Below are 129,338 nucleotides of genomic sequence, written 5' to 3'. Positions count from 1 at the left end.
ATTAATTCAAATCTTTTTTTACTTGGTCTGTAACACCATGGGCCAAATAGGTGACTGTAAATTGTATTGTGTTGTATGATGCAAGAAACCACTTTATAAAATGAATTATTAATATTATTATTCAGAGAATTAGACAATGTAGACTACCCTTCTGCCTATTGGCTTATTTGCATATTCCAGCCTGTCTGAAAATACAACACTGTCCCTTTAATTAAGATCTAAGCTTTTTACCTGACTTTTCAAAGACAGCTTGAATTGTAACCTACTTGTTTTGTGTTCTTGTAGGAAGCAGCAACTTCCCATTGCTGACCTATACTTATCTATAACTGGGTGAATAACTCGCTAACTAGCAAAGAATATCAACAAATGTGCACACGCACGGCTCTGCACTCTTGAACTAATCTGAAAAGCACATTCACTTGTGGGTTATTGAAAGACAGCTCGTGGGTTACCCCCGCAAATAGAATTCTTCTGTTGTGCTCTGCCTACAAGAAAATCAGACTCAATCTTGCGAAGTTGGGTTTGGTTCTATATTGTGCAAACAAATGGGGCAAACGCTTTGAATTTCAATCTCTTGCGTCTCTGCGCGGCATGGCATTTCTTCTGAGCGTCAGTCCTGGAGGAAATGTGCGGCCGCTCACACGCTCAGCTTAGAGGGGACATTGGGTATAACGGACGGTGGCTACCGATTTAGTCTTGGACGGTATCCAGATGTTCATGCTGTCCTTCGCTCATCATATAATGTTGATTCGTTCACAGAAAAAACATTGATCTATATTGTGCAAACAAATGGGGCAAACGCTTTGAATTTCAATCTCTTGCGTCTCTGCGCGGCATGGCATTTCTTCTGAGCGTCAGTCCTGGAGGAAATGTGCGGCCGCTCACACGCTCAGCTTAGAGGGGACATTGGGTATAACGGACGGTGGCTACCGATTTAGTCTTGGACGGTATCCAGATGTTCATGCTGTCCTTCGCTCATCCTGGGATTTACAGTATTACCGGCAGAGCACACAAAGCCCATTGGGCCTCTATTACCAGAATTTTAACAAAATTGGCATAAACTAATAGCGAAATCACATAAATCGCTAAATGCTAACATGCGAAAAATGAACAAATCCAGCTCATAAAGGTATACAAGCTTGTAACAACCTCGGTGAGTGTGGACATTTTATGAGCGAAATTGTGCAAATGAACAGAGATGTATGCTTTTCTGAAGGAAGAGCAGCATGTGTACCCTGAGTAGAGCGGAGGAGGAAGAAAATGCTAATAGGAAGCACACAGGAAAAATGGCAATTACTGAACTTATCCAGAGCTCTTTGACTTCTGGCAGAAATCCATTATAAGATGGCTAACATTTAGTAGTGATTTGCATACACGTGTAACTTCATCACCTCGTGTGCCTCTCAACAGACTCGGCAATAAAAAAATAAAAAACTCTTTGGACTCACCAGCTCCCACTTTCTCCCATTGTGCTATTTACAAATGTGACTGGCTCAACTGTTCTTGAGAAGTATGTATGGTAAGCTTCATTATGTAAAATAATTTGCTGGGTAAAATTTAAGAATGCAATCTGCTTTACTCCTAAGGTATTGCACAAGTTGACTGCAGGTATTAACTTAAGTATTCAAAAAATATATAAATGCAACATGCAACAATTTCAACTGAGTTAAAGTTCATATAAGGAAATCAGTCAATTGAAATACATTTATTAGGCCCAAATCTATGGATTTCACATGACTGGGCAGGGGCGCAGCCATGGGTGGGTCTGGGATGACATAAGCCAATCGGAAGGAGTTTTTCCCAGACAGACATCCTCCTCAGTTTCATCAGCTGTCCGGGTGGCTGGTCTCAGACGATCCCACAGGCGAAGAAACCGGATGTGGAGGTCCTGGGCTGGCGAGGTTGTGAGGTTGGTTGGACTTACTGCCAAATTCTCTGAAACAACGTATGGTAGAGAAATGAACATTCAATTCTCTGGCAACAGCTCTGGTGGACATTCTTGCAGTCAGCATGCCAATTGGATGGTCCCTCAACCTGAGACAACTGTGGCATTGTTGTGTGACAACTGCACAACTGCAGTTATTTTTTTGTGTCCCCCGCACAAGGTGCACCTGTGTAATAATCATGCTGTTTAATCCGTTTCTTGATATGCCACACCTGTCATGTGGATTAATTATCTTGGTAAAGGAGAAATTGTCACTAACAGGGATGTAAACATTTCAGGGATTTTTTTTTTTTTCCTGCTCGTGAAACACGGGACCAACATTATACATGTTGTGTTTATTTTTGTTCAGTATAACAACACTTTTGGGGGTTGTTTTACGAGTGGTCTGAGGCAGTCGGTAAATAACAAGGATTTTCAAGTGAAACTTTAGTAACGCAGGTTTTGGGAAGCTACTCAGCATTCTAACTATGACCTAAGCCATAAGATGCTTTTAGGAAATCGGCCGTGATCTGAATCACATCTAAAACCTATGGCAAGATCTGAAAACAGCAGTTGGTGGAGGACACTGTAAAACATTGAAGAATTAGAGCAGTTTGCTGCTAAAAGTGGGCCAAACTGCCAGCAGAAAGGTGCAGCAAACTCAATGATGGCTACAATGAGTTATCTTGGCCAAAGGCTGTGCAACCAAGTAAAAGCTCCATGGTGCCAATCATTTTGTCCATGCCATTTTGTTTTAATTTTAAAAATTCTAATTTAACTTAAGTTGACAAAAATACAATTATTCTGCAATGTTAAATCCGATTAAAAGATGTGGTGACCCATTTATTTTTTTTAACGTATTTTAGAAAAGAAAGGTGGATCTATTTAAGAAAAGTGCCAGGGTGCCAATATATTTGGCCTCAACTATATCTACACTACACAATAGGATTTTACTCCATGGTGATGTGTCCATAAGTTAGGCTAAATACATTTAGCTAGAGCAATAATTAATGAATCATGATTAAGTGCTATGTCCTAAACGCATTGCTATTGATTTTCTTCCCCCAGATTGTAGTGCCTCCCTTGCCTGGGAAGGCACTGAAGAGACAGCTACCTTTCCGTGGGGATGAAGGCATTTTTGAAGATGCTTTCATTGAAGAGCGGCGTGTGGGTCTTGAGCAGTTCATCAACAGGTGGCCCTCAATTTATTAAACATTACAGGTGTAATGATGTGAAATAACCTGCATCAACTTGAAGTTTCTTTTGTGGCAGATTTGAAATTGGCTTCTGCTGGTGTGGGTCATTTAAAATGAATTCATTTCTAGACACCATTTTTGAACTGCACATGAATGACTTTTAATGAATTCATGTCTTATATATTTTTTTCTAGAATTGCAGGTCACCCTCTGGCTCAAAACGAGCGCTGTCTTCACATGTTTTTGCAGGACGAGAGCATCGACCGCAACTACGTTCCCGGAAAGGTACGTCTGTAGGGTTTGGAGTTGGGGTTGACAATGTGGTGTGGAAATGACTGCTTTCTATTCTTGTCCCTCTGCTCTGCTCTTTCGTTGTTGTTTATACACAGAGCTCTTTGCCATTCAAAGTGGTGCAGTACTTTTATTTGATATTTTGTATATAATATTGTGTAGGAATATATACAGTGCCTTCGGAAAGTATTCAGACTTTGACTTTTTCCACATTTTGTAACAGCCTTATTCTAAAATTCCTCTTTGCCTTGATCCTGATTAGTCTCTCGGTCCCTCCCGCTGAAAAACATCTCCACTGCATGATGATACCACAACCATGCTTCATCATAGGTATTGTGCCAGGTTTCCTCCAGATGTGACGCTTGGCATTCAGGCCAGAGTTCAATCTTGGTTTCATCAGACCAGAGAATCTTGTTTCTCATGGTCTGAGAGTCTAGGTTTCTTTTGGCAAACTCCAAGCAAGCTGTCATTTGCCTTTTACTGAGGAGCGGCATCTGTCTGGCCACTCTACCATAAATGCCTGTTTGGTACAGGGTGCTGCAGAGATGGTTGTCCTTCTGGAAGTTTCTCCCATCTCCACAGAGGAGCTCTGTTGAGTGACCATCGGGTTCTTGGTTACCTCCCTGACCAAAGCCATTCTACCCTGATTGCTCAGTTTGGCCGGGTGGCCAGCTCTAGGTGGTTCCAAACTTGGTGATTCCAAACTTCTTCCATTTAAGAATGAGTGAGTCCACTGTGTTCTTGGGGACCTTCAATGCTGCAGAAATGTTTTGGTACCCTCCCCCAGATCTGTGCCTCGACACAATCCTGTCTCTGAGCTCTACGGACAATTCCTTCGACCTCAAGGCTTGGTTTTTGCTCTGACCATGTACTGTCAACTGTGGGACCTTATGTAGACCGGTGTGTGCCTTTCCAAATCATGTTCAATCAATTGAATTTACCACAGGTTGACTCCAGTCAAGTTGTAGAAACATCTCAAGGATGATCAATGGAAACCAGATGCACCTGAGATCAATTTCAAGTCTCATAGCAAAGGGTTTGAATACTTATGTAAATAAAAATGTTAACCTGTTTATGCTTTGTCATTATGGGGTATTGTGTGTAGCTTGCTGAGGAGTTTTTATTTAATCCGTTCGAATAAGGCTGTAACGTAACAAAATGTGGGAAAGTTAAGGGGTCTGAATACTTTCCTGAAGGCACTGTATGCTAAGTTATGTAGTGAGTTTACTGATTTAAATGTATTCTCTCTCTCTTATGCAGGTATGAATGAAGTAAGTTTGACTTTTTTTTACACTCTAAAATCTCTTAGAAGGTTTAGATCATAGCATGGACACAATCATTAGTTTAAAAAAAGGTGGACCCCCTTATCCCAGGGGGCTAAAGGTCCCGAAGCGTCTGCGCATGTGCGGGCTTCTCTTGCGAATGGTGCTTGTTCAATGAAGTTAGATCAAAGCGGAATCTATATCTGCAACATCACGTTATGATAGTATTGTACATAACAGAATCGAATATGATAGCATAGTTTAATGTTACAGTAAGACACAAATGACTGCATTTCTTATGAGATTGTAAGGTGATTGTGTGAATGGTCACTTTTTTTCCCCCGTCTTTTTATGTGGCCACAGCTCAACAGTGCGCGCCACTAGGCAAAATGTAGACTGCAGTTTATTAACGTCATCGCCTCAATTTGCTCACCGCACATACCAGTAATTGAAACAACACTGTACATAACCAAGAAGATCTTATATTATGGATATAATGCATATTCCCATGAAATTGATTGAGATCCAATGGTTGGCATGCAGATGCTTCATGGACATTTCACCAGTCAAAACTTTTTAAGAATTATAATTCAAGATTGACAGTGAGAAATGTGAAGGGATGGTAACCACAAAATGTATTCGTAAAGAAACACAGAACACGATACGGATCTTTTCAGGGGGGCAGAACAGGACAGTTGCCTACGCATCCGCAGTCTCGGGCCCCATCAACAAACAAAACAAAAACGAGTCGGACCTGACCCTTTGAGGATAAGCAATTTCACAATTTTTGCAACATCTCTTTCAGTAATGGAAAGACCATCTGATCATTGACGCAATTGTTTGGACTCCAGATCCAGTAATCCAGAGGCAAGACGCAGACCAGGACTCGTCTGTTTTATCACCTCGGCCTGATTAAGCATACCGCACCCTATCCCCGTCGTGGCCGCAACCACCTTTGACAGCTGCCTGCGTCACTCTCTAATGCCTTGTACTGTATACAAAAAGTATATTCTCCTAGTTGCCCCAACAACAATGGTGCATGTCCCTCTGCAGCACTGTATTGGGGCTGTTTACTCCAAGAACACTAAATGGGGGGTGTGACAGGGAAGTTGGTGCATTGTTGGAGATATATACAAATACATGAGAAATAGTGTTATCCCATCTAAGTATTCAATCATCATGTCTCTGTCCCTTCATACCCATAGTAACCAACATTGTTCTTCCAATTGTATGTTTCCCATCTCTGATGGATGTCAGTAAATTATACCTTCCCAAGTTAAGCAAAACAACTATTTTAAATGGGAGATGTTCTTCCTGCAGCATGACATTCCATGTTTCTTTGCACTTCAACATGCTCTTAGTGTGATTTTTGTATTATGATTTTTTTTCTTTCTGTAACTTTGCCTTGAGCTCTGCATAAGTTGTCTTCAGTCTGCTTATGGAATGTCAGGTAACTGTCAGGTAATCAAACCACTGTGAAAACAAGGGGCTGATCAATAATCCACACATTTTTATTGATAAAGCTTTCGGCATGAAGTTTACACGTGAAGTATTCTTTAAATTGCTTTCTGTCATGTCTTTTACCTTTTCATCATTATGTACATTTAATCATGCAGCTTTCAGTTTTCATATAAACTGCCTTGTTTGTACTATCAATAAAATCTCTGCCTGCTGTGCCATGTCCAAAACGGTCTTTTCAAATGAATTTCAGGGGATGGTATATGGTTCTCATTTGCATCTTGTATGTTTTATTTTTTCTAGTGCATTTCCTTATGTCGCCAGTTCTTATGGAAGTAGAATGACATCTCTGTTCCAAGAGATTATCTTATGGAAACACAGTTCTTGGCGAAAGAAAGTCCATGTTTTCTAATGAACCTAGTATTTTCCAGCAATCACAGTCCTTGTAAAAACATAAGCTCTTTTAATAACAATTTAATAGGTCCGCATGTTTTTACGATTACACTACGTGGACAACCAAAGTGCTGTAGTTTGTGTGGATGTATGGGGTTACTTTGTTAAAGTTGAACCTCTTCAATTTAATTTAGTAGCGTACTCCAGGAATCGACAGGATTAACAGGGAGGAGGGGAATGTAGTCCGGTGGATTAAATGTACCACAAAAATAGCTTTTGATGTGTGCCTTGACCTGTAAAGTGCATGGTTCAAAAATAACAAGACACAATTTTCCCAAATAACCGTCTGTTAAGTTTTAATTGAAAGTAGCATTAAGACTAGTAGCATTTTCCACTCCTTTGTAGCCACCCGCATATGCAGTGGTCACTCAGTTACTTTAGCAGGGTATAAAATGTGGGTGGAGGAAATGATCTGCAAAGGGCTGTTCATGAACAACTATTAATAGGAATCAGGGATTGACATTAAAGTCTAAAATGCACTTGCCCATCGGGCAAGTCAAGAGTATTTTTTTGGGGGGGGCTGCCTGAAGATTATGATCACTGGCCCAAAAATGTAAATTGTCTAATATGCAGAAGTACCATATATTGTCTGCCTTTCACGTACACAGGGGAGGAATCAAAAAGTTTAGTACTGAAATTCTTCCTATTTTAGCTATCAGTCCCAAAAATATATCTCAGGCTCAATTTGCCTGTCTTTCACTTAAACAATGGGTAAGAACCATTGTGTCTTGTCATTTTTAGGCTATTGGAATTCTTTGCAGTTTGGTTGTTTCCATTATTCTTTTTAAATCACCTGCCCAATGGGGAAACCTCGGAGCAGGTTCAACTTGCTTGACTTCAGTTCACTTGCCCCAGGCAATAGGACAACCCTTAATGTCAAGCCCTGGCCCTGGGAATGCTAGGGTTACAAACACAACACACTTTTTCATTTGAACATGCATTCATGTCCCCATGTCAAATGTCTTGGACTATAGTGCTATACAAAAATGATAATGTATGTGTGGTCATCTGGTTGTGAAGTAAAGTTTAGCTTTTGCAGAACCCATGACGAAAACTAGAGTGCACATTTGATGCCAATCGAGACTGACTCAGAATATCTACTGAAGGCAAAAACCCACAAGGCTGTCTTTGATCTCCAGGCCTTGTCCTGTTCAATGAAAGCAGACAGAATGGATGAGCTGTATGGGACAGCAGTGAGATTAGCAGTGTTATGTTAATGGCGCAGATGCAGATACAATCCCAGAATGTAAGGCTGTAGCCTGGTTTTCAGCGGTGACGCTTGTTTTATTTAGGGAGACATGCAGTTTTGTTAGCTTGATAAAGTGGAAGTTAATTGAAAGAGCAACTCCATGCTGGCCTGAAGGGAGGCAGATGTCACTGAGCAAGGACAATAGGTTGGGTATTACCCAAAGTTAAAGGGCAATTCCGCCACTTTTCAACCTCATATTCATTATCTCAAGCATAATACCCGTGTCTACATAATATGAAAAAGGCAAGATAGAAGGTCCTAATTACTGCTTCTCTGTAACCACGTTTCCATCCAGTTTTTATGCCAGTAAAATCATAGCGAAAACTGAAAATATATCTGTGATTGAAACAGGACGTTTCGTTATTTAAAAAAAATGCAGACAGATAATTTGTTAGTTCGACATGATGGGATCTTTTTGGGTCGGTAAAATTAATTATGCGAGAAATGGCAGTGGAAGCACCTTTTATGTGCAAATATTTCTATAATAACCATATCGAAGTAAACTTGGAGTCACGTGACTCAGGAAACGATGCAGTTTATCAGGCTGCAGATAAAATAACTTGAACTTCACAGGGTGTTGAAAGTGCACGTTAATCTTGATGCTCCTTTCCAATAAATATCTATCGATGCTTGACTGACGTTTGATAAATAAAAATATTCTCGTTTTTAGGCTACCCATAATAATCTCATCATGTAGATTAGTCTACCTGCACTGTTTGGCTAGAGCGCAAATGCCAAGACCATAGTAGGTACGTTTGCTATTTAACGCAACAGTTTTCGTGACAAAACTATCCGTGGAGTTAAAAATGTGATTGAAACACATTGATCTTTAGATTATTATTTGGAACATGAGCAAAAAAATACATTTTGTGTGAACTACATCATAATGCAGTGAAGTCCGTTTGGTGGAAACACCACCAAATATTTTCTTTAGGAATGTAGTTAATTAAAAATAGTAAAAAATAGAAATTGGAAAGTACAGATACCCCAAAAAACGACATGTGGTACTTTCAAATATTTGTACTAAGGTACTTTACACCACTGGTAGACGCTGATATTGTGATGGGGAGATAATGAAAATGAATTGGAAAAGTATTAGAGTTGCCCTTTCAACTCAAAATATTACAGTAGAAAGAATAATTGTGTTTTCTTTCCTATCATGGTCTGATTGGTGGGAGTAATATACCTCTCCTGTTGTAGAGTTTGCATGCCAGTGCAAACTCCACAAGGGAAGGGCATACGGAAGGGCATATGTCATACCATCAGTATAGCCTCATTAAACATGGTCATTGCACCTCTAACACTCCAGACAAGGGCATTGAGTGCAGAGATGAAGAAGAACAATCCCCCCCCCCTTCTATTAATCCGGTTGACAAAACTACAACGGATATAGTGAAAAGCCCTTGGAGCTAGCTCAGTTGCTTGAAAGGGGAATGACATGCACTCACACGCACAACGGGCTTGAAAGGGCATAATGACTGCACACCTCTCCTGGATTTGTAGTAGAATTTCTCTGAATTTTGCTTTTAAAAACAATGTAAAGATCAAAGTGTGGGTCTATCTCAATCATTTTCAAAAAAACTTCCTCTCCCTGTTGCATTTCCTTCCATTGCACCGACGCGAAAGAAGTCGAGAAATTAAAGCGTAATTGCGTTTCGCCTCGTATGTTTTAAGATCAGTGCAATTGGTGGCGGGGAGGCGAATCGAGGAAGCCACTGTAGTGCATTGGAGATGCACCCTGGAATACATGAATGGTTTGCGCCACCCGACATAGGCGAGGGTTGTTTATACTACGAATATCCACGTCACTGTGTCCGCCCTGTTAACCAAAAAAAACCGACACACAAGAACTAAGGAACGCGGGTTGTTTCATCAGCGAACGTGAAGTCAACTGTATTTGGTCGTGTTGTCGAGCCTTCGAACCTTCTAAAGTAAACCCAAAGGTAAAGTAACAAACATCACACTTTTTTAATTGTACTGAAAAGTATGTGCTTACATTTCGATGTGTGGGTCCATGTGTAGAGACTCCGTAGTCTTTTACTCGCGCTCATTCTGACGTAATCATACCCTCGTGTGTTGTCAGAAACACTTAACTTTAGCCAACTATTATAACGATATTCCCTTTTAAAACCGTACATTACTGGTTACGTATTTTAGGGGTTAGAATAATCATTAGGCTGTTTATTTTGAAATAAATAGTTAGATGGGTACCTAACGTTTTCCAACAAACGTTAGTTACCAATACCATTGCTCGCGAGGCGGTTGTTTTTAGCGGGGAACGATAATTTAGCCAGTTAGCATATTGGCTATTAACGGTAGCTAGCTAGGTAACGTTATAATCGAATATGTGCTGTGTAAACTAGTTCGTTGCAGCAACGTGGATTTGTCTTGTCGGGTGTAAAAACTGCCGCGTGCCATCATTCATTGTTTTACTTGCTAGCTATCAACAAAGTCCTCGGTCGACTAGTTCAATTTACTTTGCTAGCTAACGTTAGTTAGATAATGTTATCTAGCTATAATTATCGTCAGGTAGAAATGTACACATCAGCGAACTGTAGGCATGCATGTGTGCAACCTTTAAACTTTATATTAACAGTGGGAATGCAACTGGTTTGTTAACTAATCACAAACGACTTTCATAATATACCAGTCTAGCTAGACAATAGACGGGTCCTTGGCTTGACTACTGCAGCTAACCGCATTGTTTTTTAACATGTTGCATCAGCTATTGCATCAGCTTGAGTTCGCTAGCTAGCAGGATTTTATAGTTGCTGCTGTTAACTTGCCACAACTAGCAAAAATGTGTTACACGTCACATTCACCCTCAGGACTCCTGGTCTGTGTGTTGAAAGTTGTTCGCCCTCAGTCTCATGTCAGACGGTTGTTCATGGATCGCCAGCCCAATATGTACTCTTAAAGAACATAAACTTTACCGCCTTACTTAGTAATTGTTTCATGTGCAGGTTGGTCGTCATGCAGAGGATTTTTATTTTATTTTATTGTAAGGGGGTTTGAAGGCATTTATTTATTTGGTCACTAGTATTCTAAGCTGATGGATGGAAATACAAATTTGCTGGGACATTTTCTGAAATGTTCAGGGGCAAATTTGCCCCAAGCTCTGTGTAGACTGGTCATGGCAGAGGCATTGGACATTGAGGAAGAAGGAAGGGATCCTGTTGGCTCTGTTCCAGTGGCTTGAAGTTCACTCATAGCAGTAGTCCTTTTTTGACTAGAAAACGGATTGCACCATAGCGTCAAACAGCTAGACAACCATTGACTGTCTGTGATGCATGAAGTGTGCCGCCCATCACATCGCTCCAAGGGTGACCTCGCCCACTGAGATGAGTGCTGAAAGGGCACTCTGCACCAGCCTATTAAAGTATCCACTCCCCCAATGAACATCTGAAAAAGCATATAAAAGGGGCAAGAAACACCATGTGTAGGTGTTAAAATAATTACCTTGTCTGCTTAATGTTTAATATATGGTAATTGTACCCACAAATTGCATGGTGAGCCAGTTTGTCAAATGATTCCACCTGGTCATGAAGTCAGCAGTCATTAGTTGAACATAAAATGCAGGGCTGGAGTAAAGCTGTCATTTTGAGGCATTTTCAAATCTGCTTATGTTATAAAGTGCACCCATTAATTGATATGCTTGTTACAGTGAACATTTTTGAAGATTATAGCAGTGGTGCCTGGACTTTGCAAACTGTTTTGCAAGCCTGTCGAGGACAAGTGACAGGCAGAACCACCCGTATCACTCACGTTCTCTGTCCCACACTCCAGGACTGAGAGGTGCAAGAACGCTCTTTTTAGGAACCAGGAAATTGTGGCGTGATTTCGGGGTAGTGCATCTTTAAAATATTTTGACTCAAAACAATGAGGAGACGGTGAAATAACTTATTTATTGAATAACATCTCATGAGTCTATTGCACTTTACTAAAGCACTGCGAATTACTTTACAAGAATATACATGTTTTTTCTATTGCATGCCACCAACTGAGTAACTTAGTGGCACCCGTCTAAATAATGTCAAGGTTCTGGGTCGGATTGGATATGATTGTTATCTCTGGTATGTATTACTTTAACTGACTTGTCCGGAAGGGCCTGTACAGATCTGAACACGATCATTTTTGCTGCTGCTCTTGCTTTTCATGAGTGGGGTGTGGAACGTGTAGTTTGTTGGCCAATCATAAGTCATCAAAGTGGCAATAGTCTACAGTCATAGAGCCTCCATGTGTGGCCAAAGTAAGGAGATATCTAATCAATGGAAGATGGAATGAAAAATTAAAGGAGAAGGATATGCTGAGAGCGAACAGGCTGCTACTTAATCTTTTGAATGGAGTTTATTTGTAATTGTAGGATGACGGCGCACAATTTTAAAATATATATATTTTTTTAACTTGGGGGGGGAGAATACTTTCTTGCCAATACTGGCTTTAAACATGTGCTTGTCTGAGGTGTCGGACTAGACAACAGTTGCTATCAGATTTGACCGCTGTGGTTGGTCGCTCAAAATTATGGGATGGGGCTTAGCATAGGGTACATTTTGGGGAGGTACTACCTAAATCGCTCAAATCTCAATTTAAGACACTGACTTTATGACAAAAAAAAATTGAAGCAGAGAAGTAGGTTTTTGAGGTCAGCTGCCTTTTAATAAATCTTATCTTAATTGTGTGTAATTATTTGTCTAAATTTGGTCCATATCCATGTATTTCAGTGTCTATTGCTAGGTTTCCATCCAATTTGGCAACATATTTTCATTCAAATGGTCTCAAACAAGTGTTGTGTTCCCACCAAATGGACTTATTGCAGATACAAATCAGTGGGTGATTACAGTGCACACAATGTACCTTTTCACTTAAGTTTTTATGTACCGAATAAACATCTAAAGTTCAATGTGTTTCCATTGCATTTTCAACTCTTGATAGTTTTGTCACAAAACTGTTGCGCCAAATAGCAAATGTGCCTGCTCTGGTCTTGGCACATGTGCTCTAGCCACCAGCTTGCATTGTGGGTAGGCAAGTCTACATGATGACATCATCAGTCTGGATAAGTGAGAATGTTTTTATTTGTCAAGCATCAATTGTCAAGTCGCCAGATTCAGACCCTCAATATTTATTGGAAAGGAGCATCAAGATCACCATGGACTTTCACCACTCTGTGAACTTCCTCATAAGTTATTTAATCTCTAGCCTAATAAACTGCATGGTTTTCTAAGTCGCTCTGGGAGGACTACACACCGTATCATTGCGTGACTCTACGACCATTTCTTTCATGATTTAATTGTACAGACCCGCCATGTCGAATGAACAAATTATTATTTATTTATTTATTTTACCTTTATTTAACCAGGTAGGCAAGTTGAGAACAAGTTCTCATTTACAATTGCAACCTGGCCAAGATAAAGCAAAGCAGTTCGACAGATAAAACGACACAGAGTTACACATGGAGTAAAAACAAACATACAGTCAATATACCAAAACAACATCCTATTTCAGTCATAGCTGTTGTGATTTATTATTTTATAAGGTTTGAGATAACTGGATGGAAACTACCACGAGGGAATAAAAACAAACGTGATCCTACCTACCAGTGAGCAGGAACACTAACCAATAAGGGAATCCACTCTTTCCACTTTATAGAGTATCGTAAGTTAGCTAACGATGAGGGCCTAGGTCTTAACTTTTTATTTCATATGCTATCATAAAGCCTAGGAAGCTTAGGACACCCTGATAACAAACTAGGCTAATCATAATACCGTATCGTGATGGCAGAGTTGAGGCTAGACAGTGAGTCAAAAAAATAAAAGTGCTTTGTGTGGAGTGAGCAACAGTCTGTAATGAGATTCAGAGCTAAGATAATCCTCTTAGTCTGTTGCAGCATGTGCTTTGGAAAAGCTCAGTGAGGCACATAATATACCGTATCTGTGGAAGCTTCCGCTGGGTGGTTACTTGTGTGCTGGAAGTCCTAGTTAAAAGCCTTATAACATACACCTACATCTAATCTTTATGGTATTAGGTAGCAATACCATGGCTCTCTTGTCCCCCTGCGGCAGAGGTGAGCAATATTTGAAACATCGAATCGCAATCAAATTACAGTATCGGATCTCGATACATTTCGTATCGGCACCAAAATATTCTGATAATATCGTATTGTGATGTCCCTAGCAATTCCCAGCCCAAGTATTAGGCAATTAGACTAGGCCTAGTTTTTAATGCTTTTTAAGTGGTTGAAATACTCCTACCCATTGTATACTATAGCCTACCTATTACAGGAAAAGAGTCCCACTAAACCCTTTGGCCTGGAGGCTCCAATGAGCATGCCTGATTTTGAGCATCCAGAGGAGCTGCGTGTTGGTGTCTTCACAACCTGGTCTGAAGCTGCCCCTGTTTCACAGAGGCCAGCCACCCCTCGTGAAGACCACAAGGAAAAGATTAGCCTAGTTGGTCTAGGTGACGCAGGGTGGCCTACCTCCAGAGCTTACTGTGTGGGCAGAACAGACTAAACCTCTCAGGCGCCGCACATTAATCGCAGGCAGGGGGACTCTCAGAAGTGAACCTTTCTCAGGGCCGGAGATGATGTCTGCCCTGCCCGCCGGCCTCCTAAAACAGCTAATGCAACTCTTCAGGAGAGCAGACCCTGTATGCGGTTTCAGTCTTGCCTAACTATTCTGTTGTTCAATCATAATCCCTGGAGAGCACAGCCATGGTGTTTTTTTTTTTTAAACACTGGTTTAAGTTACAAGGTGGATATGCCAAGCCCATGCAGACTTCAGTAAGGAAGCCATTGTGCATGTCCAAGTGCAGGATGGAATATAGTTGGTTGCACCATTGTGATCCAATCACGGACGCTAGCCCAGGCTGAATGCTCGATCAAACCAGCGGCGACTATTTTCCCCGTAGACAGTTTGTGACAGTGACAACAGCCTGATACATGAGTTATTTTTTTACCTTTTTAATTTCCTGTTACCTTCAGATACCAGGGGATATGTTTATTTTATACTGACATTCCTCCTTTTTTTGTTCTTTGTTTGCAAATTGTTTTCTCAATAACCTTCCGGTGATTGTGCACAGTGTCCTATGGATAATAACGTAGAATGGGCCAAAAACGTTTATTATTATAGGTGTTAGAGGCTAAGCTACACCTCCAAGTCACCAACCTCTTGTGGAGTGTTTGGTGTGCTGCTGAAGAGGCAGTGTCTCAGATATCTCGAATAAGCAGTAGCCATGATGACCTTACGGTTGGTCGAGACAGGGACCAGACGTTCTGTGCAACGTGCTTAATGTCAACATGGAGCTGTGTGGACAGCTGCCGCCAGTTAGACAAGGTCATGTGACCAGAGCCTCCAATGCTTATGAGGTGGTTGTGTGTGAGTGTCCCTTCAGTCTGGCACCTGCACAGATAGCGATGCTGTCTGTCCTTGACCTGAAGGGGGCCGGGGTTTGTTGTAACTGGTGCTATCAGTATTGGTCAGCGATGCCCCTAGTAAATGCCAAAACGCTACATTGCTGACGTGAATGCTATGATTTTGTTGTCGTTAACACGAGATTGCTGAGCAAAAGTTTTGCTTGAAATGCTGCGCTGTTGTCACTTCTTTTTTTTTGTGGGACATGCTAGATGTAATAGAATGTGGGATACCAATTTGAAGACTTGTTATAACACTTGAATTGTGGCGTGTTTCTGCTAGTGTAGGGCCAATCTACTGCCTAGCTCTTGGAGGAAGGCAAATGAACCTTGTGAACTTAGATAAACCAGATTTTTCATATTATCTATCTAGGCTAAATGCCAAGTGGTTGTATCACTTCATTTGGTTTTGAATTGTAACTGTATTTTGACATGATATGGGCCTCTATGTAACATAGTCAATTGCGTTCTACCATGTAATAGACTACACAACGATTGTTTCTGATGATTAAAGGTGGTCGGCATGTGGGCAATTCCATGGTAATGGAATTTCGCCGAGACTCAGATTGTTCACTTTGAAGCGTATGCCAAACCACCATTTTGATTTCAAAGTTGAACAAATCATCGCGCTCTATGGACAAGGACTACTTTTTTATATATATTTTTTTATAAATGTACACGCATTTTACACAAGCACATTTTATAAGAAGAACTGCAGGTATAAAATTTGCTAGCAGAATACAACAGAGGGAGATTTTACTGTAATTCTGTTACCAAAGTTTGCAAAAGTTGTTCAACTTTTGGTTTGACATACATTTTTAAAGTTAAGAATCTGAGTCATTGGGAATTGCCCATGTCTTTTAAAATTGTAGTCCTCCAGTAAGGTTATTAGTGAATAGCGAGGCACAGAGAGATTGGTGTTCACTATCGTGTCAGCTTATCGAAGCTCTCTACCGGTCAGGTCATGTTTAGAAACATTTTTTACAAAGCACTATTGAAGGTGGAGAAATGTAATTCTGGGAAGACTCATAATAGCAGCATGCTGTTCCTTAGAAGAATGTGGTTTGCTTGTCTGGAAACCTGCAGGAAGGGAATTAAAACATTACTGGAATTACCCGAGTAGGAGGAACCAATACGAGTGTGGCACCATACAGAAATGTAACATATCAACTTGACTAAATACGCACATGAGAGCTAATCAGTCAGTTCGGTATCCCAGAGACGGTTGGTTTGCAAACAAGGGATCCGCATGAAACAAAGTAAAGCAACAACAGCTAGCTTAAACTGTAGCCTAATCTGCTTCCCTTCTGTTTGATCATAGGATCTCTCCTGCTCCGTCTTAACTCTTCGCCGCTCTGCTCAGTCAACCCCTTCAGCTTTGCAGCTCCCTCCGCAGACGCGACCATGGTAGACAAGATGGCCTCCTTTGGCCGGATCTTGTTGCGACGCAGGGTACTGGACTGCTCCGATGAGGGAAGCCGATTCGCCCGTTGCCTCTCCACACTGGACCTGGTGGCCCTGGGGGTGGGCTCTACGCTAGGGGCAGGGGTGTACGTCCTAGCTGGTGAGGTAGCCAGGGAGAAGGCTGGTCCTGCCATCGTGCTCTGCTTCCTCATCGCTGCGCTCTCCTCCATGCTGGCCGGACTCTGTTACGCAGAGTTTGGCGCCCGCGTACCCAAGACTGGTTCGGCGTACCTGTACAGCTACGTGACGGTTGGCGAGATCTGGGCTTTTATCACGGGGTGGAACCTCATCCTCTCCTATGTCCTCGGTGAGTTTGTAGATTGGAAATTGCTTCCGTTTTCAAATGCTTTTGCGTTGAGCCACAATGTTAACTGTAGTTAGTTTCTAGTCTGCCTTATCATCTTGAGTTTGGTCGACGGTTTCCATGACGTTAACTTCTTCTTCTCAATGGTTCTTTTTAGGTACAGCCAGTGTGGCCCGAGCCTGGAGCTCTAATTTCGATAGCCTGGTGGAGCAGAGGATATCAGACTTCTTCAGGTCGTCCATGGCCATGAGCGCCCCGGGGGGGGTGCTGGCTGAATACCCAGACCTGTTTGCGCTCATCCTCGTGCTCTTATTAACCGGTGAGGACTTCAGTCAACTAAAATGTATAGTGCTGGGGGAGGCAACACATAAGTTATAGCCTCATTGTAAAAGCTTGCATGTATTGTAACGTACATGTACCTAATGCAACTTGATATGTGTCTCCTAATGCCATACTGTTGCTTCTTCCAGGGCTGCTGGCGTTTGGCGTGAGTGAGTCGGCTCTGGTGAATAAGATCTTCACAGGGGTCAACCTGGTGGTGCTGGGCTTCGTCATCATCTCAGGCTTTGTGAAGGGAGACACAGTTAACTGGAACCTTACTTTGGAGGACTTTAACAACGCCAGTAATACCAACGTGTCCAGCTTATCCAAAGAGTGAGTCCTCAAATACAGATTAATACCGGCTGAGATTTAGCCAGAGATTCCATTATAGGGCACTACCATTGACTAAATCATGCTTTCATTGTGTCTAGCTGTGTTTTAATCTCTGCATTTGGCTTCAGAAATAAAACTGTATAGTTGACGCATCTCCCTGCCGCCTCTATGTCCCTCAGGGTTGTGGATAAGACGTTTGGCACTGGTGGTTTTGCTCCTTTTGGCCTCCGTGGCATTCTGTCTGGTGCTGCCACGTGTTTCTATGCCTTTGTGGGGTTTGACTGCATCGCCACTACAAGTGAGTTATTTACTGTGCTCCAAAGCTAAACATTAGATAGGACCACGTCGTTTGTTCTCAGTAGATTGAGCGCTCACTTACATACCACTTAATCAAAATGTAGCTTTTTTTTTATGATGGCCAATTTTCGCTAAATAGTTGGAATGTATAGTTCTATTTGGTTGTTACTCTCTCATAGTTCCAGACAAATAAATGTTGTGCCTTGCCCCCCCCCCCCCCAGGCGAAGAGGCTAAGAACCCAACTCGTTCCATCCCTGTGGGCATCGTGGCCTCTCTGCTCATCTGTTTCTTCGCCTACTTCGGGGTGTCTGCGGCCCTCACACTCATGATGCCCTACTACCTGCTGGACACCAAGAGCCCCCTGCCAAAGGCCTTCATCCACGTAGGCTGGCCTGCTGCTCACTACATCGTGGCTGTGGGCTCCCTCTGTGCTCTCTCCACCAGGTCAGTTAGGCCGATAGACCGCACTATGGCTACTGTTCTGTAGCTCCCTTGTCTTCTACACTCCTCAGTACTTGGTGTTCTTGTCAAGCTATCAAATGCACTCCCTTTGTTATGTGTGTGTATATAATGTTGGTTTTGTTGTCCTCCCAGCCTGCTTGGGTCCATGTTCCCCATGCCGAGGGTTATCTACGCCATGGCAGAGGATGGGCTCCTGTTCCGTGGCCTGTCCCGCATGAACACGCGTACCAAGACGCCCCTGATGGCCACCATCGTCTCTGGCTGTGTGGCATGTGAGTTCAGCCCTCCAGCCTCTGTTCATTCATCTGGTTCTGCTCTACTACCTCTGGGTTCCACTGTAGTCAACTCCTGCTGTTCTGTTTTTGTTTATGTATGAAACTATGTGCAGCAGGAGGGAAGCCTGTGGAAATAGACCCTTTGATCAGTGGAATGCTGTTTAAAAGTGTTTTGTTTCTCTTTTTTTCTTCATTGTTTTTGAATGCCGGAATAACTAGAGTAAATAACCAACTGAGGGGATGTGGATTGTGTTTTCTAGAGTATGTATGATGGTAATGCTCATTGTCCCCTCTCCCTGTAGCTCTGATGGCCTTCCTATTTGACCTGGCTGCCCTGGTTGACCTCATGTCCATAGGGACACTGCTGGCCTACTCACTAGTGGCCATCTGTGTGCTCATCCTCAGGTGGGTGACGACTTGTACCGCTTTTTCTTTTAAATATACTATAATGCCTAACACCGCATTTTTGTGGTATTGAAATTATGATTTGTCTCCAATTATGTGATTTGCTAATGGTGTTTGACATTCTCAGTGCGATTACCTCTCATGGTCCAGGAAACTGACCTGCTCTTCCCTCCTGTCTGTGTGTGTGTCCAGGTACCAGCCGGGCACCCTGAGCTCGTCCAGTCAGAGTGAGAAGCTGGTGGAGCTGGTGGGAGGGGAGAAGGTGGCCGTGTCCGGGCGAGACAGCGGTGACGAGGACGGCCTGGATCTGGAGGACCGACCCCTCCGGGAGAAGTTCACCCCCCGCCGCCTCCTCTTCCCCAGCGGGAATCTACCCACTAAGATCTCTGGGAACATCGTCTATGCCACCACAGCCATTATCTGTGAGTGACGCCTCTTCTCTTTTTCTCTCACTTATGACGTTGTAATGCAGTTGACCACGGGTTGTTTTCAAAGCGGCTCTTTTTAGAGAAAGCACATTTTGATTCTCTCTTCGTCCTCTCTAGCGGTGCTCATCACTGTGCTGTGTGTGGTTTTGGCGGGGAAGCTGGATGAGTTGATCGAGGTTCAACCTGTGTGGGTCACGGTGTGTGTAGTACTGGCCTTGCTCTGTGCCCTTTGTGTCGTCATCATCTGGAGGCAACCCGAGAGCAAGGAAGCTCTCACCTTCAAGGTTAGTTTCTGGATACTTCAGTGTTTTTTCACGGCTTATAACCAATTCATATACAACTTGTACGCAGTAAAACGACTCACTTGTTTCACCCCCCCCAGGTGCCCTTGTTGCCTTGGCTGCCTCTCTTCAGTGTCTTTGTCAACATCTACCTCATGATGCAGCTGGACCTGGCTACGTGGTGCCGCTTTGCTGTTTGGATGGGCATTGGTAAGTTAGATTACATTATACAGAGTAGGAAATGTTTCTAAATTCACAATCGAATCACATGTTAATCACGGAATCCGCTGTAGTGGAAACCGTCTGCCCCATGGTCAATGTAATTGCAGTACATATTCTGCTGTTCTATCGCATGTGCAATGATGCCGGAGGGGGGGGGGAACTGTTTGTTTGCAGTAACTTTGTAATATCGCAAACCGACGTGGCAGATTCATCATTTTAAACATTCCCTCTTTAATTCAGTCAACTTAATTCCTCTCTCTTTCTCCTTCCCTCAGGATTTGCAATCTACTTCTGCTACGGGATCTGGCACAGCAGCGAGGCAGTCAACAGCACCCCCCGGAAATACGAGCCTGCCCTCCAGACCAAGAAGAAGCCCATCTACCTGGGGAGAGACGAGAGTGAGGCAGAGGGGATGAGCCCCTGAACGGCTAGGGGCTGGAGGAAACCCCACACGTTATACCACTGAAGGGAAGGCAGACAATTCAACTGACACTGCAATGTGTGTCTCTAGATTGGTTACCTTTCATTTTTGGGAGATCTGTCTTACACTTTATTGGACAGTTGATGAGTAATACTTTCAACACTTAAAGTTGCTATTAACATTACTAGTGATTTTTTTAAATTTATTTATTAACCGTTAGTCTCTTGCTAGTTGGTGGCCGTGCCTCCAATCGTTTGCCCCCCCCCGGGGCCTCCAGCAGCAATATGCTGTACAGGATCTGTTGGTTAGGGCCATATGTATTACTGGGTACCAGTGTGTCTGTGGGGTTTACAGTCTTGGTCAGGGCCTCCGTAGACTTGTTAACCGTGCCGAGGCCCGATGTGGGCGTTTTGTTTTTGGGATGACTGTCGTAGACGAGCTGTCCTCCACCTGCCAAAGAGCAATCGATTTAACAGTAGTACCTTGTGCACCTAGTTGCAGAAATTAGAATTTTTGTTGTTGGTGTCAGCTTCTTCAGTAAGCTGCATGAGATGGAAATATCACCAGGGAGACCTCAAACTACATATCCTATAATGTTAAAGGCGTTTATGAACAATCTGTTGCCGGTGATTCTGTAAAGTAATGATGTATGTTATCATTTTCATGGTGATGTAAGTCCCTGTGTTACTTGCCTCTGAGGTCCATCCAAAGAATTGACTGAGGTAAAAATCAACCTTTTGGAGGGTGATAACGCATCCCAGCACCTCTGCACTGTCTGCTGAATAATCTTTAATTTCGGTATCATCATTGGGGCTGTTCTGTACCCTTGTAAACCCCTTTTATATGCATTTCTATTTATCTCTGGAGTTTTGATTTACAAATTCGAGCTACCCTTTTTATATGTAAATACTTGAGTTTGAGATCTCTGCCTCGATTGCTTGAGCTGTCTACAGACGTAGATTTAACTGTCAAACAAAGAAATTACCCGCGTGATCTAGACGATGCGCTGTATTGAGTCTTTTTTTAAAGACAGTGATTTTAGTCCTGGTCAGCTATTACCACTAATATTACTTTAGTTGTAGCTTCTTGTGAACCTATTTTCACAATTTTTTTTTAGTTTCCATTGAAACTTGTTCTTGGCAGCTTGGCTGTCGGGTTTGCATCATTTTAGTCATCTATTTTCCTGCTCTGCCCTTCAACTGACTTTAATCGAGTAATGTGCTTTTTATAGATGTTTTGTGTTCTTTACATGTACTCTTGATTACCCCCTTGCTTTTAATGTGTTACTGTGTATAGCAAAACTTGCTTCACCAAATAATTGACAGGTCTACTCGTGAATCTATTTGTTAATAGTCACTAATTGTGGTGCTGCTTGACCAAATTACATTTTGCTTTGGAGACACTGGTTCAAGAACATGAGTATGACCAGCAAAAACTGGTCTCTAAATTTGAACTTTATTTGCTCATCTCCAAAGACCCTGGAGATGGCGAGGATAATTGATAGATATGGTATTGTAGTACAGTAATAACTGTAGATGTACAGTGTGTATAGCTGTATTTTTATTAGTAGAATGCTGTATATTATACAAATGAATATGTTTTATAGTTGTGCTTCTTGGCATTACTTTTAACATTGTTTCTTGAGGGTTTGTTAGACATCTCCAAAAGAAACCGTTTCCTAAAAATGCCTACCACCTCAAAGATCCCACTGGCTGGTAAACCAAGACACAGGTTTTATCTTCGGTTTTATATACTGTAAATACACTGCATGACCAAAAGTATGTGGACACCTGCTCGTCAATCATCTCAGTCCAAAATCATGGGCATTAATATGAGTTGCCCCCCCCTCCTTTGCTGAATAACAGCCTCTACTCTTCTGGTAAGGGTTTCCCCTAGATGTTAGAACATAGCTGTGGGGATTTGCTTCTATTCAGCCATGAGCATTAGTGAGATCAGGCACTGATGTTTGGCAATTAGGCCTTGCTCGCAGTTGGCATTCCAATTCATCCCAAAGGTGTTCGATGGGGTTTAGGGCAGGCCTCTTTGCAGGCCAGTCAAGTTCTTCCACACCGATCTCGACAAACCATTTCTGTATGGAACTCGCTTTGTGCACGGGTGCATTGTCATGCTGAAACAGGAAAGGGCCTTCCCCAAACTGTTGCCACAGTTGGAAGCACAGAACCGTCGAGTGTCATTGTATTCTGTAGCATTAATATTTCCCTTCACTGGAACTAAGGGGCCTAGCCCAAACCAGAAAAAATGCCCCCGGCCATTATTCCTCCTCCACCAAACTTTACAGCTGGCGCTATGCATTCAGGCAGGTAGCCTTCTCCTGGCATCCAGATTTGTTTGTCGGACTGCCAGATGGTGACTGGTGGTTCATCACTCCAGAGAACGCTTTTCTACTGCTCTAGGGTCCAATGGTGGCAAGCTTTACACCGCTCCAGCCGACGCTTGGCATTGCGCGTGGTGATCTTAGGCTTGTGTGCGGCTGCTCGGCAATGGAAATCTATTTCATGATGCTCCTGACAGTTATTGTGCTGACGTTGCTTTCAGAGGCAGTTTGTAACCCTGTAGTGAGTGCAATCGAGAACAGACTATTTTTACGGGCTTCAGCACTCACCGGTCCCGTTCTGTAAGCTTTTGTTGCCTACCACTTCACGGCTGAGGCGTTCCTGTAGATGTTTCCACTTCACAATAACAACACTTACAGTTGACCGAGGCAGCTCTGTTGGCAGAAATTTGACAAACTGACTTGTTGGACAGGTGGCATCCTATGAAGGTGCCACATTGAAAGTCACTGAGCTCTTCAGTAAGGCCATTCTACTGCCAATCTTTTGTCTATAGAGATTGCATGGCTGTGTGTTATACGCCTGTCAGCAACGGGAGTGGCTATAATAGACAAAGCCACTCTTTTTGAAGGGGTGTCCACATACTGTTGTGTACTTGCCTGTATAAATGAGCTGTATTTTCATTGTTCTTTTCTAAATAAAATGGTTAATGATCAATTCTATGCCTTTTTTGATTCTCAAGAATAAATGGAATTGTTTTAGAAAATTCATAATCCTATCAAGCGGGGGAGGGAATACATCCATAAAACAAATTGCCCTCGTCTACAGATCCACAACTTTTGAATGTTGCATGTACAGGTAACTGCCAAAAGAGTTTCAATGTCCCTTGAAGGGATGGGAAACCACGTACATGTACATTTTTTTTTACATTTATTGATGGTCCCTAAATAGCCCCATTGAGATCAAAAGTGAAACCAAATGTACCATGGTCAGTGCTTCAAATGAATGATTACTTGGGTGCTGCCAGATGTGGGCAGGATTGAAATAACCCAAGGAAAATGTACGTACCCTTCCTTCTGTTACATAGCCTTATTTCGTAATAATCTTGCAAATTACGTTTTGAAAGAGACTGACTTTGACTCAAGTTATCCTATTTACACTTCGTAGTCAATTTGGACACTAGAATAACCAGAATAAACTCCTATAGATGCCACAGGCCATTTTCAAACAACTTAATTTGGTTCATGTGATGAATATGATGTGTTCAGATTCTCCTGGCCTTGGTCTGTGCCCTTTTATGTCATCATCTGGAGGCAACCTGAGAGCAAGGAAGCCCTCACCTTCAGGGTTAGTTTCTGAATACTTATTGAAGGTGTAAACCACAGGTGCAGTGTTTATTCATTGGTTTTCAACCTTGTCGTCACAGTTTTTTATAATACAGCTAGATATGCAGTAACATGATGACTTGCTTTCTCTCCCCTTTCTAGGTGCCCCTGCTGCCTTGGCTTCCTCTGTTTAGTGTCTTTGTCAAAATCTACCTTATGACGCAGCCATAATGTACTTAAGTTAAAATACTTTAAAGTGAAAACAGCAGCTACTCGGCCTCCGACCACAAGGCACTACAGAGGGTAGTGTTTACAGCCCAGTGCATCACTGGGGCCAAGCTTCCTGCCATCCAGAACTAGGCGGTGTCAGAGGAAGGCCCTACAAATTGTCAGACTCCAGCCACCCTAATCAGACTGTTCTCTGCTAATAATGTACTTTTTACTCCATACAGTTTCCCTGACACCCAAAAGTACTTGTTGCATTCGGGAATGCTTAGCAGGACAGAAACATCCCTGGTTATCCCAACTGCCTCTGATCTGGCGGACACACCAAACACATTCTTCATTTGAAAATGTCTGAGTTTTGGAGCGTGCCCCTGGCTATCCGTAAATGTAATCACTAGAAAATGGTGCGGTCTGGTTTGCTTAAATCAAGACATCTGAATACTTTCCAAAGGTACTGTAAAAGTATAAATAACTTCAAATTCCTTATACTTTTACAGTTCCTTTGGAAAGTATTCAGGCCATGACAACGCAGCAGTGGCTTCGGGAAAGTTTGAATGTCCTTGAGTAGCCCAGCCAGAGCCCGGACTTGAACCCGAATTAACATCCCTGGAGAGATCTGAAAATACCTGTGCAGCAATGCTACCCATCCAACCTTACAGAGCTTGAGAGAATCTGCAGAGAACAATTGGAGAAACTCCCCAAATAGGTGTACCAAGCTTGTAGCGTCATACCCAAGAAGACTCGAGGCTGTAATCGCTGCCAAAGGTGCTTCAACAAAGTGCTGTGTAAAGGGTCTGAATACTTGTGTAAATTTAATATTTCCCTTTTTTATTCTTAATACATTTGCAAAAATGTATTTAAAAAACTGTTTTTGCTTTTTCATTATGGGGTATTGTGTAGAGTGATCTATTATTTTTTTTAAATCAATTTCAGAATAAGGATGTGATAAAAGATGGAAAAAGTCAAGGGGTCTGAATACTTTTCCCGAACACACTCAAGTAGTATTTTACTGGGTTTTCACTTTTACTTGAGTAATTTTCCATCTTTAATTTTACAATTGGGTACTTTTTCCACCGCTGGATGCAGCTGGACATGGCTACATGGTGCTGCTTCGCTGTGTGCATGGGCGATGATGATTAAGATTACATTATATACACATTCAATTGGAATTCTTTCTAGATCCACAGTAGAATCCCATGTTTTTGTCATCCTGTATTTGAACCATATGTGTCTTTAACTTTTAATGTTGCGCCTTGTGATTGTTACCGTCTAACCATTTACAAGGCCAACCCTTTAGTGTGTGCTGGCCTCTTGTGTTTGTACATGGCATTGCAGCATTACACTAATGGAGACTAAAAACGGACGTTTTCGTATCAAGTGTTCACAATTTAATAGGGAGTTAGTTCATAATATCTTTGTGGTACAAATAGATACATCACCGACATTACATTAATTTAGTCTCCATGTGTTTGACCTGCTTGTATATCCAGTTTCACTTACGGAATATCAAATTCTTTCAACTGCTTGTTGAATAAACAGTATGTTTTTTCCAGGCTGGGGGAATATCTAAGTCATTGGGGTTATAAGTGTGCATGCAGAGGTAACTAACACTGAACACATGTATTTTGTATGGGGAGCATTGGTAATATTGACCGTGCCTTTGCTGAGATGAAATGTTTATTCCTTACAAGCATGAGACATCAAACCTGCCCCTTCTATGTACCCCAAACCTATACAACACTAAAGGAACATGGCTTTATGTTTGTTTCAAATAACATTTACAAGTCACATAAATGAATTGGAAATCCATCTTTGCTTTGACTAGAGATATATGTCGCCATTTCAAACGGCGACGTGACGTTGTGCAGGTAAACTGCGTCATCCAGTGCCTCCGGTGTCTAGCAGAGATCATGAACTACGGAGAGCCGTCTGTCTGAATGTTCTCTCGACACCCTATATTACAGTCAGTCAGTGGTTTAGAAAGAAAGACAACGGTTGTTTGGCGCCAGTGCTGTGATTGTAAAATGAGCAGCTGATCTGGTACCTGGCTTAAGCAGAGAATGGAGACAGGAGTCCATTCAACAACAGACTGCAATGTGTCTGGCACATGTAGGCTCAATAAGCATGTAGGGTATTTAGGTTCCGGATGACAATATGTAGGTTGCGGACGTTCATTTCTCATATATCTCCTTTCATATGATATATGGGTACGACTTCAGTGAAAGTGGGGGAAACCAAAACTCTCTTAATACCCTGAACAGAGCAACACCCATTCAAAGCCTTCTCCCTTTCCACTCCAGTTACTGTATGATACATCCTACAAATATTGAAACATGGCATTTTCTCCACATATCGTGAGAAAGTAAAACTGGAATTCTATCACGCCAATATTACCCTTCTTGTTCTAGAAATAAATACACCCAGTACACCCTGGCTATTTACAATATGTTATATCGGAAATCCATTAAGACACTTGTAATTCTTTGGAAAATCAAATGTAAAATGGGTGAAATGCAACTATACACGTGCGGCAATGAACAACCCTCTTGTTCAACACATTGTGAGAGTTTGGAGGACAGTAAAAATGAATGAATGCATGTTGTAGCTTTCCTTTAGAGCAAATGGTTAGTTTCTCGGTGCATAGATACTTTGAACCCAGGAGGCTCCTGATTATTGCTCTCAGACATGGTCTGCTTGCAGAAATATGGACATGGGGGCCCTTGAAGCAAAGGGGTTCATAGCTTACCGAAAAGTTTTAATAAGGTGGGTGGAAACTGGCATTGAGGAAGAAAACTTCTTAGGAGGTACTAAGGATTGAGGTTGGAAGTCTTAATGGTTAGATAAAGCACATGGCTGAGTCTAATACATTGTAAAAAAAAAAAAAAGTGGGAAGATGCCGTTGTTCTGCAGTGCATTTACTGATTGGAATGATAACAAATTACACTTTGGTTCATTCAACCTATTCTATAAAATTTCCCTGAAATCAAATAACAAATTTGACAATCAAATTTTTTGGGGAATGAAAGTTCTAAATTGCTTTCAACACCTCATGAGCGAGCGCATGTGCATTGAATAGCGGTGGGGCATATACGCTGGAGGTATAGCTTATTGGGGGGCGTGGCTTTCAGTTAGTTATTTTTGCCCACCTGTGAGAGTAAATGTTGTTCCTGTTAATGTGGTCTATTGTATCTGTTATTCAAACTCAAACTCGTACACTGACAGCATCTGTAATGATACTTGCATATGAGTGCATATATGGTACTAAAGAGCCTGTTAAGTTTTCTATGTTAAGGTAGCTAATTCTTGGTTATGATATTGTGGCTACTAAATGTATAAAGAATATGTTTGGAAACATTATTTCAAGTTATCGAACCAACTAAATTTCTTGATTTACAGGGAATTGATTTAATTGGATTTGGATAGGTAATTCCAAATTAAAAAGTGAACTTGGAACAATATGAAAAAAATTGGTTACATTTACATGAAATATGAGTTTGTATTTGTTATTTATTAGGTTTAACCGAAAGAGGGAAAGTAAGTTGAGTTAAAAAAAAAATACATTGCAACTTCAAATATAGGTGTGGTAATAATGAAATAAAATTGTCGTCATTGAATCATATACAGTCGTATGAAAAAGTTTGGGAACCCCTCTGAGGCTGCATAATAATTTACTCTGTCGTCACAGAAAATGATCACAGTGGCATGCCATTCATTTTCTAATAAAAGCTGAGTACTGGGGTATTGTCCAGACAAAGATTTTTAGTGTAGCAATATTAAGTTGTATGAAATTAAATCAGATGTGAAAAATAGGCTAAGCAAAAATATGGGCACCCTTCTCATTCTGTTGATTTGAATACCTGTAACTACTTAGCACTGATTAATTTGAACACACAATTGGTTTGGTGAGCTCATTAAGCCTTGAATTTCATAGACAAGTGCATCCAATCATGAGAAAAGGTATTTAAGATAACCAATTGCAAGTTGTTGTTCTCTTTGACTCTCCTCTGAAGAGTGGCAACATGGGGGCCTCAAAACAACTCTCAAATGACCTGAAAACAAAGATTGTTCAACATTATAGTTTAGAGGAAGGCTAAAAAAAAGCTAGCGCAGAGATTTAAGCTGTCAGTGTCCACTGTGAGGAACATAGTGAGGAAATGGAAGACCACAGGCACAGTTCTTATTAAGGCCAGAAGTGGCAGGCCAAGTAAAATATCGAAGAGGCAAAGGCAAAGGATGGTGAGAACGGTCAAAAACAACCCACAGACCACCTCCAAAGACCTACAACTTCATCTTGCTGCAGATGGTGTCACTGAGCATCGTTCAACAATTCAGCGCACTTTGCACAAGGAGAAGCTGTATGTGAGAGTGATGTGGAAGAAGCCTTTCCTTTTCTGCAAACGCACATTTGGACAAGCCAGCTTCATTTTGGAATAAGGTGCTGTGGACTGATGAAACAAAGATTGATTTATTTGGTCATAACAAGGGACGTTATGCATCGCGGCAAACGAACACAGCGTTCCAAGAAAAACACTTGCCACCCACAGTAAGAATTTGGTGGTGGTTCCATCATGCTGTGGGGCTGTGGCCAGTGCCGGTACTGGGAATCTTGTTAAAGTTGAGGGTCGCATGGATTCCACTCAATATCAGCAGATTCTTGGGAATAATATTGAAGAATCAGTCACAAAGTTGAAGTTACGCCGGGACTGGATATTTCAACAAGACAACGACCCAAAACCCTGCTCACAATCTACCAGGGCATTTATGTAGAGGAACAAGTACAATGTTCTGGAATGACCACCCCAGTCCCCAGACCTGAATATCATTGAGAATCTGTGGGATGATTTGAAGCGGGCTGTTCATGCTCGGCAACCATCAAACCTAACTGAACTGGAGATGTTTTGTAAAGAGGAATGGTCCATAATACCTTCATCCAGAATCCATACACTCATTAGAGGCTATGGGAAGCGTCTAGAGGTTGTTATTTTAGCAAAAGGAGGCTCTACTAAATATTGATGTGATTTTTCTATTGGGGTGCACAAATTTATGCACCTGTCTAATTTTCTTTTGATGCATATTGCACATTTTCTGTTAATCCAATGAACCTCATTTCACTACTGAAATATTACTGTGTCCATCAGTTATTTGATAGATCAAAATGAAATTGCTGATCCAAACACCCAAATGATTTATAAATGGAAATTGTCAGGGGTGCCCAAACTTTTTCATATGACTGTATTTGGTTTCAACAAATGTGTTGTTTTTCAATTGAGAAACCCTAACTTAGTTACTTGTAACCAGTTGGAGTATTTTTTTTTAGGTTGATCCAAAAAAGTCCTTTTTAAATATATATATATTTTTTTTACAGTGTAGGGCGGGAAGAAATATCGGACATGTTGCGTTATGCAGAATGTTGCTTATAATCGTTTTAAAACTACAAGCATACGACCATACAGTATGGAGGTCTTAAGACACTTAAGGCAAACAACCCTAGTGCAGCCGACCCCATTTAAAGCTTCAGTGTTCATCAGGAGGCATATGGGTAGATGTCAATGTTTAAGGGGTGAGCGTACAGTTTAAGCCAACGGAGTACATAAAACGGCTTTCTCATGAGACACATTCTCTGTAATGATTATGATCGATGGACAGGGAAGCTAAAAGGGGTGATATGTTGTACATGTCACCAACTGTGCATTTAATATGAGCAACGAGGACGCAAACCGCAATAAAAACATTGATGTTAGGCATTTCACAGTGCATACCCACACTCAACGGTACAAATTCCCTGTGGATACTCATATAGAAACACAGTTGGCAACTGAATCGGTACACACAAACTTTGGTTCCATCTTATCTATGATCCAAGGGATGATGGCAATGATGTGTTCTCAGGTTGTTCATTTGTCTGGTGGTGACATCAGTCTCACGAACTAAAGCAGAGGAGGCATTGCACACAGCAGTGTGCCATTCCCCGCATGCTCACGCAGTGCTAATACAACACATGCTTCCCTCTGTGAATTGGATCTTTCCATAGAGAGGGTTTAAAGAGCAGAGTTAGATTTGGTGTCCCCTTGTATTGCACACACCAGCCAGCAACAGACTAGGGAGGTTAGGTGTCCTCCCGAAAGTTGTGTGAGCGCTCCAGACTCCAGGACAGACTTGTAAAGTTTGAGGTGTGTTCCTTCCGTAAGGGCACAAGATGAGGCATAACTACAGAGAGGAAAATCTCACCATAAAGCAGGGCATTTCTTTTCTTTCAAGTGCATCTAACAGGTACGACAGAGGCGAGGAAGGTTACTTTGGCAATTGGGTCGTTCCACCAATTCGGTGCCCTTTGAGAAGTGTAACTTGGTACATTATTTTTTTTTGGGGGGGGGGGGGGGGGGGTTCACCTAATTATAACATTCTGCCATAATGTGACAGCACATGTTCAACTTCATTTAAAAAAAGAGTTTTCCCATTACTATATAGCAATGGCCTATTAAGTGCCAAATAGGGTTGACCATAACAGGGTTGACCATAACAGGGTTGACCATAACAGGGTTGAAATCAGCCATCAATCCCCTTGTGAAGGGGCAATGGAAACTTGTGTGCACAGGGATTGGCAATTGAATGCGAGCTTCACCCCCCCCCCCCCCCCCCCAAAAAAAAAGCCAAATAAATGCCAGGTGATAAGTAAGGGAGCTAATGGGTCATAATGTTACAGGAATACATGGGCTGAGCGAGGGGGGGGGTAAAGCCAACCAGACAGACAGGACATTCAGCAGAGGCACCGGCGGTCGCTCTTGGTGACCTCTTCTGAGGAGTGCACCACATTGGGCACAAAGCCACTCTTCACCCCCTCCCAACCCTCCTGGATGTTGATGTCACCGCTCTTCACGAGCTCAAAGATGTCCTGCGTTAGCTCAGTGAAGGCCTTTTCCACGTTGATGGCATCGCGAGCCGATGTCTCCACATAGCGCATGCCATAGGCACCTGCCAGCTTCTCAGCCTCCTGCTGGCTCACCTGCCTCTGGGACTCCAGGTCACACTTGTGACCCACCAACAGGAAGACGATACTGTGAGGTTGGACATGACTGCGGGCCTCCTCCAGCCACTCATGCACATTCTGGAAGGAGCGACGGTTGGTGATGTCAAACAGCAGTAGCCCACCAACAGAGTTGCGGTAGTACGCCCTGGTAATAGACCTAGAGAGGGTTGAGGGGGTTAAGCAAAGAAGAGAGAGAGAATTGAAAGAAATTGTAAATATACTTATTGAGAATTGGGGAAATGGAAAAACAAAGGATGTGACAGGGAAGTGGTGAGGTTCAAACATCAAGACAACGAAAGGCTCCGAGATGAATAATACAGAGATCTAAATACTATATTGTTATAACAATAATATTGACAGATGACTATCAACAACAACAAAAAACGTGATTTATTGAAAGACAAATGATTTCGTCTTTACAATGGAAGATTTAAAAAAGGAAAATACAATCTAAAAACGTAACCTGAATCGCTCTTGTCCAGCAGTGTCCCAGATTTGAAGTTTAATGCGTTTCCCTGGCTCTATCTCCACTAGCCTTGAGAAGAAGTCTACACCGACTGTGGGGTCGGACACCTGCGCAAAGCGTCCCTCGGTGAATCGCCGGATCAGGCACGACTTTCCTACTGTCGAGTCCCCAATGACGATGAGTCGAAACTGGTACAGCCATATCGCTTCCATATCTCACAGAATCTATGGCACAAAAAAACGAATAGTAAATGGTCTATAATCAACCTATACTCAAGTAGACTAGCTTAAATCTAGACTCCTTCGTATCTACAGTACATTCATTAATGATCGCCTATATACCCACTGATTCTTGAAGAATATCACTTAAACAGTATATTTATCATGAGCTTAGTTCAACTGGTGTAAGCTTCCACTGGGCACAGACGTCAATTCAACGTATATTCGTTGAAATGACGTGGACACAACGTTGATTCACCAGTGTGTGTCCAGTGGGTTGTTTGACTCCAATTTTTGTAAACATTGCCTATTTTTTAATGTAGTTCTGTGATGGGCCTGACAATTTTTTCGCGGCCTATTCGTGATGATGTGTGCGCAACATCCAAAATCGACATGAGTGGTGCTAAGAACTATTACATGTAGAATTTCAATAGCCTACTGCGGACGGACTAATTGCATATTCTTGAAAAACAGTAGTCTGCCTGCCCTAGCCTACATTACAATGAGGGAAAGGCCGCTCCTCTTTCCAGTGTAAATGCACAGACAGCTCTTACAAAATAACACTTGTGTATTCAGCTCCCATAGAAACACCGTTGGTTCTTAACTCGTATATTCAGCTCTCATAGAAACACCGTTGGTGCAAAGCCAATCAAGTGCAATAACATAGATTTTTTAATTACAAACTAAATTAAAAGGGCAGTTATGCACATTTTTATAGACAAACAATAGGCTACATATTGAATACTCATTTCACCCGTGTCAAAATTTGGAAACGTGTTAGGTCTGGGCTACATAAGTCTGACATTTTTACAATAAGCCATCTTAATTTAAAACACATTCAACTGATCTTCTTTCCGCCCTTCATAGATCGAGTTACAACGGTCTTCTCTATGGCAATGCCATATTAATCCATAATAAACACAACATCGGCATGTAGGTCTACAACCTTATGTTAAATTACCTGGTTGGATGGGCGATCAACGCCTGGCAATAGCAAACCCCATGATCTTGAGAAATATTTTCTCTCGAAGATGCTCTCTGAAACAGTGATCCCAGGAGGCCTAGTCAAACACCAAGGAGTAATCCGCAAATAGGCCTTGTCCTAGGCTATCATTTTATTTTATTCTACACTGAGATTTGTTACTATACTGGTGAGTTTCATGTGAAATAGGCTAATGGCCGTCCTTAAAACTTGTCGATGGTTTCATTTTATGGTAATTCCATGTTTAAAGATGGAGAGATATTTTTTGAAAATCCGCTGATGAAATGGCAGTAACAACAGCATCACATAGCGCGACTCATCCCTCATCAGCACCATTACCGTAAAAACCCAGACAGCAACGCAGAAAAATGTCTCCGCAATTACGCCCTGCTCTCCATAGAGGGTGCTACACCGGGTGCTATAAAGGGACATTTAAATGTAGTTTTTTTTTCGTAGATTAGATTCGGGTTATCTTTGTGGACTACTGTGTAGCCTAATGTCCCCGAATGATTAAATAGCTTGTGCGCGAATCCTGCTCTGAAGTAGACCTACAGTAAGCTATTGCAGGGTAGAAGATAATGGGTGTGGCTGAGTCTTGGCAGCTTTCAAATGTTTTGGTATCATGACATCGTATAGCAAACTGGTCTCGAAGCGACTGAAGGGAGAGAAACTCATTGCGGGGGTGTTAGAGCTATGGAGTAGACTTTCTTTTGAGGAGAAAGTTGGCCTATGCTGAAAATATTATAAGATTAAAAATTAACATTTCGTGTTGGCTACGGTGGATGGAATCAAATTGGATTACATAATTTGCTTGACTTCATCCTTTGGATATGAAGGCATAATTTCGTATGGGTGCACGGTGACATAAGCCTACAGTCAACATTCAATGTTCTATATGGAAACACTTGAAAGAATGTAGACTGTAGTTGGAACGGAATTAGTATTAAATCATAATCTGTCTTTTAGAAAGCCATCATCACTGGTAAATAGTGAATCCTGTGGTGGTGCGTTTTGAATGGGCTGTTGTACAAAGTCAGACCATGCCGCAGGAGCATTTGTTCAAAGTTCTCGTTATAGGCGACCTTGGGGTCGGGAAAACGTCAATCATCAAGCGTTATGTCCATCAGATCTTTTCTCAACATTATCGCGCAACTATTGGTGTCGATTTTGCGCTCAAAGTTCTGCACTGGGACAGTGACACCGTTATACGACTACAGCTTTGGGATATTGCCGGTATGTCTTAACCAGTCCATTTGACTTTGATATTTGACGTTATATATCCATTCATTGTAATACCAGTGGTTTGGACGATTCGTCAGACTATTCATGTTTAGCATTTTGCGTAAAATCATATTGATGTTTTCAACAACTCAACAGGCTTATCAATGAATTAACACACTTTTATGAGACTTATATTTGGTTTTATCCATAGATAGCCAATGTTACATTAATCATCCTAATGAATAGTGTATAGTATTTCTCCCTATGGTATTTCATGTGCACTGTGGAGGAATGTTGTCTTGTGTTGGGCTCAGCTAGTGTCATGCTCATATTAGAGAGTCACATGAGCACTGCAGTTATTGCCAGGAATCTCTCTCTCTCTTTCTCTCTCTCTCTGTAATATGAAAAACCTGACCAGTTTTTGGATCATGCCAAGTCATAATGCAATATAATTAGATAGTTAAATACATATAATTCAAGTATAGATAGACCAGTGCTGTGTGCCTCTGACTCTGATGTGTGCTGTTCTTGTATTTGTTTGTCCCAGGACAAGAACGCTATGGAAATATGACTCGTGTGTATTATCGGGAGGCCGTGGGAGCTCTGGTGGTGTTCGACGTGACCCGTGCCTCCACATTTGATGCCGTGCTCAAGTGGAAGGACGATCTGGACTCTAAGGTCACCCTGAGTCATGGCAAACCTGTCCCAGCTGTGCTGCTGGCCAACAAGTCCGATCAAGTCTGCTCCCAGCAGCCCAGACTGGACACATTCTGTCGGGAAAATGGATTTGTGGGATGGTTTGAGACCTCAGCCAAGGTGAGGAAGAAAGATACTGAAGCTTGTGTACTGTAGTCATAGCTTTTCCCAACTGACGCATGTGGGCTGCTTCATGGCTGGCTAGAAAGTCTAGGGTTGCCCTAAAAGACATAATGTCTGATCACTTGGAGTGTGTGTGTGCATGTGACCGACAAGCCTCACAATCTCAATGATTCTAAATACATTCCACCGACTCCTGCTGGGTAATTTTTTGGCTGCTAACATTTGACAGTCTTGCCCCTATGGAAGATCACTATGTAGTATGGTATCTTTAATTTTTGGGGCTCCCGAGTGGCGCAGCAGTCTAGGGCACTGCATCTCAGTGCAAGAGGCGTCACTACAGTCCCTGGTTTGAATCCAGGTTGCATCATATCCGGCCGTGATTGGGCGGTGCACAATTGGCCCAGCTTCGCCCGGGTTTGGCCGGGGTAGGCCGTCATTGTAAATAAGAATTTGTTCCTAACTGACTTGCCTAGTTAAATAAAGGTTAAATAATGATAAAACAAATGAAATTATAAAGAGCATACGTTTGACAACAGCCTTTGATTGTCAGCTTGGGTTACTTTAAAGTGTTCAATGAAATGCAATCACACTCGGCTGATAAATACATGAGATCAGTTGGAATGAAATGTTAGCATACCCTGGGGTATAAGGACTACAGGCTAATTAGCCGAGGGGAATGTGAACAGGAACGTGTGAAATGGTCCAGAAGGCTGTGAAAGGTGTGTTCCCTTCTCACAGACTGAACCTGAGAGGAAGGGGACACTCACAGCCACTCTCTAATGAGTTACTCAGTTGGGTGTGAAGGCTGATTGGGTGAATATGTCACTGGGGCCTACCCAACTGGTAGCTTACGTTAATTTATTTTTATTATTTTACCTTTATTTATTTAGGCAAGTCAGGTAAGAACAAATGCTCATTTTCAATGACAACCTAGGAACAGTGGGTTAACTGCCTGTTCAGGGGCAGAACGACAGATTTGTACCTTGTCAGCTCAGGGGTTTGTACTTGCAACCTTCCGGTTACTATTCCAACGCTCTGACCACTAGGCTACCCTTGCCGCCCTATAATAATGATGGAAGATTAGCAACATCCTTCTGCCTGAGGGTAAGAGGATTTTGAATCCTGAGCAGATCTGGCCAGGGAATTACTTCCCATCTGAGATCATTCTAAGGTCTATTTGTCATTTAGCTGTACACGATTGTGTCTTCTGTTTCATCTTGTAGGAGAGCACTAACATTGAAGCGGCAGCGAGATGTCTGGTTGAACATATCCTGGCCAATGAAGAGAGTACAGTCTTGGATTCAGACCCAGATGTGCAGGTTCTGCCTGGGTTCAACAGCGGTGTTAAAGAAAGAGTTCGCTGTGGATCATGTAACAAATTCTGACCCATCAAAGAGAATGGAGAAAGAGGAAGATCTTCAAGGGTCTGTACGTGTCTCTCTGTAGTCTGTCAGACCGGTCCAATTAAAGAACATCTTCAAGAGAAGCTGAGAGGGGCCATGGGAAAAAATATGTTATGAGAGAGATGTGGTGTATTTCTCTATGTGGATTTATGATCATGTTTGTGGTGTGAGTAATTGTAAAATAGTAATATAATGAGTGGAACATTTTTCTTTTCACAAGAAATACATTATTGTAACTTCTTGGTGTGAACCACCTCTCTACATTGTGAAAGCAGGGCTCCCCCTCATTTCAGTCCCTCAGACAACTAAATGACAAAAGCAGAGAATATCAGCAACGAGATGACACACATTATGACGTCTACAGTTGTATAACCAAGGATGTATGACCGTGTGATATAAAGATGTCGTTTGATTGACATCAGACTGATACAAAGGGGGTGTTTCTGTTTATAGGAGAGGGACAACACTGCCACAGTGCCTTGATGTACCTATAATGTACATGCAGTGTAGGCCTATAGCTTTAACTTCATTAAAATGGCTTTGATGTGGGGTTCAGCAGAGTTGTCCATTTTTGTAGCCTATTTTGACCATGTCAGTTGTCCAACATAGCATGTTAATGCAACATTGTTACTATGTCATTATATTATTCCTACACAGGTATAAAAGGATAGCATTGATGTCAGTTCTCCTCTCATCCTAATCTGCATCCTCCACCATGAGTTGATCCCAGGACCAGAAAGGGAGGAGAACCAGTGAATTTCAAACCTTTTCATACAGTTGGTAGCCTATAAAAAGGCATATACATCCTGTAAGGCATTTGTAAAATAGAGGAAGACATCTCAATGCCAAATCTGACTCATATTAGGGATTTTATCTCACTTGCAGGCCGAGTAGAGTCACATTTGGGACAATATGCCTAGACATTACATGTACTGTATGTCCTACATTCCTATAGAGAGCTGCAGGAAACTGAGAAGCTGGTGCTTTGTGAAAGGTTGTTGTTATAGTCCAATGACAATGGTATTAACATCAATAGCATACTAACCCAGGGGGTTGTCTTCAGATGTGTCTGGATCTGATTGGACAGTACTGCAGAGTCGGACAGATTCCATCCACTTCAAATCAAGAAGCAGCTGCCTAATATTCAGTTGCGGTGTTCCGCTTTAAGATGCCCTCCCCGGACCCTTTCTGTGTTGCCCAATCAACCCCTTTCTAAGTCACCTGATTCATAGGCTACACTGCCATTTTACACATGAAGTTTAAGTGAGAAAAAAAAATGAATAATCGACTACCTAACAAAAAAAAACATTTGTAAAAAGATTAAATGCATTCAGAATAAACCATATGGAGCACGTCAATTAAAGGACATGGAAAAACTAGGAGGAGTCACTGCTACAAGACCTCGATACGAACAGAGGGGAGCTTGAGAGAAAATACATTCATATGCTATTTTGTAACGTCTTCAAAATTAGTCTAGCCCCAATCATAACCAGAGAGAACGTCGCGTGATCACCGGCCGAGGATTGGTAGGCTAACTAATCAATGATTGTCTCTCTCCTGATGCTCAATTGTATTCATGCAGGCTACTGTTGCGGCTGTACACTCTAACCGGAATCACCATTGGAAAGCTATTACGCGGATATATTGTAGCATCGCGACCTCCGAACGAAACATTCTGAGCTGATATTGGTGTGGGTCGTTTGGTTTAGGTTTTTCTATTTGTATTTGTGAGGACAATTGGATTGCCATTTCGTTGACCGAATGTAGCCGTCAATTTTATTTGGCCGCCGTATGAATTCTCCCATCGGATTCGCGTCAGTGTACGTTTTTGTTTTCAGACGGGCAGTTTGTTTAGAGGGCACCCTCTCTATCACAGCTGAAGACAATTTGATTTCTGATTCCCCAATCACTGCTTCTGGAATATGTCTGGACAGTCTATCACGGACCGGATCGCTGCGGCTCAGCACAGCATGACCGGATCCGCTATAAGCAAAGCCGTCTGCAAGGCCACGACGCATGAAGTCAGCGGACCCAAGAAGAAACACCTTGACTGTAGGTTAAGTACACCACCAGTGCACCGCCGTTGCTACATGTTAGCGACAAAAACATTGGTTACATTGAATATTCAAGACGACCTTTATTTGTCGTTATGTACTTCATGTTTGGTATGGCCAAGGGTTTATCGAAATGATTCTATTGGGCTATGAATAATTGCGCATCATAGGCTTCAGCAGCTCAGTAGTCAATCATTATCATACAGTGTCATTATCCTACGTTGTCGATCGTGTTGTAGCCTGAACACGACGAGACAAATATTATTATTATTATTATTATTACTGAGTGTCATACAAGAAAATCAATCAATCAAATGTATTTATAAAGCCCTTTTTTATATCAGCAGATGTCAGAAAGTGCTGTACAGAGAGAGACCCATCCTAAAACCCCAAACAGCAAGCAAATCAGATACAAATACTCACATAGCCTACTACACTTTGTTCATCATTGTATGCAGTAATAATTTTGTAAATTTCCCTTTTTATAGGCTATGAAAATGTTCATGGCAGCGTAGGTTTAAAGAAGCACAATTGGAGTCAGTCTACCTATTGCAAACCATTTCTTAATTTCGTACTGAGTTCTAGATGAAAATGTGTCTAATTTAGGATTAAAACCTTAGTATATTGTGGTGTATGTAGCCTTTGAGTTTGCTCAGCTACTTCAGTTTGTGATGAGCTGGTGTCCATGGGTCATTCATATTTGTTCAGTGGCAGCAGTGTCATAGACCATCTTGATCTCAACGTGTGTGTTGATCTGTGTGTGGGATTGTGGAACTGGAGCAATTATTGGGTCGAAAGTGTTTTCTCCACGTTTAACTACTGATGGTTTAGACACTGCTTTGGCTTTATACCCAAATGATGACATGACACAGTCAACATTGTGTCCAGTCAATCAATTAAGATCAATCAGTCCGGTTCTGGGCTGCAACAAATGCCATAGACCCAGAGGGTTATTGGTTCAGTGAAACAAGGTAGGCTCGTTGGGTCTCAGTTTGCCAGTTTGATTATTTTCTGGGGAAGGAATGTTTTAAATGTACAATTCTTTGCCCAACCTTTTATCCAAAGTAATCCAATTGTGAACATTTTAGTCACTTTAGAGTCACGCAGAGTGGAATTACATAAGCTAAAATCTTGTAGTCATATAAAACTGCCATTTCTCTGAGTGGCATTTGGGAAGAATTTCAAATGTGATTTAAAAATGTGGTACCCGACTGCAATTTAGTTATTTAAAGAGTGTAATTCCTCTGGATTATCCCGGATGCCTTGATATTCCGTTTATGTTTCCTTTATGTTCCCTTTTAAGGTTTAGCATAAGCTTAGACTTCTCCTACAGTGACATGTCTTGAAGCACTGAAGACAAATCATGAGGTTTATTTTGTTTATGACTGTCTTATTTACAATCAGATTTCCAATTTGAAATGTTAATTGCAGGCTTAGTCGCTGTAATTTAAGGCATAATAAATGAGAGTTAATTCACTAGTAAAAGAATGTCTCTTTTTGAAGGGTGTGAGGGGGCCGAGCAGAGATTCCAACTGCTGCTAGGAATTTTCAGCATGACAATATGTTTTCACTAACACTTGTATTCAGCCTCACCACGCCAGCTTTGCCCTTGTGTGGGTGCAAGCAAGCTGGGTAGTGCTAGGTATCAGCAGCCTATCCGGCGGGGGGGGGCAAGCCATAGTGAGCTTCGATTGGTCTAGCTCATCAACGTCGCAGAGTGTTTGCATGAAGTTCAGCTTCCCCGACTCTGGTCCCACCCTGTTCACGTCTGTCGCCCATGCTCGCGTTGTCAAAATGGGCCTCCGCCCACTTCGCTTCCATTGGGAATGAATGGTTTCCCGTAGTTTCATCGCCCACGTCGTCTTCAGTGAAGCGGGCGCTGTGTGCGAGTTGATCAGCCTCAGTGTATAGTAGAGTACAGCACTTCTTAAGCACTATCACATTTTTCTAATGTCACCATTCTGTGTCGTCGGCAGACCTGATCCACTGCACCAACGAGCTGAACGTGAGTGTCCCCCACCTGGCTGACACGTTGTTTGAGAGGACGGCCAACAACAGCTGGGTGGTGGTGTTCAAGGCCCTCGTCACCACGCACCACCTCATGATGTACGGCAACGAGGTGAGTCACCCGCTGACAGACTGGCTTCACTGTTAAAAGTGGTCCTCTTGTCGCTCAGCTGGCAGAGCATGGCGCTCGTAGCGCCAGAACAGTGGGTTCAATTCACGGGACCACCCGTACAAAGAAAATGTATGCACGCACGACTAAGTCACTTCAGATAAAATAATCTGTTAAATGGGTTGCAGTGTATTATTAGATGTTGTTCACTGATTTTAATCTTTCTTCTTACTGGTTATGACCACGCTGCCTCTCTCGCTCTCTCTCTCTTTGTTTCACCAGCGATTAATCCAGTATCTGGCGTCCAGAAACACACTTTTTAACCTGAACAACTTCTTGGATAAGGGAGCATTACAAGGTACTGTTGGGAATTTGTCCATGGAAGCAATTCCACGCCACACTGTACATAAATCACAGGTACAAAACAACATATAGAAACGCGCAATGCATGAACAAAAAATGCCCCAGTTCAAAAGCTCAAACCGTCATTCTGAACGCGTTGCAGAGGTTTGGCTCTGTAAGCCACCAGCTACAACTTACACGCATAGTAATACAAGTGCTCCCTCTCTGCCAGGTTATGACATGTCAACGTTCATCAGACGCTACAGCAGGTATCTGAATGAGAAGGCCATGTCCTACAGACTGGTGGCTGTGGACTTCACCAAGATGAAGAGAGGGTAAGGATGTCCTGTTTGTGGCTAGGCGTAGAACACCTCCCCTGTGTCACACTAAGATGCATCAGTAAGCTACATCAGTGGAGGCGGGTCTTAAATAGAGTCACGGTAACTCCGCTCAACTGGCCAACTCATTTCAGCAGCCACTTTGGAAATGGTGTGCCTTTTTTATATTGAGTTTCAGCATGATTGACACAGAGATGCTTTATCTGTTCGTGTTTTGTCCGTCGCTTGCCCTGTTAAAGCGGTCCTCCGTGCCTCTTGTCGACAGGGTCGACGGTGTGATGCGCACCATGACGGTTGAGAAGCTGATCAAGACTCTACCGATCATTCAGAATCAGCTGGATGCACTGCTGGACTTTCAGGTAGGCTGCAGGGGTACATGGTCTTGGCGTTGGTGGTCCTTAAATGAACACGGGCAACGTGATGACCGTGAGCTGTCTGCATGAACTTTCAATGTGTGGTCTCTCGATCTGTTGTTTTCCCAGGCTAACTCTAACGAACTGACCAATGGCGTCATCAACAGCGCCTTCATGCTGCTCTTCAAAGACTCCATCCGCCTCTTTGCCGCGTACAATGAAGGAGTCATCAACATGCTGGGTAAGTACACTCTATATCTGTTAGGTAACTATGGTGCTGCTATGATGCCACTATGCTGTTTGTAAGTGTACGCTATATAAAATAAATAGCCCAAGTCCTTTTGCTTTTCTTTTTTCAGTTAACCTATCTTCTTTTTTTTGTACCCTAAAGAGAAATATTTTGATATGAAGAAGAACCAATGCAAAGACGCCCTGGAGATTTATAAGACGTTTCTGAACAGAATGACCAAGCTGTCAGAGTTTCTCAAAGTTGCAGAGGTAATGTTTTCCCTTTTCCACTTGTTTTGAGGAAAGGAAGGTGTCAGATAGATCCAGCAAGAAGGTGGGGCTCTTCTCCCGGACCTCTGCTCCTCTCCCCCTTTCTCTCTCTCGCTCTCTCTGTTGCCGTGTGGTGGAGGCTAATGCTGGTCATGAATGCAGAGGTTAGCCTATTAGTGAGCCTGAAAAGCTCAAGGTGAAGGCCCCTCCATGTGCTGCCTGTTCTGATGCCTGCGTTGCATGTCTTAGCAAGAGGTCCCCCCCCCCCTTACTCTTTCCTTCCCTTTCTCTCTTTTTCAATGATGAATGTCTGCTGTTATCCACGTAAAGTACTACTCGCAATTCACAAGGCCCTATTGCAAAGATAATCCGTATCCCTCTGTAGTTTTCTCATTTCTCGTGCATTCTTTTATTGAAAGGCGTTCTTGCTGTCTTTACTGATTTGGTAACTATTTGGAGGAAGGTTTGGGGTGATGGGGGTGTGTTTCTATCCAAAAACGGACTAACGTTGACTTTAAGGGCCCATTTCATTTACTCGTCTAACAATGTGTTTGTCATTTGTTCCCCAGCCTTTTTTTTTGTTGTTGTTGTTCAAAGTCAACATTAGTTGTGTGTTGCTGTTGTTTTGGATGTTTCTCACCTTGCAGTCACATGAGTATTACAGCCCAATGTACCCGGCACACCTGTCAGTGGCATTTCAGTGTGTAAACATTCATTTCAAACCCAAGTCTTCAGATCCTGTGAGTGCGTATGTGTGTCAGTGCGTGTGTGGGCATGCCAATTCCCCTGCCTGTTGTCTTGTTGTTTTTGTTTCTAGTCACTGCATGGAGTAATGGATTCTTTGGTTTGATTCTTCTTTCTCCCTCCTCCACACACCTACCCCTCCCCCTTTTTTTAATTCTGTGGTTGTGTTCGTTTGTTTATGTTTGGTTTTTGTTTGCCCCCCCCCCCCCCCCTTTTTTTGTGACACAGCAAGTTGGAATTGATCAGGGTGACATCCCCGATCTCACACAGGTCAGTGGTGCATTTCATCTCAATATCTCCCATGTAGCTCCATTCTGAACGCTCCCATTCCCTACTCACCCTACAGGCTTCCAACCGCCCCCTCCTTTTCTACCTGATTTTACCGCCCTCTCTCTGAGCTCTAGGGTAGAGAGGGCCTACTTCCAAAAAATGGGTTCCTAATATGTGAACCTTGGATTCTGCTGCCCCATATTTCGTTTCCTCATTTTGGAGATTGTGCAAAACACCGTCTTATGTCTTTCGGCAGATTTTTAGGTAGACTGATCCTTTGTCTTTACTTAGACTTGAGTTTTTTGTATAGTTGAGTCGCTTGTATAGTTGAGTCGTAGTTTTTGAAAGTTAACCCACAAAAAACATATATATAATTTTTTTTTGTTTGATTTTGAAATGGCGCTGAAAAGTCAGGCACCTCTTCAGATTTTTAGGTAGACCGATCCTTTATGTGCATTTTGAGGAAAGGAAGGTGGGCGTATGGTGCTTGTGTCAGGCCCATATAAGCCTTTTGTACGTTAAGGGATGACGTCTCTTGATAGAGTTCAAGCTCTTGATTTCTCTCGCAGTTTAACTTTGCGTTGCTTCAAAATGAACACTATTTGTATATATTTTTTTCCCGGAAAAGATGTCCCATCAAAATAGCTGTGGGGAGAGCAGTGAATGGTTTCTACCAAATAGGTTTCTGCAAATATTACTTGAATGGTATACATAATGCAATCCTAAGCACTTGCGTAACATCTGACGTGATGCTACAAACACTGGTTGAAGCTTTCTTCAATGACACTAATGGTGTTTCCCTCCACAATAAACATGAACAAATGTTTCTGTCAATTATGTCATGTTTGCAGTGCTTATGAAGATCTTCTGTATCCCTGTTCAACTAAATAGTAACCCATGTCTTTACTAAGCTGTAGATTATTTTTTTTCAGCTTATTTGAAACTTTTAGTATATTCTAGATTTCTCAGAAGAAGGATATCCAGAATTCTCATTATTCTCTCTTATTCCCCCAAAATAAGTATATGGAAATTCTTATTTTTGCAAGTTACTGCACGTGTTAAGATTGCATTCTGTAATGAAACGCAAATGTTGGGTTGAAACATGGGTATCACGTGTGGGGAATTGAATTCACTGATCCTTGGTTTATTTAACCATCATTTTGTATGTCTTTATAAAATACAAAGTTCATTTCCCAAGTGCGTGTACCTCATTTTCATCAGACGTTTTGCCTTTCTGTGAGTTAACTCGTTCGGCTTCCAAACCTTTTTGAACTAGACACTAAAGCTAATGACCAAATTTGACCGTCTGCTAGTAGAATTTCTACTCTAACCTGTAAAATACATTTATGAAATTTGATATTCATGAATGAATAGTTACCCAAATGATTATAGGAAACGGAATCCATTGGTTAACTCACAATTTATGCACTGGGATGTGTGTGTGTGTGTGAGAGCATTTATACACACCTGTGAATGGGCTTCTAAGCTCCTTTCCATATGCCAACAGACGATGTGATGTGTTCTGAACCCCACAGGAGCCGACACACTGTACAAATGACCTCCCAGGCCTGTGTACTTGCTTGCATGAGAGAGGACTGATCTGTGCATGTCTGGCTTGGAGCCAAACCTAATTATACCAGATGTATTGTCTTACGTAAAATACCTGCAAATATGGAGACTAGACTGAACATGAATAAAGCTTAGGACAATGTGCCGCTGTGTGTGCGGGCTTGTGTCTGTGCGCTTGCGCCGGTGCCAAATGTCTGTGTGCCTGTACGCCAGTGTGTGCTCACGCGTGATTGTTTTCCCAATTGTTCTACACAGTGCTATCCTCACTTGGTGCATTAATGTTTCCCCATGCCCCCCCCCCCCCAGGCCCCTAGCAGCCTCCTGGAAGCTTTGGAGCAGCATTTGGCCTCTCTGGAGGGGAGGAAAATCAAGGAGCTCTCCACAGCCACCAGGTAACCAAACAGACACACGCACACACACAGATGCTAATGTTTCAGGCTTTGTGTCTGAAAGAGGCATTTAGACTGAAGCAGGCATTTCAGAACATTTGTCACTCACTAAAGCTTTGATAGATATGAGGACGAATGTGCAAATGATGCTGTGCCAGTGTTCCACCCTTAGCTAGTATGTCATCTGGACTACAGCGGCAATGCGGCCTCATTTATCCTGGATTTGGGATTGTTTTAATGTGTTTGTGTGTCAGACCTGTCTACTAAATGACAAGAGTCAGAAACGTTCGCCAAAAAAAATTCTAATTATTAATCAGTGGTCAGTCCCAGAATGGCCTTGTGTGACAGTGAAGTGTACGTGGTGGTCACTGATAAACGCTGTGTGGTCTCTCCAGAGCTAACACCTTGTCCAGTGCTGTGTCGTCACTGTCCAGCACTGGAATCTCCCTCAGCCGCATGGACGAGAAGGAGGACGAGAACAGGCTGAAGGTCAGACAGGGTCACTGTTCAGCAACTTCTCATTACAATGTCGATGCGCTACTGTATGAATGAGTCTGAATATATATTATTTTCTCAACCCTGTTGTACTGTCACTTTTTGGCGGCTTGACTTGATGTGTTTGTCCCGGGCAGGACGAGGGAGCCAAGGTGATTGACGTGCAGACGCCGACCGTCTCTCCCAGCTCCCAGTCAGTGGGCAGTGCCAACGGCAGCAGTGGGGTCACAGACCTCTTCTCCAACTCATCTGTTGTATCCGTTACAAATAAGTAAGGCAGACCCTACGGTCTGATAATCCTTGTGCTTTGAGTTAATACCTATGGGTATATTTCACAGGTTGTTCAGTTTGTATAATATAACCTGTATGTATCTTATTTTAAAATGGCAGGTGGTTAAATCACTTCACAGTATATTAGTTGGGTTATTAGTGGAAAGGATCTGTGAGCCACGTTAAAATGGATGGCTGAATGGCAGTGTTCCAAGTGGTTGGTCCTGGCCGCTGTAACTCTCTTCCCCTCTGCCCTGTGGCCTGAAGGGGTCTGCTCTGCTATGATTTTTACCTGTCTCTCTCTGCTCTTGTTTCCCCAGCGTGCCAAATCTCACCAGTGACTTGTTCAACCTCCAGCCCACCTTCAACCCGAATATCCAGACCACACACACTGTGCCGTCTAACAACAACGCCTGGGGAGGTGAGGGACACAAAAACACATACTGACACATGCGCACACACACACACTATACTCTTGAAGACTAGTATTGTATTTAAAATGAAGGCAGATACGTTGAGCATATTGTGATGGACAGTAATCAGTCACTGCAGATATTAATTGATGTCAACCCCAACCTTTATTGGAAGAAATTAAATGTCCAGTTGTCCCCAATGCAATGTTTTCCTCTCCTCTTCCTTGCTACGATACCTATCCCTGCTGGATTCTCTCTCTCTCTCTCTCACTCTCTCTCTCTCTCACACTCTCACTCTCTCTCTCTCTCTCACACTCTCTCTCTCTCTCTCTCTCTCTCTCTCTCTCTCTCTCTCTCTCTCTCTCTCTCTCTCTCTCTCTCTCTCTCTCTCTCTCTCTCTCTCACTCTCTCTCTCTCTCTCACACTCATATATTTATGGCTTGTAATCACTCTACTGGACAGCTGACAGGACTGAAATAGCATTACAATATGCCTGGGGCTAGGGTTATTGCCTGATTCGCTCTCTCCCTGTGTAACCTGCAGTCTGTCTCTCTGTGACCTGAGACTGACTTTGACTCTCTCTCCCTGTGTAACCTGCAGTCTGTCTCTCTGTGACCTGAGACTGACTTTGACTCTCTCTCCCTGTGTGACCCAGGGAGTGCTGAGCGATTAACCATTTATGTTTGTTAGTTGGGGTTATTAACCAGACCTGCCAACATGCAAGCATTTAGCGTACCAACTAAGCAATTCTCTGTCCATGAGATCTGAGTGAAAAGTATGCATAAATGAATAGGGCCTGATTTAAAAAAAATATATATTTCAATAAAAACATAAATCCACTGAGTAAATCTAACATCCCGATTCTCGAGCTGCAACACACATGTACAGAGTTTGTGTCAACGGACATGGAGATTAATACATCCTTATTCGTCATAGCTACCCCGTGTCTGCCTCTCCTGTTTGTTGTGATGCTGAGTTTGCCGACTGTCAGCTGTCGAATCCCTTTTCGATTCCGTGTGTTGTGGAAAGGTAAAGCTAAAGTTAGCGAACATAAGCTGGACATTCAGTGGGCTCTAAAGGGCCAGCAGTTCACTCGCATTTGCTAGTGAAAGAAAATCAATACAAATACGACAAAATACATGGTCGCATTTGTGCGAGTGTGATATACATTTTAATTCTGCGTCCCGTTAGTTGTATTTTCCACAACATTACGAGGATCACGCAATCGGATAGACTGTAATTATGATCCACGTCACAAAATGCATTATAAAAGTATAATAAAAAATAAATTAAATGGAGTCGGCAGTTTAGAAGACTGCGAGATGATGCCTACCCAATGAGTGTCCGGTATTAGCTATAGAGGCAATGCTTTTAAAAATGCACTAGAATTATACATTGAATCTCCAATTTGCCGCACGCGTCTGGTACTCTAAAAAGTTGGACAGGGTTGGCAGGTCTGTTAAACAACTAATTGACCGATGTCAGTACTATTACTTGAATTCCATTGAGTTGTGTTTTATTTGTGAGCCCAGTGCGCGGATTTCTCTAGAGAGAAATCAAATCATTCCCGAGAGAAATAATGTCAAGAACTACGTGCGATGAAGGGAGTTGTAGTTTTCACGAAACAAATATTCAACATATTTCAGCGCCAAAAGTGTGGTAATTAACGACAATTGCCATAATCCATTGCGCCTGTCGTTTCCGGCTCAGACAGAGACTGATACACTTTTCTGCCTGGTAAATTAGGATTCACACAGACCGCATGAGAGAGGAACGTACACAACACAACGACAGAGAGGAATAGAGACAGTTCGTGAAAGTATGCGTTATCTACCTTGAATAACTAGTCAAGTGATTTAGTAAGACAGCTCTGCAGCATACTTAGGCAGGCTAGCCTAGCTAAATAGGATGACTAAAGACAGTACAGTATGGGGAGCACAGAGATGGCGTTAGATCAGTGGTATTCAAGCCTTTTCAGCGGAGATCCTATTCCCCCCCCACCCCAATAATTTCTTGCAACTCGAAGTCACCCCACATCCGATGATGCAACCTTAAAATCGATACATTTAGATTTTGAAATCAACAAATGACCTTCAATCAATTTAATTTTCTTGTCAAAAGAAAATAAAACCAATCAAGACATTTACTCAATACAATTATATCTTTCAAATGATCTTCCTCAAACATTTGTATATCGTCCCATACAATAATCTGTACTCTTAATTTTTTTTGTTCCTAATTTTGGCTACCCCACTGCAGTTGGGGTCGTGACCCCTACTTTGAATACCACTGTGTTAGATGGGCTGGCTGGCTGGCTGCTACTTCCTAAGCCGAGATGATGTTCAGAATAAAAAAATATTAGTCATGAAAATGAAGTAATATACAGAATGGAAATATTGTATTATTTCATAGCAATTTTTCTATTGATGCCTACCCAATGTGGACATGCCAGAGACTATGGGATATTTTCAATGTTTTGGCAATTGAATGTTCACTATTTTGGGGTTTGGAATTTCCAGTAGAAAGCTCTAAAATAATTTTTGTCATTATTTCATTTCCTTGATTCCTTTTTTAAATAATCAAACCGAAACCGAACTGACCTCAAAAAGCACTAATCACTCCGCATTACCGGGAGCCTGACTCTCCCTCCCTGTGAGACCGGGAGCCTGACTCTCGCTCCCTGTATGTCTCTGTCCTCAGGTTTTGGGCTCCCAGGGGACCTGTTGAAGCCAGCTCAGCCCACACACATCCACAGCCCTGGAATACCACTGCAATCTGGGGGGAAGATGATGCCCACTGACCTGGACTCCTCCTTAGCCAACCTTGTTGGCAGTGAGTCTCTCTTTTTTTCCCCCTATTTTACATGTAGCTTTGCATATTATAATATTTTTCAGTAGTCATAAAATGGTCATACACAGTAATGCTCTGTAACCGCATCTGAACATGTAACATATCTTAATCGCTCATTTTCCAGACTTGCAGTTCGGAGGAACACCAGCCAAAAAGTGAGTATATGATATTTTAAAAGGATCTGAGAGCACCTACAGTAATATATTTAGATGTAGCTATTCATCCGAGCATTTATGAATCCTGATCTAATCTGTCTTGCTCTAATGCTGTGGGTGTATTTGAACCCTGTGTTTGTCCATCAGGCCAGAGCCCCAGTGGGCCCAGCTGGTAGAGAAGAAGCCCACAGGAGGGACTCACTGGCAGTCCAAAACCATGTGCACCAGCCCCAACTGGAACCATCATGCCCCCATGGCTCCTCAACCTATGCCCATACCACAAATGGTGAGACATACACGCCTGGTCACGCTCACCAAATATAATACAGAGAACAAGCCAGCAATGCAGAAGGTAGTGTACTTTTTCCTTTTGAAAACTAGTAGCACACATTAGAAAACTATATGATTGTCTGAAAATCACATCTTCGAAAATTGGAAGGGGTTATTGCGGCTCTTCCACAGGTGCTGGTGATTCTCATTTGCCCTCTTGTCTATTTGAATTTGTTTGCACTCTAATTATTTGTCTCTCCTCTTCTCATTTCGCGTTTCATCTTCTCTCGAAAAATTCCCACTGAATTATCCACCATCCATTCCTATCTTCATTTGCCTCGTTCCCTCCTCCTCGTTTCCTCAACCCTGCTGCAGAATGGAATGATCTATACTGGCTATGTAAGTACGTGACTCTGTAGAGGGAGTCGCTGCATTCCTCCACAAGTCCATTTCTCAGTGTGCTCTACTAGTCTTTGATTTTTCCGTTCCGCCCTTTCTCTCCGTAAGGCTCCGGCTCCAGTGGCTTTTCCTATGACGACACCTCAAGTGCCTGTTTATGGAATGGTAAGGAATGATCTGCACCCGTGGTACAGTACCCAGGTCTAACAGTGAAATCAAATTGTATTTGTCGTCACGCGTCAAACCCTGAAATGCTTACTTACACACCCTGAAGCCCTTAACCAAGAAATAGAGTTAAGAAAACATTTACTGAATAAACTCAAGGAAGAAATCGAATAAAACGTCACACAATATAAAATAACAATTCCAATATAAGGTCCGGTCTAAGGGGGGGGGGGGATCTGTACACCAAGACCATTGATACCCAGTTTACATTTCATCTCTCTCTCTCTCCCTGTTGGAGATGCCTCCTCATCAAATGGGGCAGATGGGTGGAGTCCCTATGATGGCACCACAGCATATGATGTACAACCAACCTGTCCTTCGGCACACCAATCCATTCGCTCCCATGCCAGGAGCCCAGGTAATCCCACTGTCCACTCCCCAACCACTTCTGGCATGTGAATCATGATTCAAGGCATCAGTTCCTAAGTATGTTAATCATAATTGTAATGCTGTCTTTGCTGCTTTATAATGTTAACGGTTTAATACTTAATTTGTCAATGCTAACTACTGTTTGTTTACCACTAGGTTCTGGAAATATTTAAGATCTTGTTACTATGAAACCTTTGGTATTACAGTACCTGTTTTTATTTTACAGAGATATTTATAATCCAGTCTCGAGCCTTTTTAAAACTAGACGGATATTATTAAACCGTAACAGGCTTATTTTCCTATGCAGATGCACTTCATGTAGGACTGGGAGCATCTTACCATGACAGTAAAAGCAGAGAAACGAACCAATCCAGAACCAAATGCAACGCGAGGTGGAAGAGAGAAAGGAGCAGAAGACGGTGGTGGAGACAGACCGGTGATGTGCTGGTGTCGGTGCTCTTTCAGTGGCCTCCCTGTGGGATGGAACCTCTGTTACATTCTGCATCATGGCTGATATAAGAGTCCCATCCAAGTCCTTTGACAAGTCACAGCTCACATTCATTCTGTATTTGATTTGCTCATTTGAATGGGTATCGTTCCCACCTGTTTGAACCCATGCTATGACGACAGCTGCATTCCAGTTTGGAGCTTGGCCCCTTTGCAGTGAATTCTAGACAACTGCCATCACCCCCCCCCCCCCCCCCCACATCCGTCAGTGTCAATGGACATCTCTTTCTCTGATAGTTTGCACGCACTTTAATCAAATGTGAACTTTGCCACGGGTGTACATACGCATTGTCCAATTAGGATCTCATACAAACCACTACACCACTACAACACTCCTACGTCTTTTCTCCCCAATGTTCATGTCAGTTGCGGTAGCTACTGTTTTCATGCGTTTCAATCGATGTTCACCAAACATTTTGGAGTCGACTCCGTATTCATTCCATTTTTTGTTTCACAACCAGTTATAGTATTGGATAAATGGCTTGGAGACACATGGTTTGTGTACGCGTGTGCATGTACAGTATATCTGTCTGTGTGTTCATTTGCGGTGCACTCTGATCTAAATGTACAACCGCTATTGTGTCATGTTTTCTTCGGTTCCTGTGAAAGCCATGATCTGCGTGGCGAGGGCTGCCCACTGTGCTCTGTTTTTAAACGGTGTGCTCCATACCAACATAGACCTACGGTGTACTCTATGAAAGAAATGAAGGCGGCCCACTCATTTCATACGGAACCGTCGTAGGTCATGACACGTTCTGCGTGCCCACCCGTTGTTCACTCTGCTCGGTGCTATTTGAGGTTGTTTAAAAAAAAATACGTGATCCAAGTTCCTTTAGCTACCACAACGGAGCATGGAACTTCCCGACATCGGATTTCGCTTCTGCTCTTTGAAACCGATACACTGTCCTTGTAACGGTCCTGCCCCCCCCCCCCCCCCAATGTCAGTGAGTAAACATTGGGAGAGTGTTCTTTGTGTTTCTTCTCGTATCGCTCCAGGTCGATGCCCAATGAGTTGTCGCATGTGTCATTGTTGTGTTTCTGAGTGGCAGTGTGTTGCGGTGTAGCTCCCCACCAACCCTTGGAGAATGTTGTTGAGGAGCTCGTTTCTGAGAGACTGCTTCGCGAGACCGTGAAACTGACAATCGCTCCAGTAAGTCAGCAACTATCTGCCACGCTCTAACTCCAGCCCCAGATAGAGCCCTAGCTTGCTGTCCTGGACATTTTTTTTTGTTTGCCGGAGGGCAGAGGACAAGCCAGGAGGAAAGTAGAGAGATCTGTAAATGTGATCGAGGGTCATGTCTGTCCAGAAACTCCCCGATGTGCGTAAACGGTGACAGACAGACGACATATATAGCACAAACCCTGGAGGGGGGCGAGCGTTTTACTGCACAAAACTAAAACCATTGCTGGGATGTACAGTCAAAGGGGCTGGGGGAAATCCTTGTTTTTCTATTTATTGTGTTTCTATATGTCCATGCCCTTCCCAGTGCGATAAACAGGGTAGTGTTCCTCAATGAGGCCTCCCAGCTTCTGGTCCTCTGAGGTCAGTGGGGGTCACTGAAGCCATCCAGGCCATCTGGTAGTGTCTATTTAGCCATGAGTAGTCGAGTGTCGTAACGTGTCTCAATACAAGTCGATCGTCTGTTAGATTTGCTATAGAGCCTCTCATTCTGCTAATCATGGGCTCTGTCAAGACTACCGCATTCCGATGCCCTGTGACCGGCTTACATTTTGTAGATGTTCTTTGAAACGTAATTCTGTCTCAATGTCACCTGTGTCAATTGAATGCTTTTATGCAAGTTCACGCTGTCCCATAGACCAATTCTGACTGTTACGCTGTCCTCTGTATGTAACCTTGTATGTTTTTTGACTCTGTAAGTGATAGCCCCATTGGGAGACGGGGGTTGTTTATTGCCGTGTCTGTGGTGCGGGTCATTGTGCTTGGCGGTGTCATGGGGTGTACGTCTGTGATGTTTGTGTATATCTTGATTGGGGGGGGGGGGGGGGGGGGGGGGGGGTGGTGTGTGTTAGGTTCAACAGTATCACAACTGGTCTACCAAGAGTGTCTTCATTGTGGCAGTGGACACTGTCCTCTCCGTAACAGGAACATTTTGCACCAAAGTCATCAAGCGCAGCTTTTTCTCCGCGGTCACATTGCTGATATCTAATTTGGAGGAATTTGATTTCAGCGACAAGTCTCTTCTTGCATGATTAGTGTTGTCTTTTTCTATTGACTTGTGTGCCCGGTAAAGAGCATGATCATATGTGAAATTTCACTTACCGGTGTGTTTGCAAATGTTTAGGAATTTCTCCATGAGATTTTGACTTGCCTCTTTTAACATTAGCGTTCATAAATGTGTGTGTCCCACCAGATATAATTAGTTTTTTTTGCATTTGAAATGCAATTCAAAGCTCCTATCAAATACCTATTCAGTTACGAGACCACACATTTTGTGAAACATGAATATAAATGCTATGCATCACCTAGCTAGCTAGACATTCAAGTCTTGTAAACCCCTCCTTGTTAAAACGTTGTTATTTTCAATACATTTGTTGAGCGCTTGCTCTTTTTTCTTTTCTTCTGAGTTTTTAGGATTTCTCCAAGTATGTTCAGTCTTGTCCCTCTTCCATTGGATCATGTCATTCTCTGCCAATATTGGTCATCTTCCTTTGCGCTTGCAGTGGAAAATCTCGCTCCCTGATCTTTTAGCCACTGAAAGATGTCAACGTGCATTGTCACTTTTTGCCCGATGTACTCTGGCGATGTATAATGTACATTTATGCATATTTAACAATATGAGCACAGTATACCTATCTGTTGGTTACTGTGTTCTACTCCATATTGCCCATCTGAAAACTTTTTTTCTTGTGATGAAACGAAGCATTGTCCAGGATGTCCTGTTTTTGGAACTGAGGCTCCATACCTTTTTTTTGTTTTTGTTGAGTACATCAAATGGATTGATAACACAATACACTGTATTGTCAATGCTAAATTACATTGTTATAAACAATTGGTTTTTCTTTTAAATGCAGAGGTTGTTTTTGGAAGACAATTGAATAAAATGTCATATGTTGCTCAGGTTGTTGTTATTTTGCAGCGGTCCTCATCTTCCTGGTCATTGTACCTTTCATCAGTGACCGCTTGTTGGTAGATGTGCAATGCATGTTTCTATTGGATATACAGGTAATCACCTTGACAGCGAATATCGGCAGGTTAAAGCATCATTCATACTCATGAATAATTGTCAGATTGCATCATACGAGTTGTCTATGAGAGGGCCTTGAAGCACTGTCACTCACAAAGTGTACAAGATGAAGATTGCCACTATACTGTATTAATCAAAGATCCATACAGTACACCTGTCACATCACAATAGGAAAATTATAATTTTCAAAAGCAGCACTACCACTAGTGTTGCGACAACCACTCACTCTGACATAGAATCACAGTGCACCATCTTTATGGTAAGAAATATCTACCTGCTGTGAATAACAAGTCTGGAAACCTAGCTTCATTCATTTTTCTGAGAATAATCTGTCATATCAGAGGAAGTTAGTATTTAAAATACTGGGACCCCTCATAGCTATTGTTCATGTCAGGCACAGGCTTGCTGAGATATATCAAAACAAATTAAACCCCATGATGAAAAGGTTGGGTGACTAGATAAAAATCAGCCTTTCTCAGGTTCTGATCCCTACTACAATATGTGTTGCTGTTAGCTAATTGGAGGGCACAGACAAATAGAAGCTCATTGGATGGCACATGCACCGCTTGGCAAGAAGTCCTGGGCGTAGGTGCACACAGCTTTGCAGAGGTAGGTCATAGTGCCGTAGCGGCCACTAGGGGCGCTGTCATACAGCAGCCTGCAGATCCCATTGGAGTGATCTTTCTCCAGAAGGGTGTCGTCAGCCCCCAGCACTTTCTGCAGAAGAGGGGAATATGGACACAATGTAAGAATGACATTGCAAAGACAATGTGCTATTTAATGTCCTTTAACATGTGGGGGTTTACAGGAAATGTAACTGAATAGTAAATGTAACTGAATAACAAGCACAATAAACAATGTACAATAAACATGTTCCACTGTGAAAATCAATGCTGAAAGAACAGTGGTCTGTTTCGCCAGCAGAGGTGAGACTACCGTATGGCCACTGACTGACCTGGTCGTGGTAGAACATTTCACTGGCCATGTGGACTATCTTATCTACATGGACGACACTGCCGATGCTCTCCAGCTCCACCTCGGCCAACAGGGTGAGCACCAGTATGGCCTCCACCAGCAACTGGCGGTACTCTGGCTGGGGCACGCGATTCAGCACCGTCTCCACGTGCACTGCAAACTTGATCTCACCGGGGGTCATCTGTGATCAACAACCCCCCCCCCCCCCCAGGGGAGGTGGATAGGAAATAGATAGTGCATCATGTAGTGTGATATTGAACAAATCTGGTTCAGAGGTGAGCATGTGCTTGAATGAGTACAGGAAGGTGAAATCATTTAGATGAAGGAGTAACGTGAAGTTGATGTGGCTCAGCCTGGAGATCTTTTAGGGCGTACCTCTCTTGTGGTTGACGCTGGGAGAATGCACCCCACAATAGATAGACCGTCACACTGAAAAATAAAGTAGGGCAATTACATCTATGAACCAGGTAGAAACAAGTTTCACGGATGCTAATTATACATGTACCAGCTAGAACAAAGTGTTTGGACTACTGTGCAAAGAGTACCAGCACCCGTCGCCCACAGCATCTCACCTTCTGGAGGATGGACCAGACCTTCTGGTAGAAGCCAACAGGGACTCTGTTGAGGGCTCCGTCTAGACGTCTCCTACGTAACCACTGGCCATGGCGGCTGTCTCTCACCGCCATCTTTTCTGTTGCGCTCTGCAACGACTCGATGGATGGGAGTCTGTACCGCTGGAGCACACCAGGGGAAAACTTGCTTTTATTTATTATTAAAATATAGAAAAAAACAAACAACATGATCTGAAGTTAGATGGGGCAGAGTCTTACAAGCATTAGAAACATCAGGCTTCCTGTTAAGGCAAGGGCTGATTTCAAGGTTTTACCTGCTAACCTTACAGTGCCTTGCGAAAGTATTCGGCCCCCTTGAACTTTGCGACCTTTTGCCACATTTCAGGCTTCAAACATAAAGATATAAAACTGTATTTTTTTGTGAAGAATCAACAACAAGTGGGACACAATCATGAAGTGGAACGACATTTATTGGATATTTCAAACTTTTTTAACAAATCAAAAACAGAAAAATTGGGCGTGCAAAATTATTCAGCCCCATTAAGTTAATACTTTGTAGCGCCACCTTTTGCTGCGATTACAGCTGTAAGTCGCTTGGGGTATGTCTCTATCAGTTTTGCACATTGAGAGACTGACATTTTTTCCCATTCCTCCTTGCAAAACAGCTCGAGCTCAGTGAGGTTGGATGGAGAACATTTGTGAACAGCAGTTTTCAGTTCTTTCCACAGATTCTCGATTGGATTCAGGTCTGGACTTTGACTTGGCCATTCTAACACCTGGATATGTTTATTTTTGAACCATTCCATTGTAGATTTTGCTTTATGTTTTAGATCATTGTCTTGTTGGAAGACAAATCTCCGTCCCAGTCTCAGGTCTTTTGCAGACTCCATCAGGTTTTCTTCCAGAATGGTCCTGTATTTGGCTCCATCCATCTTCCCATCAATTTTAACCATCTTCCCTGTCCCTGCTGAATAAAAGCAGGCCCAAACCATGATGCTGCCACCACCATGTTTGACAGTGGGGATGGTTGGTTCAGGGTGATGAGCTGTGTTGCTTTTACGCCAAACATAACGTTTTGCATTGTTGCCAAAAGTTCAATTTTGGTTTCATCTGACCAGAGCACCTTCTTCCACATGTTTGGTGTGTCTCCCAGGTGACTTGTGGCAAACTTTAAATGACACTTTTTATGGATATCTTTAAGAAATGGCTTTCTTCTTGCCACTCTTCCATAAAGGCCAGATTTGTGCAATATATGACTGATTGTTGTCCTATGGACAGAGTCTCCCACCTCAGCTGTAGATCTCTGCAGTTCATCCAGAGTGATCATGGGCCTCTTGGCTGCATCTCTGATCAGTCTTCTCCTTGTATGAGCTGAAAGTTTAGAGGGACGGCCAGGTCTTGGTAGATTTGCAGTGGTCTGATACTCCTTCCATTTCAATATTATCGCTTGCACAGTGCTCCTTGGGATGTTTAAAGCTTGGGAAATCTTTTTGTATCCAAATCTGGCTTAAAACTTCTTCACAACAGTATCTCGGACCTGCCTGGTGTGTTCCTTGTTCTTCATGATGCTCTCTGCGCTTTTAACGGACCTCTGAGACTATCACAGTGCAGGTGCATTTATACAGAGACTTGATTACACACAGGTGGATTGTATTTATCATCATTAGTCATTTAGGTCAACATTGGATCATTCAGATCCAATGGATCATTGTTCTCCTATAGAGCTCCACAAGATGCAGGCCTCCTAATTGTCCCTAGAATTTCTAAGAAAACAGCTGGAGGCAGGGCTTTCTCCTATAGAGCTCCATTTTATGGAATGGTCTGCCTACCCATGTGAGAGACGCAGACTCGGTCTTAACCTTTAAATCTTTACTGAAGACTCATCTCTTCAGTGGGTCATATGATTGAGTGTAGTCTGGCCCAGGAGTGTGAAGGTGAACGGAAAGGCTCTGGAGCAACGAACCGCCTTTGCTGTCTCTGCCTGGCCGGTTCCCCTCTCTCCACTGGGATTCTCTGCCTCTAACCCTATTACAGGGGCTGAGTCACTGCCTTTACTGGTGCTCTTTCATGCCGTCCCTAGCAGGGGTGCATCACTTGAGTGGGTTGAGTCACTAACGTGATCTTCCTGTCTGGGTTGGCGCCCCCACCCTTGGGTTGTGCCGTGGCGGAGATCTTTGTGGGCTATACTCGGCCTTGTCTTAGGATGGTAAGTTGGTGGTTGAAGATATCCCTCTAGTGGTGTGGGGGCTGTGCTTTGGCAAAGTGGGTGGGGTTATAAATCTTCCTGTTTGGCCCTGTTCGGGGGTATCATCGGATGGGGCCACAGTGTCTCCTGACCCCTTCTGTCTCAGCCTCCAGTATTTATGCTGCAGTAGTTTGTGTCGGGGGGCTAGGGTCAGTTTGTTATATCTGGAGTACTTCTCCTGTCTTATCCAGTGTCCTGTGTGAATTTAAGTAGGCTCTCTCTAATTCTCTCTCTCAGAGGACCTGAGCCCTAGGACCATGCCTTAGGACTACCTGGCATGATGACTCCTTGCTGTCCCCAGTCCACCTGACCGTGCTGCTGCTCCAGTTTCAACTGTTCTGTCTGCGGCTATGGAACACTGATCTGTTCACCGGACGTGCTCCCTGTCCCAGACCTGCTGTTTTCAACTCTCTAGAGACAGCAGGAGCGGTAGAGATACTCTTAATGATTGGCTATGAAAAGCCAACTGACATTTACTCCTGAGGTGCTGACTTGCTGCACCCTCGACAACTACTGTGATTATTATTATTTGACCATGCTGGTCATTTATGAACATTTGAACATCCTGGCCATGTTCTGTTATAATCTCCACCCGGCACAGCCAGAAGAGGACTGGCCACCCCTCATAGCCTAGTTCTTCTCTAGGTTTCGGCCTTTGTAGGGAGTTTTTCCTAGCCACCGTGTTTCTACACCTGCATTGCTTGCTGTTTGGGGTTTTAGGCTGGGTTTCTGTACAGCACTTTGAGATATCAGCTGATGTAAGAAGGGCTATATAAATACATTTGATTTGATGATCATTGGGTGTGGATACTGTCGGAAGATGTGGGTCTGAGCAAGTGTGATGTCATCAATGTATATAAATGTTAAGTTGTCTTTTGCTTTTGCTTACGTAAAAAATTCAACCCTGTGATTTGACTCGAAGAGGGCAAGTCCATAAGTGCAGGCGAAGGATATCAAGGATCTGGAAAGATTCTGTATGGAGGAATAATCCAAGATCCCTCCCAACGTGTTCTATCCTCCCAACGTGCCGTCATCCTCGCAAGGGGAGGGTGCTGGAGTATTGAAAACAAAATCTCTTTCCCTGAGCAATTGTATTAGTATAAAATAATATATATAATTTTTTACATACAATATTTGTATTGTATAATTTAGTATTTTTTTGCGCATCTTTCTAAAGGGTACGCAATCATCTGGGACCTGGCATCTACTGCCATACCCCGTTCAAAGGCACTTAAACATTCACCCTCTGAATGGCACACGTGCACAATTCATGTCGCAATGGTCTCACGGCATCTACACTGATTTGAAGTGGATTGAACAGGTGACATCAGTAAGGGATGTCACGGAAAGAGCAGGTGTTCCTAATGTTTTGTACACTCCGTGTATATGCACACGTGTACATGTGCATGCTCAATCTCTACTTTCTGTACTCACTGACCCAAGCCACTCACCCCTGATTCAATGTTTTCGATGTCAAGGGAATGCACGGATAAGGACTGCAAAAAACACAAGGTAAAAAGGCAAATCGATCAGTGGGCACATTAGTACGTCTTCAATGGTATGTCTGTATTGATTACATAGATCACCATGCAGTTGGAGGCTGTTGGATCTCTGTCATGTTTACTGTTTCTGTATGCAGTCATACATAACACAGTATAGTGTCCTCACCAGCTTCCTCACTTTACTCTGATGTTTGCTCCCGCCCACACTCTTAGAGTTAGGCGAAATATCCTGGATGGCAATGGAGTCTGTACCTGTTGCACCCGAACGCACTGCAAATATACAGTGGGAACAATTATCCACTTAAAATAAAGAACACCACAGACAAAATGGCTACTTGACAAAATACAAGTAAGATGAAACGGAGAAAACGTACGTGCTGGTTTTTGAGCAGCTCTCCAGTAAGCTACTAATATCAACAATGATCGAAGCCATTGTCACTCACCACTCTTCATCAGCCCAAACTCTTTCCCACTGAGAATGTGGTGCAGGAGGTTCTTTAGCTCTGAAGGGCTCATGTTCATCAGGCACTCCGTGGCCTCCTCGCCTGGAACACGCACAGAGAATACACACTTATTTCTACATGTTCCCTCCTCTGACCTTACATCTCAAAGAGACACATCACATATAAATGATAGAAATGGTTGCTTTAAAAATGTGCCCGACTGTCTGCAAACGTCTAATGTAGTGATGGCATCGTATACTGTATAACATAATGGAAGGAACCATCACTAAAATCAATCTGAAGGTTGTAACATCTGACCCTAGCATTAGTGCTATGTCAGCGCACCAGAGCAGTTGAGAGACTGGGCCAGCTCAGTAGCCATGACCTGGATGATCAGTCCGATCCTGAGACGGAACATCTCACTGAAGAGTTTTGGCTGGGTGCGGATACACATTGCCAGGAACACCATAATCTCCTGCAGCGGGAACACAAACACCAGCTTACAGCACGTTGAGGCACAAATCAATACTTAACATACCGCTGGGACTAGTAGTAACCATTACATTCAGAATTATAATTTGAATATCTGAGCCACGGGCGTTCATATCGTCCTTACCTGAGTGAGAATGGCGATGGTCAGATTATTTTCACTGGCCACATCAATTAGCTTTGCCAGCTTGTCAGGGGGCATGGGGCTATGTGGATACAATGACAACATCACTCACAAAGCAGAGCTTGTTTCTGTCTTGTCTCCATTTGGTCTCTTTCTAAAAATATATGCTGAATACTGTCATGAGGGTGCCAGGTGTGTGAAGGATTGAGGACGGTGAGCTCACGCTGAAATGGTCTTCTCCCTTGGCTCGGGGGGGAGACCCACTGTCAGGTGCTTCTGGTGGGCCAGCAGATCTGAACAGGCCTATCAACAAAGCAAAAAAAACACCTAAAAGTTCAGAGGTCAAAAAAACATTGGAATGGTATATCTGATCACCTGAGACGTGGCACTACCTTCCTGTCATTTAAGAACTTTGGATTTGATCAACCATGTATGTTGGCTAACCTAAATAACAGTGCATGAATCAAAATGAGTAAGGATGATAAACCGTTATGAATGGATTTGAAATGTGTCTGTGGTTCTGCGGCTAATTTCCGACACTGAGTTCAAGTGTAACCAGTCCTATCAATGGTGTGGTGTGACAGTGAGATGGGCAGTGAGTGGATAGATACCTCATCCAGCTCCTCCACTTTCTTCCGGAGCATGCCAGAGATCATGCGGACGAGGCCCCAGTGTTTCAGGTTCCCAGCCTTGTCGTACAGACTGCTCAGCAGCCGTCTAACAGTGGAGCCTTTACCGTGCAGCTTAGTGTCCCAGTCCATACCCCTGACACACACAGACAAACACAAATCAGCCCATCTCTACAAAATCTACCTAGCTAGTATGAACCAGCAAAACCAACCACTCATTGGGTATAGGGAATTTGTGGTTTAGAATGGGTCCTTACTTGTCTTTGAAGAAAATGTAGAGGATGTCGGCCTGATCCTGAAGGTTCTGGGTCTGCTTCAGCACCTGCACCAGGGCCTGGTAGTCTATAGCTCCAGTCGTGTCCCTGGGCAGATTCATCTGGGCTGGAGGTGTGGCATTGGAGCCCTGGGAGACAGAGACACGGTGCACAACTCAGTGTTGTGTGGATACAACATCATACTGGTTAACAATCCGCAGACATGACATTCACAAGGTACAATGCCATACCCTGCCATCCACATCCACCAGGTGGAGGTTTGGCTGACGGGAGCGAAACAGTTTGGTTGGGAGGTACATGTGCACGTCTGTGGAGGGAGAGGTCAGAGGAACATTGTCATGATACCCAGATGGTGACCGTGTGTGTGTCTGTGTCTGTGTCTGTGTCTGTCTGTGTGTGTGTGTGTGTGTGTGTGTGTGTGTGTGTGTGTGTGTGTGTGTGTGTGTGTGTGTGTGTGTGTGTGTGTGTGTGTGTGTGTGCGTGTGCGTGTGTGCGTGTGTTTGTGCGTGTGCGTGTGCGTGTGTGCGTGTGCGTGTGTGTGCGTGTGTGCGTGTGCGTGTGTGTGGTTTATCTGAAATACATTTCAAGAAAATAACAACAACAAAAAGGTCCTCCACAAAACGACAGATGGTAAAGAGTAGAAGAGTAGAAGAGTAGAAGAGTAGAAGAGTAGAAGGCACGCGGCTCACTGTGGATGTCGAGCTCCCGTGCTTTGTGCACCAGTGAGACCATCTCACAGGTCTTTCTGGCCAACGCCCGGAAGCGGTTCAGACCGCCTTTATGGGAGCTGATCTTTTCGCTGTGTTTCGGTATAGACAGCAACTGGTCCAGATACTGAGCCAGGTCATCCACCTCTGAAAAGAGTGGGACACACGCGCACGCACAGGTAAATGATCTTTCAAGGAATCTATAAGCATGCTTACAAAATGAGCGACACGTGCAGCCAGCCAGTACACTGTCAGTTAGCTGACTTGTTATCAGTCAGCTACGAAGACTCCAGTAATATACAGAAGAAATGTCAAATGTAAGAAAAAAAGGTCACAGACAATCAGGAATTCAGTTTCCTTTACGAGATGGTAGGGAGATTTTAAGATGGTTAGTTGTGTGGGAATTGACAACAGGGTAAGGTTACAATCAAAACAGGCGTTGTTGTTGTTGTATTGACAAGGGTTTACGGCAATGTGAAAATAGGTAAACCTATTTTTTTCAGACATTTCTTTTGCTAGAGATGAACTTTAGGATCTTGCGAAGTTTTGCCTGAGACAAAAGTCATTTTCCTAGGCTTTACCCACACTAGCCCATCTCCCTAACATCATTACACTATCAGGCCATGCACAGCTTCAACAGCATTGTAACCACACAGACACTGTTGTCATGGTGACCACTGTAGTCACCACCCTGCTCACCATCGTCCATGAAGGACAGTTGAGAGCAACAGGAAGTATTCATGAACTTGGACAGTTTCCCTGTCTGAACCCTGCATGAGGAGAGGAAGAGCAACCAACGTCATTAGGTGTGCTTGCTGAAAGCAAGACAATTACTCTTATTATTATTTGCTTTCCGCTGCCACGTGTAGTGCCAAAACTATAAAAGCTACCAACACCAAAACAACATTAAAGTGTGCAGGCTGACTGTCTTCAGTGTGCTTGAAAACAACTTTTTGATGCTACTTACAGTTTTCACACGACAACCATATTTGCATAACTCTCAATGGATTTCAATGTTCATTGGTTCGAATCGTAAAAATTCCGGTCGTAACTGGTCTTTAACCGTTTAAGCTACAAACGCCATTCAAACTTGAAAACTGGAATAGGGTGCTTGTATTCAGATTTGTATGTATACTTCTTGAACTATAACCATTTTACATTTGCATAAAAGCTCCATAGGCTTCAATGGAAAATATTTTGATTTGCCGGCGTCGTGTCCACATTTACCATTGAAGTCTATGGAGCTTTTATGCAAATGTAAAATGGTTATAGTTCAAAAAGTATACATACAGTAGTATCAACACACTTTTGACAAGCAATGTAAGTTGTTTAAGTCTGCATATTTTAGAATTGGTTTAGTGTTTTTAACCGTAAACAGTTCAAGAACAATGTTAAAATGTGCTGAATTAATCCCAATTGATTGCTTGTCAAAATCATTTTTATACTGATTATACTTTTTCATCTACAACCATTTTATATTAGTATAAACTCTCCATAGGCTACAATAGGATGGATTTGGATTTTCCCCTGCTCTTGAACCATTTATGCTGCATACTCCAAACCAACATATTGACCCAATTTATATTGCTTATCAAAGTATTGTTGATATTATTTGTGCTTTTTAAACTATATCCATTCAACACTTGCGTAAAAGCTCCGTAGGTAAATGTTAGATTCGCCACTGCTCTTGATCCGTTTCAACGACAAACACCAACCCAATGTTGAAATGTGCAGACCGACTCAACTTAGATTGCTCAACTACAGCTTTTTGCTTTAACTCACACTTCATAACCTATAAAGCTTGTTGCGTCGCCATTTATTTCAATGGCGGAATAAAGTCTAAACTGAAATCATGTCCACAGAACTATCAGAATAATTCAAACTAAAACGTTGTTCAGAGTACTCACTCTAGCCGACTATACTAGCTCACTATAATAACTCCACACTTACCAACCACCCTAAAATAACTCACTATAACATACACATAGCCTACGAAAGCCCTATTACTACTAATCCCTACACCACTACTTTCTGCCGTCACTAACGCTGTTTCACAACCATTAAATACCTCCAGACCACACATTTCCCTTTAGGAAATGTCCTTTTCTGGTTTTGACACTGACGTTGATCATTCTAATAGGCCAGTCGGTGGAACTCAATCCCACGATCTAATTAGCCATTCTTCTATCAGGAACACCTCACCTTGCTCCACCGTAGTAACCATCCTGCAGTTTTCTCAGAACGGCTAGTACTGCAGGGTCCAGCTCTTTGTGGTCATCAGCTGAAATAGAGTTCCAGAGAGTGGATTGTCAGGAGGACGTTACGTACGGTATACTATTTGATTAGGCTGCAGAGTCATGATGGGGCGTGGTCAGGTCAAATGACTTACTGAGCATATTGGATGAGATGGGGAAGGAGACCGTGGGACAGCCGGTAATTCTCCAGCGGGAAGCCAGGTAGGAAAGGTCATTGCGCAGCATCTCCAATATCATGTGGTTGTCCAACGCCAAGTAGAATTCCTGATGATCAATGAACTGGACATAACAAGAGAGACAGGGAGATGTCCGTGTTGAGTGTAATCAACAGCTGGTAGCTAACACACAACATGTCCTGACAGGGCTTCATCTCACCTGAGGGGTGAAGGAGAAGACAGTGTCACGGATGATGTAGAATTTTGATGTCCCCAGAGTGCCAATGCGTCTGTATGGTCTTCCAGTGAGGCCCAGTCTCTGGTTGCGACCTGCATGGCCAACAGTATGAATAGTTTTTGGGACAATCATGGCATACATTTATATTTCTAAATCTGGCTTACACATCGCATAAATGGGCTCTTAAAGCCAAGGAGTCAAATTAACATCATAAACAACAAAAGCTATTAGCACAAGCATTAGGCTGTATCTTTATCCTTTTAGTTCATCTCTAGGTGTAGTGTTCAGTTCACCTAGCCTTGCATAGATGTGGCTCAACACCCTGGAGGGTTGGACTCTGATAGGATGGATGTCCTCCAAGGTATCAGCATCTATCCCTTGTTTCATCAACAGATGTTTGATGTGGTCCGTCCCAGCTAAGATGGACACTGAAAGCAAATCAGACAAGAACACTTCAATTTTGTCTAGTTTGAAGGAACCTCAAGAGCTAAAGGAGTCTCTAGTGTATGATATAAGTCATTTTTAAAACAATTAACACCAAGAGAATGTATTATTTCAATCACTGTAGCAGATTTATGAGACTCAGTTAGGCACAATCTCTTCCAAATGGCATCTTTTGTACTGCAATTTATCACAGTCACCTACTGTACACATGAATACAAATATGTGTATTCTCCTGCTGAGGTCAATATCTTCTCTTCTTCCAGACTGCCTGATGTAATCATCTTACCTTGAACCACAACATCAGGCTTGGATACAGTGGACAACCGTCTGTTCAGAGGATCAATCTCTCCTGGGGCTAAAAAACCCTAAAAAAAAGGACATGGAAATCAACTGAGAATTTGTCAGTTTCCATTGTATACATTTATCCGAAATAACCAAATACTCTCCCTTCTGGCTTTTGGGAAAAAATCCATAGTGCTATTTCAAAATGTATGTAGCAAGGTAAGCGAGCCTGAATAAAATTAACAAACTTGCAAACAAGGAAAAACATAGTAGGACTATCCGTACCAAACTTGAACGTATATTTCCAGGCACTAGCATTTCACCCCAATCAAAATGGCATGCTCATACTCCAATATTTCACAATAAGACCTGGTTGGAGCCCCCCTTGGGTTCGTGCTGTGGGGAAGATCTTCGTGGGCTATACTCCGCCTTGTCTCAGGATGGTAAGTTGGTGGTTGAAGATATCTCTCTAGTGGTGTGGGGGCTGTGCTTTGGCAAAGTGGGTGGGCTTATATCTTGCCTGGTTGGCCCTGTCTGGGTATAGTCGGACGGCGTCACAGTGTCTCCCGACTCCTCATGTCTCAGACGCCAATAATTATGCTGCAATAGTTTGTGTCAGGGGGCTAGGGTCAGTCTGTTATATCTGGAGTATTTCTCCTGTCTTATCCGGTGTCCTGTGTGAATTTAAGTAGGCTCCCTCTAATTCTCTCTCTTTCTCTCGGAGGACCTGAGCCCTTGGACCATGCCTCGGGACTACATGGCCCGACTCCTTGAGGTCCCCAGTCCACCTGGTCGTGCTGCTGCTCCATTTACAACTGTTCTGCCTGCGGCTATGGAGCCCTGACCTGTTCACTGGACGTGCTGCCTTGTCCCAGACTTGTTGTTTTCGACTCCCTCTCTCTACACCGCACCTGCTGTCTCTAACTCTGAATGATCGGCTATAAAAAGCCAACTGACATTTACTGCTGAGGTGCTGCCCTGTTGCACCCTCTACAACCACTGCGATTACTTTTATTTGACCATGCTGGTCATCTATGAAGGTTAGAACATCTTGGCCATGTACTGTTATAGCCAAAAGAGAACTGGTCAATCCTCAGAGCCTGGTTCCTCTCTAGGTTTCTTCCTAGGTTCCTGCCTTTCTAGGGAGTTTTTCCTAGCCACCGTGATTCTACATCTGCAGTGCTTGCTGTTTGAGATTTTAGGCTGGGTTTGTGTATAGCACTTTGTGACATCGGCTGATGTCAAAAGGGCTTAATAAATACATTTTCCAAATGTGGAATATGTACCCTTACCGATATCATGGACAGTAATGGCTTGAGAAAATTCCAAGATTTGCAAGACACAAACACATTACCAGGCAAATTCTTTTTCCTGTATTTACAACTTAGATATCAGCTATGCTGGGCTATGGAGTCCCTTGGGAAACCCAACTACCGAATAGGCTTTATAAATAAATGATCAAAAAATACATTAACATTTGTTCACAGACTGTATTTAACAGCAAGGAAACATTTTACGATGAGATTGGCCCCAACTGTTCACTTTGTCCCCTAAATAAGGTAGGCACATTCCTCCATATGAGTGACCTGCAGTTGAATGCTTCTGGGGCAAAGTTATTAAATTATTTTTGAAGTGTATGAATATAAATATTCAATGCTTTGCATCTATTATGTTACTTAACAATGATAGCTTCTTGAATCTCTCAGTCAATCAGAGACGATTACTGCTGGTAGGCAGCACAGCTGTGAAAAACGTTGGCTCTTAGATGGTAATCACCTCACTCTCTCCCAATTCACCAGTGGATACAGTTACTATTAGAAGCTCTAACATCAGAATTATCAACAGAGCGAATGAATGGTGCTCGTCAAGGAACAACTGAGGCCTGGACAAATATACTTGACTCTGTAAATAATAATCTCAGCTAAATCCCAACCCATACAAAGAAACAATCCACAAAGGCCAACACAAACATACAAACAACATACTGTATAGACACTGAGTGTACAAAACATTAACAACACCTGCTCTTTCCACCACATAGACTGACCAGGTGAATCCAGGTGAAAGCTGTGACCCCTTATTGATGTCACTTGTTAAATGTACTTCAAATCAGTGTAGATGAAAGGGAGGAGACGGGTTAAAGAAAGATTTTTAAGCCTTGAGACAATTGAGAATGTGTACCATTCACCATCTGACAAAAAGCAACCCTAGGGAGGTGGGAAAGGGTGCGAAATATGGTTTCCGGGAGTGGGAGGTGGGGGTTGGATGGAGACATATTGGCTGGGTGGGGTTCAGGGAACGGGACACTGAATTTAGTATTTGTTTTTCAAATCTGTATATATTTCTTAAAAACACTTTTTTCATTTTTTTTTGGCAGCCTACGGGTACAGGTTTTATAAACTTTGAATTTGAAATGGACCATTAACCCCTCCAACACAAAAATAACTAAACAATTAAAACTTTGGTCTCAAAGAAAGGAAATAACCGCTGAGAGTCACAAGGGCATTACGTACAATATAATGCAACAATAATAATGTTAATCATAGTAGTTCATGGCATTAAGATTTCAATGCACTCTACATTTTGTTTGGGTACTTGTAAACACCTCATCCATTCAAGGAGATAATGATACATTTTCAACAATAATTAACATTCTTGACTAACCCTGTGTAGTGTAATTAAAGGGAAAGCCGGGTCACACTTTATTTGGATAGTCTAGTCTTGTCTAGTCTAGTCTAATTAGTCTATAGATGCTCTACAGATGGACATACTTCCAACCAACTTGATAAGCAACTGCTTGCTAAAGGTTACAGTTAGGGTTGGGCTTAGAATAAGGGTTAAGGTTCGGACTAGGGTTTGGGTGAGGGTTAAGTTTAAGCTTAGAATAAGGGTTAAGGTTATGGTTAGGGTTAGAGCTAGGGTTAGTAGATAGTCTGTAGAGCATCTACAGATGGACTATCCCAATAAAGTGTTACCGAAAGCAGTGAATAGATTAACTTACATCAGCCATCAGGTTTCCCAGTATGTACAGAGACTGTCCCCACATCAGAGGTAACTTGCCCATGGGAACTCTCTCTACAGAATGGGGATTCTCATACTCCTCGTCTACCTGTATAAAACACACAGTACTAATTTTACCTGCTGTATATTCTAAGTGGACTCAGTTATTATGATAATGAATGTAGATGAGGGTGGCCCTCACCTTGTCTGCGGGGACACTATAGAGCTCAGGCACCAGGCTAAGGCCATCCTTCTGTTTGATCATAATAGCCTCCAGGGCATCTCTGTATTCTTGCACCTGATGACACAGGGCAAACTCTTGATCACAATAGAACCCACACACGAGACCGAATGGACGCGGTCTCCGAATGGAGCCATTACCCGCTGGCCATTGTATGTCCGCATCCCCCCTGACTGACCTGCTCAGGGCTGTTGATGAAGATCCCATCCAGAATGAGGTAAGTCCAGAAAAGTGGCCACTCACATTCAATATTCTCAAAGAGCTTCAGCTCAGATGACTCATAATATATGCGACTGGGGTCCTGGAGTTTACATGAACATGTACAGAATATATCAAAATTACACAAAGGAATCCGTTCATCAGTTGACGGTGGAAGAAGGCTGTGGCATTTCTATCTTGGCCAGTCAAGAAAGAGGCAAAACATAAATATGAAATATCATTTTCACCTCTTTGGGGGTTTTGTGTCCATCTCTGAGGAACCTGCAGCATCCATATCTCCCCTAAGAGGAAAGATAGAGAGACAGCTAGTGACACATTGACCATATGGGCTGTGCTCTCATGCTACAGTCGTCATTACAGTGTTCTGCTCTAACAGACAGAGAATGTCGGCACACCGCACTGACCGGCCCTGTCATCACCTTCCTATTCCAATACACCACACGTTTCACCACACTCTCCTCGGCAGTTAATACCAGACTATTAAAAGGCTAATATATAACACAAAGTGGTTAATCGATAAACTCCAAACAAGGACAGCACTGAATGTAACGGTAGAGGACAACCTCACCTGCAACTTGGAAATGATTTCCTCCTTGGTCATATTAACGATGTTAATGTCTTCCACAGCGAACGCTGGGTACGAGATAATGGACAGAACCCCAGCATCCACCTCTTTGGATGTGGAAGCTCTTGGCAACATGGAACTAAGGATAGACTGACCATATAAAAAAGGGAGAGAGAAAGGGGGGAGGGAGAGAGTAATGTCTTCTTCAAAGACTTGAGAAAGTGAGTGTGAACATGTTGCTGGGAGCTTGGGCTCCTGTCCTCTCTCTGTGGCCATCCTATGGCTTACCGTGCAGCGCTGAATATCGTCAGCTAACGCATGGACTACCGATTCATGACCCCCCTTGGCGCCAAACAGATTGAGGCCATCCAGGGCCTCAAGTGCAGCCTACACATGGGAAAATAGATGGCTGTTGTCAATATGACAATCCCTTTGTCAGTGTGCACACATTACTATGACACTGAAATAATACCCATTGGTATCACCCACAGTAAAAGGTCACATTTATTATAAGTTGCTAGTTGATGAAAAGACGGAAGGTCAAACATAATTGGCTGAGTGTAATTGGCGTCCGTGATTTGTGCTATCAACCGCGTTCCATAAGTATAATTCCAAGAAGTCAACAAACATTGATATACAGTACATGTTGCGTAAAAGACAACTTACTTTTGCCATGCCGATTGAGCTGACGTTGATCTCCGGAATCCCCTGGTTTGTCTTGTCCCCACGTTCCCACATGCCAAAATCCTGGGAAAATCAACACAAATCAAACTGATTAACAACTGGTTCATACTTCTAGATCAAAGACACGTGGCTACCGTGGAACTCAGCAAATACACTGAATGTCAACATCATGTCCAATTTTTTATTTTTTTACATACTGCCACTTTATACGCAGCCTCGATGTAGAACATAAGATTCTGGATGATGTCCACCTCATCCCGAGTGTAGACGATGTGAAGGCCTGCCAATGACAGCAGACAGGATTGAAAAACAACTTTTGAATGTTTATCTTCAGTTCACATAATATCATTTCAAAATATGCATTCAGGTCTTTGTAATGTAATATACTTGTCAAAAACAAAATGTGGAGATTAATAAATGCATTTCTATAGATTCCAAAATCATTTCATAGGTTACGTCCATATGTTACGTGCTTATCCCAGACTGCATCTATTAAGGTTGCAGCAATGCTGGAGGAGAGGAGAGGGCACACCATAGGAGCAGTTGACATATAAGAGGGGGGGGTGACACATCCTCCCTCAATATTCAAGAGGGCTTTTTGAACCCCCCTCCAATAATTTTCTATCCAATTAATCCAGGTGGATAAATGTTATAATTTTTCTTCCACTTTGACATGAGAGTATTTTGTGTAGATCATTAACCAAAAATTACAATTAAAACACAACAAAATGTGGAAAACGTCAAGGGTTGCCCATTATTTAAATTGTATTCGTGACTGTTTGTCACAACCGTCGTATGAAAAATTGGACCAAGGCGCAGCTTGAGAAGAGTTCCACATTTTAATGGTAGTGGAACTTCCAAAAACAATAACGCAATAACGATCGTGAAATACGTTGCACACATAGGCACTTAAACAAAACAATATCTCACATGGCAGGTGGGAAAAAGGACACATTAAGTATGATCCCCAATTAGAGGTAACGATCATCAGCTGCCTCCAATTGGGAACCATATACACACGCACACACACCCCAACATAGAAATATAATAGCTAGAAACCCCCCCTAGTCACACCCTGACCTAAAACACCATAGAGAACCCTCAGGGCGTGACACTGTTTATGTCTATGTACTGTATATTGTATTCCAGGTTCCTGCTGAACTTACAGTGCCTTCCGAAAGTTCTCACAAACCCTTTCCCACTTTGTGTTACAAAGTGGGATTAAAATGTATTTCAGTGTATTTGCATGTGTTTCAGACATAAGGAAGTGGATGGCTGCAAACTTTCTACTATTAAACTCGGACAAAACAGAGATGCTTGTTCTAGGTCCCAAGAAACAAAGAGATCTTCTGTTGAATCTGACAATTAATCTTAATGGTTGTACAGTCGTCTCAAATAAAACTGTGAAGGACCTCGGCGTTACTCTGGACCCTGATCTCTCTTTTGAAGAACATATCAAGACCATTTCGAGGACAGCTTTTTTCCATCTACGTAACATTGCAAAAATCAGAAACTTTCTGTCCAAAAATGATGCAGAAAAATTAATCCATGCTTTTGTCACTTCTAGGTTAGACTACTGCAATGCTCTATTTTCCGGCTACCCGGATAAAGCACTAAATAAACTTCAGTTAGTGCTAAATACGGCTGCTAGAATCCTGACTAGAACCAAAAAATTTGATCATATTACTCCAGTGCTAGCCTCTCTACACTGGCTTCCTGTCAAAGCAAGGGCTGATTTCAAGGTTTTACTGCTAACCTACAAAGCATTACATGGGCTTGCTCCTACCTATCTCTCTGATTTGGTCCTGCCGTACATACCTACACGTACGCTACGGTCACAAGACGCAGGCCTCCTAATTGTCCCTAGAATTTCTAAGCAAACAGCTGGAGGCAGGGCTTTCTCCTATAGAGCTCCATTTTTATGGAACGGTCTGCCTACCCATGTCAGAGACACAAACTCGGTCTCAACCTTTAAGTCTTTACTGAAGACTAATCTCTTCAGTGGGTCATATGATTGAGTGTAGTCTGGCCCAGGAGTGGGAGTGTGAACGGAAAGGCTCTGGAGCAACGAACCGCCCTTGCTGTCTCTGCCTGGCCGGTTCCCCTCTTTCCACTGGGATTCTCTGCCTCTAACCCTATTACAGGGGCTGAGTCACTGGCTTGCTGGGGCTCTCTCATGCCGTCCCTGGAGGGGGTGCGTCACCTGAGTGGGCTGATTCACTGTTGTGGTCATCCTGTCTGGGTTGGCGCCCCCCCCTTGGGTTGTGCCGTGGCGGAGATCTTTGTGGGCTATACTCAGCCTTGTCTCAGGATGGTAAGTTGGTGGTTGAAGAAATCCCTCTAGTGGTGTGGAGGCTGTGCTTTGGCAAAGTGGGTGGGGTTATATCCTTCCTGTTTGGCCCTGTCCGGGGGTGTCCTCGGATGGGGCCACAGTGTCTCCTGACCCCTCCTGTCTCAGCCTCCAGTATTTATGCTGCAGTAGTTTATGTGTCGGGGGGCTGGGGTCAGTTTGTTATATCTGGAGTACTTCTCCTGTCCTATTCGGTGTCCTGTGTGAATCTAAGTGTGCGTTCTCTAATTCTCTCCTTCTCTCTTTCTTTCTCTCTCTCGGAGGACCTGAGCCCTAGGACCATGCCCCAGGACTACCTGACATGATGACTCCTTGCTGTCCCCAGTCCACCTGGCCATGCTGCTGTTCCAGTTTCAACTGACCTGAGCCCTAGGACCATGCCCCAGGACTACCTGACATGATGACTCCTTGCTGTCCCCAGTCCACCTGGCCATGCTGCTGCTCCAGTTTCAACTTCCACCTGACTGTGCTGCTGCTCCAGTTTCAACTGTTCTGCCTTATTATTATTCGACCATGCTGGTCATTTATGAACATTTGAACATCTTGGCCATGTTCTGTTATAATCTCCACCCGGCACAGCCAGAAGAGGACTGGCCACCCCACATAGCCTGGTTCCTCTCTAGGTTTCTTCCTAGGTATTGGCCTTTCTAGGGAGTTTTTCCTAGCCACCGTGCTTCTACACCTGCATTGTTTGCTGTTTGGGGTTTTAGGCTGGGTTTCTGTACAGCACTTTGAGATATCAGCTGATGTACGAAGGGCTATATAAATAAATTTGATTTGATTTGATTTGATGTATTTAATTGTAATTTTTGGTCAACCATCTACACAAACTCCTCTGTAATGTCAAAGTGGGAGAAAAAACTATAACATTTATAAATAAATAAGCATCTATATATCTTGATTAGATAAGTATTCACCTGTAGTGATTGTCGTTGGGAGAAGGAGAAGAGGACCAAAGTGCAGCGTGGTACGTATTCATAATACTTTTAATAAAGATGAACACTCAAACAAAAATAACAAACTGACAAACGAACAGTTCTGCAAGGTGCAACAAAACCACTAAACAGAAAATACCTACCCACAACCCATAGTGGGAAAACAGGCTGCCTAATAAGTATGGCTCTCAATCAGAGACAACGAGCGACAGCTGCCTCTGATTGGGAACCATACCAGGCCAAACACAGAAATACAAAACCTAGAATACACAACATAGAATGCCCACCCCAACTCATGCCCTGACCAAACTAAAACAGAGACATAAAAAAGGAACTAAGGTCAGGACGTGACATCACCCCCCTTATACTCCCCTACATGTTAGAAACACCTTAAAGCTGTGAGTGTTCAAATCAAATCAAATCAAATTGTATTTGTCACATACACATGGTTAGCAGATGTTAATGCGAGTGTAGCGAAATGCTTGTGCTTCTAGTTCCGACAATGCAGTAATAACCAACAAGTAATCTAACTAACAATTCCAAAACTGTCTTATACACCGTGTAAGGGGATAAAGAATATGTACATAAGGATATATGAATGAGTGATGGTACAGAGCAGCATAGGCAAGATACAGTAGATGGTATCGAGTACAGTACATACATATGAGATGAGTATGTAAACAAAGTGGCATAGTTAAAGTGGCTAGTGATACATGTATTACATAAGGATGCAGTCGATGATATAGAGTACAGTATATACGTATGCATATGAGATGAATAATGTAGGGTAAGTAACATTATATAAGGTAGCATTGTTTAAAGTGGCTAGTGATATATTTACATCATTTCCCATCAATTCCCATTATTAAAGTGGCTGGAGTTGAGTCAGTGTCAGTGTCAGTGTGTTGGCAGCAGCCACTCAATGTTAGCGGTGGCTGTTTAACAGTCTGATGGCCTTGAGATAGAAGCTGTTTTTCAGTCTCTCGGTCCCAGCTTTGATGCACCTGTACTGACCTCGCCTTCTGGATGATAGCGGGGTGAACAGGCAGTGGCTCGGGTGGTTGATGTCCTTGATGATCTTTATGGCCTTCCTGTAACATCGGGTGGTGTAGGTGTCCTGGAGGGCAGGTAGTTTGCCCCCGGTGATGCGTTGTGCAGACCTCACTACCCTCTGGAGAGCCTTACGGTTAAGGGCGGAGCAGTTGCCGTACCAGGCGGTGATACAGCCCGCCAGGATGCTCTCGATTGTGCATCTGTAGAAGTTTGTGAGTGCTTTTGGTGACAAGCCGAATTTCTTCAGCCTCCTGAGGTTGAAGAGGCGCTGCTGTGCCTTCTTCACGATGCTGTCTGTGTGAGTGGACCAATTCAGTTTGTCTGTGATGTGTATGCCGAGGAACTTAAAACTTGCTACCCTCTCCACTACTGTTCCATCGATGTGGATAGGGGGGTGTTCCCTCTGCTGTTTCCTGAAGTCCACAATCATCTCCTTCGTTTTGTTGACGTTGAGTGTGAGGTTATTTTCCTGACACCACACTCCGAGGGCCCTCACCTCCTCCCTGTAGGCCGTCTCGTCGTTGTTGGTAATCAAGCCTACCACTGTTGTGTCGTCCGCAAACTTGATGATTGAGTTGGAGGCGTGCGTGGCCACGCAGTCGTGGGTGAACAGGGAGTACAGGAGAGGGCTCAGAACGCACCCTTGTGGGGCCCCAGTGTTGAGGATCAGCGGGGAGGAGATGTTGTTGCCTACCCTCACCACCTGGGGGCGGCCCGTCAGGAAGTCCAGTACCCAGTTGCACAGGGCGGGGTCGAGACCCAGGGTCTCGAGCTTGATGACGAGCTTGGAGGGTAATATGGTGTTGAATGCCGAGCTGTAGTCGATGAACAGCATTCTCACATAGGTATTCCTCTTGTCCAGATGGGTTAGGGCAGTGTGCAGTGTGGTTGAGATTGCATCGTCTGTGGACCTATTTGGGCGGTAAGCAAATTGGAGTGGGTCTAGGGTGTCAGGTAGGGTGGAGGTGATATGGTCCTTGACTAGTCTCTCAAAGCACTTCATGATGACGGAAGTGAGTGCTAGTCGTTTAGCTCAGTTACCTTAGCTTCCTTGGAACAGGAACAATGGTGGCCCTCTTGAAGCATGTGGGAACAGCAGACTGGTATAGGGATTGTTTGAATATGTCCGTAAACACACCGGCCAGCTGGTCTGCGCATGCTCTGAGGGCGCAGCTGGGGATGCCGTCTGGGCCTGCAGCCTTGCGAGGGTTAACACGTTTAAATGTCTTACACACCTCGGCTGCAGTGAAGGAGAGACCGCATGTTTTTGTTGCAGGCCGTGTCAGTGGCACTGTATTGTCCTCAAAGCGGGCAAAAAAGTTATTTAGTCTGCCTGGGAGCAAGACATCCTGGTCCGTGACTGGGCTGGATTTCTTCCTGTAGTCCATGATTGACTGTAGACCCTGCCACATGCCTCTTGTGTCTGAGCCGTTGAATTGAGATTCTACTTGTTTTGGGGGTAAGTCTAAGAGCTTTGCACACCTGGATGGTACAATATTTGTCCATTATTCTTTTGAAAATTCTTTAAGCCCTGTCAATGTTACTCAGTGATATCTTGTGTTGGAACAGAATGCTTCATATTCAGGACAAAAAGTTAATTGCTTTGCCAAAGTTTGTGCAGCGTTACTTAAGTGCCTTGTTGCAGACAGGATGCAAGTTTTGGAATATTTGTATTCTATACAGACTTCCTTCTTTTCACTCTGTAATTTATTGTGGAGTAGCTAGAATGTTGTTGATCCTCAGTTTTCTCATATCACAACCATTAAACTCTGTAACTGTTTTAAAATCTCCATTGGCCTTGGTGAACTCCCTGAGCAGATTCCTTCCTCTCTGGCAACTGAGTTAGGAAGGACCAATAGCTTCATCTCTCAGAGCAGTCATCCCTCAGGGCCTCTATGCTGCCACCTATTGATATGTCATCTCAGTGCATCTCAGGAAAAGTTTTTTTTTTTTTATGAGTTGGCTTTCAAAAGGAACCATATAAGGAGAAGTGGGCATTTTAAAAGTAGTCTTTTAACACTAGAAGCTCTGAAATTCCGTAACTACTAGAACCGCCATGACTAGATATTTCTATTATTATTATTATTTCAAATTTTCAATAATAAATAATGCATTGTAAAATTCATTAATTTTTAATAAGTTAATGTAGCTAACGTTAACTAGCAACAATTAAAACAAACAACATCTTGAGTGGCACCTTTTGAAACCCCTACTTCTCCTTATATGGTCTTCTCGAAACCCCCACTTTTCCTGAGAGATTACATATCAGTGGGTGGCAGCATAGAGACCCGAAGGGCTCTGAGAGATTATGTTGCAGCTGGACCCCTCTCGGAAGGACGCCTGTATCTTTCTAGTGACTAGGTGTATTGATATCCAAATGAATAACTTCATAACTTCAATAACTTCATCATGCTCAAAGGGACATTCAGCATCTGCTTTTTACATTTATTTACAGAACCACGAATCATTGCCTTCCTTTGCAAGGCATTGAAAAACATCCCTGATCTTTGTGCTTGAAATTCACTACTCGATTCAGGCACCTTACAGATAATTGTATGCGTGTGGTAGAGATGGGATGGTTATAAAAATGTCAACCACTATTATTGTACACAGAATGAGTCCATGGAACTTATTATGTGATTTGTTAAAGGGATATTTTGGGCTTTTCCCAGAGAGATGAACTTGTGGATACCATTTTTATGTCTATGTGTCCAGTATGAAGGAAGCTATAAGAGGTAGTTTCGCAAGCTAATGCTAACTAGCGTATCTGCTAACAATAGTTTTTGGAGATTGAGAGCTTTTCAGTGTTATTTGTTGGGTCCAATCAAAAGCATGCTTGACTTAACAGATTTGTAAGGCTTTCTCATTGCAATGTTGCAATGGGGTAGAAAATCAATACTATGCCCAGGGCTAGGTTTCCCAAAACCATTGTAGCATTGCAACCTGGTCTCAGAGCAGGAGCACTAAAAATCATCTTTCGTCCATTTAGTTTCAATGGAATTAAGATGATCATAGTGCTCATAACGCTTTTGAGAAACCCAGCACAGGTCATTCACCAGTCACCTCTCTGTCCTCCAATTGTTTTCCAATCTGGCAGCAATCTGGTGGCACAAACTCCCGGTAGAAAAATGGGCTACGTTTGGAGCCACTTTGCTTATTGTGTTGATTCAAACAAGACCAAATGCCACGTTTCTACGGGAGAAAGGTTGACAGGGAAAAAAATACTATCAACCTCAAGAGACATCTGAAAGCGCATCATTCCAACATATATGCTCAGGTAATAACAGATTGATAAGACTACTTAGTTAGCTTGCTGCAACCTATCAGACCACTACTTACGACAGAACTTTGATTACAATAGCTATAGTATGTCAAGGGGCAGGGCTCCAGTCTGCGATCATTTAGTCCCATTTTGCTAGCTTTTGACTTGGGTGTGAGTCAAATTTCCCATTGGTCGCATTAGTGCGAGCTGAACATTCATTACATGGTGACCTCGCTCAAAACGTCCTAATTTTTGGGGGCTGCTAAAACCATGATTTGGTCAAACAGTACACTACATTATCATCATGAGTCCTGTAATGAACGTGTCTACCCTGGCCCTGGGCCTGTTTCCCTGCTGCTGTGATGAGCGGGCTTATGATGTGCGCTCCGGGAGAGAAAAAAGGATTTTGAAGAAACTACTTGAATCATTTGTAATGATAATTGACAGTGGCTTTACAGTCCTTACAAAAGCTCCACAGCACACGACAGCTAGAGGAGAGAATACTACAACGCGCGCAAGCTCATATTTATTTAAAGAGAAACCAATGTGAGCTAATTAGTTGTTGAGAGGAAAGGAACATGTTTGATTTAATATTGAGCTTAATGGCAACTATTTTACAACTGGGATTTGTTATATGGCTTTTAGACAGGAAATGCGCAATTGCGCATCAGCCATTGCAAGTGCATATAGAGTTGCAGGCTACAACTGCATCGTTTGTTTTTAGGACATTGCATTTACTGTTAGATTAATACATGACTACTAGCAGTGGGTAATATATTTAGTGTTAGAGATCAAGCTAATGTGTTTTGAGTTACCCCCCCTCTCTCACCCCCCCTTTCTTTATGCGATATGTTATGTAGAAAAATATGCTGGTAGGACAAGGCTATGTATGTTTGTGCACATGAAAGTCAGTGATGTATGTTTACTATAGGTTAATGAGGCAATACAAATGTAACGTGACTAAAACGAAAGGGCATTTCGTTGACTAAAATGGCCCACTGTTTTCGAAATGTTGACAATAACTACACTAAATCATTATTCAACTGACAAAAATGTGACTAAGACTAAACTAAATCTACAAAATGAACACTGCAACATTGACCAACAGAGCATCTTTGAATAGCCCTCTTCATGTACACCTAATAACAACAAACAAGTGTTTTAAATCTTCTGTATATAAAGTGTAATATTGGGATGTAAACCCAAACTTAAACACGTTTAACTCAATATCTGACACGGGACAGGTGCCTTCTTCAATTTGAACCAAAACCATGTGTGTGTGTGGTGTATACTTTTGATACCATGAAGATTACCAAAAAACACTACCAAAAAGACTACCAAAAAGACTACCAAAAAACACCCTGTTTTAGCCCATTGTGACGCAGGGGGTGAACACTATTTGCCAGCTTACACTATTTGGCATGACAGGAACCTGACACATTTTCAATATCTTTGCGTGCAAATCAGGGGAGAATGACTGCCCCCTGTATTGAAACCACAGAAGTTCAAGGCCTACCGGCGGTACTGCAGGCATTGTTAGCCGAAAACAGGATACACAATTATAGTGAATGGAAAAATGGCAATCTTTGTGCAGTCTATTCTGTTTTTCTTGTGTTTTGTATCATATTTATACAACAGCTGAAGAAACTAACACTTTAAAAGTGTGAAAATGTTATGTGATATGTAATGGTTGCTGGTTGAAAATTCAATCTACACAGGACTTTCGCATCAACAGGTGAAACAGAGTGAAATTTTGGCTTGCCAGGTGACATCACCAGGTGGTATAAGTTAATACACCAATAACAAAGAGAGTTCAAAACCTCTCTGCCAATAACAGCTAATTTCCAGGTTACATTAGGCCCCTCTATGTTGGTGGATTGATCCACATTGTGGTTAATGCACTGCTTTGGTGCCCTTGCAAAATTACTGCTTGAATTCGTTTTTGTGGCTAAAATCTGTTTTTGGAACTTTTTGACCATTTTAATGCGAAACTATGACAGCAAGGTACTTAATCGTTACCCAGAAACAATTTGATACTGATATTTTTTTGTTTGTTGCTGCACTGGGCCTTTAAATGCAGAAAATGCCAGAGGGGGGGAAGACCCCCAGACCCTGTGCTGAAATGCGTCCACGCCATTACTAAAATCATGCCGATGCCACACAGTGGAGTATGAGTTTACCTGATGCAGTCATCTGGGCCAGGAAGAGCAGGAATATGGAGGTGGCATCCACCTGCAGGTGACCCCACTCATCGTCTCCCACCACCGTGGCAGTTGTCTGGGAATCATACTTGGCGTGCAGGCAGTCAGATTTGTTCTTGCTGTATTTAAACTTCTCCACTTTGTCAATCTGAGAAAAATGGAACAACCACAAACACCAGGACTTAAGACCAGTTCATTTGAGGTCAATAGAAAAAAAAAAGAAGTTTGTAGGCTAATCCTAAAAGAGAAGCCACAGGTCATATTCTGTCATCTGTGTACAGTATGTTGATCTATTGACATGTTTATTTCAAACAGTGACCTTTCCTTTGATTTCCTTTGCTCGATTAGAAATTAACCACGCAAGCATGCAAGCTGAAGTATGATTAAACTTTTTCCATGGCCCACATTACAACTGTGAATAGCACAATCCTTGCCTGCATACCTGCCTCATCATACACTGCAGCAGGCTCCTCATGAGTTTAACGACATTCTGTGGAGAGATAGAGGGAGAGATAGTCAGCACCCAGTCTCAACCATGACCTTCAACCTCCCCCATCAGCCAGCAGAATCAGAGTAACCTGAAACCCGTCCCCAGCGTAATGGCCTGCCCCCTGGCATTTCCATGTGGGAACACACACACACACTGACCTACCATGGGCCGGACCAATTTAGGTCTATTTACAGCTGCTAAATCCCTATGCCAAGGACAGACGTGAAGATAATTATAGGGGTTACTGTCAGCCAGGTATTAGAAAATATATACTTGTGTTACTCCCATTCAAACTTTTAAAAAACAATACTGGTTTGAGACAGACAGGTAACTGGAAGGGCACTCCCACCTGTTCCAGCTCGTAGGCCTTCGCCTTGTCCTCATCTCGGTCAGCATTCTTGCGGTAGGCCAGGCTGAGGGCCCACACAGACAGGATGCCATAAACATTGTCCCGGACCCAGGCATGGTGGTTCTCCGGGTCCCCCGGGAGAAGCCCCGTCACCGGATCCTGGTCATAAGAGGAACATAGCATCACATTCAGTAACACTGGACATACACAGATACATGGTGATTACATGCATACATACATACATACATACATACATACATACATACATACATACATACATACATACATACATACATACATACATACATACATACATACATACATACATACATACATACATACATACATACATACATACATACATACATACATACATACATACATACATACATGGTGTGTACATATGCATACTTAACATGAATGTTTACACACAATATCACCCATGTGCAAGCATTCACATGCAATTATAATCATAATAATAATCAAACTAATAGTAACCATTGACATTTATTTCTTCCTATGATTTCAATGGATTGTAAATCAAAATCCACTATCATTTACATACAATCAGCCAGTCACAGTGAATGAATTGTAACCACCGTTTATGTTGACTGATGTGACAAATTATGAATTGTTCCAACAGGCAAGCAGTGCAGTTTAAAATACAAATTATATTTGTAAATTGTTATTTCTGTTACAAATACAAATTATATTTGTAAATTGTTATTTCAGTTTCTGTTTGGTAGTTAGTAATTAGGCCTTAGCGGGGCCTCAGATTTCCGTCATATGGATTCTGGAGAGGTCGTTTTTTAGATCAGTGTAGAACCTCAATACAAATTCATTTTGGAGTTGGAATCCTTTTAAAAACTCCCTAGAACTGAGCCTCTCATTCCATCTACATAAAAATTATCCCGGGGAATACCCCAGACCCACTAAGCAAGGGGACTGGAATTGGTCAAACTCGCAATTTAATATACTTACAAAATCTTCTTTCCCTAAAAGCATGATGGTCATTACTTTTTTATATGAAAGGGGAGGTTAACTTGACCCCAGACAATCGATCTGAGATTGACTTAAAGACAGCTCTACTCAAATACTATCCTAATTTTTTTTCATTAGTCCATTGTTGATACAGTCCCAAAATGTTTTGCATGTCAGCAGTCAAGTTTTCAAGATATTGGACTTTCCAGAAGCAAAAGTGTCATCAATCACATCCTCATGAGGCCAATATCTTGAAAACTTGACTGCTGTCATGCAAACACATTTTGGGACTGAATCAACAGTTGACTAATGAAAAACAAGACCAAAAGATAGTTTTTTAGAGGAGTTTCCCTATAAGTGTCAGTCATGGGATTATTATTTTTTGCTTTACATGATCTGAACATGGGTAAATAAGTAGGCTACTACACATACAGCACATCAAGGGTAAGCTATTGTCATAAATAGGCCCACAGTGCACTCACCTGGTGACGTAGTATTGTTTTCGTAACCATCCGTGCATAATTGTCGAGTTTCACCCCAGAGTTACTACGGCTCCTCATGATGTTGCTTGATGTTTTGCGTGAATTTCAGCCCTCAAACCTCGCTGACATTCTCTCTAACACAGCTTGTTATGTAGTTGCACCATTGGATGAGAACATGAGAGGGAAGCAAATGTCAAAGTCTAGGAGGGTGCGTTCTGCTCACAGTATCTGTTACACTGCCCATGGCTGCTCACAGACCAGTTGGTCTGTATTTTCTGTGTGCAGTAGGCCTATACCCAGTGTACAGTTGACTAGCATCTTCTAAAGAACAATGTAACAATGTCATTAGATGGAGTTGGCATAAACTATAACATCAAGTTAAATATAAATGTATTAATGCTAAGTTATAAAGTTTCGAAAGTGTGTGTATATATATATATATATATATATATATATATATATATATATACAAATAAAGCTATAACCACAAAGTCTACAAAATGTGGAAATATCTATACCATCAATATGAGCAGTCAATGTGTCACGTCTGCTCCTGCTCCTCCCCTCCGGCAGACAACATCGCCAGAGTACTAACCACCGGTCCTGGAACTCATCATTACTTCATTACCTTCATCTTTTCCTCACCTTTATATGTGACTCTACCAGGTTCACTTACCAGATGGTATTGTTCTTGTGTATCTGTGGTCTGCCTTATGTTAGTGGCGTGTTCTTGGTTTGGTTGTTTTATTAAAACGTTTCACCTGCTTCTGACTTCACTGCTGCATCATTACAGAATACCAACTAAAAATATGGAAGCAGCAGGACAACCGGACCCAGACGATCAATGAACAAGGCGACCTTCTTTGTCAACACCATGATCAACTGGGGATGGCCATGGAAGAGATTCTCCGCAGTCTACAACGTCTCAACAGTGGAGGATATTCTAGAGCAAGTCTACCCAACGAGTCAGGCCATTCAGCAACCCGCTCAGGTCAGCGATGACATCCAATTGGTATATTATGGAGTGATCGAGAGGAGGAAGAGGTCTCCAGTATGTCACATCTCATATCGTCTTCCTGTTAACTCCTCATCTGTCCATGGTCTGAGAGGGGCACACATGTCCAGTGTTCTTGTTGCGCTCACTTCCTCGTCTTCTTGCTAAAGCCCCAGGCAAGGGCTGGCGGATCTAGAGAGAGGACTGGCCTGTCAACACTAGTGAAGAACTCTGGATCTCTTTCTCCCTCTGGAACTCATTCTCTTTCCGTCTCACAAGACCCTTGTGTCGTACGACGTCAAAGTCCACACTAAGAATGAGCGACTGAAGTGTAGCGTACGCTCTTAAACGCGATCTGAGCTGAGGAACCTGTCCTGCAAGGAATGCTCAAATCTCACTTTTACCTTGAGCAGGTTGATGGTGGCCATTCTTATGCAAGGTTTATGGATTAGTTGACACCCTGTTTTATCCATAAGTGTGTCTCCATTATTGTATTACTTGTATACTGTAGTTCATTTTAACTGTAGGGTCTCATATTTAATTTTTAATGCACTTTATTTACAAATAAATGGTTTTGTATCACTACCATCTGTATCACTGTTTTCATCTGTTTTGTATCACTACCATCTGCAATGGTTTTGTATCACTACCATCTGCAATGGTTTTGTATCACTACCATCTGCAATGGTTTTGTATCACTACCATCTGCAATGGTTTTGTATCACTACCATCTGCAATGGTTTTGTATCACTACCATCTCATGTAAAGGTGCAACGGAGATTAAAAAATGTGAAAGATGAATAATTTATTCCCCCTGTCATTTCAACTTTGCTATGAATTAAAACCATGTTAACTTTCACATGAATAGATATGTGCTCTTTGTGCCCAGTTACTCACCAACAAGTACAGTACACGAGTTTGGAGTCATTCTCACTCCCAACATCATGAACCCGTTAAGTCTATCCCTGAGGGTCTAACCAGAGTATGACTCACTGCTGTCGGTGAACGGCCTGGGTGGCTTTCCATGCCCATCATGAGAAAGTGAAGATGTCTTGACAGTAAATCTTGTTTATTGTTCCAAGCAATAGTCAGATACACAGTCAAAGAAAAGTCACTTTTTTTTTACATTGCCGTCAATAACACATTTTAGGATATGAGTCTACGTAGTGCTTAACAGGAAGTTCAAACTTGGCTCAGACTATACTTATTAGTGTTCTACTCTCCAGCTCGGGATACTTTGTATGACTAAAGAATAGTACAACTATGGTTAACCGCGGTAATCCGTAATACCGCCACCCACAGTGAAGAACAACACAAAAGTTATTACTGAACCCCCCCCCCCCCCTCCCCCCACTAGAGTTATGAAACCACATCCACCACAAAAGCTTGTAATTATATTGTCAAATAGGTACATTCAACACAAAAAGAACCCTCCTGCTGAATGAGTTCTTGTTTATCAGAAAAGAAGAGTGGTTCCTTATGGACACCAGGGCTTTAGGTTGCCTCTGGTAACTGGTAGTTACTGGTAGTGCTGTATACCTCTACATTACAGTGTTTGGGGATAATTCACACATCCTTTGTCTTTCTAACGGCCTCTTCTGTCAGTGCTGGTGATACTTATTAGTGAATCGTTCTACAGTACCAAAGTGTGATGCCAATTAGCCCACACCCCTCCATTCTAGAGTTGTTGATGCCAAGCCACCTGTGAGCCAGTTGTATAAATGGCCTGTGCACAAGTCTGTGGCTGGCTATTTCATAACCATGGATGATTTGAAGTCCGTCCACAGACCTGTCGGAAAATGTGTAATCTATACTGAACAAAAATAAATGTAACATGCAACAATTTCAAAGATTTCACTGAGTTACAGCTCATATAGAGAAATCAGTCAACTGAAATACATTAATTAGGCTCTAATCTATAGATTTCACATGACTAGGAATACAGATATGCATCTGTTGGTCACAGATACCTTAAAAAAAAGGTAGGGGCGTGAATCGGAAAACCAGTCAGTATCTGGTGTGACCACCATTTGCTTCATGCAGTGCAACACATCTCCTTCACATGGAGTTGATCAGGCTGTTGATCCTGACCTGTTGAATATAGTCCCACTCCTCTTCAATGGTTGTGTGAAGTTGCTGGATATTGGCGGGAACTGGAACACGCTGTCGTATACGACGATCCAGAGCATCCCAAACATGTTCAATTGGTGACATGTCTGGTGAGTATGCAGGCCATGGAAGAACTGGGACATGTTCAGCTTCCAGGAATTGTGTACAGATCCTTGCGACATGGGGCGGTGCATTATCATGCTGAAACATGAGGTGATGGCGGGGATGAATGGCACGATAATGGGCCTCAGGATCTCATCACGTTATCTCTGTGCATTCAAATTGTCATCAATAAAATGCAATTGTGTTCATTGTCCGTGGCTTATGCCTTCCAATACCATAACCCAGCAAAATATACAAATATTCACCAAAGAGTTTTACCGTTTTAAACGTTCTCTACAAAAAATGAAATTGTCCCAATCAGTCAAACAGAGACGTACGCCCTGTTAAGAACTTTTTATTTATTTAAATATTTCTTATATATATTGACTTTCAATGTTAATTGAAAAGTCATGTGTAATGATCATGCTGTTTAATCAGCTTCTTGATATGCCACACCTGGCAGGTGGATTTATTATCTTGGCAAAGGAGAAGTACTCAATAACAGGGTTGTAAACACATTTGTGCGAGAAATCTGAGATAAATCATATTTTTGTGCGTATGGAACAGTTCTATGATGTTTTATTTCAGCTCATGAAACATGGGACCAACGCTTTACATGTTGCCTTTATATTTTTGTTCAGTCTATGTCCATGCTTAGAGTTCTCTTGTGTGATATTACTTTTTCCCCATCCTTAACCTCCATGCTCATTGGTCAAACCGGAACGTCCCAAAATAGCTGGATTAGTCCTCTGTGTGCACATCTGTAGGTGACAACACAGAGACAAAGATCTCATCTCCGGTGTGCAGCTCAAAACAGGCCTCCCTGGTAGACAGAGTGGAGGGCATACTCAGTGTCAGGTGCCCAGCACTTGGTGCCCACCCCCTTCAGAAGCTGAATGGGCCTGGTGTATGATGTCTTCTTGTAAACACACTGGACCAGCTGGTAGCTGGAGGTGCCCCCATGGGGGTCACCCCCCTCGTGGGTGAGGGAGGGGTAGTGGAAGTAAACCTGGGCATACAGGTAATAGCGTCCAGACTGGGGGATAGGGAGGCGTCCGTGAGACAGGGTCATGTTGTAGAGATGGGTGCGGAAGCTCTGGTTTCCCCAGGACCGGACCGGGTGGAAGCAGGTTTTCCTCTAACTTTTTATCTGGGCTTTGCTCCTTCAATATTTTTATTTACTCCTCAGTCCCTGTCGGTGAGAAGCATACCCACAACATGATGTTGTGTTGTATTGGATGTGACCCCAGCCTGTATAGTTTTTTATTTAGGCCAAAAAGTTCATTCATTTGCCCTTGTTGTTTTGCAGTATTGCTTGACAGCCTTATTGCAAACAGAATGGAGGATTTGGAGCAGATTTTTCAAAAACACAGGCTTCATTCCTTTTACTTGGTCATACAGGCCTGTACTGTAGAGTGAAAGCAATGTTGTCGATCCTCTGTATTTTCAAGTATTGTCATGTTATGGGTATGCTTGCAACCGGCAGGGATTGGAGTGCCAGGATAAATAGAAATATGAAAGGAGCAGCCCAGGTAAAATGTTAGAGGGAACCCTACCTCAGTCTTCTGAATACCAAACCCTGGGATAGAGTTTTGTTTTTCAGTGGGACAATTATACACATTTTAATGCCAAATACACACCAGAATGGCTTTGCAATAGCTGTTGAGTGTTCCTGAATACTCCAGTCTCATTCCTGACTTAAATCTGCTTGTCCAGCAATGACTCCCAACCAAATTGCCTGAGCTTGAGCAATTTTGACAAAAACTATAAATGTACAATATAAACTCAGCAAAAAAAGAAACACCCCATTCAGGACCCTGTCTTTCAAAGTTAATTTGTAAAAATCCAAATAACTTCACAGATCTTCATTGTAAAGTATTTAAACACAGTTGCCCATGCTTGTTCAATGAACCATAAACAATTAATGAACATGCACCTGTGGAATGGTTGTTAAGACACTAACAGCTGTGAGCGGACCAAGTAATTGGGCGTCACTCTAAAGCGGGAAGGTGGAATAAACGAGTCAGGAGTAGGTTTTCTTGATTGAACACAGTTCTCTATTGAGGGCATTTGGTCAACACAAACACTCCAACATAATCAATGAAAATCTTCTAAGGAAAAAACATACATCTTCTTCTCCAGATGAAACAGGAACACAATAGGATTATCTTTAAACTACAACAAAAAGTCACGGGATTGTCACCGTCTTAGTGGTTCTTCCTGGATAGATCCTCTCTCTCGGTGGCCATCTTCCAGAGATAGTTTCCCCCTCTCTCTGCTGGTTCCATTCTCTCTCTTATAGGGGAAGGAGAGTATGTCATTAGTACCGTCAGCTGTGCTTAATTGCCTCTGGTTACCTTGTCTCCCATGCCTTGTTGGGCTACTATCCATGAGCCCAGCCTGCCCTCTGGTGGTCCTTCCACACAGCTTACAGACGGTAGGCAATTAAGGTCACAGTTATGACAACTTTAGGACACTAAAGAGGCCTTTCTACTGACTCTGAAAAACACCAAAAGAAAGATGCCCAGGGTCCCTGCTCATCTGTGTGAACGTGCCTTAGGCATGCTGCAAGGAGGCATGAGGACTGCAGATGTGGCCAGGGCAATAAATTGCAATGTCCGTACTGTGAGATGCCTAAGACAGTGCTACAGGGAGACAGGACGGACAGCTGATCGTCCCTCGCAGTGGCAGACCACGTGTAACAACACCTGCACAGGATTGGGACATCTGAACATCATACCTGTGGGACAGGTACAGGATGACAACAACAACTACCTGAGTTACACCAGGAACGCACAATCCCTCCATCAGTGCTCAGACTATCCGCAATAGGCTGAGAGAGGCTGGACTGAGGGCTTGTCGGCCTGTTGTAAGGCAGGTCCTTACCAGACATCACCGGCAACAACATCACCTAATGGGCACAAAACCACCGTTGCTGGACATGAAAAAAAAGTGCTCTTCACTAACGAGTCGTGGTTTTATCTCACCAGGGGTGATGGTCAGATTCACGTTTATCGTCGAAGGAAGGAGCTTTACACCGAGGTTTGTACTCTGGAGAGGGATCGATTTGGAGGTGGAGTGTCATTCGTGGTCTGGGGCGGTGTGTCAAAGCATCATCGGACTGAGCTTGTTGTCATTGCAGGCAATCTCAACGCTGTGCGTTACAGGGAAGACATCCTCCTCCTTCATGTGGTACCCTTCCTGCAGGCTCATCCTGACATGAGTTCATATACAAAAGTATGTGGACACCCCTTCAAATTAGTGGATTCAGCTATTTCAGCCACCCCCATTTCTGACAGGTGTATAAAATCTAGCACATAGCCATGCAGTTTCCATAGACATCAATGCATTCGGAAAGTATTCAGACCGTTTGACTTTTTCCACATTTTGTTACATTACAGCCTTATTCTAAAATTGATAATTGATCAAAAATAAAAATCAATCAATCTACACATAATTCCCCATAATGACAAAGCAAAAACAGGTTTTTAGAAATGTTTCCAAATTTACCAAATGTAAAAAACTGAAATATCACATTTACATAAGTATTCAGACCCTTTACTCAGTACTTTGTTGAAGCACCTTTGGCAGCGAATACAGCCTCGAGTCTTCTTGGGTATGACGCTACAAGCTTGGCACACCTGTATTTGGGGGTCTCTCCAGAGATGTTTGATCGGGTTCAAGTCCGGGCTCTAGCTGGGCCACTTAAGGACATTCAGAGACTTGTCCCCAAAGCCAATCCTGCATTGTGTTGGCTGTGTGCTTACTGCAGGGTCGCTGTCCTGTTGGAAGGTGAACCTTCGCCCCTGTCAGAGGTCCTGAGCGCTCTGGAGAAGGTTTTCATCAATGATCTCTCCATATTTTTCTCCGTTCATCTTTCCCTTGATCCTGACCAGTCTCCCAGTCCCTGCCTCTGAAAAACATCCCTACGGCATGATGCTGCCACCACCAGGCGTCACTGTAGGGATGGTGCCAGGTTTCCTCCATACGTGACACTTGGAATTCAGGCCAAAGAGTTCAATCTTGTTTCATCAGACCAGAGGATCTTGTTTTCTCATGGTCTGAGTCCTTTAGGTGCCCTTTGGCAAACTCCAAGTGGGCTGTTATGTGCCTTTTACTGAGGAGTGGCTTCTGTCTGCCCACTCTACCGTAAAAGGTCTGATTGGTGGAGGGCTGCAGAGATGGTTGTCCTTCTGGAAGGTTCTCCCATCTCCACAGAGGAACTCTGGAGCTCTGTCAGAGTGACCATTGGGTTGTTGGTCACTGACCAAGGCCCTTGTCCCCTGATTGCTCAGTTTGGCTGGGCGTCCATCTCCAGGAAGAGTCTTGGTTGTTCGAAACTTCTTCCATTTAAGAATGATGGTGGCCACTGTGTTCTTGGGGACCTTCAATGCTGCAGAAATGTTTTGGTACCCTTCCCCAGATCTGTGCCTCGACACAATCCTGTCTCAGAGGTCTATGGACAATTCCTTCGACCTCATGGCTTGCTTTTTGCTCTGACATGCACTTTCAACTGTGGGACCTTATATAGACAGGTATGTGCCTCTCCAAATCATGTCCAATCAATTGAATTTACCACAGGTGGACTCCAAGTTGTAGAAACATCTCAAGGATGATCAATGGAAACAGGATGCACTTGAGCTCAATTTCGAGTCTCATAGCGAAGGGTCTGAATACTTATGTAAATAAGGTATTTGTTTTTTATATTTCATTTGCAAAAATGTCTAAAAAACAGTTTTCGCTTTGTCATATGGGGTATTGTGTGTAGGTTGATGAAAATGAATTTCAATCCAATTTAGAATAAGGGTGTAATGTAACAAAATGTGAAAAAATTCAAGGGGTCTGAGTACTTTCCGAATGCACTGTACATTGGCAGTACAATGCCTTTACTGAAGAGCTCAGGGATTTTCAACGTGGCACCGTCATAGGATGCCATCTTTCCAACAAGTCAGCTTGTCAAATTCATGCCCTGCTAGAGCAGTTCCGGTCAACTGTAAGTGCTGTTATTGTGAAGTGGAAACATCGTGGGGCAACAACGGCTCATCCGCGAAGTGGTAGACCACACAAGCTCACAGAATGGGACCGCCGAGTGCTGAAGCGCATAGCACGTAAAAATCGCCTGTCCTCGGTTTGTCGAGATTGGTGTGGAAGAACTTCACGGGACTGCACAGAGCCCTGACCTCAACCCAATCAAACACCTTTGGCATGAATTGGGACGCCGAGTGCGAGCCAGGCCTAATCACCCAACATCAGTGCACAACCTCACTCATGCTCTTGTGGTTGAATGGAAGCAAATCCTCACAGCAATGTTGCATAATCTAGTGGGAAGCCTTCCCAGAAGAGGGGAAGCTGTTATAGTAGCGAAGGGGGGACCAACTCCATTTAATGCCCATGACTGTGGAATGAGATGTTCGACGAGCAGGCGTCCACATACTTTTGGTCATGTAGTGGATGTTGCCCTAAGAGTTGTTCAAAGTTGGTACAATCTTATTCATAATGTCTCACAGCTGTAATGGCTGCCCAATGTCCACTAAATATTTACTCTGGGCTGTAAAGACATATGCAATCAAGACATCTGCGTATTAAATTTTTTATTCATTTGCCATTTTTTGTATCATTTTTCTTTCACTTTGGAAATGTGGAGATAATTGTGTACATCAGTGTGAAATTAAACATTCAATACATTTTTTAAATTTAATTTTAAGGCAGCAAAATGTGAAGACTGTGCAAGGGGTAGGGAGACTTTTACTAGCCACTGCTACATATAGTATGGTTAGATTCCTTTAACAATAGTTTCTTTAACTTTGGCAAAATGAGTACAGCAGGGAAAGAGCAGTAAGGAGGATTGGATGGGAGAAAGAGGCAAGCAAAACTTTCAGGAAAGAAGCAAATCAGTGTCAGCTGTTCCGACGTATTCATTCACAAGGATGTCAGTGCGTTCTTGGCTGTATGATCAGACAGATCGCTGGTGGTGATATATGAAAATGGCGCCTCTTGTCTTTGATGTCTAAGGTTTATGGGAGATCATGCCGCAGTTTGAGAGAATTGGATATGGAGATAGATGAGCGATGCCACACCTTTATTTGCTCAGATGGTCTTTGTAGATGCTTGATATAGCCAGGGTTGGGGAGTAACGGGTTACATGCAATCCGTTACATGTAAGGGATTACAAAAAAAACTGCAACTGTAATCCGTTACATTACCAGCAAAAAATATTGTAATCAGATTACAGATACTTTTGAAAAACTAGATGATTACTTCGAGGATTACTTTTAAATTCAGAAAGGATGTTTGCAAAAAACAATCTTTGACACTGTCATTTTCTCAATGACATTCAAATCAGCATTGAAAACGCTGCAAGTTTAAATTTGTCCAACGTGAGCGAGTCTGACCATAAATCAGAGACCACTATGATGACACACCAAATGTGTTTGATGGATCGTGGGAAAATAGCAGAAACTGTCTTTTGTAGGCAACTGTCCAAGGTATGTCTTCCAATGGTGCGACTGCTATCGGCCTCCAAAGATTATCCAACTTGAATAAACGCTTGGAGGTAAGGATGACAGCAGTGGTGTAGTCTACGGCGATACGGATATCACACTGCTGCTCTCTCATTTTCTCATTTGCGCCTTACTGATTGTGGTTGTTGTGGATGGCTGTTCACAAATCTAAATGTGTATTTGAACCCAATAATGGTTGAATTCAAGAAGTTTAAGCTGCCTATCAGTCATTGTTTTTTAAACCAGTGGACAGCCAGTGAAAAATGGGCTCTTGCAACAGATGCATAGTGCGGATCCCAGCCTGTGGAATAAAAGTGGGGCTTTTAATGCTCAATCTAATTTATGCTGATAAAAAAATCTATAGGCCTAATGGACACAAACTCGCACACTTTTGACGGACTTCAATTTTTGAACTTGTAAATTATATACAGATGAAGTCGGGAAGTTTCCATACACCTTAACCAAATACATTAAAACTCAGTTTTTCACAATTCCTGACATTTAATCCTAGTAAAAATTCCCTGTCAGTTAGGATCACCACCTTATTTTAAGAGTGTAATTTCAGAAAAATTATTTATTTCAGCTTTCATTTCTTTCATCACATTCCCAGTGGGTCAGAAGTTCACATACACTCAATTAGTATTTTGTAGCATTGCCTTTAAATTGTTTAACTTGGGTCAAACGTTTCGGACAGCCTTCTACAAGCTTCCTACAATAAGTTGGGTGAATTTTGGCCCATTCCTCCTGACAGAGCTGGTGTAACTGAATCAGGTTTGTAGGCCTCCTTGCTCGCACACGCTTTTTCTGTTCTGCCCACAAATTTTCCATAGGATTGAGGTCAGGGCTTTGTGATGGCCCTATTTTGTGAAGTGCACCAGTCCCTCCTGCAGCAAAGCACCCCCACAACATGATGCTGCCACCCCCGTGCTTCACGGTTGGGATGGTGTTCTTCGGCTTGCAAGCCTCCCCCTTTTTCCTCCAAACATAACGATGGTCATGATGGCCAAACAGTTATATTTTTGTTTCATCAGACCAGAGGACATTTCTCCAAAAAGTACGAGCGGCCATTCCGGTTATGTCAATATAGGACTCGTTTTATAGTGGATATTGTCACGGCTTTCTTCCTGGGACGAAGAGGCGGACCAAAACACAGCGTGGTTATAGTTCATGGTTCTTTACTAAGAAAACTCAAACATGAACAAACTACAAAAGAATAAATGTGAAACCCATAACAGTCCTAACTGGTGCATAAAACACAAAGACAAGGAAACAACCACCCACAAAACCCAATACAAAACATGCTACCTAAATATGGTTCCCAATCAGAGACAATGACTAACACCTGCCTCTGATTGAGAACCATATCAGGCCCAACATAGAAATAGACAAACCAGACACACAACATAGAATGCCCACCCAGCTCACGTCCTGACCAACACTAAAACAAGGAAAACACAAAAGAACTATGGTCAGAACGTGACAGATATAGATACTTTTGTACCTGTTTCCTCCAGCATCTTCACAAGGTCCTTTGCTGTTGTTCTGGGATTGATTTGCACTTTTTTTGAGCGATATGACGGCTGCATGATCCCATGGTGTTTATACTTGCGTACTATTGTTTGTACAGATGAACGTGGTACCTTCAGGCGTTTGGAAATTGTTCCCAAGGATGAACCAGACTTGTGGAGGTCTACAATTATTTTTCTGAGGTTTTGGCTGATTTCTTTTGATTTTCTCATGATGTCAAACAAAGAGGCACTGAGTTTGAAGGTAGGCCTTGAAATACATCCACAGGTACACCTCCAATTGACTCAAATGATGTAAATTAGCCTACCAGAAGCTTCTAAAGCCATGACATCCTTTTCGGGAATCTTCCAAGCTGTTTAAAGGCACAGCCAACTTAGTGTATGCAAACTTCTGACCCACTGGAATTGTGATACAGTAATATACAGTGGGGCAAAAAAGTATTTAGTCAGCCACCAATTGTCCAAGTTCTCCCACTTAAAAAGATGAGAGAGGCCTTTAATTTTCATTATAGGTACGAAGTGTACCTACTATGACAGACAAAATTAGAGAAAAAAATCCAGAAAATCACATTGTAGGATTTTTAATGAATTTATTTGCAAATAATGGTGGAAAATAAGTATTTGGTCAATAACAAAAGTTTATCTCAATATTGGAGATAAATATTACACCTATTCCCATGATACATTATCAAATAAAACAAATAACCCCCAAACTCAACCCAGTATGTCTACAGTAGAATCTAGTCTCTCTCTCTCTCTCTGTTGTTTTGTTTCACGTCCTCTGTCATGGTGTTTTCAAGCTCACCCATTATTCAGCTGGACCTTACTTCTTGTGAAACTTATGCACCCATCAAAGAGAGACATGACGATCTTTACCACTGCAGGTGCTGTAAGAAGTATATCCCCAGCCTGGTGTATCTTGATGTACACTCAGTCTCCAGAATTCAGCCCATGCCGTTCCATCTGGCATCTTACGTACTCTTCTCCTGGAAACATACATACTAACACATGGGTTATTTCCTGACAACAGACTTTCTTAAATAACAGCCCTATGTAAACATTCTGTCTCAAATACCTGACCTCTTGCCACAAAAATATTCATAATGATATCCAAGTTATGGTCCCTACAGCAACTGCTGTAAGAATAACATGTACTCAGTCAAGTATCTTCCAGTTGAAAGAATATCCAATCCTAACAAAACTAAGTCCTAAGCTTCTTCAAAATGCCACTACTTATTACTTTTACCATAATCTAGGTGTGTGTAATGTTCTATCTACCCTTAGAATTGTCTCTATTTCTACAAGACCAACTATCCTTCCTTTTCTGTGAATTATCTTGTCTATTAATATACATTGTTTCTAGAAATAACACCCCCCCCTTGTTATCATAACCTTCATATGAATCCCAAATGTAGTTACAGTTTCTAACCCATAACACATAAGTCACTACTCCTAAATTCCTTCCATAGTTTGATACATACCTAAACATTCTCAAATCATTTTTAGTCAATTTATATCAGTCTCCCCTCAGACACTTATTTTCCTCAAAACACAAATAAATTGACCAAACAAGAAAAATAGTAAAGTAAATTATAATAACTGCATATTTGCAATAAATTACCACTATTTGTAATGTCTTCTTCATCCTTGGGTGTTATCACACAACAGACTATCCTATTTATTCAATTACTTATGTCATTCCAATGTATCACTCCAATTACAATGATATTTGTAAAATAAAAGAAACAAAAACCTTTAATCTAATATTCTGCAAGTTCTGTCAACCAACCTGTCTCAGGATTAGTTTCCAGAGTTTTCCCATATTCAAAACACAACTAAACTAAATGATCCAATCCAATATTCAGGATAACAGTCCTTAGTGTTTACTTTAACTCAAATTTTACCTACTCAATTTAGTTCATCATCCCTTTAATAATTAACATTATACTAAAAACTTTTAGTACCAGTAACATCTATTTTATCATGCACCTTTTTGCCTCTGTTTTTCTATCATGAGTGGCCTGGTAACAAAAGGTCATTACCCTAATCCCCCCTAGTCTTTCTTCTTCCAGACACATCTCATTCCAGATACAGTTCACAGGTCATCAGACACAGTTGTCCTTCACTATTCAGCCAGTAGGGTGGGGTAGAGTTCCACACAACACACTTGTTGTGGTGATAATCACATTCTATGATAACTCCCTTATTCTACTGGCAATCTCTCAGATGAGCTACCGATTATGTAGTTATCAACATAACCCTTGCAGAGAATCCTACCTCAATAAACTATTTGACATAACTGTTATCCCTTGTTAACATATTTTTCCATTTTATATTTTATATGTAGAATGAACAAAGCACATTTTGTATTTACCCAAAGACCATAACCCCGGGGAACTGATATTTTCTCCTATAACCCCATGTTAAATAAAAATAAACTTATTTAAATAACTAGTCAATTCAAGATTACCTCTCTTCATCTTTTTCCCAAGGAAATAATAGAATTTCAAAGTGATGGTACACTCTGAATAGAGACTGGTGTTGCTCAATCATTTTATAATTCAATCCCACCTGTTCCAACAATTTCTAGTGAAGTTGATCAGTCTTCACAGGAAATTATTAGGGTTCAGGGCATTTGACACCATTATAATGTATTCACTCTTTTTAGAAACATCTTAACCACACTTTCAAAAGCACTTCCATCCTTCTGCATACCCAGTCTAAAACTGAATTGAAAAAAAACCCATTGAAAATGTAACCCCTTTTCTTCTGGAAAAGAAATGTACATGTTGTTAACATTCACCATGCCACCTAAATCAGCAAGCCAACATTATCACACATCTGCTAAAAATCCCCTCACTTTTCCCAAGCATGCACTAAAAGCTCCAGCCATGCACAGAACGTACAATTCCTCCCTGCTCGGCCCTCTGTATGGTCCTACCCTTTAGAAATTGAAACTCCCATACACTACAATTTACTCTTCTTACAACCACCTTCCCCACGTTCTGCAATCCTTCATATACGTTTATTCTCCGTATTTTATCGCTAACAACAACTTCCTCCACGCATTCAATCGCCATTGAAACCACCATTTTAATACTAAACGACTGCAAGTGGGGCTATTTGTAAATTACATCGGTACCTTACTAGAAGTTAGGTAAATCGTGATCTAGTACGTATTTTATCACATATAAACTGTACTCTTTATGAACCACTTTTTGATAAATCAGAGACTATACACCGCTTGGAGAAAACTCCATTCATATTAACCTTAGAACGATCAGCCGCTGTTCTTTTGAAAAGGGTGCTACCACATTCCAGTGCCATCTTACACTAATTTTCCCCCACACTAGTTAGCCCTGATCTACAACTTCTTACGCTTCCCCCATCGTAATGCATTTCTGATGATAGAATATTAATTAACATTAAAACGCTGGTAAGTTAAACTTTTTGTTATGGTTTCATGTGATTGTTCCAATTCATTCCTGTTTACCGGGCAATGTTACCCTACATTATCTGGTTTGCTCCTTCATATTCAAATTGAATTGGCAGAATTAACGTTCGCGTCTTTCAGCGTCTCTATGGCTTTATTACATTTCGATATCTCTATATTCCAGGAAGAAACAGTCCGTTTGTTTCCATGTCACTTATTTATTTCCCCTAAACACTCCCATCGCATTATACACTTTATTTACTATTTCCCAAGGCAGATCTACCCTACTTTCTCAAATAATAGTTTATTCACATCACTTAATACCCCTAGTAAAACCTATTCTATATTGTCTACAACTGTATTACTGAATTCTACAGAAGCCTTAATGTCTTATTCTAGTACAGCACCTCAAATATCACTGTGTTTTTATCTTTGCTTATACTATTACTTTAACTTTATTCAGTGTATTAAATCCTATTTCATATACTTTTCCTTCTAATTCAGCTTATTCATAATGTAATGCACTTTCTTATCTCTTTATTTATCCGCTTGCTATTTTGTTTACGGGGCTCGTGATATTTTTAATATGTGTTCTAGACTTCTCACTTTATTCTAAACCGCCTAGATTTATTTTAACCAGTATATTTTAGTCTATTTCTTTCTACTTTGCATCCGTTATACACTACCCATGCCTTGTTTAATACCTCTTTTTGACACCTATTGTATTTTTACAACTCATTATCCAGTCAATGTTTTATCCTTATGTATAACTTATCTTGCCCATTATTTATCGATTTAGTTCCTCTTCCCAGTGCGTGTTAACTGCGCTTTCTCAAATTACACTGTTAACTGTTAGAGAGGCCTGCGCATTCCCAGTTGGTCACAGACACACAGCCTGTTCTTCCTCTTCTTTCTAATCTGCTCATTCATCACAAAGAATTATATTACCGCATTCATTCAATCCCTTTGTTCTTACCTAAAAACAAAATAGTTTATTACCTAACCTAATTCACTTCCTCAACATAAGCTGGTATTATCCTATGGGATTTTTCACGCATACCCTTCGTTTTTACCTAAAAACGACCTATAATTTCTTTATTGACTTAATTCACTTCCTCTACATAAATCTAGATTATAGGATTTCTTTGTGCAGTTGAACGTCGCACAATCAGGCTGGCGTTCTTCCTGTGTTCTAAATATCCGTCCGTTTCAGACCTCTTTCATAGAGCGGTAGCCACGAATATTTCCCTATCTACTTATCAATAAAGTAGCCTACCCATACAGACCTTCTGGTATCGCAGGATTTCCCTTCTCAGTTGAACGTCGCACAATCAGGCTAACGTTCTTTCTGTATTCTAAATATTCACCCGTAACAGACCTTCATTTCAAAGCGGTAGCCATGTGTATCTATTTACTAAATACCCATCCGTACAGACCTTTTCCTTGAAGCGGTAGCCATGAATATTTTATCTATCTTACTACTTATCTATTTTCTAAACATATAAACAGACGGCTATAACCCTGTGCCTGATTCCAACCACTTGCCAGAGAGCGCTAAACACTCGCACCAGTCAGCTCACACAACAGTCCCCTGCGAATGACTCAACGAGGGGGCCGTCCGAATCACGCACCCGACACCAGCAAAGTTCACAGCCCCCCTCTACTCACTCACTAAACATGCACATTCATTATACAATTCCCAAGCTTACACACATGCATGCAAATTCATTGAATTTCAAAAAGTTCTTTCGTTTCTATAGTTTTAGGAAATTTGAGAGAGAGACCTACTTGACGCTCCTCTTGCTGAGGCAGGATCTCTGAAGCGATCTACGCAAACATTTCACTGTTTTCTTACCTTTAGCTGGGTGGCCACCCTTGTTTGCCCAGATCGTCCAAAGATCCCGCTGCCAGCCAAGAACGTTTTTTTGTCCCTAATTCTCCTGGCAACGCTCGCCAAAATCTGTAGTGGAAAATCGGTTCAAATATGACAACTAAGAACTTTGAATTCAATGATTGACTTTTAATACACCCGCATCATAAGCCGGAGAGCCTCCGCGGGACCCACACCCTCCAGAGCTCTCTCCATGCATCCTGCTTGTTCAGCCCAGTAACGCCCACATCTGCTTTCCATTAGATCCTAATGGTGACCAGCCCCTTGCTTTGACCCTTCACTCAGCTTACTGCGTTCTCCTGTTTGTGTGTTATCTAGGGTCAGCAGACTATGTGTCTCTTCTGTTTTTAGCATGCTCAGCTATACTAAAAATACTATACATTCCTCTATGCTATAGGCTTGCTTTATCTCTGTAATTAACTATATGTGTCCCTTTTGGTGTCTTTCATCTCCTTTAGCTTCAGAGTGCCTAGCTGTTCTGGTCGCCTTCTCTTCATATGTTTGTATAAGATTAAACAGACTTGTGTCTCCCCTGTGATGTAACTGATATCTGTAATTCATCTGGGGTCATTTGGCTGACCCCCTCCTTCGTATATCACTCTGACCTTTGTATGTCCAGTCATTTCTAGGCGTCTATGTGTCTGCATTCCTTTAGTGTTCCCGGCTGTTCCATACTCCCATGGTCTTTCTCGGCTTTCTGTCCTATTCAATAGACAATGCATTTTACCAGAACAGGAAATTAACCCATACATGTATCTTTTCTTGTATTTCTATAATCATGTATATGATTTTCTCCCACAGAGGCTCCGGGCCATGGATCATCACTGGAGGCTTTGGGCCATGGATCATCACTGGAGGCTTTGGGCCATGGATCATCACTGGAGGCTCCGGGCCATGGATCATCACTGGAGGCTTTGGGCCATGGATCATCACTGAAGGTTTCGGGCCATGGATCATCACTGGAGGCTCCGGGCCATGGATCATCACTGGAGGCTCCGGGCCATGGATCATCACTGGATATACTGGACCGTGGAGGCGCATGGCAAGTGAGGGGAGCTGGCACAGGATGCACTGGGCTGTGAAGGTGCACTGGAGACACAGTACGTATGGCTGGCGCAGGATACACTGCGCCGTAGAGGCACACTAGAGGTCTGGAGCGTAGAGCTGGCACAACGCTTCCTGGACAAAGGACCACCTTCACATGGCAAGTGCGGGGAGCCCATTCCATCACAGCTGGATCTTGTATATGCAGAGGTCTTATAGACCTTGCATCTGTGCTCCAGACTACAAATTTAACACACATTCTACATTCCTGATGTTTTATGATTCCAGGGATTCAGGCCTATTTGTTCCAGATATAATGTGTCAAGCAGTCTTCTATTCCGTGACATTTTCATTGTTCTCTCTATCCAATGGCATGGACTAATTTGGCACATTCCAGGCTACTTAACAGCTGAAGCAGCAGTCAATGGCGTGATGATTCAAATGCACATAGTGCCCTCTACTGTCAGAAACTGCCATTACATAACCCACTACAACAACACTATGTTGCTGCTGGCTGGGGTGTTGGTTACCAGGGATAGTAGCATGATGTAGAACAATAGCTGGAGCTAGATTGATTTTGGGTTCCAAGAGTCTAAGCACCTTCACAGGGCTTATATATAAACGCTTCACAAATCATTTATAAGTCGAGTTATGAAACGTTTGGCAAAGCATAGGTGAATTAATGGTTGTACAGGCCTAGGTAATGTCACAGTACCAGAACCATAGAAATCGAATCTCAATCTAGTTCTGTGACCAGCACTCTGGGCCATCATTTTGGTGAAGCATAATGTTGTTGTCCAGCTGTTGCACAAAATGTGTACTTCATTTCTTAGCCGCTTCTACTGAATATTTGGTGAAGAGCAAAACACAAATCTATCAGTAACCTATTGGCCAGAGTGACACCTAAGTCTAAATACTCAGCTGGAAATTGATAGACGTATTTTCTTTGCCTGTTTGATGGTTCATTGGAGGGAGTAGCAGGATTTCTTATAAGCTTCAGGGTTAGCTCCTTGAAAGCAGCAGCTCTAGCCTCTCTTTAGCTCAGTGAGGATGTTGCCTGGTTGGAATATGTATGTACGGTCACTGTGGGGACAATGCACTTATTATTGAAGCCGGTACTGATGTGTTAAACTCCTCAATGCCATTGGATGAGTCTCGGAACATATTCCAGTCTGTGCTAGCGAAACAGTTCTGTAATTTAGCATCCATTTCATTGGACCACTTCTGTATTGTGCACGTCACTGGTACTTCCTGATTGAGTTTTTTCTTGTAAGGAGGAATCCGGAGGATAGAGTTGTGGTCAGATTTGTCAAATGGAGGGTGAGGAAGAGCCTTGTATGTGTCCCTCTGTGTGGAGTAAAGGTGGTCTAGAGTTTTGTTGCCTGTAGTTAGTTGACACGTTGGTAGAAATTAGGTAAGACCGATTTCAGTTTTCCTGCAAAAAAATCACCTGCCACTGTTGAACCTGTTGGACGTGAGACTGAACAAAGAAAGGACAAGAGATGGCCTCATGAGATGAAGATCAGAGCAGCGGTGGATGAGAGGAAATAGTAAAATCGCTAGACTTATCAAGACTTTTCAAGTCGTTGAAAAGACAGGTACAGATACTTCACTCATACCTTCTCGTAATGTTTCCTTACCTTGACAGTAATCTGAGACTGAGATCCACACCCTGGTTTGTATACCGAATAGAAATATAACCTACAATAGTGCAAATAGCCAGAGCCATAGGAATATGACAATAATATTAGACAGGGACAGCCACGTTTCGCTAACATTAGCTTGTATATTGCCAGAGCCACTATTCAGTTGAGATTGAATGGACCACACGTAGCATATTCTTGTTTGTAGCCTATGCATAAACTAGCTCAAAATAGTGATGCTGTAACTGTAGAAATTACTTAACTGTTTCTTTCACTTTCAGATTCCCAGACTGGACATCTACAGGGATCCCCAACCTCATCAAAAGGGAATAGGATGAAGAGAGGAACACACACACAGACACACAAGATAATCCATCCATGTGATTGATGTGGCATATCAAGAAGATGATTAGCAGCATGATCATTACACAGGTACAGCTTGTGCTGGGGACGATAAAAGGCACATCGATGGCAATTTGAATGCACAGAGATACTGCACAGTTCATGCACATCCCCATGTTGCAAGGGTCTGTACACAATTCCTGGAAGCTGAAAATGTCCTAGTTCTTCCATTGCCTGCATACTCACCAGAAATGCCACCCATTGAGCATGTTTGGGATGCTCTGGATCGACGTGTAGCGTGTTCTAGTTCCCGCCAATATCCAGCAATTTTGCACAGCCATTGAAGAGGAGTGGGACTATATTCAACAGGTCACAATCAACAGCCTAATCAACTCTATGCGGAGGAGATGTGTCGTGCTATACATGAGGCAAATGGTGGTCACACCAGATACTGACTGGTTTTCTGATCCACGTCCCTACCTTTTTTAAAGGGATAGATCTGTGACCAACAGATGCATCTGTATTGCCAGTTATGTGAAATCCATAGACTTCAAATCCATAGACTTCAATCCTTATATGAACTGTAACTCAGTAAAATGTTGAAATTGTTGCATGTTGCGTTCATATTTTTTCTCAGAAACTGCCTTTTCACTCACGACAGTGTCTAGGTTTTAACGAGAATGGTGCGACAAACAAAAACCATCCAGTCAGCAGCAGTCCTGTGGGAAAAAACTGCTTGTTGATGAGAGAGGTTGAAGGAGAATGGCAAGATTTGTGCAAGCTGCAGGCAGGTCACAAACAGACAAATACCAGCGCAGTACAACAGTGGTGTGCAGAACAGCATCTCGGAACGCACTACTCGTCGATCCTTGTCATGGATGGGTTATTGCAGCAGACGACCACACCACACAATAATTTTCAGGTCTTGACATAGATTTTCAAGAAGATTTCATTCAAAGCTGTAACTCGGCCACTCAGGACTTATTAGGACATTTCAGCTTTTCATTTTGTAGTCTTTTGTTATGAATGCATAAATAAGCACTTTTCCATAAACAAGCTCTAAATCTCTAAATCAAGTTTGATGCACTCTGGATGTCCAATTTTTCCTGTGCTGTCTATTTGAGATGAAATGAAAATTGTGGACAGTTTTCAGCAAGTTGCAACATGGAAATGCAGAAATTAGCACTTTTCCATAAACAAGCTCTAAATCATGTTTGATTTGCACTCTGGATAAAAAATGTTTTGTTATGTTTATTCGAAATGTTATGAAAACACTGTAGAATGCATAAATAAGCACTTTTCCATAAACAAGCTCTAAATCATGTTTGATGCACTCTGGATGTCCAATCTTTGCTGTGCTGTCTATTTGAGATGAAATGAACATTGTGGACAGTTTTCAGCAAGTTGCAACATTGAAATGCAGAAATAAGCACTTTTCCATAAACAAGCTCTAAATCATGTTTGATTGCACTCTGGATAAAAAATGTTTTGTTATGTTTATTCGAAATGTTATGAAAACACTGTAGAATGCATAAATAAGCACTTTTCCATAAACAAGCTCTAAATCTCTAAATCAAGTTTGATGCAGTTTTCAGCAAGTTGCAACGTTGAAATGCAGAAATAAGCACTTTTCCATAAACAAGCTCTAAATCTCTAAATAAAGTTTGATGCACTCTGGATGTCCAATTTTCCTGTATTCGAGTTTAAAATGAACATTGTGGACAGTTTTCAGCAATTTGCAACATTGAAATGCAGAAATAAGCACTTTTCCATAAACAAGCTCTAAATCATGTTTGATGCACTCTGGATGTCCAATTTTAGCTGTGCTGTCTATTCGAGTTGAAATGAACATTGTAGACAGTTTTCAGCAAGTTGCAACATTGAAATGCAGAAATAAGCACTTTTCCATAAACAAGCTCTAAATCTCTAAATAAAGTTTGATGCACTCTGGATGTCCAATTTTCCTGTGCTGTCTATTCGAGTTGAAATGAACATTGTGGACAGTTTTCAGCAAGTTGCAACATTGAAATGCAGAAATAAGCACTTTTCCATAAACAAGCTCTAAATCATGTTTGATTTGCACTCTGGATAAAAAATGTTTTGTTATGGTTATTCGACATGTTATGAAAACACTGTAGAATGCATAAATAAGCACTTTTCCATAAACAAGCTCTAAATCTCTAAATCAAGGTTGATGCACTCTGGATGTCCAATTTTTGCTGTGCTGTCTACTTGAGATGAAATGAACATTGTGGACAGTTTTCAGCAATTTGCAACATTGAAATGCAGAAATAAGCACTTTTCCATAAACAAGCTCTAAATCATGTTTGATTTGCACTCTGGATAAAAAAAAATGTTTTGTTATGTTTATTCGACATGTTATGAAAACACTGTAGAATGCATAAATAAGCACTTTTCCATAAACAAGCTCTAAATCTCTAAATCAAGTTTGATGCACTCTGGATGTCCAATTTTCCTGTGCTGTCTATTCGAGTTGAAATGAACATTGTGGACAGTTTTCAGCAAGTTGCAACATTGAAATGCAGAAATAAGCACTTTTCCATAAACAAGCTCTAAATCATGTTTGATTTGCACTCTGGATAAAAAAAAATGTTTTGTTATGTTTATTCGACATGTTATGAAAACACTGTAGAATGCATAAATAAGCACTTTTCCATAAACAAGCTCTAAATCAAGTTTGATGCACTCTGGATGTCGAATTTTTGCTGTGCTGTCTATTTGAGATGAAATGAATATTGTGGACAGTTTTCAGCAATTTGCAACATTGAAATGCAGAAATAAGCACTTTTCCATAAACAAGCTCTAAATCATGTTTGATGCACTCTGGATGTCCAATTTTAGCTGTGCTGTCTATTATCTGAGATGAAATGAACATTGTGGACAGTTTTCAGCAAGTTGCAACATTGAAATGCAGAAATAAGCACTTTTCCATAAACAAGCTCTAAATCATGTTTGATTGCACTCTGGATAAAAATGTTTTGTTATGTTTATTCGAAATGTTATGAAAACACTGTAGAATGCATAAATAAGCACTTTTCCATAAACAAGCTCTAAATCTCTAAATCAAGTTTGATGCACTCTGGATGTCCAATTTTTGCTGTGCTGTCTATTTGAGATGAAATGAACATTGTGGACAGTTTTCAGCAAGTTGCAACATTGAAATGCAGAAATAAGCACTTTTTCATAAACAAGCTCTAAAATCATGTTTGATTGCACTGGATAAAAAATGTTTTGTTATGTTTATTCGAGATGTTATGAAAACACTGTAGAATGCATAAATAAGCACTTTTCCATAAACAAGCTCTAAATCTCTAAATCAAGTTTGATGCACTCTGGATGTCCAATTTTTGCTGTGCTGTCTATTTGAGATGAAATGAACATTGTGGACAGTTTTCAGCAAGTTGCAACATTGAAATGCAGAAATAAGCACTTTTCCATAAACAAAGCTCTAAATCAAGTTTGATGCACTCTGGATGTCCAATTTTGGCTGTGCTGTCTATTTGAGATGACATGAACATTGTGGACAGTTTTCAGCAAGTTGCAACATTGAAATGCAGAAATAAGCACTTTTCCATAAACAAGATCTAAATCATGTTTGATGCACTCTGGATGTCCAATTTTTGCTGTGCTGTCTATTCGAGTTGAAATGAACATTGTAGACAGTTTTCAGCAAGTTGCAACATTGAAATGCAGAAATAAGCACTTTTCCATAAACAAGCTCTAAATCTCTAAATCATGTTTGATGCACTCTGGATGTCCAATTTTTGCTGTGCTGTCTATTCGAGTTGAAATGAACATTGTAGACAAGTTTTCAGCAAGTTGCAACATTGAAATTCAGAAATAAGCACTTTTCCATAAACAAGCTCTAAATCATGTTTGATTTGCACTCTGGATTAAAAAAAAATTGTTATGTTTATTCGACATGTTATGAAAACACTGTAGAATGCATAAATAAGCACTTTTCCATAAACAAGCTCTAAATCTCTAAATCAAGTTTGATGCACTCTGGATGTCCAATTTTCCTGTGCTGTCTATTCGAGTTGAAATGAACATTCTGGACAGTTTTCAGCAAGTTGCAACATTGAAATGCAGAAATAAGCACTTTTCCATAAACAAAGATCTAAATCAAGTTTGATGCACTCTGGATGTCCAATTTTTGCTGTGCTGTCTATTTGAGATGAAATGAACATTGTGGACAGTTTTCAGCAAGTTGCAACATTGAAATGCAGAAATAAGCACTTTTCCATAAACAAGCTCTAAATCATGTTTGATTTGCACTCTGGATAAAAAAAATGTTTTGTTATGTTTATTCGACATGTTATGAAAACACTGTAGAATGCATAAATAAGCACTTTTCCATAAACAAGCTCTAAATCTCTAAATCAAGTTTGATGCACTCTGGATGTCAAATTTTTCCTGTGCTGTCTATTTGAGATGAAATGAACATTGTGGACAGTTTTCAGCAAGTTGCAACATTGAAATGCAGAAATTAGCACTTTTCCATAAACAAGCTCTAAATCATGTTTGATTTGCACTCTGGATAAAAAAATGTTTTGCTATGTTTATTCGACATGTTATGAAAACACTGTAGAATGCATAAATAAGCACTTTTCCATATACAAGCTCTAAATAAAGTTTGATGCACTCTGGATGTCCAATTTTTGCTGTGCTGTCTATTTGAGATGAAATGAACATTGTGGACAGTTTTCAGCAATTTGCAACATTGAAATGCAGAAATAAGCACTTTTCCATAAACAAGCTCTAAATCATGTTTGATGCACTCTGGATGTCCAATTTTTGCTGTGCTGTCTATTCGAGTTGAAATGAACATTGTAGACAGTTTTCAGCAAGTTGCAACATTGAAATGCAGAAATAAGCACTTTTCCATAAACAAGCTCTAAATCTCTAAATCAAGTTTGATGCACTCTGGATGTCCAATTTTTGCTGTGCTGTCTATTTGAGATGAAATGAACATTGTGGACAGTTTTCAGCAATTTGCAACATTGAAATGCAGAAATAAGCACTTTTCCATAAACAAAGCTCTAAATCAAGTTTGATGCACTCTGGATGTCCAATTTTGGCTGTGCTGTCTATTTGAGATGACATGAACATTGTGGACAGTTTTCAGCAAGACGCAACATTGAAATGCAGAAATAAGCACTTTTCCATAAACAAGCTCTAAATCTCTAAATCAAGTTTGATGCACTCTGGATGTCCAATTTTTGCTGTGCTGTCTATTTGAGATGACATGAACATTGTGGACAGTTTTCAGCAAGTTGCAACATTGAAATGCAGAAATAAGCACTTTTCCATAAACAAGCTCTAAATCATGTTTGATTGCACTCTGGATAAAAAATGTTTTGTTATGTTTATTCGAGATGTTATGAAAACACTGTAGAATGCATAAATAAGCACTTTTCCATAAACAAGCTCTAAATCATGTTTGATTGCACTCTGGATAAAAAAATGTTTTTGTTATGTTTATTCGAGATGTTATGCAAACACTGTAGACTGTTTTCAGCAAGTTACAACATTGAAATGCAGAAATAAGCACTTTTCCATAAACAAGCTCTAAATCATGTTTGATGCACTCTGGATGTCCAATTTTTGCTGTGCTGTGTCTAGCTGAGATGAAATGAACGCCGTGGACAGTTTTCAGCAAGTTACAACATTGAAATGCAGAAATAAGCACTTTTCCATAAACAAGCTCTAAATCATGTTTGATGCACTCTGGATGTCCAATTTTTGCTGTGCTGTGTCTAGTTGAGATTAAATGAACACCGTGGATAGTTTTCAGCTAGTTGCAACATTGAAATGCAGAAATAAGCACTTTTCCATAAACAAGCTCTAAATCATGTTTGATGCACTCTGGATGTCCAATTTTTGCTGTGCTGTGTCTAGTTGAGATTAAATGAACACCGTGGATAGTTTTCAGCTAGTTGCAACATTGAAATGCAGAAATAAGCACTTTTCCATAAACAAGCTCTAAATCATGTTTGATGCACTCTGGATAAAAAAATGTTTTTTTTATGTTTATTCGAGATGTAATGAAAACACTGTAGACTGTTTTCAGCAAGTTACAACATTGAAATGCAGAAATAAGCACTTTTCCATAAACAAGCTCTAAATCATGTTTGATGCACTCTGGATGTCCAATTTTTGCTGTGCTGTGTCTAGTTGAGATTAAATGAACACCGTGGATAGTTTTCAGCTAGTTGCAACATTGAAATGCAGAAATAAGCACTTTTCCATAAACAAGCTCTAAATCATGTTTGAAGCACTCTGGATAAAAAAATGTTTTTGTTATGTTTATTCGAGATGTAATGAAAACACTGTAGACTGTTTTCAGCAAGTTACAACATTGAAATGCAGAAATAAGCACTTTTCCATAAACAAGCTCTAAATCATGTTTGATGCACTCTGGATGTCCAATTTTTGAGGTGCTGTGTCTAGTTGAGATTAAATGAACACCGTGGATAGTTTTCAGCAAGTTGCAACATTGAAATACAGAAATAAGCACTTTTCCATAAACAAGCTCTAAATCATGTTTGATGCACTCTGGATGTCCAATTTTTGCTGTGCTGTGTCTAGTTGAGATGAAATGAACGCCGTGGACAGTTTTCAGCAAGTTGCAACATTGAAATGCAGAAATAAGCACTTTTCCATAAACAAGCTCTAAATCATGTTTGATTGCACTCTGGATAAAAAAATGTTTTGTTATGTTTATTCGAGATGTTATGAAAACACTGTAGACTGTTTTCAGCAAGTTACAACATTGAAATGCAGAAATAAGCACTTTTCCATAAACAAGCTCTAAATCATGTTTGATGCACTCTGGATGTCCAATTTTTGCTGTGCTGAGTCTAGTTGAGATGAAATGAACGCCGTGGACAGTTTTCAGCAAGTTACAACATTGAAATGCAGAAATAAGCACTTTTCCATAAACAAGCTCTAAATCATGTTTGATGCACTCTGGATGTCCAATTTTTGCTGTGCTGTGTCTAGTTGAGATGAAATGAACGCCGTGGACAGTTTTCAGCAAGTTACAACATTGAAATGCAGAAATAAGCACTTTTCCATAAACAAGCTCTAAATCATGTTTGATGCACTCTGGATGTCCAATTTTTGCTGTGCTGTCTATTCGAGTTGAAATGAACATTGTAGACAGTTTTCAGCAAGTTGCAACATTGAAATGCAGAAATAAGCACTTTTCCATAAACAAGCTCTAAATCTCTAAATAAAGTTTGATGCACTCTGGATGTCCAATTTTCCTGTGCTGTCTATTCGAGTTGAAATGAACATTGTGGACAGTTTTCAGCAAGTTGCAACATTGAAATGCAGAAATAAGCACTTTTCCATAAACAAGCTCTAAATCATGTTTGATTTGCACTCTGGATAAAAAAAATGTTTTGTTATGTTTATTCGACATGTTATGAAAACACTGTAGAATGCATAAATAAGCACTTTTCCATAAACAAGCTCTAAATCTCTAAATCAAGGTTGATGCACTCTGGATGTCCAATTTTTGCTGTGCTGTCTACTTGAGATGAAATGAACATTGTGGACAGTTTTCAGCAATGCAACATTGAAATGCAGAAATAAGCACTTTTCCATAAACAAGCTCTAAATCATGTTTGATTTGCACTCTGGATAAAAAAAAATGTTTTGTTATGTTTATTCGACATGTTATGAAAACACTGTAGAATGCATAAATAAGCACTTTTCCATAAACAAGCTCTAAATCTCTAAATCAAGTTTGATGCACTCTGGATGTCCAATTTTCCTGTGCTGTCTATTCGAGTTGAAATGAACATTGTGGACAGTTTTCAGCAAGTTGCAACATTGAAATGCAGAAATAAGCACTTTTCCATAAACAAGCTCTAAATCATGTTTGATTTGCACTCTGGATAAAAAAAAATGTTTTGTTATGTTTATTCGACATGTTATGAAAACACTGTAGAATGCATAAATAAGCACTTTTCCATAAACAAGCTCTAAATCAAGTTTGATGCACTCTGGATGTCGAATTTTTGCTGTGCTGTCTATTTGAGATGAAATGAATATTGTGGACAGTTTTCAGCAATTTGCAACATTGAAATGCAGAAATAAGCACTTTTCCATAAACAAGCTCTAAATCATGTTTGATTGCACTCTGGATAAAAATGTTTTGTTATGTTTATTCGAAATGTTATGAAAACACTGTAGAATGCATAAATAAGCACTTTTCCATAAACAAGCTCTAAATCTCTAAATCAAGTTTGATGCACTCTGGATGTCCAATTTTTGCTGTGCTGTCTATTTGAGATGAAATGAACATTGTGGACAGTTTTCAGCAAGTTGCAACATTGAAATGCAGAAATAAGCACTTTTTCATAAACAAGCTCTAAAATCATGTTTGATTGCACTGGATAAAAAATGTTTTGTTATGTTTATTCGAGATGTTATGAAAACACTGTAGAATGCAGAAATAAGCACTTTTCCATAAACAAAGCTCTAAATCAAGTTTGATGCACTCTGGATGTCCAATTTTGGCTGTGCTGTCTATTTGAGATGACATGAACATTGTGGACAGTTTTCAGCAAGTTGCAACATTGAAATGCAGAAATAAGCACTTTTCCATAAACAAGATCTAAATCATGTTTGATGCACTCTGGATGTCCAATTTTTGCTGTGCTGTCTATTCGAGTTGAAATGAACATTGTAGACAGTTTTCAGCAAGTTGCAACATTGAAATGCAGAAATAAGCACTTTTCCATAAACAAGCTCTAAATCTCTAAATCATGTTTGATGCACTCTGGATGTCCAATTTTTGCTGTGCTGTCTATTCGAGTTGAAATGAACATCGTAGACAAGTTTTCAGCAAGTTGCAACATTGAAATTCAGAAATAAGCACTTTTCCATAAACAAGCTCTAAATCATGTTTGATTTGCACTCTGGATTAAAAAAAAATTGTTATGTTTATTCGACATGTTATGAAAACACTGTAGAATGCATAAATAAGCACTTTTCCATAAACAAGCTCTAAATCTCTAAATCAAGTTTGATGCACTCTGGATGTCCAATTTTCCTGTGCTGTCTATTCGAGTTGAAATGAACATTCTGGACAGTTTTCAGCAAGTTGCAACATTGAAATGCAGAAATAAGCACTTTTCCATAAACAAAGATCTAAATCAAGTTTGATGCACTCTGGATGTCCAATTTTTGCTGTGCTGTCTATTTGAGATGAAATGAACATTGTGGACAGTTTTCAGCAAGTTGCAACATTGAAATGCAGAAATAAGCACTTTTCCATAAACAAGCTCTAAATCATGTTTGATTTGCACTCTGGATAAAAAAAATGTTTTGTTATGTTTATTCGACATGTTATGAAAACACTGTAGAATGCATAAATAAGCACTTTTCCATAAACAAGCTCTAAATCTCTAAATCAAGTTTGATGCACTCTGGATGTCCAATTTTTGCTGTGCTGTCTATTTGAGATGAAATGAACATTGTGGACAGTTTTCAGCAAGTTGCAACATTGAAATGCAGAAATAAGCACTTTTCCATAAACAAAGCTCTAAATCAAGTTTGATGCACTCTGGATGTCCAATTTTGGCTGTGCTGTCTATTTGAGATGACATGAACATTGTGGACAGTTTTCAGCAAGTTGCAACATTGAAATGCAGAAATAAGCACTTTTCCATAAACAAGATCTAAATCATGTTTGATGCACTCTGGATGTCCAATTTTTGCTGTGCTGTCTATTCGAGTTGAAATGAACATTGTAGACAGTTTTCAGCAAGTTGCAACATTGAAATGCAGAAATAAGCACTTTTCCATAAACAAGCTCTAAATCTCTAAATCATGTTTGATGCACTCTGGATGTCCAATTTTTGCTGTGCTGTCTATTCGAGTTGAAATGAACATTGTAGACAAGTTTTCAGCAAGTTGCAACATTGAAATTCAGAAATAAGCACTTTTCCATAAACAAGCTCTAAATCATGTTTGATTTGCACTCTGGATTAAAAAAAAATTGTTATGTTTATTCGACATGTTATGAAAACACTGTAGAATGCATAAATAAGCACTTTTCCATAAACAAGCTCTAAATCTCTAAATCAAGTTTGATGCACTCTGGATGTCCAATTTTCCTGTGCTGTCTATTCGAGTTGAAATGAACATTCTGGACAGTTTTCAGCAAGTTGCAACATTGAAATGCAGAAATAAGCACTTTTCCATAAACAAAGATCTAAATCAAGTTTGATGCACTCTGGATGTCCAATTTTTGCTGTGCTGTCTATTTGAGATGAAATGAACATTGTGGACAGTTTTCAGCAAGTTGCAACATTGAAATGCAGAAATAAGCACTTTTCCATAAACAAGCTCTAAATCATGTTTGATTTGCACTCTGGATAAAAAAAATGTTTTGTTATGTTTATTCGACATGTTATGAAAACACTGTAGAATGCATAAATAAGCACTTTTCCATAAACAAGCTCTAAATCTCTAAATCAAGTTTGATGCACTCTGGATGTCCAATTTTTCCTGTGCTGTCTATTTGAGATGAAATGAACATTGTGGACAGTTTTCAGCAAGTTGCAACATTGAAATGCAGAAATTAGCACTTTTCCATAAACAAGCTCTAAATCATGTTTGATTTGCACTCTGGATAAAAAAATGTTTTGCTATGTTTATTCGACATGTTATGAAAACACTGTAGAATGCATAAATAAGCACTTTTCCATATACAAGCTCTAAATAAAGTTTGATGCACTCTGGATGTCCAATTTTTGCTGTGCTGTCTATTTGAGATGAAATGAACATTGTGGACAGTTTTCAGCAATTTGCAACATTGAAATGCAGAAATAAGCACTTTTCCATAAACAAGCTCTAAATCATGTTTGATGCACTCTGGATGTCCAATTTTTGCTGTGCTGTCTATTCGAGTTGAAATGAACATTGTAGACAGTTTTCAGCAAGTTGCAACATTGAAATGCAGAAATAAGCACTTTTCCATAAACAAGCTCTAAATCTCTAAATCAAGTTTGATGCACTCTGGATGTCCAATTTTTGCTGTGCTGTCTATTTGAGATGAAATGAACATTGTGGACAGTTTTCAGCAATTTGCAACATTGAAATGCAGAAATAAGCACTTTTCCATAAACAAAGCTCTAAATCAAGTTTGATGCACTCTGGATGTCCAATTTTGGCTGTGCTGTCTATTTGAGATGACATGAACATTGTGGACAGTTTTCAGCAAGACGCAACATTGAAATGCAGAAATAAGCACTTTTCCATAAACAAGCTCTAAATCTCTAAATCAAGTTTGATGCACTCTGGATGTCCAATTTTTGCTGTGCTGTCTATTTGAGATGACATGAACATTGTGGACAGTTTTCAGCAAGTTGCAACATTGAAATGCAGAAATAAGCACTTTTCCATAAACAAGCTCTAAATCATGTTTGATTGCACTCTGGATAAAAAATGTTTTGTTATGTTTATTCGAGATGTTATGAAAACACTGTAGAATGCATAAATAAGCACTTTTCCATAAACAAGCTCTAAATCATGTTTGATTGCACTCTGGATAAAAAAATGTTTTTGTTATGTTTATTCGAGATGTTATGCAAACACTGTAGACTGTTTTCAGCAAGTTACAACATTGAAATGCAGAAATAAGCACTTTTCCATAAACAAGCTCTAAATCATGTTTGATGCACTCTGGATGTCCAATTTTTGCTGTGCTGTGTCTAGTTGAGATTAAATGAGCACCGTGGATAGTTTTCAGCTAGTTGCAACATTGAAATGCAGAAATAAGCACTTTTCCATAAAGAAGCTCTAAATCATGTTTGAAGCACTCTGGATAAAAAAATGTTTTTGTTATGTTTATTCGAGATGTTATGAAAACACTGTAGACTGTTTTCAGCAAGTTAAAACATTGAAATGCAGAAATAAGCACTTTTCCATAAACAAGCTCTAAATCATGTTTGATGCACTCTGGATGTCCAATTTTTGCTGTGCTGTGTCTAGTTGAGATTAAATGAACACCGTGGATAGTTTTCAGCTAGTTGCAACATTGAAATGCAGAAATAAGCACTTTTCCATAAACAAGCTCTAAATCATGTTTGATGCACTCTGGATAAAAAAATGTTTTTGTTATGTTTATTCGAGATGTAATGAAAACACTGTAGACTGTTTTCAGCAAGTTACAACATTGAAATGCAGAAATAAGCACTTTTCCATAAACAAGCTCTAAATCATGTTTGATGCACTCTGGATGTCCAATTTTTGCTGTGCTGTGTCTAGTTGAGATTAAATGAACACCGTGGATAGTTTTCAGCTAGTTGCAACATTGAAATGCAGAAATAAGCACTTTTCCATAAACAAGCTCTAAATCATGTTTGAAGCACTCTGGATAAAAAATTTTTTTTGTTATGTTTATTCGAGATGTAATGAAAACACTGTAGACTGTTTTCAGCAAGTTACAACATTGAAATGCAGAAATAAGCACTTTTCCATAAACAAGCTCTAAATCATGTTTGATGCACTCTGGATGTCCAATTTTTGAGGTGCTGTGTCTAGTTGAGATTAAATGAACACCGTGGATAGTTTTCAGCAAGTTGCAACATTGAAATACAGAAATAAGCACTTTTCCATAAACAAGCTCTAAATCATGTTTGATGCACTCTGGATGTCCAATTTTTGCTGTGCTGTGTCTAGTTGAGATGAAATGAACGCCGTGGACAGTTTTCAGCAAGTTGCAACATTGAAATGCAGAAATAAGCACTTTTCCATAAACAAGCTCTAAATCATGTTTGATTGCACTCTGGATAAAAAATTTTTTGGTTATGTTTATTCGAGATGTTATGAAAACACTGTAGACTGTTTTCAGCAAGTTACAACATTGAAATGCAGAAATAAGCACTTTTCCATAAACAAGCTCTAAATCATGTTTGATGCACTCTGGATGTCCAATTTTTGCTGTGCTGAGTCTAGTTGAGATGAAATGAACGCCGTGGACAGTTTTCAGCAAGTTACAACATTGAAATGCAGAAATAAGCACTTTTCCATAAACAAGCTCTAAATCATGTTTGATGCACTCTGGATGTCCAATTTTTGCTGTGCTGTGTCTAGTTGAGATGAAATGAACGCCGTGGACAGTTTTCAGCAAGTTACAACATTGAAATGCAGAAATAAGCACTTTTCCATAAACAAGCTCTAAATCATGTTTGAAGCACTCTGGATGTCCAATTTTTGCTGTGCTGTGTCTAGTTGAGATGAAATGAAATGAACGCCGTGGACAGTTTTCAGCAAGTTGCAACATTGAAATGCAGAAATAAGCACTTTTCCATAAACAAGATCTAAATCATGTTTGATGCACTCTGGATGTCCAATTTTGGCTGTGCTGTCTATTTGAGATGACATGAACATTGTGGACAGTTTTCAGCAAGTTGCAACATTGAAATGCAGAAATAAGCACTTTTCCATAAACAAGCTCTAAATCATGTTTGAAGCACTCTGGATGTCCAATTTTTGCTGTGCTGTCTATTCGAGTTGAAATGAACATTGTAGACAGTTTTCAGCAAGTTGCAACATTGAAATGCAGAAATAAGCACTTTTCCATAAACAAGCTCTAAATCTCTAAATCAAGTTTGATGCACTCTGGTCCAATTTTTGCTGTGCTGTCTATTTGAGATGAAATGAACATTGTGGACAGTTTTCAGCAATTTGCAACATTGAAATGCAGAAATAAGCACTTTTCCATAAACAAAGCTCTAAATCAAGTTTGATGCACTCTGGATGTCCAATTTTGGCTGTGCTGTCTATTTGAGATGACATGAACATTGTGGACAGTTTTCAGCAAGTTGCAACATTGAAATGCAGAAATAAGCACTTTTCCATAAACAAGCTCTAAATCTCTAAATCAAGTTTGATGCACTCTGGATGTCCAATTTTTGCTGTGCTGTCTATTTGAGATGACATGAACATTGTGGACAGTTTTCAGCAAGTTGCAACATTGAAATGCAGAAATAAGCACTTTTCCATAAACAAGCTCTAAATCATGTTTGATTGCACTCTGGATAAAAAATGTTTTGTTATGTTTATTCGAGATGTTATGAAAACACTGTAGAATGCATAAATAAGCACTTTTCCATAAACAAGCTCTAAATCTCTAAATCAAGTTTGATGCACTCTGGAAGTCAAATTTTTGCTGTGCTGTCTACTTGAGATGAAATGAACATTGTGGACAGTTTTCAGTAATGCAACATTGAAATGCAGAAATAAGCACTTTTCCATAAACAAGCTCTAAATCATGTTTGATTTGCACTCTGGATAAAAAAAATGTTTTGTTATGTTTATTCAACATGTTATGAAAACACTGTAGAATGCATAAATAAGCACTTTTCCATAAACAAGCTCTAAATCTCTAAATCAAGTTTGATGCACTCTGGATGTCCAATTTTTGCTGTGCTGTCTACTTGAGATGAAATGAACATTGTGGACAGTTTGCAGCAATGCAACATTGAAATGCAGAAATAAGCACTTTTCCATAAACAAGCTCTAAAATCATGTTTGATTGCACTCTGGATAAAACATGTTTTGTTATGTTTATTCGACATGTTATGAAAACACTGTAGAATGCATAAATAAGCACTTTTCCATAAACAAGCTCTAAATCTCTAAATCAAGTTTGATGCACTCTGGATGTCCAATTTTTGCTGTGCTGTCTATTTGAGATGAAATGAACATTGTGGACAGTTTTCAGCAATTTGCAACATTGAAATGCAGAAATAAGCACTTTTCCATAAACAAAGCTCTAAATCAAGTTTGATGCACTCTGGATGTCCAATTTTGGCTGTGCTGTCTATTTGAGATGACATGAACATTGTGGACAGTTTTCAGCAAGTTGCAACATTGAAATGCAGAAATAAGCACTTTTCCATAAACAAGCTCTAAATCTCTAAATCAAGTTTGATGCACTCTGGATGTCCAATTTTTGCTGTGCTGTCTATTTGAGATGACATGAACATTGTGGACAGTTTTCAGCAAGTTGCAACATTGAAATGCAGAAATAAGCACTTTTCCATAAACAAGCTCTAAATCATGTTTGATTGCACTCTGGATAAAAAATGTTTTGTTATGTTTATTCGAGATGTTATGAAAACACTGTAGAATGCATAAATAAGCACTTTTCCATAAACAAGCTCTAAATCTCTAAATCAAGTTTGATGCACTCTGGAAGTCCAATTTTTGCTGTGCTGTCTACTTGAGATGAAATGAACATTGTGGACAGTTTTCAGCAATGCAACATTGAAATGCAGAAATAAGCACTTTTCCATAAACAAGCTCTAAATCATGTTTGATTTGCACTCTGGATAAAAAAATGTTTTGTTATGTTTATTCGACATGTTATGAAAACACTGTAGAATGCATAAATAAGCACTTTTCCATAAACAAGCTCTAAATCTCTAAATCAAGTTTGATGCACTCTGGATGTCCAATTTTTGCTGTGCTGTCTACTTGAGATGAAATGAACATTGTGGACAGTTTTCAGCAATGCAACATTGAAATGCAGAAATAAGCACTTTTCCATAAACAAGCTCTAAAATCATGTTTGATTGCACTCTGGATAAAACATGTTTTGTTATGTTTATTCGACATGTTATGAAAACACTGTAGAATGCATAAATAAGCACTTTTCCATAAACAAGCTCTAAATCTCTAAATCAAGTTTGATGCACTCTGGATGTCCTATTTTCCTGTGCTGTCTATTCGAGTTGAAATGAACATTGTAGACAGTTTTCAGCAAGTTGCAACATTGAAATGCAGAAATAAGCACTTTTCCATAAACAAAGCTCTAAATCAAGTTTGATGCACTCTGGATGTCCAATTTTTGCTGTGCTGTCTACTTGAGATGAAATGAACATTGTGGACAGTTTTCAGCAATGCAACATTGAAATGCAGAAATAAGCACTTTTCCATAAACAAGCTCTAAATCATGTTTGATTTGCACTCTGGATGTCCAATTTTTGCTGTGCTGTGTCTAGTTGAGATTAAATGAACACCGTGGATAGTTTTCAGCTAGTTGCAACATTGAAATGCAGAAATAAGCACTTTTCCATAAACAAGCTCTAAATCATGTTTGATTGCACTCTGGATAAAAAATGTTTTGTTATGTTTATTCGAGATGTTATGAAAACACTGTAGAATGCATAAATAAGCACTTTTCCATAAACAAGCTCTAAATCTCTAAATAAAGTTTGATGCACTCTGGAAGTCCAATTTTTGCTGTGCTGTCTACTTAAGATGAAATGAACATTGTGGACAGTTTTCAGCAATGCAACATTGAAATGCAGAAATAAGCACTTTTCCATAAACAAGCTCTAAATCATGTTTGATTTGCACTCTGGATAAAAAAATGTTTTGTTATGTTTATTCGACATGTTATGAAAACACTGTAGAATGCATAAATAAGCACTTTTCCATAAACAAGCTCTAAATCTCTAAATCAAGTTTGATGCACTCTGGATGTCCAATTTTTGCTGTGCTGTCTACTTGAGATGAAATGAACATTGTGGACAGTTTTCAGCAATGCAACATTGAAATGCAGAAATAAGCACTTTTCCATAAACAAGCTCTAAAATCATGTTTGATTGCACTCTGGATAAAACATGTTTTGTTATGTTTATTCGACATGTTATGAAAACACTGTAGAATGCATAAATAAGCACTTTTCCATAAACAAGCTCTAAATCTCTAAATCAAGTTTGATGCACTCTGGATGTCCTATTTTCCTGTGCTGTCTATTCGAGTTGAAATGAACATTGTAGACAGTTTTCAGCAAGTTGCAACATTGAAATGCAGAAATAAGCACTTTTCCATAAACAAAGCTCTAAATCAAGTTTGATGCACTCTGGATGTCCAATTTTTGCTGTGCTGTCTACTTGAGATGAAATGAACATTGTGGACAGTTTTCAGCAATGCAACATTGAAATGCAGAAATAAGCACTTTTCCATAAACAAGCTCTAAATCATGTTTGATTTGCACTCTGGATGTCCAATTTTTGCTGTGCTGTGTCTAGTTGAGATTAAATGAACACCGTGGATAGTTTTCAGCTAGTTGCAACATTGAAATGCAGAAATAAGCACTTTTCCATAAACAAGCTCTAAATCTCTAAATCAAGTTTGATGCACTCTGGATGTCCAATTTTTGCTGTGCTGTCTATTTGAGATGACATGAACATTGTGGACAGTTTTCAGCAAGTTGCAACATTGAAATGCAGAAATAAGCACTTTTCCATAAACAAGCTCTAAATCATGTTTGATTGCACTCTGGATAAAAAATGTTTTGTTATGTTTATTCGAGATGTTATGAAAACACTGTAGAATGCATAAATAAGCACTTTTCCATAAACAAGCTCTAAATCTCTAAATCAAGTTTGATGCACTCTGGATGTCCAATTTTTGCTGTGCTGTCTACTTGAGATGAAATGAACATTGTGGACAGTTTTCAGCAATGCAACATTGAAATGCAGAAATAAGCACTTTTCCATAAACAAGCTCTAAAATCATGTTTGATTGCACTCTGGATAAAACATGTTTTGTTATGTTTATTCGACATGTTATGAAAACACTGTAGAATGCATAAATAAGCACTTTTCCATAAACTAGCTCTAAATCTCTAAATCAAGTTTGATGCACTCTGGATGTCCAATTTTCCTGTGCTGTCTATTCGAGTTGAAATGAACATTGTAGACAGTTTTCAGCAAGTTGCAACATTGAAATGCAGAAATAAGCACTTTTCCATAAACAAGCTCTAAATCATGTTTGATTTGCCCTCTGGCTAAAAAAATGTTTTGTTATGTTTATTCGACATGTTATGAAAACACTGTAGAATGCATATATAAGCACTTTTCCATAAACAAGCTCTAAATCTCTAAATCAAGTTTGATGCACTCTGGATGTCCAATTTTCCTGTGCTGTCTATTCGAGTTGAAATGAACATTGTAGACAGTTTTCAGCAAGTTGCAACATTGAAATGCAGAAATAAGCACTTTTCCATAAACAAGCTCTAAATCATGTTTGATTGCACTCTGGATAAAAAATGTTTTGTTATGTTTATTCGAGATGTTATGAAAACACTGTAGAATGCATAAATAAGCACTTTTCCATAAACAAGCTCTAAATCTCTAAATCAAGTTTGATGCACTCTGGATGTCCAATTTTTGCTGTGCTGTCTACTTGAGATGAAATGAACATTGTGGACAGTTTTCAGCAATGCAACATTGAAATGCAGAAATAAGCACTTTTCCATAAACAAGCTCTAAATCATGTTTGATTTGCACTCTGGATGTCCAATTTTTGCTGTGCTGTGTCTAGTTGAGATTAAATGAACACCGTGGATAGTTTTCAGCTAGTTGCAACATTGAAATGCAGAAATAAGCACTTTTCCATAAACAAGCTCTAAATCATGTTTGATGCACTCTGGATGTCCAATTTTTGCTGTGCTGTGTCTAGTTGAGATTAAATGAACACCGTGGATAGTTTTCAGCAAGTTGCAACATTGAAATGCAGAAATAAGCACTTTTCCATAAACAAGCTCTAAATCTCTAAATCAAGTTTGATGCACTCTGGATGTCCAATTTTTGCTGTGCTGTCTATTTGAGATGACATGAACATTGTGGACAGTTTTCAGCAAGTTGCAACATTGAAATGCAGAAATAAGCACTTTTCCATAAACAAGCTCTAAATCATGTTTGATTGCACTCTGGATAAAAAATGTTTTGTTATGTTTATTCGAGATGTTATGAAAACACTGTAGAATGCATAAATAAGCACTTTTCCATAAACAAGCTCTAAATCTCTAAATCAAGTTTGATGCACTCTGGAAGCCCAATTTTTGCTGTGCTGTCTATTTGAGATGACATGAACATTGTGGACAGTTTTCAGCAAGTTGCAACATTGAAATGCAGAAATAAGCACTTTTCCATAAAGAAGCTCTAAATCATGTTTGATTGCACTCTGGATAAAAAATGTTTTGTTATGTTTATTCGAGATGTTATGAAAACACTGTAGAATGCATAAATAAGCACTTTTCCATAAACAAGCTCTAAATCTCTAAATCAAGTTTGATGCACTCTGGATGTCCAATTTTTGCTGTGCTGTCTATTTGAGATGACATGAACATTGTGGACAGTTTTCAGCAAGTTGCAACATTGAAATGCAGAAATAAGCACTTTTCCATAAACAAGCTCTAAATCATGTTTGATTGCACTCTGGATAAAAAATGTTTTGTTATGTTTATTCGAGATGTTATGAAAACACTGTAGAATGCATAAATAAGCACTTTTCCATAAACAAGCTCTAAATCTCTAAATCAAGTTTGATGCACTCTGGATGTCCAATTTTTGCTGTGCTGTCTATTTGAGATGACATGATCATTGTGGACAGTTTTCAGCAAGTTGCAACATTGAAATGCAGAAATAAGCACTTTTCCATAAACAAGCTCTAAATCATGTTTGATTGCACTCTGGATAAAAAATGTTTTGTTATGTTTATTCGAGATGTTATGAAAACACTGTAGAATGCATAAATAAGCACTTTTCCATAAACAAGCTCTAAATCTCTAAATCAAGTTTGATGCACTCTGGATGTCCAATTTTTGCTGTGCTGTCTACTTGAGATGAAATGAACATTGTGGACAGTTTTCAGCAATGCAACATTGAAATGCAGAAATAAGCACTTTTCCATAAACAAGCTCTAAAATCATGTTTGATTGCACTCTGGATAAAACATGTTTTGTTATGTTTATTCGACATGTTATGAAAACACTGTAGAATGCATAAATAAGCACTTTTCCATAAACAAGCTCTAAATCTCTAAATCAAGTTTGATGCACTCTGGATGTCCAATTTTTGCTGTGCTGTCTATTTGAGATGAAATGAACATTGTGGACAGTTTTCAGCAATTTGCAACATTGAAATGCAGAAATAAGCACTTTTCCATAAACAAAGCTCTAAATCAAGTTTGATGCACTCTGGATGTCCAATTTTGGCTGTGCTGTCTATTTGAGATGACATGAACATTGTGGACAGTTTTCAGCAAGTTGCAACATTGAAATGCAGAAATAAGCACTTTTCCATAAACAAGCTCTAAATCTCTAAATCAAGTTTGATGCACTCTGGATGTCCAATTTTTGCTGTGCTGTCTATTTGAGATGACATGAACATTGTGGACAGTTTTCAGCAAGTTGCAACATTGAAATGCAGAAATAAGCACTTTTCCATAAACAAGCTCTAAATCATGTTTGATTGCACTCTGGATAAAAAATGTTTTGTTATGTTTATTCGAGATGTTATGAAAACACTGTAGAATGCATAAATAAGCACTTTTCCATAAACAAGCTCTAAATCTCTAAATAAAGTTTGATGCACTCTGGAAGTCCAATTTTTGCTGTGCTGTCTACTTGAGATGAAATGAACATTGTGGACAGTTTTCAGCAATGCAACATTGAAATGCAGAAATAAGCACTTTTCCATAAACAAGCTCTAAATCATGTTTGATTTGCACTCTGGATAAAAAAAATGTTTTGTTATGTTTATTCGACATGTTATGAAAACACTGTAGAATGCATAAATAAGCACTTTTCCATAAACAAGCTCTAAATCTCTAAATCAAGTTTGATGCACTCTGGATGTCCAATTTTTGCTGTGCTGTCTATTTGAGATGACATGAACATTGTGGACAGTTTTCAGCAAGTTGCAACATTGAAATGCAGAAATAAGCACTTTTCCATAAACAAGCTCTAAATCATGTTTGATTGCACTCTGGATAAAAAATGTTTTGTTATGTTTATTCGAGATGTTATGAAAACACTGTAGAATGCATAAATAAGCACTTTTCCATAAACAAGCTCTAAATCTCTAAATCAAGTTTGATGCACTCTGGATGTCCAATTTTTGCTGTGCTGTCTATTTGAGATGACATGAACATTGTGGACAGTTTTCAGCAAGTTGCAACATTGAAATGCAGAAATAAGCACTTTTCCATAAACAAGCTCTAAATCATGTTTGATTGCACTCTGGATAAAAAATGTTTTGTTATGTTTATTCGAGATGTTATGAAAACACTGTAGAATGCATAAATAAGCACTTTTCCATAAACAAGCTCTAAATCTCTAAATCAAGTTTGATGCACTCTGGAAGTCAAATTTTTGCTGTGCTGTCTACTTGAGATGAAATGAACATTGTGGACAGTTTTCAGTAATGCAACATTGAAATGCAGAAATAAGCACTTTTCCATAAACAAGCTCTAAATCATGTTTGATTTGCACTCTGGATAAAAAAAATGTTTTGTTATGTTTATTCAACATGTTATGAAAACACTGTAGAATGCATAAATAAGCACTTTTCCATAAACAAGCTCTAAATCTCTAAATCAAGTTTGATGCACTCTGGATGTCCAATTTTTGCTGTGCTGTCTACTTGAGATGAAATGAACATTGTGGACAGTTTTCAGCAATGCAACATTGAAATGCAGAAATAAGCACTTTTCCATAAACAAGCTCTAAAATCATGTTTGATTGCACTCTGGATAAAACATGTTTTGTTATGTTTATTCGACATGTTATGAAAACACTGTAGAATGCATAAATAAGCACTTTTCCATAAACAAGCTCTAAATCTCTAAATCAAGTTTGATGCACTCTGGATGTCCAATTTTTGCTGTGCTGTCTATTTGAGATGAAATGAACATTGTGGACAGTTTTCAGCAATTTGCAACATTGAAATGCAGAAATAAGCACTTTTCCATAAACAAAGCTCTAAATCAAGTTTGATGCACTCTGGATGTCCAATTTTGGCTGTGCTGTCTATTTGAGATGACATGAACATTGTGGACAGTTTTCAGCAAGTTGCAACATTGAAATGCAGAAATAAGCACTTTTCCATAAACAAGCTCTAAATCTCTAAATCAAGTTTGATGCACTCTGGATGTCCAATTTTTGCTGTGCTGTCTATTTGAGATGACATGAACATTGTGGACAGTTTTCAGCAAGTTGCAACATTGAAATGCAGAAATAAGCACTTTTCCATAAACAAGCTCTAAATCATGTTTGATTGCACTCTGGATAAAAAATGTTTTGTTATGTTTATTCGAGATGTTATGAAAACACTGTAGAATGCATAAATAAGCACTTTTCCATAAACAAGCTCTAAATCTCTAAATCAAGTTTGATGCACTCTGGAAGTCAAATTTTTGCTGTGCTGTCTACTTGAGATGAAATGAACATTGTGGACAGTTTTCAGTAATGCAACATTGAAATGCAGAAATAAGCACTTTTCCATAAACAAGCTCTAAATCATGTTTGATTTGCACTCTGGATAAAAAAAATGTTTTGTTATGTTTATTCAACATGTTATGAAAACACTGTAGAATGCATAAATAAGCACTTTTCCATAAACAAGCTCTAAATCTCTAAATCAAGTTTGATGCACTCTGGATGTCCAATTTTTGCTGTGCTGTCTACTTGAGATGAAATGAACATTGTGGACAGTTTTCAGCAATGCAACATTGAAATGCAGAAATAAGCACTTTTCCATAAACAAGCTCTAAAATCATGTTTGATTGCACTCTGGATAAAACATGTTTTGTTATGTTTATTCGACATGTTATGAAAACACTGTAGAATGCATAAATAAGCACTTTTCCATAAACAAGCTCTAATCTCTAAATCAAGTTTGATGCACTCTGGATGTCCAATTTTTGCTGTGCTGTCTATTTGAGATGAAATGAACATTGTGGACAGTTTTCAGCAATTTGCAACATTGAAATGCAGAAATAAGCACTTTTCCATAAACAAAGCTCTAAATCAAGTTTGATGCACTCTGGATGTCCAATTTTGGCTGTGCTGTCTATTTGAGATGACATGAACATTGTGGACAGTTTTCAGCAAGTTGCAACATTGAAATGCAGAAATAAGCACTTTTCCATAAACAAGCTCTAAATCTCTAAATCAAGTTTGATGCACTCTGGATGTCCAATTTTTGCTGTGCTGTCTATTTGAGATGACATGAACATTGTGGACAGTTTTCAGCAAGTTGCAACATTGAAATGCAGAAATAAGCACTTTTCCATAAACAAGCTCTAAATCATGTTTGATTGCACTCTGGATAAAAAATGTTTTGTTATGTTTATTCGAGATGTTATGAAAACACTGTAGAATGCATAAATAAGCACTTTTCCATAAACAAGCTCTAAATCTCTAAATCAAGTTTGATGCACTCTGGAAGTCAAATTTTTGCTGTGCTGTCTACTTGAGATGAAATGAACATTGTGGACAGTTTTCAGTAATGCAACATTGAAATGCAGAAATAAGCACTTTTCCATAAACAAGCTCTAAATCATGTTTGATTTGCACTCTGGATAAAAAAAATGTTTTGTTATGTTTATTCAACATGTTATGAAAACACTGTAGAATGCATAAATAAGCACTTTTCCATAAACAAGCTCTAAATCTCTAAATCAAGTTTGATGCACTCTGGATGTCCAATTTTTGCTGTGCTGTCTACTTGAGATGAAATGAACATTGTGGACAGTTTTCAGCAATGCAACATTGAAATGCAGAAATAAGCACTTTTCCATAAACAAGCTCTAAAATCATGTTTGATTGCACTCTGGATAAAACATGTTTTGTTATGTTTATTCGACATGTTATGAAAACACTGTAGAATGCATAAATAAGCACTTTTCCATAAACAAGCTCTAAATCTCTAAATCAAGTTTGATGCACTCTGGATGTCCAATTTTTGCTGTGCTGTCTATTTGAGATGAAATGAACATTGTGGACAGTTTTCAGCAATTTGCAACATTGAAATGCAGAAATAAGCACTTTTCCATAAACAAAGCTCTAAATCAAGTTTGATGCACTCTGGATGTCCAATTTTGGCTGTGCTGTCTATTTGAGATGACATGAACATTGTGGACAGTTTTCAGCAAGTTGCAACATTGAAATGCAGAAATAAGCACTTTTCCATAAACAAGCTCTAAATCTCTAAATCAAGTTTGATGCACTCTGGATGTCCAATTTTTGCTGTGCTGTCTATTTGAGATGACATGAACATTGTGGACAGTTTTCAGCAAGTTGCAACATTGAAATGCAGAAATAAGCACTTTTCCATAAACAAGCTCTAAATCATGTTTGATTGCACTCTGGATAAAAAATGTTTTGTTATGTTTATTCGAGATGTTATGAAAACACTGTAGAATGCATAAATAAGCACTTTTCCATAAACAAGCTCTAAATCTCTAAATCAAGTTTGATGCACTCTGGATGTCCAATTTTTGCTGTGCTGTCTATTCGAGTTGAAATGAACATTGTAGACAGTTTTCAGCAAGTTGCAACATTGAAATGCAGAAATAAGCACTTTTCCATAAACAAGCTCTAAATCATGTTTGATTGCACTCTGGATAAAAAATGTTTTGTTATGTTTATTCGAGATGTTATGAAAACACTGTAGAATGCATAAATAAGCACTTTTCCATAAACAAGCTCTAAATCTCTAAATCAAGTTTGATGCACTCTGGATGTCCAATTTTTGCTGTGCTGTCTACTTGAGATGAAATGAACATTGTGGACAGTTTTCAGCAATGCAACATTGAAATGCAGAAATAAGCACTTTTCCATAAACAAGCTCTAAATCATGTTTGATTTGCACTCTGGATGTCCAATTTTTGCTGTGCTGTGTCTAGTTGAGATTAAATGAACACCGTGGATAGTTTTCAGCTAGTTGCAACATTGAAATGCAGAAATAAGCACTTTTCCATAAACAAGCTCTAAATCATGTTTGATGCACTCTGGATGTCCAATTTTTGCTGTGCTGTGTCTAGTTGAGATTAAATGAACACCGTGGATAGTTTTCAGCAAGTTGCAACATTGAAATGCAGAAATAAGCACTTTTCCATAAACAAGCTCTAAATCTCTAAATCAAGTTTGATGCACTCTGGATGTCCAATTTTTGCTGTGCTGTCTATTTGAGATGACATGAACATTGTGGACAGTTTTCAGCAAGTTGCAACATTGAAATGCAGAAATAAGCACTTTTCCATAAACAAGCTCTAAATCATGTTTGATTGCACTCTGGATAAAAAATGTTTTGTTATGTTTATTCGAGATGTTATGAAAACACTGTAGAATGCATAAATAAGCACTTTTCCATAAACAAGCTCTAAATCTCTAAATCAAGTTTGATGCACTCTGGAAGCCCAATTTTTGCTGTGCTGTCTATTTGAGATGACATGAACATTGTGGACAGTTTTCAGCAAGTTGCAACATTGAAATGCAGAAATAAGCACTTTTCCATAAAGAAGCTCTAAATCATGTTTGATTGCACTCTGGATAAAAAATGTTTTGTTATGTTTATTCGAGATGTTATGAAAACACTGTAGAATGCATAAATAAGCACTTTTCCATAAACAAGCTCTAAATCTCTAAATCAAGTTTGATGCACTCTGGATGTCCAATTTTTGCTGTGCTGTCTATTTGAGATGACATGAACATTGTGGACAGTTTTCAGCAAGTTGCAACATTGAAATGCAGAAATAAGCACTTTTCCATAAACAAGCTCTAAATCATGTTTGATTGCACTCTGGATAAAAAATGTTTTGTTATGTTTATTCGAGATGTTATGAAAACACTGTAGAATGCATAAATAAGCACTTTTCCATAAACAAGCTCTAAATCTCTAAATCAAGTTTGATGCACTCTGGATGTCCAATTTTTGCTGTGCTGTCTATTTGAGATGACATGATCATTGTGGACAGTTTTCAGCAAGTTGCAACATTGAAATGCAGAAATAAGCACTTTTCCATAAACAAGCTCTAAATCATGTTTGATTGCACTCTGGATAAAAAATGTTTTGTTATGTTTATTCGAGATGTTATGAAAACACTGTAGAATGCATAAATAAGCACTTTTCCATAAACAAGCTCTAAATCTCTAAATCAAGTTTGATGCACTCTGGATGTCCAATTTTTGCTGTGCTGTCTACTTGAGATGAAATGAACATTGTGGACAGTTTTCAGCAATGCAACATTGAAATGCAGAAATAAGCACTTTTCCATAAACAAGCTCTAAAATCATGTTTGATTGCACTCTGGATAAAACATGTTTTGTTATGTTTATTCGACATGTTATGAAAACACTGTAGAATGCATAAATAAGCACTTTTCCATAAACAAGCTCTAAATCTCTAAATCAAGTTTGATGCACTCTGGATGTCCAATTTTTGCTGTGCTGTCTATTTGAGATGAAATGAACATTGTGGACAGTTTTCAGCAATTTGCAACATTGAAATGCAGAAATAAGCACTTTTCCATAAACAAAGCTCTAAATCAAGTTTGATGCACTCTGGATGTCCAATTTTGGCTGTGCTGTCTATTTGAGATGACATGAACATTGTGGACAGTTTTCAGCAAGTTGCAACATTGAAATGCAGAAATAAGCACTTTTCCATAAACAAGCTCTAAATCTCTAAATCAAGTTTGATGCACTCTGGATGTCCAATTTTTGCTGTGCTGTCTATTTGAGATGACATGAACATTGTGGACAGTTTTCAGCAAGTTGCAACATTGAAATGCAGAAATAAGCACTTTTCCATAAACAAGCTCTAAATCATGTTTGATTGCACTCTGGATAAAAAATGTTTTGTTATGTTTATTCGAGATGTTATGAAAACACTGTAGAATGCATAAATAAGCACTTTTCCATAAACAAGCTCTAAATCTCTAAATAAAGTTTGATGCACTCTGGAAGTCCAATTTTTGCTGTGCTGTCTACTTGAGATGAAATGAACATTGTGGACAGTTTTCAGCAATGCAACATTGAAATGCAGAAATAAGCACTTTTCCATAAACAAGCTCTAAATCATGTTTGATTTGCACTCTGGATAAAAAAATGTTTTGTTATGTTTATTCGACATGTTATGAAAACACTGTAGAATGCATAAATAAGCACTTTTCCATAAACAAGCTCTAAATCTCTAAATCAAGTTTGATGCACTCTGGATGTCCAATTTTTGCTGTGCTGTCTATTTGAGATGACATGAACATTGTGGACAGTTTTCAGCAAGTTGCAACATTGAAATGCAGAAATAAGCACTTTTCCATAAACAAGCTCTAAATCATGTTTGATTGCACTCTGGATAAAAATGTTTTGTTATGTTTATTCGAGATGTTATGAAAACACTGTAGAATGCATAAATAAGCACTTTTCCATAAACAAGCTCTAAATCTCTAAATCAAGTTTGATGCACTCTGGATGTCCAATTTTTGCTGTGCTGTC

The 129,338-nt window shown here is 40.7% G+C and overlaps 6 protein-coding genes and 1 pseudogene across 20 annotated transcripts in view; 4 read left to right on the top strand and 3 right to left on the bottom strand.

Annotated features, from left to right (window-relative positions):
* Positions 1 to 6,361, top strand: part of LOC109883612 (sorting nexin-12-like) — an 8,881-nt gene extending 2,520 nt beyond the window's left edge. Inside the window, exons 3-6 of one of the 3 annotated variants that reach the window (XM_020475649.2) lie at positions 2,993 to 3,117; positions 3,315 to 3,405; positions 4,672 to 4,682; positions 5,525 to 6,361. In XM_020475649.2, coding sequence (XP_020331238.1) covers positions 2,993 to 3,117; positions 3,315 to 3,405; positions 4,672 to 4,677 — 222 coding nt within the window. In that variant the 3' untranslated portion in view covers positions 4,678 to 4,682; positions 5,525 to 6,361. Of the gene's footprint in view, positions 1 to 2,992; positions 3,118 to 3,314; positions 3,406 to 4,671; positions 4,683 to 5,478 lie in introns of all 3 variants that reach the window. The other 2 variants (XM_020475648.2, XM_020475650.2) reach the window with 2 other exon arrangements.
* A 2,901-nt stretch (positions 6,362 to 9,262) lies between these two features.
* Positions 9,263 to 23,463, top strand: LOC109883611 (cationic amino acid transporter 3). The gene is made up of 12 exons (XM_020475647.2): positions 9,263 to 9,776; positions 16,563 to 17,012; positions 17,167 to 17,328; positions 17,480 to 17,663; positions 17,843 to 17,961; positions 18,183 to 18,405; positions 18,556 to 18,695; positions 19,001 to 19,103; positions 19,296 to 19,525; positions 19,649 to 19,815; positions 19,914 to 20,022; positions 20,310 to 23,463. Exons 2-12 carry the CDS (start codon positions 16,646 to 16,648, stop codon positions 20,456 to 20,458), a joined length of 1,953 nt encoding a protein of 650 aa, XP_020331236.1. The 5' UTR covers positions 9,263 to 9,776; positions 16,563 to 16,645; the 3' UTR covers positions 20,459 to 23,463.
* Positions 23,464 to 27,785: 4,322 nt separating this feature from the next.
* On the bottom strand, positions 27,786 to 33,358 carry LOC109883619 (ras-related protein Rab-39B). The gene is made up of 3 exons (XM_020475655.2): positions 32,969 to 33,358; positions 31,787 to 32,013; positions 27,786 to 31,480 (listed from the first exon to the last, which is right to left on the bottom strand). The coding sequence occupies exons 2-3, from the start codon at positions 31,999 to 32,001 to the stop codon at positions 31,054 to 31,056; spliced, it is 642 nt and encodes a 213-aa protein (XP_020331244.1). The 5' UTR covers positions 32,002 to 32,013; positions 32,969 to 33,358; the 3' UTR covers positions 27,786 to 31,053.
* Positions 33,359 to 33,362: 4 nt separating this feature from the next.
* On the top strand, positions 33,363 to 36,987 carry LOC109883620 (ras-related protein Rab-38-like). The gene is made up of 3 exons (XM_020475656.2): positions 33,363 to 34,222; positions 34,758 to 35,026; positions 36,253 to 36,987. Exons 1-3 carry the CDS (start codon positions 34,030 to 34,032, stop codon positions 36,412 to 36,414), a joined length of 624 nt encoding a protein of 207 aa, XP_020331245.1. The 5' UTR covers positions 33,363 to 34,029; the 3' UTR covers positions 36,415 to 36,987.
* A 659-nt stretch (positions 36,988 to 37,646) lies between these two features.
* On the top strand, positions 37,647 to 54,133 carry LOC109883600 (phosphatidylinositol-binding clathrin assembly protein-like). 13 transcript variants are annotated; one of them, XM_031808468.1, is made up of 20 exons: positions 37,667 to 37,958; positions 38,367 to 38,484; positions 40,463 to 40,605; positions 40,885 to 40,960; positions 41,177 to 41,279; positions 41,548 to 41,641; positions 41,765 to 41,876; positions 42,027 to 42,133; positions 43,106 to 43,147; positions 45,023 to 45,108; positions 45,501 to 45,594; positions 45,738 to 45,871; positions 46,191 to 46,291; positions 48,984 to 49,115; positions 49,258 to 49,288; positions 49,436 to 49,574; positions 49,934 to 49,957; positions 50,066 to 50,122; positions 50,418 to 50,540; positions 50,841 to 54,133. In XM_031808468.1, the coding sequence occupies exons 2-20, from the start codon at positions 38,403 to 38,405 to the stop codon at positions 50,871 to 50,873; spliced, it is 1,713 nt and encodes a 570-aa protein (XP_031664328.1). In that variant the 5' UTR covers positions 37,667 to 37,958; positions 38,367 to 38,402; the 3' UTR covers positions 50,874 to 54,133. The 13 variants fall into 13 exon arrangements, with proteins under 13 accessions (XP_031664331.1, XP_031664329.1, XP_031664328.1 ...); XM_031808458.1 differs by having other exon boundaries at positions 38,271 to 38,484; XM_031808471.1 differs by lacking the exon at positions 43,106 to 43,147 and having other exon boundaries at positions 37,647 to 37,958; positions 38,271 to 38,484; positions 50,421 to 50,540; positions 50,859 to 51,163.
* Positions 54,134 to 54,371: 238 nt separating this feature from the next.
* On the bottom strand, positions 54,372 to 82,585 carry LOC109883598 (phosphorylase b kinase regulatory subunit alpha, skeletal muscle isoform). Its single transcript, XM_020475628.2, has 32 exons — positions 82,412 to 82,585; positions 80,949 to 81,107; positions 80,552 to 80,599; positions 80,089 to 80,257; positions 70,506 to 70,588; positions 70,291 to 70,371; positions 69,913 to 70,011; positions 69,628 to 69,774; positions 69,287 to 69,340; positions 69,019 to 69,141; positions 68,802 to 68,897; positions 68,601 to 68,708; positions 65,604 to 65,682; positions 65,167 to 65,301; positions 64,856 to 64,965; positions 64,615 to 64,759; positions 64,428 to 64,506; positions 62,925 to 62,995; positions 62,208 to 62,372; positions 61,749 to 61,825; positions 61,501 to 61,646; positions 61,226 to 61,379; positions 60,838 to 60,917; positions 60,618 to 60,696; positions 60,347 to 60,476; positions 60,002 to 60,103; positions 59,725 to 59,828; positions 59,508 to 59,552; positions 55,812 to 55,973; positions 55,615 to 55,668; positions 55,220 to 55,420; positions 54,372 to 54,981 (listed from the first exon to the last, which is right to left on the bottom strand). The coding sequence occupies exons 1-32, from the start codon at positions 82,487 to 82,489 to the stop codon at positions 54,808 to 54,810; spliced, it is 3,537 nt and encodes a 1,178-aa protein (XP_020331217.1). The 5' UTR covers positions 82,490 to 82,585; the 3' UTR covers positions 54,372 to 54,807.
* A 3,736-nt stretch (positions 82,586 to 86,321) lies between these two features.
* LOC109883602 (tumor necrosis factor ligand superfamily member 10-like) lies at positions 86,322 to 87,307 on the bottom strand (annotated as a pseudogene).
* Between the last annotated feature and the right edge of the window lie 42,031 nt (positions 87,308 to 129,338).

Source organism: Oncorhynchus kisutch, linkage group LG28 (genome assembly GCF_002021735.2).
Source record: "Oncorhynchus kisutch isolate 150728-3 linkage group LG28, Okis_V2, whole genome shotgun sequence".
Lineage (NCBI taxonomy): Eukaryota > Metazoa > Chordata > Actinopteri > Salmoniformes > Salmonidae > Oncorhynchus > Oncorhynchus kisutch.
Note: the sequence above shows the minus strand (reverse complement) of the source record. Positions and strands in the feature narration are given on the sequence as shown.

What these genes read in the sequence shown, in the direction of transcription:
- LOC109883619 (XM_020475655.2), bottom strand. Translation starts at nt 32,001, where the DNA reads ATGGAAGCGATATGGCTGTACCAGTTTCGACTCATCGTCATTGGGGAC. An exon ending in GCTGGACAAGAGCGATTCAG is followed by an intron (nt 31,481 to 31,786) that starts GTTACGTTTTTA and finishes AACCCTCTCTAG; the next exon opens with GTCTATTACCAGGGCGTACT.
- LOC109883611 (XM_020475647.2), top strand. Translation starts at nt 16,646, where the DNA reads ATGGTAGACAAGATGGCCTCCTTTGGCCGGATCTTGTTGCGACGCAGG. An exon ending in CATCCTCTCCTATGTCCTCG is followed by an intron (nt 17,013 to 17,166) that starts GTGAGTTTGTAG and finishes GGTTCTTTTTAG; the next exon opens with GTACAGCCAGTGTGGCCCGA. An exon ending in GTGTCCAGCTTATCCAAAGA is followed by an intron (nt 17,664 to 17,842) that starts GTGAGTCCTCAA and finishes TATGTCCCTCAG; the next exon opens with GGTTGTGGATAAGACGTTTG.
- LOC109883600 (XM_031808458.1), top strand. Translation starts at nt 38,355, where the DNA reads ATGTCTGGACAGTCTATCACGGACCGGATCGCTGCGGCTCAGCACAGC. An exon ending in CTTAGCCAACCTTGTTGGCA is followed by an intron (nt 49,116 to 49,257) that starts GTGAGTCTCTCT and finishes CTCATTTTCCAG; the next exon opens with ACTTGCAGTTCGGAGGAACA. An exon ending in GGAGGAACACCAGCCAAAAA is followed by an intron (nt 49,289 to 49,435) that starts GTGAGTATATGA and finishes TTTGTCCATCAG; the next exon opens with GCCAGAGCCCCAGTGGGCCC.
- LOC109883620 (XM_020475656.2), top strand. Translation starts at nt 34,030, where the DNA reads ATGCCGCAGGAGCATTTGTTCAAAGTTCTCGTTATAGGCGACCTTGGG. An exon ending in ACAGCTTTGGGATATTGCCG is followed by an intron (nt 34,223 to 34,757) that starts GTATGTCTTAAC and finishes TGTTTGTCCCAG; the next exon opens with GACAAGAACGCTATGGAAAT. An exon ending in GGTTTGAGACCTCAGCCAAG is followed by an intron (nt 35,027 to 36,252) that starts GTGAGGAAGAAA and finishes TTCATCTTGTAG; the next exon opens with GAGAGCACTAACATTGAAGC.
- LOC109883598 (XM_020475628.2), bottom strand. Translation starts at nt 82,489, where the DNA reads ATGAGGAGCCGTAGTAACTCTGGGGTGAAACTCGACAATTATGCACGG. An exon ending in TCTTCTCCTTCACCCCTCAG is followed by an intron (nt 64,760 to 64,855) that starts GTGAGATGAAGC and finishes TGTTATGTCCAG; the next exon opens with TTCATTGATCATCAGGAATT. An exon ending in AAATGTTCTACCACGACCAG is followed by an intron (nt 54,982 to 55,219) that starts GTCAGTCAGTGG and finishes CCTCTTCTGCAG; the next exon opens with AAAGTGCTGGGGGCTGACGA.